The following is a 143,296-nucleotide window of genomic DNA, read 5'->3' as shown; positions in this document are numbered from 1 at the left end:
TCCACCACACCGAGGAAACCACAAAGATGCCTCCAAGTGCTGCTAGGCCTGTCTTAAGAGAACCTATAGATCTCTGCCATACAGAAAGCTACATTTGACAGTCTTCCTCAGCACTCTCCATTCAGTGGTGTGGAGATGAGATAATGGAGAACAGGATACCACTCACCCAATCCTGCAATACCTAAAAACAACTGGGAAGAACAGCATCTCCTCACTGCCTGGTTTCTTCTTATTAGATATAAAGGAAATGGAAAGGCCCAAACTCCAATAGTTTTGGTGCTTTCATAAAGTCCTGAGACCTGGCAGTGACTTTCCCTACAGAGATGCCAGTCTGGGTGAGCTCCTGGCCCAGGTTTTCACAGAGTGTGGGGAAAAGCATGGGAAAGTCTGTCCTCAGAGAGACAGGACAGGCAGGTCTCCACTCCAGCTGCAGTGATATCTCTCTGCTGTTATCTCTCAGCTCTTATCTCTCTGCCCAGATACAAATATTCTGTGATACATCTTGCACTGAAGGCAGAGTACCCTCCTGAGGGCTCTCTCTAGGATGCTAAAGTGTTCCACACAGCCAGGAAATATTGTCCAAGGCTGCCTTGAGGGCACATTCCTGTGAAACCCAAGGCAGAGCTCACACCAGTCCCTGTCTTCAATATCACAGCAGGGAATAAATACACCTCAAAGCCTTGGCAGGGATGGCAGCTGGGTTAAATCTGAGAGCAGATTTCCCAGACCAGATCACTGTAGGGGCACCTGCAGCCCCTGCTCAGCCTGGCTTCTCTGTGGGGCTCTGCTGGGTCTGTCTGGGCTGGAATTAACTTTCCCCACAGCAGCCCTGCTAGTGCTGTGTTCTGTGTTTTGGCTGCTGCTGAGCAGTGTTCCCACAGCATCAAATCTTTCTTTCAATTCCTCCCTCAGGGACCAATAGGCTGGCTGTGGACACGACCCAGGGCAGTGATACAGCCAGGACAGCTGACCAAGATGACCAAAAAGCTGTCCCATACCATTCTATGTTCAACAAAAGATCTTATAGAAAGGGTAAGGGCAGGGCATATGTTATTAAGGTATTTGTGTTCCAAAGCAACCACTACACATATTAAGATCTACTTCCTAGAAAGCAGTTTAACACCATATGGGATGTAGTGAATTTATAGTTTTTAAGGCCTTTGCTTCCATGCATGGTCTTTGCTTTCTTTCATAAAACTGTCCTGACCAACAATTTCTCAGCTTATTTTCTCATTCTGTCCTGTTAAAGAGAGGGAGTGAGAGAGGAATTGGGTGGGCACCTGACAGACTGACAAGAGTAACCCACCACACAGAAGACCTTGTCAATCAATGGTGCCAAATCTACACATAAAAAAAGATAGTAAAAAGTTAAATGGCCAGGGGTAAATTAACCAGGCAAAGAATCAAAAAATCATTACACAAGAAGAAGGAAAGACTAGGGAAAGCAGAACTCACCTCTAAATCGTCAGTAGTAAAGCCATTAATGGAGAGTTTGTGGTTTCCTGGGTCATTGCTGATTGGAGAGTTGCAAACAGGCACATTAACAGAGACATCACATTGTTGTCTTCTCCTCTCCAGGATGAGAACCTTCTCTTGGTGGTCCCACTGTTCTCTCTCTGGCTGGCTTGTGGGACACATCCCCAGATCAGATTTCTCTGTTCTGTCCCATGCTAGCAGCCCAAAGTATCCCAGCAACAACCATACAAACTTTGGGGAGTGATGGGAAGACCAGGGAAATTGTCTCACACTCCCTGAGTAATACCAGTCCTTTCTTGCACTTCCAGTTTCCAGCTAAACATTTTTTTGCCAGTCTCTACTTTTCTTTAAAGCCCACTGTTACCAATGCAATTCAATTTTTCTGATTAGGCTCTGTGTGTCTGTGTGATCTGTACTGACAACCTCTGAACCTGCTGGCCAAAAATATTGACAGATGTCAGAGCTGTGAGGTTCTAACACTTTATGAAAGCCTTGTCAATCCTTCCAGTGAAAAAATCTTGGCATGAAGCTAACCTTAATGAGTAAATGCTTCAAAAAGCTTTGCTGGGCCACTGGTGGGTTTTTATTTCACTCAAGTCATCTCCTTCTTTGCAACACGTTTGGGTAAGATTTTTTTTTTCCCACTGAGCTAAGAACTTGCTTATGCAAGTAGCCCTGTGAAAACGTTAGGGAATTTTCATGATGGCAAGCTTGTGGAGGAAGGATACCCCAAAGATACCCCATACTCTCTACAGGTGATGTCAGAGACATAGAGGTTTATATTATCATTTTTGGCTGGTCTACCCATCTCCTTCAGGCAAGAGCATTTTATCTGCAGAAATTTTATTTTCAGGTGAGATGGCAGACCTTTAGCACATGGTTGACTGTCGCAGACATCTTTTCATTAAAAATCCTTTCTTGGGATTTTTCTTCCTGAGAAGCTGAGAGGCTTCAGGAACAAAATGTAAACAATGGTTATCTGCTGCTGTGGAATGCAACAGGTGGATCTGTGATTGGCCCATCTTGGATGTTTATAATTAATGGCCAATCACATCCCAGTTGGATGCGTGAGAGAGCTTGGACTCTCTGTCCCAGACATCAACCTTTATTATTCATTCCTTTCTATTCTTAGCTTAGCTAGCCTTCTGAGATGAAACTTTTCTTTCTCTTCTTTTTAGTATAGTTTTAATGTAATGTATATCATAAAATAATAAATCAAGCCTTGAGAACATGGAGTCAACATTCTCATCTCTTCCCTCACCTGAAAACCCCTGTGACCACTGTCACAGTTGACCACTAGGATTCATGGTTGATTCATGACTCAAGATGAAATTAAAAACTGTTTCCAGAGTTCCTGAGCTTTATGTCTCCTACATTTCCCGTGATGGTTGTTACAGCAGTACCTGCCCTAGTAAAAAAGCATCACTTGGGGATTCACTAATAAGTTCAAGTGCCCAGGAGAGGTGTGGGAGGATGTTCTTGTTGCAGGTATCTCCTGTCTCCAGCAGGAAACACACCAAATGTATTTTAGAAAAGGTCTTTCCATGCATTAATTAGAGCAAAACTGACTCACCCATCTCATTAAACTGCTGATAGAGATCAGGAAATACTTCCTTCACAAGAATTTGACATCTTCCAGGGGCTGCAAGTAACAGTACAAAGAGACACATATACACCCCCTGTTTTACTGAGAACTTCTGTGAACTGTTTTGTGATGGATCTAAATGTTTGCTATCAGCTTCTGCAGGATTAAACATGGAGGCTGGATCCCCTTCCCTGTATCCAGGACAGATTCTTGGGAGCTGTAAGCTTGATGCCCTCCCCATCTGGCCTGGTGGCACAAGGATGTGAGTGCAGGGGGATATTTAGCTGGTAATGTCCAACTCCTGTAGATTGTTTCAAGGCAGTGGCAGGAGGGGAAAAAAAAGGAGGAGAAAAAAAGGCCATCAAGAACAAACCCTCAGCATTTTTTAAGTGATAATGTTTTTCCATATTTAAATTCTAGGAGAGGAGAAATGGCAGCTTTGTGAGTCTCAGGCCTTACTGATGAAATTAACCCCACTAAATCTTCCAGGCTGGCCAGAGGGTGAGAATGCTCCTTCCTCACTCCTCCCTTGCTACTGGAAGGGGAGCAAAGGAAGGAGATTCACTGTCCCTTCTGTAATCCTGGGCTGTCTGAAGTTTCCCTGGCTGAAATTCTCATGACAGGTCTGATGTCCTGCTTGACTGCTGGGAGATTGTAAAACAGCTTTTCCTGGTGAAACATCAAACTGTCTTGAAAAAACTTACATTTTTCAATAGAAAAACAATTCATTTGACCATGTCCATTAGAAGTTTTTTTAAACAAGTCTAACAAAAAAAGAAGCTGGAGTTGGTGATTTCATTTCTTATACATTTTTAAATTAAAATTCTGCTTAATTTATAGACTGTGTGATATGCTGTTATGCAGAAACTGAGGACCATGACATAGCTCATTTAAGATTTGATTTAGTATTTTAGGAATCATGAAGTTGTCTGTGTTAAAAAAGAGTATTTTCATAATGGGCAGTAATGTGCACTTGAGTCTCATAGGGCAGCACTCATGTGTGTGTCCCCCACCCTTTTTTTCTTCTTATAAGTCAAAGCACAAGCTAGACAGCCAAAGTTACATTTCAGAACATCACAAAACTCCCTTTGGCAGACAACTTATTCACACTGGAGAAAAAGCAATTTGCCAGGTTCAAAAATTAATTAAAAATGCCTAATGTGACTCAAGAAATCACACTCTGAACCCCTGTGATACATTTTTAATGAAAAAATACTCCTGAAATTCATTCAATGCTATAGATTTATACCCTCCAAATAATTCAAAGCAACATCTCCAGAACTACCAATGATCTAATCTCCCAAACTTAAAATTATATGAAATAAGGCATTTGACATTCAGTAAATACTCCGAGTTATTGTTAAAAAAAAAAAAAAAAAAAAAAAAAAAACCAAAAAAAACAAAACAAACCCAGGGAATAAAAAATACTGGTAATTAGGAAGACTGAAGGGGAATATTTCATTTGATATAAATCAGAAATGACAGTTCACAAATAATTCAGTGCTTCCATTATTACACTTTAAGGGTTTTGTAGGGCGTACAGTGCTGCTTGCTACCAAGTAACTCCACCCCAAATGCAGTGATTTGGGATAGCAGGTGTGGATTGATTTGGTACAGGATGACAGCAGCTATTTAGAAACAGTAAAAGATCTGTGAAGCGACTTGTGCTCCAAATTGACTGTATTTTTGATGGGTGTCTTGAGACACCTTGGAGGGACTTGGATTTTAAGGATTCACCATGCTCGGTGCTCTCTCAAGTGTGTCTGATAAAAGAAGTTGTGTACCCAGAATTACTAATGAGGCTTTGAAGATTTGGAATAGAAATGTGCATATTAATCCTTAAAAGGGCTCCATTTTTAAGTCTACCATTGCTGCTTCCTTCTAGAAAAACATCAGTTTCTCACCCTGAAAAATCATGTCATGTTTCTTTCATCATCCATGTTCTTTAAAAAATTAAATTTAGCACTTAGCTGCCAGTGTCATTGAGGGGTTAGATGTGTCTTTTAAGGAATCCTTTAAAAATTTGGATCCTGGTTTTGTTTGGGCAACCACAGAAGCAATGAACATCTACAGGAATGAACTGAACTCCCCTCACTGAACTTCAGGGGGTTCCTTCCATGAAACCCTGTACATGGAAAGGATGCAAAAATGAGACCGGGGAAGACTAATATTTGTAAAATGTGGCCCAGATGACAATATTTGGGAGTTACATGCTGGCTGTGGGTGAGTTACTGGCATCACACTGGGTATGAATGGTCTCTGGTTAAACAGGGTTGTGCACATCTGTCAGGGCTGCACCTACACATTCCTGGGCAAAGCAGGGCAACCAGAAGGGGCTTGAAAATATTGTTTCCTTTGCAGATGTAGTGCTACCCACTGCCCTGTTCTTGCTGCCCATGCATTTGTATCCATCAGCCTTACACTCCAGTTAAAAACAATCCAGTAGAAAATCCAGAATTCTTGGGAATATTTGTCTGCTTATGTGGTGTTCCTTTTCCTTTCATGCATATTTTTGTTCTCTTTAAAATGTTGATAATATCGAATTGAAGCCATATCTTAAGGATGACTTCATGTTCGTCATTGCTACTGCTAAGGAAGCCCAGGGTTTGAAGTGATTTTATCTTCTCCTGTGTAAAAGATGACCCATCTGGCATTTAATCGAAAATCAAAATTTTTATGAGCCATTATGAGTCAGGGAAGTGAGAAAGAAGAAAAACAGATACATATACACAGTGGCTTGTGGCATGTGACTTGGGTTGCAGTCAGGCTGGTGGAACATCCTGACCTCAATGATGCAAGTGAGGCCACAGAATTTAACCCATGAAATGCCTAAGATGAAAATGATAAAGATAATTGGGGGGGGGGGGGGGTAATAGAAAAAGAAGAAAAAAGAAAAAAGAAGGAGAAGACAGAGAAGAAGAAAGGAGAAGAAGGAAAGAAGAAAGAAGGAGAAGAAGAAAGAAGGAGAAGAAGGAGAAACAGAAGGAGAAGAAAGAGAAGGAGAAGAAGGAGGAGAAGGAGAAGAAGAAGATTAATAATAATAATAATAATGGAAAAGGAAGGGGAAAAAAGAAAAAAGAAGAAGAAAACCCCCAAACACTTCCCTTCTCAGAAGTGGGGGGCAGGAAACTAGTGGGTAAAATTTCACCTTTTACTGTAGCAGATGCGGCCTTGCTGCAGATAGTGAAGCCATCACACTGTGCATGAAAAGCAATATGTGCACTTAGCTGCTGCAGTGTAAATTCAGGCAGAAGGGAGAGGTAAGGAAAGGGGAGAAAAGAAAACAGAAATATAATTCCCTTATCTCTGGAAGTAACAATTTTTAACATTTGTTTTGAATAACAACATTAAAAAATCACCCTAAATCTTCCATATTGAGTCAAAAGAGCAAGACTCGGCTTTTCCTGCAAGGAGATTAAAGAACCATCTCCAAGAAGGCAGAGCTGCTGTTTTGGGCCTCCTACAGAATGTGAAGCAACTTCCCAGCCCTGGCAGGGCACGAGCAAAGCCCAGCACACCTGGTCTGAGACTCTGTCTCTGCTCCCCCCAGGGATCTGGACCTTCCCTCCCAGCTCACACAGAGTCCCAGGCAGAGCTGAGCCTGCCCCATGGCAAGCAGGGGCCATTAAAACTCCAAAGATCTCAGCTGGCTGTGCTGTGTGTTTATTCCCACTGGAGATCATTTCTCCATATCTTCCTGATCCAGAAATAGTCAAGTTTGTGACTTCTGGAAATCCCCCTCCTCCTGTTGAAATATGGCGTTTTAAAAGCCATTTCCTTTATCTGTGGGTTTTGAAAACATGCCATAGGTTTAAAATATTTCTTTTAAGGGTTATTCTTTTTTTACTGAAACAAAAGTCAATTTTCACAAACCACAAATGTCTGTGGTCACTCAGGCTTACTAATACTTTCCACAAATATCTCAGACAGTAGTTAAAATAAAGGAATTTGTTTAAAATCCTGGCACCTGAAAACAGCTGCTGTGATTTTTTTTTTATATTTTTCATTAATTGCTTGGGAAAAAGAAATTGAATGCACTCTTTTATTTCTTGAAGGTTCCATCAGCCTACCAAGTGATAGCAGATTAATAATTGTGGAAAATTCAGTGCAAATTGACAGACAAAATTTAATTATCTCAGAAGGTCACTTCCTAGAATCAGGTATTAGACAAATACATTGTTTATGCTACCTGAGCAGGACAATGAATGAATGCTTGTTGCTTTGCTGGTAAACAAATGTCATTTCTGAGATGAAAAAGCAAAAATCTCTGTGTGTGGAATGGGGTGGGCTGTGCAACAAAGGATGCTGGCACAGCCTGGCCCTGCTGAGCAGGTGGGAGGACAGTGAGCACCAGTCCAGGCACCGAGGGAAGTGTGGTGGTGGCAGAGGACACTCCCAAAGAAGCTGTCACCTGAGAGCCTATGGTGAAACCCTCATGGCTTCTCCTTCACCCCAGCTGCTGTGGGAGCAGGGAAATCACTTCCCAAGAAAACAGGACTTGACACAGGTGATTGATTGGCTCTGGGCTGTAAATCCTGGCAATCCTGCACTGCTCTGTTGCTTCAGCTTGAGCACTAACTGAGAAATTCAGGTGATTTATGGCAGTTTCCTGCCCAAGGCAGGGACAGGGGCTGAGGAGCCCCTCTCAAAGGAAGCTGGGCTGAATGCAAAGCTGCTGGGGGTGCTGACTTGTTCAGAGCAGATGTTCATAATGCTCTCTCACAGCACTACTGATCCTCAAGCTTTTGTTCACACATCATGTGGTCTTCATGACATTTTTACTTTGTGTTATCCCTTCCTGGAGAACTGAGCTCTAAAAGCCTCCCTTGTTGTAACCAGCTGCCCTGGGTTACTGTGGGGAGAACTCCTTGAGAAAGAGCAGCACATGATCTCTGCTCTGGGCAGATGTGAGGGTCCCAAATCTGTGCCTGTTGCCACCACAGCTGTGCTGCAGCTGCTGCCACCAGCATCCAGCACTGCTGTCTGCAGCTCACCAAAAGGGACTCACCAGATAGGACAGAGTGAGGCTCGATTTGAGCTGACAGCAACCTCCGGGACAGGCTGAGAGGGTGCTTTGCTTCAAAAATTCCTGCTGAAGAAACTTGCTGCTCCCTTCACTACATGTGCAGTCAGTTCTCATTCTTCTGTTTCCAGCAGGCAGCTCCCAGTGCCAGCCCAGTGCTGCTGAGCAGAGCCTGCCACCCCACAGAAGCAGAGCTGCAGAGTCAGAGAGGAGCCAAGGCCTGGCTGGCCATGAAAATTGAATTGTTTCATCATGCCTGAAGTATGGAGAGCTCTCTCAAAGGCATGGTGTAGGGAAGAAGGTATCTGCCTCTGGGAATCTCTGGCTGCTGCCTATTCATAAGGAATCTTTTTTCATTTTTCTTCTAAAAAGGAAAAAGTACAGGGCAGCATTTGCATTTCTACAGTATAAATCGCAGAACCACAAAAAAGCTGAGGCTGCAGGGGATTTTGGGAGGTCATCCAGCACAAACCCCTTGCTCAGGCAGGGACACCTACAGCCAGCTCCTGAGGACCATCTCCAGATGACTCTTGAATACCTCCAGTGAGGAAAACTGCCAGATCAGCCCGGGTGATCTGTGTCAGCATTCAGGCAGCCTTGCAGTAAGGAAATGTTTCCTGGTATTCACAGGGAGCCTCCTCTGTTTCAGTCTTTGCCCATTGCCTCTGGTCCTAGCACTGGGCACCATGGAAAAGAATCTGGCTCCATCTAATTTGTACCCTACCTTCAGGTATTTATCTGTATTTATAAGATCCTTTCAAGCCTTCTCTTCTCCAGGCTGAATAGTCCCAGTTCTCTCAGCCTTTCTGTATTGTATTTGCAGGGAGTGTCCTGACAAAGGCAGGAATGATGCATCTGACTGCATGTTCTCAGAAGGCTAATTTATTATTTTATGATACTATATATTAAAGAATAGTATATATTATAGAATTATATATTAAAGAATAGTATAGATTATAGAATACTATATATTAAATAATTATGTATTAAAGAATAGTAAACTATACTATAGTGAAGAATACAGAAAGGATACTTACTGAATGCTAAAAGGATAATAATGAAAACTTGTGACTCTTTCAAGAGTCTCAACACAGCCTGGCCTTGATTGGCCCATGAGTAAAAACTCCTCACACCAGAATCCAATGAAACGATCACCTGTGGGTAAACAATCTCCAAACACATTCCACATGAGCAAAACAGAGGATAAGAATTGAGATAAGAATTGTTTTCCTTTCCTCTCAGGCCTCTCAGCTTCCCAGGACAAAAATCCTGGGTAAAGGGATTTTTTCATAGAATGTGAATGCCACATTTCTGCCTATCAAAAATGCTGCATTGTTTTAGTCATCTTCATGGCCTTTTGTTGGACTCTCTCATTATGTCCATGTTTGGCAGCTCAGCTCTGGATACAACATTGAGATGAGTCTCAACCAGTGCTCAGTGTAAAAGAAGGGTCACATCCCTGATCCTGCTGGCAGTGGTCTGCCTGATCAGGCCCAGGACACCACTGTCCTCTCTGTTGCAAGCACACTTTGCTGGCTCATGTTCAACTTGGTGCCCACCAGGACCCCCCTGTAGTGCAAAGGGGATTTCCATCTGTGGTTTCCATGCTGTTTTCCACCGTGCTTTGGTGCATGAGGTTGTTCCTTCCCAGGTACAGGAATTTTTCCTTCCTTTTGTAGAATAACTGATCTCATCTTTCAGAAATTAGTCCTTTAAGTAACCTTAAAACAGAGAAGAAACTCAACAAGAGGCAGAAATACATGCCAAATTATGGGAATAAATGAAGCATCACCAAGGGCATCCCTGCTGGGGAACAGAGAGTGAGGAGCACAGAGGAAGAGGGGCTGTGTCCCTTTCCCTGCCCTGCCTGGCTCCTTTCCTTGCTCTGTTAAGGCTGCAGCCAGGCCACACCCTCACAAGAAATGACATGAGGTTTGCTCCAGGACAGAAAACTTGAATGTAATGAAAGTTCTTGAGCATCCTTCCACTCCTTGCTGGGATTTGCAGGGGGAGAGCTGCCACCAGACATGCAGCCAGATGGAAAAATCCAGGGAGATCCATGAATACTGTCATGGCTATTTCTGCCTAGAACAGTCCCCCTTGGAGCTGACTCTGGAGGAGTTGGGACAGTACAACTTCCCTGGAAGAAAAGGTCTTGCTTTTCCAATAAAATATTTCACAAATGGTCATCAGTTTACCACATTACCAATTTTGTGACATTTTTAATGTGAGAAAAATAGAAACAACTTTCAACTTTCCAGTACTTAGTCATCCTGTGTTGACAGATTAGATGAGTTTATATCATATTTTATTGTGCTGTGTATGTGTTAGAGCAATATTGCAGTAATCTGGGCTATAAACCCTTTGCTTTATCTTATTTAATGTCCTACATCTTTGGAAGTAGAACTGTCATTTTAGACCAGTCCAGAACATTTCCCATTAGTCTTAGTCCATCCTCTGGGAATGTTAAATGGAGTCAAGGGAAAGAGAGGGAAAAGAGCACAGACCCAGTTATAAATATAGGACATTCTTTTTTCTTTAACTGCGAACTTTTACACAATAAATGATGTCTTCTAAGTCTGGTGTGGTTTATATTGGGCACATATATTGTCAGTAAGAGGAACTCAGGAGTTTTCTGCAGGGAGTTCCTCTGCTTTTATTAAGATTAATAGAAATTCACTTATAACTATGCTTAATTGCCTGCTGCCTTGACATAACCTTTGAGAAGAATGAGGGTTCCTCTTGCTTTCCAATAGCAGAGCATCTCCAGAGACCCTACTACCACGTTTTCCTTCATCTGCAGAGGTGCACTGAAAATTGAGGATAAGAGCTTTCAGAGTCAAGCTATGCTATAAAGAAGTTGAAAGCTGAAGACTAACGAGGCTTAGGGAGAAAACACTGTGCCTTGGTTCATAGATCTGAAGGGCTAAAAATATCTAAATTTCATCATTAAGGGGGAAAATTTTGCCTGACCTCTCTAGTGACATTATATGGTGGAGTAACTGCAGCAGGCAACAAGGGAAGACTGATTGATGCCACCTGTCAAGAGCTCTGTAGGGCCTTTGACACAGCATGACATGGTTATCTCCAAATGGAGAGACATGGACTTGATGTGGACAAGGAATTGTCTGGATGGAGGCAGCCAGAGAGTTGTGGTCAATGGCTCCTGTGTCCTGGTAGAGTCTGGTGAGGAGTGGTGTCCCTCAGGGTGTGCCGTGGGACTCTTCCACACCTTCCACACCTTCATCAGTGACATGGAAAGGGAAATAATGTGTACCTTCAGCAGATTTGCAGGTGACGCCAAGCTGAGCAGGGAAGTTGACACAACAGAAGGATGGGGTGAACATCCAGAGGCACCTGGACAAACCTGCGACGTGTGCCCTCAAGAACCTCATGATGTTCAGCAAGTCCAAGCGCAAGGTGCTGGAACTTTGTTGGAGCAATCCCAGACTCAAGTTCAGACTGGGAGGAGTATAGGGGCCTGAGTAAATATATGTATTGCAGTAAAAGATCTCTGTATTGTATAAGTGACCCTGCCCCAATTCTAGTTATTGTAAAAGGGCTGCAGCTGTGATGTCCTTAATTGGGTGGCAGCTGTAGCCCGTGGAGGTAGCTGGGATAAAAGGGGGTGGGGCGGTCAGGGAGAGCCTTGGAGGAGCCCTGATGAAAAAGCAGGAACAATACTGCTGTGAAGAGTTGGCTGTGAGAAATCCGCCCACAAGGTATGGGACTCTAGAAATATGATAACAACAATATGATTACAACAATTGGTAACCCCGACATGATAGAAGATAGGACAGCTGAGAGCTGTGGCAGCCTGAGAGCTGGGACAGATATGTGTATTGTAACTGTGTAATTGAAAAATGTGTTAAAAGAAAAGGAGGGAATATAGGGGCCTGAGTAAACATATGTATTGCAGTAAAAGATCTCTGTATTGTAAAGTGACCCTGCCCTGATTCTAGTTATTGTAAAAGGGCTGCAGCTGTGATGTCCTGAATTGGGTGGCAGCTGTAGCCCGTAGAGGTAGCTGGGATAAAAGGGGGTGGGGCAGTCAGGGAGAGCCTTGGAGGAGCCCTGATGAAGAAGCAGGAACAACACTGCTGTGAAGAGCTGCCTGTGAGAAAACCACCCAGAAGGTATGGGACTCCAGAAATATGATAATAGCAATATGAATACAACAGAGGAGAGCCTATTGAAAGCAGTCCTGCAGAGAGTTTTTGGGGTTCCTTTTGGGTGAAAAGCTGGACATGACCTGGCAATGTGTGCTGGTAGTCCAGAAAGCCAACCACATCCTGGGCTGCATCCAAAGCACCAAGGGTGTGGATTCTGTCCCTCTCCTCTGCCCTTGGGAGACCTTCCTTTGGACCTGCTCTTACAGCTCCTCAGCACAGACATAGACTTGTTAGAGCACATCCAGAGGAGAGCTGCAGCACCTCCCCTGTGGAGACAGGCTGAGAAAGTTGGGGTTATTCAGCCTGGAAAAGAGAAGGATCAAGGGAGACCTTATGGTAGCTTTCCAGTACCTAAAGGAAGGTACTAAAAAAGATGGAGGTAAACTCTTTACATGAGCAGATAGAGACATGACAAGGGGAAATAATATTAGACTTAAAAAGGAGATATTAGATTAGATGTTAGGAAAAAATTGTTTACTGTGAGGCTGATGAGACACTGGATCATGTTGCCCAGAGCAGTGGGCATCCCTGGAAGCATTTAAGACCAGGTTGGATGGAGCTCTGAGCAGCCTGGTGTGGTGTCCTTGCCCTTGGCAAAGATGTTGGAAGTAGCTGATCTTTAAGTTTCCTTCCAACCCAAACCATTCTATGATTGTAGCTGAGCAGGCAGATGAGGCTCAGCTGGAGAGGCAGAGGGATGCCTGAGAGACACAAAGCAGTCATAATTTCATCAGTTTTGCTCCAATCCAATAAATGCACTGACTCAGTGTCTTTCTGTAAATGTTGTACCCCTTGGTCTCCTGCAGAGACTTTTCCCCAGAGCTCTCTGCCCGTGCATGCCCTTCATGTAAGGCCACACTGTGAAAATGTTGATTTTTCCAGGACACCTGCTGCTTAGGTAGGAAAGCTCTTTGCCATGCCCAGGTATTCTTCTGCACATGCCCCTCTCACATGTGTCTTCATGGAGAGCCAGGCTGACTAAAACTCGCTTCAGATGTCTCCTTTTCCTCCTGATGATCCAGGTGTTGAAGGAAGTAGGCTGCTCCCACTCACAACTCACAGGGCAAGAGAGAACAGGCTGAAAAATCTGAAGTTATAGATCAGACAAGGAGAACTGCAGTAGTTAACTGGATACCTCTGGTGACATCTTAAGTGACCCAGAGAGACAGGTCTCCAGAGGCAGTTGAAGTGCCTGCTGTCACAAGTGAAACATCTCAGTCTGAAGATGTCTCTTGCATCAAACTTGGATCTCTGGTTCCTCTGTGGAGAGGTCAGCTGTGTTTCAAGCCACTAGAGAAGCTGCAGCATCAGACAGAGATCTGCACCAGGGGAGGCTGGGAACAGTGAACAAGGAAAGAAGCAGAGAAGGGGATTGTGCAGAAGACAAAGTTGATAAAGAGAGATGGAAGATCAAAGTGAGAGGACAGAGGGAGGAGGACAGCAAACCAGGGCAAGAGACAAAGAGGCAGATTGGGAGAAAATGGGAGGAGACTGAAAGAAGATAGAAACTGGGGCAAGAGAGAGGGGTAGGGAAATTAATTGACAATAGTATGAAAAAGTGCTGCCTGAAAAAGGAGATGGAGAAAGAAGCAGAACACAATGAACCAGAGAAGAAAACAAACAATACTTCAGAACAGCAAATGTTTCCATGGAAATAAGATGTAATTGGAGAGGGGTATGGACCCTTACTTCTCCCCAAGTTGAATTAATAGAAGGATATGCCCTCCCCAGCAACAGTCCATCAGCAGCAAAAAGATATCTCAGACCAAACTATCATAAATGCTTCTCTTGTTCTCTTGTGCTGCAGGAGAGGCACTGCCTCTCCTGGGAACAAAACAGTCAAAGCAGCCTCTTTGAGACTTGAGAACACGTTTCAGCCTCATATTTCTAAGCATTCAAGAAGGAAGGACAGAATGAAATTAAAGCCCCTTCTGCCCTCAGCAGGAGCTAACGGACAATTTTTCCTGTAGGGGCTTAGTTTCCTTCTAGCTCTTACACTCAGCTGGCATCACAGTGGCAGCAGGACGATTACAGTTGATTGAACCCATTGCCATTCTATGTCAGAGATGGTTTAAGGTCTTGCAATCATTTTACTCAGCACAGTTAGGAGGTGAATTACTCCAGAGTGGGATTCCTTGATAGCTTCAGTAGTTTGAGTTTTAGTGAGAACTTCTTTTCCTTATGACAGATGCTATTTCTGTTCTTGCTTCTTGTGAGCAAACCCTTGCCATCTTCTTACCTCTCCCCGTTCTTTGTAGTCCTGGTCAGAAAGTTGAAGTAAAAACCTCCCTCTCTGGCTCTGGTTGCATTTCTCCAATCCTTCCTTGCTCCTGTCAAAAGACACAGCATCCCAAAGCTTGTTTCTCTCTATCTAACAAATCTCACACATCAGTCAGGTGTGCCAACCTTCCGTCTCCATTTCCTGTTGGCTTTGTGCCCTTTTGCTCCTCTTCCCTTTGAACTTTGCTGCCAGGTACAGGAACCAAGTCATGACTGGAGCACCTTGGAGGCCAAAGCTTGGCAGATCTGTCTTCTTCCCTGTGGTACCCAGCTCTGTGGCTTGAGGCAGAGCACATCACTGCAGCACAAGTCAAGAAACATTCTCCACTGTTGATTATCTGGTTAGAACTACCCAGTTTCAAGAAGTAGAACAGTGATGGCTACTCACTTCTTAGTTCAGAGTCTCCCATACTAATTCTTTTTCAGGCTATCTAATTATGTGATGTTTTCCTTTTTCTGAGTTCATTCCCTTCACCCCAACACTGCAGTAGCAGTTTGAGACACACATGAGCTCAGCACCACATCATTTCTCAGTAAAAGCAATTCCTCAGCTCTATTATCCTCTTTCATACTGCAGCATTGTAGTCCAGAAATCCACCTTGCTGTCTGTCTCTCCACAGATCTCACCCAACAGAGTAGATCCTATAGAAAAAATGTCATTCTGGCATTTCAGTCTAGTTGAGGAATCAATTAAAATGTGGATGACAGCTGCAAGTAGCAAAGAGCACTGCTCAAAACTGCACCTGCAAACAAGGCTGAGCTAGAGCATGCCCTAGGAGTTGTGTGGTTCATCTCAGCAAATTTAGGATGTATGAACATATTGCAGAGCAATAAAGCCTTTAGTCCCAAATGCTACTATCAAGAAAGATGGCAGAATAGTGAGGCTACAAAGAAGGAGGGAATTTCAGGATGAAGAATGGAACTACAGTGAGCTACTGCTTTCTTTCTCATTCCCCCAAGTCAGTTAAAACCAAGCAGAAATGCCTACCTGCACAAACACCCTAGAAATTAGGTTTAGCTTTTCAACCGCCTCTCTTATTTGCTGAATGTAGTTTCAGACACTGACAATTTCTCAGCCATGTTTGCTCTCTCCATTTGTATAATTATTCAGGCTACTAGGTGCATGTGGTGTAGATGTACCTAGTCTGGCAATTATTAAATACTTAAACATATTCTCTTCACTATTCCTATTTTTTTTTTCTGCAAGTGAATTGACATATGGAACTTTTTGAAATTTAAATTTACAATAAGTTTAGATTCAGATGCTTTAAGATGAAAAATCTTAAGCACATTGAAAATTCTGTCTTTCCATCTCTCTACAACTACAATTATGAGGACTGTTTACTGATGGAAAGTCATCCACATGCATCCTGGAATGTGCAACAATAGAAATTAAATTACATACATCTCAAAATAGGTCATTCAGGAAGTGGCCATTATTTAATTTTAAGCAGACAAACATCACTGCCCCACCAAAGGCAAGTCAACAACAACCACATCAAAAATCAAAATACAATAACAACACAAAAATCAAACAAACTACTAAAAAGTTTGCAGATCCTAAACAGAATTCTTTGTTTGTCTGCCAGTTCAGAGTAGCTGGGTGGCAATAACCAGTGCATCCAGCTCTCCGCAGCCTACAGGACTAGACCCATTTTCTGTGTGTGGGCACTGAAGAATACATAGATTTATAGTGCTTTGAAAGCACACACAGGAGACTTTTAATTACCAAGGCCCCAAAGGAGATATAATTGGTTTCAGAATTTATGTGCAATAAATCCTTCTGCTTGGTTATTTGTTAATAAGTTCTGTTGATATACTTTGCAGTGCCTTTAGTGCCTCCCCTGTGTGTTGTGGTGATGGAAGTCCAAGGTTTGTGTGTTGGATAGTTAGGGAATCAGTAACCCTGCAAACCTAGGTATGAAAAGGGTAATATCTCATGTTGAGGCCAGAAAATAGTTGTTGGGGGAGTCAGGAGAAGTCCTGCATCTCTGCACATTTCTGCTGTGCCGTGGTCTGTACACGTGGTGAGGCAAAGGATCAGGTGTTTCTTATTTTGGAAAGGCACATGAGTAGGCAGTGCTGGAAACATCCACCTGTAGGAGGAAGGGCTTGTTTTTCTGATTTGCTAGTATTTCTACTGCCTAGCAAAGTAGATCTGTAAAACAAGTCCCATTTTTGCACCCCTGTATCTGTTCTACCATTTGGTCTGCATGAACTTCTCCAAGCAAGTCCATCTCACGAACAACAGCTCCCCATGAACTGTGGCAAGGTGAGTCCATCCCACAAGTCTCATATCACCTTGGTGTCTCCCAGACACTAATAGAGTGTCCAAGCACACCTGTCCCTTCCCAAAGACATTCTGAACCCCAGGGGAACAAACAGTGGTGTTCACATGAGCAGGTGGGGTGAAGAGCACACAGGTCATTCTCTGGCTGCTCTCTCTGTAAGGGTTAGAGAGCCACAATCACAGAACAAAACCATAGCAATCACAGGTAATTTCCAGGTGAAGAATGCTGTGCTTCATCACCATCATTACATCAGCAGGGAATCCCTTTGGGGATCAGACGTGAGCAGAACACAATTAGATGACAAGGAAATCCTTTACTCAAAAAAGGATTTACTTTAGGGTTGGTTTAAAAAAGAAGATGCAATGAATTCTAAGGTTACCTTCAAGAATGTTTTCCTGAAAGCTGATTCCACAGAGGTTTTGATTATTGTCAGTTACCAAATCGCTTCTTATTTGTAACCTTTTATGTCTACAGCATGCCCTTGCCAAATTTAGACTGGAAGATCACTTATATTTTATAAGAAGATATGACAGGGCAGGCAAAAACTGGATTTTTATGGTGAGTTACAGCCTTTAAACATTGGAAAATAAATGGATGATAAAACCCTACCACTGCACATCTATCACTGCCACCCAGCCTAGGAAAAGGATCTCACTGCCTTGACATTGTTCCCTGCAGCTCTCTTTCTCCAAACAGCCCTTTGTGGAACAGGAACCATACTCACTGATAAAACAGCAGGAATTTGACTTTTCAGAATCTAATTTATGGCTGCCAGTAGTGCTCTTTAACTAGTGAGTCTTTTGTTTCACTTGTGTTGGAAAGGGAAAAATAATCATCAGCTTCCTGTGCTGCTGGGGACATCTGGGAAAAAGGGAAGGGAATCAGCAGAAATTTCATCTTTGCAGAAGGTATATTAGGGAAGTAGTCTCTCCAAATAAAACCTGTGAGACCTTCTTGGGGTATTATGAAGGACATGTCCTCTCTCATTGCCAGCTGTGTGGGGTCCCTTAGTCTCCTTTGCCCATTCATGTTTAGAGGTGACATGTGGCAGCAGTCACAGACTCTCCTTCAGTTGTTGCTTTTCCTTTGGTCCTAGAAATACATATTTTGAATTTGTTTCCCATATATAACTGAAATGATTGAAATGTCATCTGTCACTTCAGTGTGAATAGGGCTGAAAGACAGCCTTCAATCACACCAGTGCCAATGAAGAGGAAAGGAGGAAGTGCAGAAGGCTCCCATTAAAAGACTCTCATACTATTCCTTGTAGTGCAACTTTGCAATACATTTGGAGGTGAGTTGGAGATGAGACAGAAAGGTCCTGACAGGATTTTATCTTCAGCCCAGAGACAGTCTCAGAGACCTATTTCTGAGCTGGTAACAAGAGAGCCTTGTTGTCATAGGTATGAACATTAGCAGTGGCAAAGGCTCACAAGGGCCTAAGCCAGCTCCAGTGATCACATTGTGCAGCAGCTGTTTGACTTCTTCAAACAAAACCTAAGCCACCTCCAATACTTGGTCAAAAGAGGGCACAGGAAGAAGATAATATGCATCTCGCTTAAGTAGAATGTAAAGAAAACAAACCCTGAAAGTTTAGTCAAACAGAAAGAAGAGGAGCTTTTTCTGGACAGTTGTCAAATCCTGATCCTCTTTCACATCCACAGCAGCAAAGGAATTGCCAGCTGCTCTGACCTGTGCCCTGAACCACATCAGTGAGCATCACTCAGTGTGTGCCTGCAGCACCTGGACCAAGCTGATCTGCAGGAAGGTGGAGCTTAATCCTCTGTCTAATGAGCTGAGTGCTGTGAAACAGCAGAGTGCTCCACTTCCTTCAGCCATAATCCAATTTCCACATACAGAATAATCCACTTTACCTTCAGACAATAATTTCATCCATCAAGGGTGAAAGAATGAAGCAGATCATCACTCTACTGAATGAAACAACCTGTTGGTCCCTAAAAAAGCCCATGTCCACATGTGGCTCTAGCTGTTGGCTGCTAACAGAGAATGACTCTCTGTCACTGCTCCTGTCCTTTAATGCATTTCTGTATTCCTGCTCCACTGTGATGTCACTGTCACGTATTTACCAGACTCCCTTTTAATCCTATTGTCAAGAAAGAAACTTGATCACAACCCCCTAAAGTAGATTCTGGCTCCTCACTCAACAAAGGTCAGGATGTTGTTTTATCTAGTTTTGCTCAAGACAACTGGCAGAATTTTGTTTACATATTGGCTAAGAAGCTCAGAACCTCCCCCCCCCGGATGTCTGAGGTTAAGGATGGAGTGAGTCAGTGCTCACAACTAACAAGATTATTTTATCCACCTGCCGTTCTCAAGGTGCAGACAAAAAGAAGACCAGATTGCTGTGTGTCCTAGAGTTTATCTACTGCTGTGGTATAGAATTTGTACTGTGTATCAGAGACTGCTTAGAATAAAACAGAGGCACTCCTGCACTCCTTTTGCAGAACAGGATAAATCACTGGGGTGTGGGGAGTGATCCAGGACTTTCCCCTTCACAAAGTGACAATGGTTTTGCAACTTCAAAGAACTGTCTCCAAGAGGCTTTGCTGCAATTGCTACAGCAATTAAGACAAGGTGCTGCACCACAGTTTTCTTTTTGGAAAAAAACATGGACACATTTGTGGAGTGTGCTTAAAGGTGTCCTGCGAGAACTACATCTAGGCTAGATCAGGCATTCCCTCTAGTTATCTGGATGTATACCATGGTTCTGAAATCCATACAATACTTTTCCTTTGTGTTGTGTATAACAACATGAGTGCAAGAAAGTTCACTAAACTTTGATTAAATGGGAGCATAAAACATTAAACTTGTTTTGGGGAGCTTTGGCATGTAAGTCTGTCACACAGTTGTTCAGATTCTTGCACCAAGACTCATCTGTTGATCAGAAAGTAACTGTGTTATTTTAAAACAGTTAATCTATGTCCTTTGAAGGAAGGGAATGACTCATAAGCTTGGTCTGGGCTCTGATGCTACCTACTATGAAATTTTTTATTATTGAAACAACCCATAAGTTCTAGACAGGATGGCTGGAGATATAGACTGAATCATGAACAGATATACAGAGATATGAGCTGCACATATGTACACATACTGGTATTTTTCTTCCATAATGCTCATTACTTCAGTATCAAAGCATGCATTTGCTTAGCAGCAATTCAAAGACCTGCAAGAGCTTTGAAGGAAGCAGGGAAGAGGAGATTTAAGAAACTCCATTGCTGGAGGACATGGAGAGAGCTGGTAACAGTCACCTACTTCTCACAGGAAGGAGCATGAGGACCATCATCTTAATAATGAACCTATATAGTTTGCATTTTATATTAGTAAAATTACACTGGAGTTGGAGTAACTTAACCCTGTCCTGACCCAGTGTTGGTGTGTATGAGCAGTGTGGCACACCAACTTAAATAAAAAGTGAGAAACTTCCTCCTCACTCCATGTGCCTTTTCCTTTTCATAGAGGAACCTGGTCCACACAGAGTCAGCTGGTCCCAAAGCAGCAGTGGAGGAAACCCTGGCAAGAGTTTCAAGCAGCAGATTAGATTTAATTGAACGACATTTTGATTTGTAAAGATCACACAGATGGAGAAGCCTGATTTAAAGGAAAGCTAAAGGTCATGCACTACTTAGGCAGCAGTGGAATTTGTCCATCCTGCTAACTCTAAAAATAAACTTTTAAGAATGTAATAAAATTGGACTTAGGACTAGAGGCATTTTGTGTGTTTTGAAATGCTTATGTATGAGCCATGTGGGACAGATGTGCCTAATGAAGGGAACAGGGAATTTGCATAGTGACTAAAAACATGGGCATGAGCACTGTAAGTCTGCAAGATGGAAACCACATTGCTGTCCCATGTTCACCTGTAAACTAAGAAAATTATTTCACTGCCCCTGATTTGAGACCTCTCAGCACCAGATCAGCAGCAATGTTTGTAACCTTTGAGCAGTGAGTGCATATGATCCAATCACTGAGACTGGGAAGGGTTGTAGGACCTCATCCACTGACTTCAAAGGGCTTAGGAAAAACCCTTTTCAGCTTGTGTATGATTTTTTTTCCCTAACTAAATTCCATGATAGATAAAATTTGGGATAATGAAGAAACTCAGTCTTCCATCCCCAAAGGATAATGTATGACCCCATATCAGTTTCAATTAGTGTTACCAGGAAAGGCAAGCCCTTCTGAAAACCTGGCTCAGGAACACTGATTTCTCTGTAATGGATAATGACCATGAAAGGGTGGGAATACAGCTGGAGAGCAGACTCAGAGCACTGCTCAGCTCGTGACTGAGGTGGATGTGCTAAGTCTAGTGAGCCACAAGCCCTGGCAAGTCAAGGCAGAACCCTGAATGAGGAAGCAAAATGTGTGCTTGGTATGCTTTGAAGAAATGTGATTGTTGCTAATTTTAGCTATAGATGAAAAGGTATATATTGAGCTTTTAGAATCAATAAAACCAGCTTCATGCATCCAAACCATGGAGTCCATGTCTCTATCAATCACCACCATGAAAGAGCTCAGAGCTCACAAAATTAAACCCGCTCTTTTTCCAAACAGAAATATTACCAAGTTTCTGCACCTTTTAGGCCATGCATGCATTGAGTGATAGTATGGATATCTCTATTTCTCATGCCTACTAATCTTGCTTGCCTCCTTCTGAGCCCCAAGATGATTACCAAAGGCACCAATGACACAAGATTTGGTGGGAGAGTTGCCTGAGCTACCTACCTCCTTGTAGGTCCTGTAGGTAATGAAAAAGGAGGAGAGCTTAAAGCGATTCTTACTGTCATGGTAAAATACAAAGCAGTCTTCACACACAGTACAAGCCTTCCTTGAAGGTTATCAATCCAATGTGATATTTTGAGAAGACCAGCTGCTACAGAGAAACCTTAGATATATTATATCATCAGAACAGACTTCCACCCTAAGGGAGGCATATTGTTACCAGTTGTTTGAGGAAAGAATAGCTTAATGCAAAAATAAATACTCTTAAGGCCTTTTAATATACAAGCATGAAATGAGGCTTCATCCTACAATACTCCAAGTAAACACCAAACCATTTCCATTCCCTGTCCCCTCCAGTGAGAGCTGAGGGCCTCAATTTCCTTAGTGTGCATGCAGGGGAAGGTTGCCAGTGTGAGGATGGACATGTGCTCAAAACTGAATTTTGTTTCTCAGAAGCAAAGGGACTTTTGCTATTCAACTAGGATTTACCCTGATCATGATTTGAAACCCAGAAAGCAAATGCCAGTGAGATAAACTGGCAAGTGCTGCCTTTCAGTGGGACTTGCACACATCACTGTGGGAAGAAGGGTGATATTTTGAGTGGCATAAAACTGCCTACAGGCCTCAAATATACTTCTTTTTCATGGCATTATAATTTGTCTAGAACTATTCAATTCAAGGAGTCACTTCACCATGCGTGAGAAGAGAGTGGTATAAATCAGGCTGCTTCAGGAGCAAGTCTGATGTGAAACTATGCTTGAGATCTGGGCAACAGAAAAGATGGCTCCTTAAAGCAATTGCAAATACTTAGAAACTATATAAAGGAAAAAAAATTACACTGGTGAGAGGGTTTGCTGCATAACCATCTTATTGCAGGTCTTACTGTAGAGAGCCCAGGCATTCAGTGAAATGTAGATCTACATGAAAGCATCTGGCAACTGAGAAGAAACCTGCAGTAATCCAAGGCAGGGGATGAGCCCAGTGGGTCTTCTCTGTGTCCCTGTGAGTCTGAACACACAAAGCTCCCTTTCACTGCATCCGATCTTTGCTGTGAGCCTCACAAGGACATCAGTCTGGTGGCAAGCAAGAGATTGGAAGGCTTCCAGATTCAGAAATCATGGTTTTCATCCTGCCATGAGCCAAACACAGTAAAAGCAGGCCCAAAGAAATTATAGCCAACAGGAAATTCCAATCATCCTTTGGCTATATCTATCAGTTCCTCGGGGTCATAACCCAAACCCTTGTGTGTATGTAACAATTCTAGCTGTCATCTTCCAAATAATTAGCACAGACAGGATTTATGTGTTTTGCTGATTATGGTGACTTGCATTTCATGATAAGCATTTTATAGGCTCTTAGACTTCTAACTAGCAAATTCAGAACTGAATTTAAGTTAATTCAAGACTGAAGGTTCCTTACATGGTCAAATTGTTTTAGGGTCTGTATCTGTCGGATTTTAATACAAATGGCTCCCTTTTGATTTTGCTCTCAGTGAGACTTTTAGTGCCAGAATCACAACAGAGTCTAAGGAATTCAGAGGGTGAACTCCTCATTCTGTTCTGTTAACAGTGTCCCCACAAACACACAAAAGGAATGTAGAATGGAAAATTAAGATGCATTCCTGTCTTCATCACTCATTAGTGCTGCTTTGGGGTGAGAATAGCACCTCACTTGTGCTGTGCCAGAGCAAGGTGTGAATCAATGACCAAAAGAAAGATCTTCTTGTAAAATAGGGTCATTCCATCCCCTTGCTAACAGCTCCCCAAAAATCTCTTCCCTTGGTCTCATTGCTCAGGAGTATTTCCTGCATACAAGCACACCAACTGGCAACCTATTTACTTGGCACTGGCCACTCAATCCCCTTTTCCCCCTGTTTTCCCACCTTTGTTCCTCTCTACACCAGTCATATCCTTCCCTTTCCCTGTCTTTGGTTTCTCCCCCAGCCTATCCCATACCAGCTCTTGTGGAATCCCCAGCTGCTCCTCCTCCCCATCCTCTCATGTGTCCCATTCCCAGGCAGGATGCCTCTCCCAGCTGTAAAGTGAGCTGGGCATCTGTTTCCCTTGGGAAGAGTGCTACCTCCTGCCCATGAAGCTGAGGCTCTCCTGGAACAGCCCCTGCCCAGTTTAGAGCCTTGTGTCTCTGACTGGGATATTGTGGTTCCATGGCTTGTCCTTCTGCCTGTGTGTGTGGAGATGAGCCTTCAATCACACAACACAATAGAGTTCTTCCAAAATACATCACCTCAGATCAAAGAAGATCCTGAGGACAACCCTCTGGCTCTGCATCTGTAGGTGCAGGTATTCTGCATGGCTTTGAATAAAACACTTGGTCTGTACCACGGGACATAACACACTGGGTGAAGTGGAGGAGGGTGATGATGTTGAGCACTTTGTTAATGGTTGTGAGAACCTGCCAAAGACTTGGTTGAGAAAGGGTTCAAAGAAGGGAACACAGAGGGCTGTGCTTCATCTGGACTATGTTAGAAACAAAAAGGGAGAAGAGAAACACGACTGTTCTGAGAGAAGGATACTTTGTGGGCACTTGGGACATCTGTATTAATTTAAAGAGCACTGGAAAATCTTGGCTGTATGGAAGTGATCTGCACTCTCTGCATCAGGGAATAAGCCTCCTTGGGGACATGGGACAGGAGAAAACCAGAACTCTGGACCTGTGCTACCTTGGGCTATCACACATCCTTCATCCCATACTGCACAACTTCCAATGCCAGCATAGAGGGCTGTAGTCCGTCCATCTCCCTCATTTGGGGCATTAAATGCAGGTATTGATGCTTGTTTCTTCTTCTCTCTTGAGGCCAAGGTAAAGCACTACTACATTTGCTGAATTCATCACTTCGTGCAAACTACATTTATATGACAGCAAATCTATAAACTTCCCTGTGTCCATTTACTCTGTTGTTCAGCTGTCAAGAAAAGGCAGCCCATCAGGTCCTTGCCAAAGGGCACAGCAGCTGCATCTTTCTCCTGGCTCAGTAGGATCCTCTGCCCTACATGAAGCCAGACACTAGAGCAGAAACCTCCTTGGGAAAAGAAAAAGCAAAAAAAAAAAAAAAGACAAAGAAAAAGAAAAAATAACCCAAAGCCCCAGCTCTCTATTCTAATAAATTATTTGGGTTATTTCCTCTCAGTAGTTCCTCTTTAACTTTTGATAATCAGTCTGGTTCTCCTTTATATTTCCTGTTTTCCATGCCATAAACATGCATAAACTAGGACAATAAAAGGAATGGAAGAGGAAGATAAGAAGTCCCAAGAACAGGTACCACTATGAGGGAGGGAAAATCTTGGTATATCTGTGCCTTGTTACCAGTCATGAGATGATGAACAAACATCACTGTGAAAACAGGCTTTGAGTCTAATGTAGTCTTTATAGGGCAATGGAAATAAAAATTGCCCCAGAAGAGAAATCTCAGATTTCCTGATAGGTTTAGATTGAAAAGAGGTTTGGTACATCTCATATTACTGAAGACACTTCTGTTCCTAGGGGATTCACAATACCCTGGAAGATTTTCTAATTTCCGTAGTTGTTGGTCACTTTGGTCTTTCCATACCATAACAGAAGAGGAATATGGTTTAGTGTTTTAAATTGAGTACAACCAGAAGAAAATAAAGATTATGCTGTTTGTATAACTGAGTTTTGTTAGAAAATGCTGATTTGAAATATCCATGGGAATGTATTCATTGCAGCAATCTTCCATTAAACTCTAAACTTGCATGGTACCTTTGAATTTGGAAGCCATAGGGGGTCCCAAGGCTCTTCCCTCCACTATTAGGTATTAGGGTCTGTAACCAAGTATCAGTTCCCAAGTAGTCCCAAATCCTTAAAAACTTCATCCTGGATTTTGGTAACACTCCCAAAGTTCTATTATAAAAGTTTGGAAATCATGGGCACTCCAGGCTGATTTTCAGACCTTCTGTGTTATCTGAGGTGGATGGAGGAATCTGGAAACAAAGAGACGATATTCCAATGGGAAAGATCAGCAGCAAAATCCAATCAGGCTGATGTTGATTAACTTGAGTATTACCCTAATATTTACATTTTTTATGAGGCATAACATTGCTGGACCCTGCATTGCTAAATCCATCCTATGCACAGATAGGAGTTATTCAAAACAGTTAATTTTAATTAGAATTCAGTAAGCATATCTTCACAATTTTTCTAGTACCACTTTAAGGAAGATGCTGGCAGGACAGAAGATGTTTGGTTATGGATTGAAAACCAACAGATGTGACCCAGCAAGCTGCTGATCCCTTTTTCCACTCCTTGTTATCTTGCCCATGTCTCACAGCCCAGCAAAGAAATCCCACATGGATGGAATGAGGCAGAATTTTACTGGTGGCCAAATCTCTTATGCAGTGAAGAAGACTCAGAGACAGCTCTTTAAAGTCATTTTTTCAGTGAAAGTTTAATATCTAAACATCCTGAAAATTAGTCCTAAGCTAGTGTAAAAAAATGAGCCTTAGTCAACCCAAGTGTTAACTTTGGCTTGCTGCAGCATACAAGGGAATAGTTGTAGGCTCCAGTTTTAAACAAAATGATACAGGAGTCCCCAAACTTTGGCTTTGCTCACAGTGTCCTCTTTACTCCTGGCATTCCCATTCTGCCCATTGTCATGAATAATTTTCTCCACCTACCTCACAGCAGCAGCATTGTCAGGTGTTGGGAGGAAGCACATTTGCACAAAGGCTGCACAGCACTGAAGGATGACAGCCCTTGTCATTTGAGACCAAGCAGGAGTGTGGAGGCTCAGTGGGTTGGGACAGTCAGATCCTTCCCTAAAGTCCTTATGATTAATGAAAAAATTTAGAAGTTTGCAAGCATGTTTTTGGTATTGTTGTTGTTGATGCTGGTTTTGTTTGGTTGTTTTTTAGAGGTTTTTTGTTCTTTGTTCTTCATCTTGAATTTGCCATTTTGGTGGCTCATGAGCAGAGCCGAACCCCCATGCTAGGATATCCTATTCTTGCCTTCTTCCATCCCCTCCTTGCAACTGTTCATCACAAAAAGCTCATCTCCACACTCACAGGAGGCACAAGGGATGTGGGGGAGTCCCAGTGCCCCAGCCAGAGGCACAAACACCAGCCAGGGCTTTGGCTCCATAGATTGGCACCCCTGCTGTGGGCAGCACCTCTCTGGGTCTCCTCATTGATTGAGGAGGATCTCATGCATGGGAACAACATCTTTGGATTGTGCAAGGCTTGTTAAGGGGTGCTGAGGGGAGTAACCAAGGCAGGGAAAAGAAAGCATTAGCAAGGATTAGGGAGGAACAAGCATTGGAAAATAGATTGATATGGGATAAAGTGGTTGGTCAAGTGTAAACAGGCTGCTGGACACCATGCTTGCCTGGCCATGCTCTGTGCCTCATGAATGCTATCTGTCCTGTCTTCTCCATTTCCAACCTCATTGAAACCCCCTTTTTCTGTGTGAGAGACTCTCTGCTTGTATATGGGGACAGCTCCAAGTGGAACAGGTCCAGGAGCCATGGCATCCCCATGTCAGTGGTGCAGGGGTCGGAGTCTGTGGTCACCAGGGAAACTGGAGCTGGACCAGCCAGGGAGCAGTGACATGGCCTGGGAGCAAGGGGTCAGAAAGCCTCTGAGGTAAAGACCAAAGGAGGCTAGAGAGACCAGAGGAGTCCCAGAGAGCTTTCGGTATGAGCCACTTGTGATAGCAATGGAACTGGGGCTGTGATCCCAGGGACTGGCGTCTCCAAGTGCCAGCACTGGTGCTTACTGTGATGTCACAGACATCTTTTATGAAAAATCATTTTTTTTAGGATTTTTCCTCCTTAGAAGCCTGAGAGGCCTCAGGAACAAAATGTAAACAATGGTTATCTGCTGCTGTGGAATGCAACAGGTGGATCTGTGATTGGTCCATGTTGGTTGTTTCTAATTAATGGCCAATCACAATGAGCTGGCTCGGACAGAGAGTCTGAGCCACAAGCCTTTGTCATCATTCCTTCTTTTTCTATTCTTAGCTAGCCTTCTGATAAAGTCCTTTCTTCTATTCTTTTAGTATAGTTTTAATATAATATATATCATAAAATAATAAATCAAACCTTCTGAAACATGGAGTTAGATCCTTGTTTTTTCACTCATCCTAAGACCCCTGTGAACATGATCACACTGTGTCATGTGTGCTGTGTCTGTAACCTGGCTGTCCAAGATTTATGTACATGTGTAAATATGTGGTGTGTATGTGAGCCCTGTGTGTGTGTGTGCCTGCAGGGAGTGCATGCCCAGGGATGCTGCTGGGACCTGGGGCACGGAGCTGTGCCAGTGAGACATAAACTTTTAAAGAATTTAGAGATTTTAGAGGAGCTAAGATTTTAGTTAGAGATAAGCTTTATTGGAGTTAATTAAAATAAATGGGTAGGCCTTGATGAAGTTAAGAGTTAGTAGTTAACTAATAATTGATTGCTTGTCAACATAGTGTTTGGTTAGCTGGGTTTATAATGAAGAATATAGAAACTGATAAACAGATTTTAGGAACATAAGACAATTGTAGGCCTCTGTTCTGAAACCAATTGAAGACAGGGAATGGGAGTTCTACCAAGGGTTCATTTGTCATATTTGCATTGAAAAGGTCAGAACAAGGAAGACTTCATTTGCTTCCTCATTTTTGGACCCCTCTCCATGAAAAGGACCACCAACCCATTTCAAGGAACAAACTGTTCATGCTTAATAGCTTTTGAACTAATTACCTTATGAAGCTGGGAATGGGATGTACCAAAGTTATGAATACGTATTTATATTTTGGGTATTCAATACTTGTATAGATAAAAGGGTTCTGTAATCACCTGTAAATTGTGGTGTGTATTTGGGAGCTATCCCACAATAAACACACACTTTCTAACTTTAAAATGTTAGAGAGTCTTTGTCCATCACAGCTGGATATGGGTGCTAGATCAATATCCATAATTTTTTAATAAATCACCAAACTCTCCCCCCCCTGACTGTTGGAGCCAGCCTCCCCCAGCAGCTGCCACTACCACTGCCTTGACACCTCCAGGCACAGATGGGAAATGATTTCCAACTCTGTCAGCCCAACATTGCTACCTTGGCAGAAAAGGCCACGGAAAGCAGGAAAAGGAGAGCACAGCTATAAACACCAGGATGCTGTAGCAGCTGTATCCATCCTGAGTCTGTCTGATCTGTGGATTCCATAGTCCCTCTTCCCTTTCTCTCTCCTCCATTTGCATCCCAACAATCTCCTCTCTTCTGAAGGGAGAATGTGTAATTACTCCTCAAATCTAGCCAACGTTTTGCTGCCTCCCTCCTTCCTGCCTTCTCAAACCTAACCTGTGATCAAATCCACCCACCAAAGTCAAATGTCTTTCCAGGGATGAACTTTCACACAATCTTGGGAGCAGTTTTCTAGTTTTTGTGGTTGGTGAGAATAAAAAATTAATGTGTTTTTTTCCATGTAGAAGCATCAGTCACGCATTGTGTGTACACTAAATTCACAGGGTCATAGAAATTAGAGACTGGAGAGCCCAGGGGAGAGAACTGCTCCAGCTAAGGAGCTGTGCAAAATTGTACTCTGCATTGCATTAAGGTGAGGAAGGTCTTTGAGCATTCCTGAACTGTCATGTCGTCCTTGTTTTCTCGTCACCTTCTTCCTGAAACACAGGTGTGGGCATTGTCTTTCCAAGAGAAAGTAGCTTATTAATTTTAATGAGCAAGGAAGATGTGTGCTGTTGAGGAACAAGCTCAAATTAAAATATTATTATTATGCAATCAAATATGCGCCTTTCACAGTGACATTTAAAGAGCCATGTCCTTATTTTTAGTGAAAACCTGCATAAACTGGCTTATGATCCATCAACATCCCTGTCTGAGGATCTGACCCAGGTTAGATTTATTTGATTCTATTCTCAGGCTATTATATACTCTCCCATTATGGATCGAGCCTTAATGCCAATCAAATGGCATTGGAAAACCTCCAAATATTTTCAGCTGAGTGGGAATGGCCCTGTTCAGACCATGTGCTTAAGGTCAGTGTCTGCTCTCAGGTATAAATCCAGCAGAATGTCACTGAAATCAATTGAGATATAGCTGATTTATAGAGATGGCATTGGCAGTAGCAATTGACTGCCTCCAAGAACCTGTCTGTGGCCTCAGCTCAGCCCTGAGCTCTCAGGATGCTCACACAGGTGCTGAAGTCAATGCACTAGAGGACCTGCTGTCTAGTTATCTTCTGACTCTCCTTTGAGCTCTTTTGGTTTAATTTTCTGAAAAAACAGACATTGGGTGCACTGATTCTGGGGTGGAACATCAAGATGTGATTGAAAAATTTTTGCTGTAAACTCATTTTCATATGTTTGCCTATCCCTGTGCAAGCAGGAGCAGCAGGAAGAAAGTTTCCTCCTCCTGCCACATCAGCTGAGGGGCAGCCAAAACATCCCCAGATTTCTATGTGGAAACCTAGAAATGTGGACTTGCCCTGTGCTGTGCTGCTCCCACCATCTCACATCCTCATCCAGCCCCTGCAGAGATCCTGGAGATGCCCTCAGAAATTCCCTCTCTTGCATGATGCCTCCTCCAGACTTCCCAGCGTGGGGTGTAACTTTGCTGCTCACCTTGTTCACGTCCTGAACTTACCCCCACTTTGTGGATTTAAAAGTTCAGCAAAAGGGCAGCCCCATGAAAAGATTTAGAGGGTTCCTAAGATACAGCTGCAACAAATCTTTTACTCCCACTCCAAGCAGCAGAGGTCTGGACATAAGAAGAAATGCACAAGGAGGAAGAAAAAACCATTTTCATTAGCAGTGACTTGCTGACGATGTGGTTTCTCTGTCAAAACCTGTGACCTGAATTATCACTGCCTGTGCTGCTGGAGGGTTTATTGGAAAATGGATAGCATTGCAGGGAAAAGAAATCAGGCTGGTGCACATGACATTTTTCTAAATAAAAGGAAAAAGTCCCACTTCTTTACATTGGATATAAGCAAAGAGGACATGATCAGAATACTCCTGATGATGAATCAGGCTGCAGAGTTCATCTGGTCCATGTGAATCACAGGTCAGGGATGTTCCAAACTACCTTCATGCCCTCTGCAGCCAAAGTCCCCCAAAATGCAGTCTCCAACCTGTAGTTATTTAGATGCTGCTCGAGTTTCCAGTAACCTGGAAAAAAACAACATTCAAAGGAATGTCATGGCTGAGGACTGTCCTCACACCCTCTCCCATTCTGTATGAACATCATTCCAGCAGAGTTCTGCAGCTAGCAGAGGTTTAAGGCTTCTGGCAGTCTGGAGCCCTCACTCAGATATGTTCCCAAGTCACTGCCAAAATCAGGGGTGGAGGAACCTCTTGGGCAGCTGTGGGCATGACAGGTGTATCCTGCCCCAGCTCTGGATGAATGCACTGCCAGGAGGACAATGAACAGGCTCAGATATACAATCTTTTTGGTGGTCTGAAGGACAGACTTGTGTAAGCTCCTGGACAAACTCAAACACAAAAACAAGACAACACAGGGTGGCAGCAAGGCCAAGTGCAAGGTCCTGCACATGAGTCAAGGCAATCCCAAGGACAAACAGGCTGGGAGAAGCATGGATTGAGAGCAGGCCTGAGGAGAAGGGTTTGGATGTGTTGGTTGTTGGAAAGCTTGGTGACCTGGCAGTATGCTCTGGCAGCCCAGAAAACCAGCTGTGCCCTGCTCTGCATGAGATGATTTTCTCCTTCTGCTCTGCTCTGGTGAGACCCCCACCTGCAGTGCTGCATCCAGCTCTGGGTCTCCAGCAGAAGAAGGGTGTGGACTTCCTAGAATGAGTCCTGAGGGCAAAGAGCAGGGGCTGAAGCACTTCTGCTATGGATAAAGGCTGACTAGTTGGGGCTGTTCAGCCTGGATATGAGAAGGTTTTCAAGGGACATTAAAACACCTTCCAGTAATTAAAGGAGGTCTACAAGAGAGCTGGAGAGGGACTTTTTCCATGGATAGATGGAGATAGGACAAGTAGCAATGTCTTTAAATTAAAGTAGGTTAAATTAGATATTATGAAGAAATTCTTCCCTGTGAGGATGGTAAGGCACTGGAACAAGTTGCCCAGAGAAGTTGTGGATGCCCCATCTCTAGAACCTCTGCCATCTTCAGAATATTTATTATTTATGGCAATACTTCTGCTCATCTTCATTCTTTTCAATGTTGTGGTGGGTTGACTTTGGCTGAACACCAGGTGCCCATTCTATCACTCCCCCTTCTCAGCAAAGGGAAAATAAGATGGAAAATAACTTAGAGGTTGAGATAAGGCAATTTACTAAAGCAAAAGCAAAAGTTTACATGCACTGAAGCAAAGAGAAAAAAAATAATTGTATTCTCTACTTCCCACCAGCAAGTGATGTTCAGGCACTTCCCAGGAAGCCAGACTTCTGCATGGGTGGCAGTTTTTCCAGACAGCAAATATTGTAAATAACAAAAGCACCCTATTTGTCCTCCTTTTCTTAGCTTTTACATCAGAGCTGATTTTGTATGGTATTGAATATTCCTGTGGTCAATTTGGGTCAACTGGCCTGCTTGTGTCCCTTCCTGGGACACTGCTAGCCCATTGGTGGGGGGACTCTGGGGAGACAGTGCTGATGCTGTGCCAGCTCTGCTCTGCAGGAATCAAACTCTGCTGTGCTACCAACACCTTTCCAGCTAACAATGCCCAGCAGAGCACCGTGAGGGCTGCCAGGGGGAAATGAACTCAATCTCAGACAGACCCAATAAAAATGCTTTTCTTCCTTCTGACTCCAGAGTTCCTGGATTAGTCAGATTCTCCTTTTTTATAACACTTTTGCAAATATGCAACCAAAGGGGAAGTCAACACCCTGCAGATACAGATGAGATTAGGCAGTCAGAGTGGCCAACAAGCTGAGTGCTTGGCTGCTCCCCTCCCAGCCAGGCTGTCTTTAAGTCAGCTTGGATGAACCAGAATTTTGTACCTGTGCTTGCCCCTGGTGAGTATTTTTTGTTTCATTTTTTAAAGAATAATGGGTGGGGGGTTTTTGGCAACAAAATGAGGATCCTAGCCATAAGTTCTTGCTTTCCTCATAAAGAACAATTCATTCCATCTTTATCAGTATGTAAAAGCTCCTAAACAAACATTACCAGTCAGAAGGGGAATACTCAAACCTGTTATTTTTTTTCTATAGCAACCTCAGTTTTTGAAAATGTGTACATTACTGCAGAAGCTTTTTCATACTTCTGGTTGGTCCTACATGGTTCAGTGTTGTTCTTTGTAGATATACCCAAGCCATGTCTGAAAACATCGCATCAAATACAGAAAGCAGGTTGATCATATTGATGGAATCTTCCAACCAGGCCATCAGCCCTCCTGAAAATCAGGACAAAGAAGCCAGGGAAGCCTGGCTGCCTCATTCAGGACTGTTGCAGTTTCTTTGTGTGCTCCTGCACTGCTCTGCATAAATACCCCTTGACTTTAAAGCTTCATTTATTTGCTGAAATTAATGCAACAGCATGCAGTTACTATGGTGATGTGGGCTCCCTGACTATCTCAGGCTAAATCCATACCCATGTGTGAGCTGGTTCTTGCAGTGCCTGAAGTTTGCTGGCTCTGGAGCTCAACCAGACTGGAAGCCAATGTGTAGGAAAGGCTGGTGGATCAGGGAATGTGGGTATCACTGAAACAGGGACACTGGCTCTGCAGTAGCTGTGGACTTTGTTTGGGTGTCTCCATGTCCCTGCATGCTCCATGCATGGAGGGGACAAGCACAGATGACCTTTAATCTTCATGAAGAAGGCAATGACACAGTTTGTGTCTCCCAGCCTTGTTGCTCATGTACTCTGCATGATGTTTTCCTTTTGCCAGGCTCCTGCCTTTAGAGACAGGAGATAAGGACAGTTCTGCCTTATTCTCTTGACTGCAAAAGGCAAGACTTGGAAGTAGGTGGAATTCATGCACTGACAAGGTCCTCAAAGTCTCTGAAATACCTTGAATGCTGTGACATCCTCTGTTTCCAGGGCTTCAGGGCATTTCACAGATGCACAGACCTTTCACTGGTCTTCTGCATAAAGGGCTCCATTTGTAATTACTAGAAGCAAGCAGGGAACTTCCAAGAGCTTTAACAGTGTCTCTGTGGCTGGGAAAAGGGTGCACTTAATCAAAGCTGTGGTTTGCTGTGAATTACCCACTCGGCTGTGGATGGTGACTGGCTTTACCCTGCAGCTTGTTCGTGTTTCCTGAAGACTCAGATACCTCTGTGCTGCCATGAGGATTTTATCTTGTTCAACCTTTTCTTCAGGAATAAATCTGTGTCCAGTGGTGTCTCAGTCAGCAGGTTTGTCTGCCTGGTGCAGCTCCCCACGGCACACATAGTTGTGCTGTAGCATACTCTGGAAAAGAGCAAAGTTGCTCAGATGTGCTATAACAAAGGTGGTTTCCCTGCTAGGGTGGCACAGAAATGTTTGCTCTGTTGAGAGATTAAAGAACATCTGCAGAGTTTTCTGCTGGCAGGAATGTGTCACTTCACAGCTGGCTGTTTGCAGAAGCACCCTGTCATTACCCAAGCCCCCTGCCTGCAGCTGTGAGGTGCCCAGGGAAGGAAAGAGAAGTGGGCTCATTGCACAGACTTCCTGGCAGATAACTTACCTGCTGCTTGCAGCACTAATCAGTGTCAGAACAACAGGGACTACCAGGCTGGAAACATATTTATGGGTAGATTTTGCACTGTCTGTAGATGCAGAAATTTTGGTAAAATTAAGAAAAAAAAAAAAAAAAAAAGGAGGGGGGAAAGGAAGACTCAGGGATAAAGAGAATTTATTTGACTAAGAAGTTGGGAATCTTAAAGTTCCCATTTTCTTAAGTAACTTTAAAAACCACAACTGAGATACAGGGATGTATTTGAGCTCTTTATCTATGGAGAGTTATATCTTTGGATGTTCTTTCTGTTGCCATTGAGTCTGAAGCTCTTCGGTTGGTCTCCAACACCTGATGCAGAGAGAGGAGGGGCTGTGAGCTGCAGAGATAGTTCTTCTAACCTGTGAGGCTGACAAAATGCTCATCCATGGGTATTGTGAAGAAGGAGAATGAGTGTCTCAAGCTGTTTTGATGCCTTGAGAGGCCGCCTAGAACAGAGGCTAGACAGAGTAAAGGAACAAAGTAGGTATTTATTAAAAAGGCCTTCAAAGGATACACCTTGGGCAATACAACAGCCCAGCCAAGGCTACACACAAGATGGATGACTGGTCATGAGTTTTCACACTTTTATAAGTTTTGGTCCATTTACATATGGGGTTAATTGTCCGATTACAACTTCAGGTTATGCAGTCCCATCCTCCCAGTTTGCTCTCCTCAATTCTCTGTTGTACTTTTTGGGCCTGAAGCTGCAATGGTGTCCTTGGTTCTCAGGCTGGAAAAGGATTGTTTTGTCTGACAAAACTGTGAAGAGAACTTGCTAACACTTTACATGAAGTTCAGAGTTCTATAGTAATGCAGTACAGAATCTGGAAAATATGAAAGCTGAAACTTAAGGCATCAGTTTCAAAGGTCCTTCCTGGAAATGGGAGAAATGAGAAAGTGGAAAGACTGCAAAAAGCGAGGTTTCAACATATCAAGTTCTCTAGCACCATCAAGGCAACAACTTTAGAATAAATTTGCAGATTGTTTTAACCAGTCTACAGCAGCACAGCTATCATGCAACAACAAGCCCACTGGGACAGGCACTGATGCATCTGAGCTTTCAGCTCTGTCACACCTCTGCATTTTGAAGAGAACTGTCTCCCATGAAACTTCCCTTTGCAGAGGACAGAACTGACCCAGCTGGTTAACATGCCATGCTCCCTCACACAGGCTTTCCTCTTAGCCTTCCTTGTTTTGTTTTTCTTGCAAGGAAAGAATTATTTTAATGCCATTTAAGCTGAAGGAATCTGGTTGCTGTTGCTGTGCACTGTAATTCTGCTGCCTTTCTGGCACAGCACAGCCTTTCCCTTGCCTTGGCAGCCAAAGGAAAAGGAGAGGGGAATGAGATCTGGGCTACACTGAGGTGATTATTTTAAAAAGCTCATTGAACAGACCATTTGGCAGTACAGATGTCAGCTGCCATTAAAATGGGAAAGGAATTTGCTCTTTTCTCTAGCACACAGCAATGGGTTTTGCCTCATTGAAATGTACTCCAGGTAACTGCCCCATTCAGGATGTACTTCCAACCCTGCAGTTTGGCAGTTACAGCTCTGTTTGACTCCTTAGCTAAAAAAAAGACAGTAAACTGTTCCCCAAAATAAATAGGAAGCAGAAGACTTGATCTCAAAGATAAAAAACTTCCTGTGTAACCACTCAATGCCTCTCCCCTTATCTCTGTATGTCCACATTGTCTTTGTGTGATGTGCACAATCACCAACACACTGAGTGGGGTAGGTGTGGTTTCTGTGCTCACTGGCCAGTTCAACTCACCCCACTTCATAGCCATGACAGCCAGCAATTAAATGGAAATGCTCTTTTTTTAAGGTGTAGGAACTAGACTACAGCTAGCAAGAAAAGTGATTAAAAACCAGTTGTAAGGCTTTCCAAGGGTGGGATGCTGGAGAAGCTAAGGCCAGAGTCAGTGAAGGCTTAGATGCTGGCAGGCATTATGTAGGCCATAGGAGAGGTGCTTCATCCCTCCAACCATTTTGGTGCCTCCTCTGGACTTTCTCCAACAGATCAATGTTCTTCCTCTGCTGGGGGCCCCAGAGCTGGAGGCAGTGCTTATGAGTGTGAATATAGGATCCTGTTATGGTTTTGGCCTGGCAAAGCCAGAGCCCCCATGAGTACACCTTCTCCCCGGTGTCTGCTGTGAGATGTGACCAGGAATAAGCAAAGCAGGCTCCAGCTTAAACATAAACAAAAGTTTATTAACTAAACTACACACAAACAATTACTAAACTACACACAAAAGAAAAAAGAAAACACGAGGAAAATGAAAACCTCACAAAAAACACTTTCCTCCTCCTCCCCCCTAAATTCCCAATACAATACATCCTCCAAAATCACCAGTTCTGGGTCCAACACCACCCTTTAGATTGCTCAAACTTTCAGTTCCTCAAGAGGAGAGGGAGTCCTTCCGTGTGTCGTGGTGGCCTTTTCTGTCCTTGTTCCGGTGCTCTCACCACCGAACAGGGATCAGGACTGCTTCCAGGGTTGTTTTTTTAAGGATGCTTTGTCCAGTTCCAGAAAAGCACAGTATCTCACCTTCCCACCTTTGGGACATCTGTCCCCCCCATATTTTATATACCCCCTGGGGCCGAGGGGTACCCACACTGAATCTTCTTTGGCACTGGGACATTTCTCCCCCTGGACTCAGTCTCTGTATCACACGGAAACATGGCTCTGTCCATGGCTACACGAAAGAGTCCAGCATAAAATGCCACTCCATCTTCTCCATTCTTTCAACATCTCTCACTCTCTCTCTCTCTCTGGTCCAGACCTCCATCACTCGTTCATTTCCTTTGTCCTCCTCCACTCTTATCACTCGTCTAGGAAGGGTTAATGTTCTGTAAGGTTTTCATTGTCCAAAAAGGGTTAAAAACTCCTCCAGGTGGCTGGGCTCCTGGCTGCACCCCCCCCATCTCCTCAGCCGGGCTGCCTGCTGCCAGCACGTTTACTGAGTTTCACGATAACGACACAGGCTGCACTCTCTCTCTCTCTCTCTGTCTGTCTCCAAGGTGGAGGGGGGGAATGGCTGCCCGATGTCTCTTGTTGCTCTCCACCCTTCCATCCTCCAAGGCCTCCTCACCCCCATCTCTGTCCAGGCCCAGGCCTACCACATGGCTGCCCCTCCCCTGCCCAGCAGCAGCGGCTGGACAGGGGAAGGGAGATCCGACCTCTGTCCCTCGAAGTCCCAAGAGCCTCCCAGGGCCGAAGCTCTGCTTTTAACTCCTGTGTGTTCTCAGAGGTGTGTCCAAAATCCCACTGGCTACACCAGGTGCCAATATCAAAATCCAAGCACCCATTGGTTTGACCACAACATCCCAGAATTCCCACTTCTTCCTGGTCAAACCACCACAGATCCTTAAGTTATTCTTAGGGTAATATAACTTCATTTGTACAGAATTTTTAAAATTTCTCTTCTATCAGAGAATCACAGAACAAGATGTCTAAGATCAAGGTCAGGAGGGTAAATATTGGCTGTAAGGCCAGCAGGAACCTTTGTGGTCATCTCTGCTGAACTCCTGCATGAGGCACAGCAGCGTTTCCCACATCAAGCCCAGGGCTCCTGCCTGAGCATGAATCCTTTAGAATGGCACAGAGCCAGCCTGAACTTAGTCTGGGGTAAAGGTATCAAGGGATGGATAACACCCCACTGCCCTCAAGGAGGAGATGTTAGAGGAAGAGCTTGGGTTTGGCCTGGAAAATCTCTCATCCCACTGCTCTCATGTCCCACCTAGGACTAACACCCTCTAGGCCCAAAAGTTGGCCTGGTTGCTGCCTCAGAGGGCAGAAATTGGGCCTTGAGCTTGTTCAGAAGTTGAGCTGTTAGTTGATGTCTCTTAGGCTCCACACACATCACAAACCCCAGCCCCAAGGAGCCAGTCCTCCTGGAGGAGCCTGTTTCAGAGGTGGCCTCCATCCCTCAGCTCTGTTCCAGAGGCAGTCTCCATCCCCCAGCACTGTTCCAGAGGCAGTCTCCATCCCTCAGCACTGTTCCAGAGGTGTTCTCCATCTCTCAGCACTGTTCCAGAGGTGTTCTCCATCCCTCAGCACGGTTCCAGAGGTGGTCTCCATCTCTCAGCACTGTTCCAGAGGTGTTCTCCATCTCTCAGCACTGTTCCAGAGGTGTTCTCCATCCCTCAGCACTGCAGAGGGGCAGCAGCTCATGGCCCCCTCTCACAGCTGCAAGGAGCTGAGTGTTTGTGTGGGTCACTGTCAGCATCAAAGGTGGGACAAAACCTTCTTGGTGCTCACTTTGACCTTCTGGTGAAGCTTTGTTCTCCTTTTTCTGAAAAGCCTCCAAGTCTCACGGGGGTGAGACAGTGTTAAAACCAGCATTCAAAGCTGCTTAAGCACTGAGTGAAATATAAATCAGGACCCACCCTCTGTGCCAAAGGCAGGTTTAGCTGGCAGCACACCTTCCCTCTTTGTGCTGCTCATTCATTGGCCTTGTTGTGATGAACTTTCTCCCTACAAATGTATTTAGATTCAGTTTTCAGACACTGTCTCTCATTGGACACAGTGAACCTGGAGCTGTACATGGAAGTATTAGGCAAGTTGTAACTCCAAAATAACCCACACCTGCATAAGGAATCATGCAAAAAGGTTGGTTAAAGGTGAATTCAAGAGCTCCAAGGCAAAATCTGTTTGGGCTGCAGATGTGTGAGGCACTTGAAACCCTGTGCTTTGTCTGGTTTCTGCTTCTTGACTTCTAACTGAGCATCTGAAGCCTCTCTTTAGATCTTCAATATGCTGTGATCTGCAGGCACAGAACCCTGCCTGCTCCATGGGAACTCCCTGCAGGGCTACCAGTCAGGCCACATGGTTCCCAAACGCACTCAAGAGATCCTCTTTCTGACATTAATGCAAAATTCAAACCAGGTGAATCATTCCCAAATCTCCAAATCAATGTGAAAATAGCATTCAATATTGTAATAAATTTTGGAATGTTTTGAGTTGCATTCTGGTTTCTGAACCTTCAGGGCGCATTCAGTAGATGTTCCTAGCAAAATTAGAAATAGTGTATATATAAATTAAAATACAATTTAAATACATTTACATTATATTTAAGTATTACAATATAAACATTTAAGCATATAAATGTTAATATAATTCATCAAACCTAGAAATATTATTTAGAAATATTATTTTTCTAAATGGTAAGACATTCCCTTGCATATTTTTTTCCTGTGATAGTGTTAATTTTCTTTATAGCAGCTCATATGGTGCTGCTGTGTTTTGGATTTGTTCTGAAAGCCAATGTTTTCATTGCTGCTGAGCAGAGCTGACACAGAGTCTGGGGCTTTTCTGCTCCTCACCTCACCCCACCACTGAGGAGGCTGGGGGGGAACAAGGAGTTGGGAGGGGACACGGCAGGGACAGCTGACCCCAACTGTCCCAAGGGATGTTCCAAACCATTTGGGGTCACACTCAGTGCATAAATCTGGGGAAGAAGAAGGAAAAAGGTACATTCAGGCAGGTGTTTGTCTTCCCAGGTAGGCAGATGGATCCCAGATTTCCCAGGGATGGCTGAACACCTGCCTGCCTCAAGTGGGGAATGAATTCCTTTGCTTGGGCATGCAATTTTTGCTTTACCTGTTAAACTGTTTTTAACTCAACCCACGAATGTTCTCACTTTTACTCTTCCCCTTCTCTCCCCTATCCCACATGAGGGGATGAGCTGAGTATCAGGGTTAAACCACAACACCCTCAAAAAAGCTATTTCCAGAAATGGGGGATTTCAGTGAAACAGCAACACTTCTGTGCACTGTGTTTGCTCAAATAGTGACAGTGATTTTTCTCCCCTTCAGATTTTGTTAGGGATGAAGCCTTAGCACAGATCAGTTTTAGAATTGCCACACAAATATTGCTTGTTACATCCATAATTTGAATGCTGGGTATTCAGAAATGACAATTCAGCTTTCTAAAACTGAGCACTAAAAAGTAAAAGCTATTTCCAAAAGTCCATGAATAATTTGCTTATGCAATAACATCCCCAAATCCAGTGTCAGAGTTAAACTTTGAATTCCACAGACTTTAACTTGCAGAAACACACTCAGCCTCTGCATATGCTACCTTGGGAGATGAAGATCCATCTGAAAAAGTCTATAAATTTGAAAAATAACTCTCATAAAAACTAATGTGATTTATGTAAGCACATTAAAAGGAAAATACCCTGAACAGTTTGTTTAAGTGCTTAGACTTCTTTAACTTAATATTTCCATATGGTTGCATTGTAATTTTAGAAATTTTTTTGTTGCTTCATACTCTTCTTTGTTAAATTTGAGAAACAAATCAAGGTACTGGCACAAAGAAATTAAACAGCAAAGATGCCTCCAGAGTGCTTGATTGTTCCCATGAGAAGCAATGATTCTTTCTACAAATTCCCCTAATCCTCAAGGAGACAACATTCCAATTGTTACAGGGTTGTTTGTATAATTGTCTGTGAACAGACAATCATCAACATTTTCTGATATAAAAAGCAGAAAAATAAGTGAAAAAATGAACAAGCTACATTTATTTTTTTAAAAAAGCAGGATTACATTAGCTAAGTAAAGATTAGTTTCAAAATGCCAGACATGGTTTGAATTCTTAGTGAATTGTTTCATGTTTTTAACACTTTCACATTTATCCCACAAGATTTTCACTTTTGCCTAGACTTTACTACCCCTGCAATGATCCACCACTAAAAATACTCCGTGTATCTGGAGCTCTCAAACTGGCTTCTGTGCTGTCTTTTAACTTCAGCTTCCAAAGATCTTGAAAATTATTATTTAAACCAGCACAACGCATTGTGTCAACCTTCTCAAACCAATGCAAGCCCACATTATATTGGTTTAAGTGAAGTTGATTCCTACCAACTAAAACTAAATGGATACAAATCACTTTTAGAGCAATGTGGAGCTGGAGGGGAGTGGTGTGATCTCACCTGCACCTCTCAGCTCACTGACTGCAATAGTGTACAGCAAAATTCAACAAGAAAAATCCTTTTTGGGGGGAATTTCTCCTCTGCTGCAATTCAGTCTTCCTGTCCCAAAAGAATGTGGTAAGAGCAAGTGATAAGACAAAGTAATAAATGACATCATGAATTTGCTTTCATTATCTGTATCAGACCAATTTACAGGTAAAGAGGAGGTTGACGTTCAGATGACAGAGCAAGTGTCAGCTGAAACTTGGCTCTAGGATGGCCTGAACATCTGTGGGGACACAGAGCTAAGTAAAAATGGCAACACTTGTCCAAAAGTTCATTTTAGACAAGGTTAATTTGTTCATTTTCCTGGAAGTATCTGCAATCAGAGCTAGTAAGTGACTGGGGGGAAGAACACAGGGATGGAGAGAGAATGGGCAAAACAGAGGGGAGAGAGAGACAGATGGGGAAAGGGCTCACCTGAACTGCTCTTGCAGCTTGTGGTGGAAAGGCTCTATAAGGAACAGCAGGATTCTCTTGGGAAAACTCCTTACTTCTCCCAGACAGAAAGACTGGAAGGTCCCCCTCAGGCCTGCATGCCACCCATGCAAGTGGGCAATATATAAACATATCAATCATATTTATCATGTGAGAACATTCCAACCAGCCTTTCTAACACAGAGATAAGATGCTGGGCAGGAGAAAGGCCTTTCATTACACTTCTTTCCTTCAGACCTAATAAGCCACAATGGATTGATGGTCAACACCCCAACATTAAACACATTTTGTACAAATTAAAGGGAATCTGCTGAGATACACAAATGTTTTGGCATTTGTTGGAAAGAGTATGTCATTCTTAGCATGTCTTATTAAAGTGACAGACAAAAAAAAAGCTATCAAGAATGGATTCATTGCTTTCTGCTTTAGAACTTGACAGATGTAAGAATTTATTTAACAATAAAACACCTGGCAACTGTCTGGCAGGGCTAGAGGCTGTGCCTGGTACAAGTGGATGCAGCTGAATGGCTAATGTTGGAAACCAAGCTGGATGGGAGGAGCTGGAACCTGTGATGCAGCAATGCTTTTTAGTATCAGAAAAAGGGGAAATAGTTGTGGAACAAAAATATCAAGATCAATAGTTACATAATCTGCTCTTTTTCCAGGGGACCATAATTATTAAGGCATTTTCTCATCTGAGCCACATGCAACTCATTAAAAAGGTACAATCAATAGCAAGCACAGACTGTGGACAGCATAAGTATTGAAATCCAGCTCTATCTCCCTAACCAGCTTTTCAGTGAGCTGCCCCTGTGTGCACCCCCAGCACTGGAGAGTGAGTCCTCTCATCCATAGGCAATAACACCAAGCATCTGCTGGAGATCTGCAAAGCCTCATCAGTGTGATGTGCAGAGGAGGATGCCAAGGAAATGATTCAAACCTGGGAAAATGCCTCAGTCCAAAAGTCAGACTCATCTTGCCTAAATGCAGAAGTCTATAATGCAGGCTGGGATAGGAGAGGTAGCCAGCACAGGGTTCCTTGACTGCTGCTAGAGACAAATAGGAATGCTGTGAGGGACATTTATCCAGTCTGCTTTAAAGATTCACTCTGGGCTGAGATGAACTTCACTGTGAAAGGGCTCATTGCTCCAAGCTGGCTCCAAGGGGATGGTGACTAGTGCTGTACAGCCATCTGTTGGGTAGAAGGGCACATCTGGCCAGATACATCCATGTGAGAGAACAGAAAAGTTCCATCTCCTTAATTCATCAGAAGCAGATCACAGTGCTAACATATCAAGGAGACCTTCATGTAAAGACAGGTTTGTTTCCAATGGACATTGTTAACAGCAGACAGAAAAGGGATTTAACCGGTGTAGGCTGAGGCAAGATAATGCAAGGAAAATACAAAGTGAATTTGTACAATGAATGAAAGAATCCACTGCTCTGCAGCAGAAAAGGCAACTTCTTGATCTCTGGGAGCCTCCAATGTCTTTATGAAACATCAGAGCTCCAGTTCCACTTAATGTGGGTTAAATGAATAAACCTATTAACCTGAATAAAACTGCGGTGCTCCATAAAACAGACCAGATCAGATTACTTCAGAATGTCTGGCTGGTCCCTGTCTTAAATTTGTTTTAAAACCTGCATACTTTTCTATATCTGACAGTCTTTCCCTCTGTTCTGCAGGGGAAATAAATAAACACATAGAAATACAGTCAGTTCTTTCATCTTTAGAAGAGAGATAATCCTTTTCAAAAATAACTGCATTCTACACAGTCAGGGCAGTGAGCACAAGGATTTCATCTGCAAAGGCAGGAACAATTTTGCAAGCCAAACAGAGTAAGTCACCTGAGCTGCTGCCCCCAGAATCAATGGTTCTTCAGTCTTGTACTTACTCCAAGTGACAAATGTAGGTTAGAGGGGTTGGGTTTGCTCAGCCCCCTCCAGGTGGTACTGGTGTCCATAACCACCTGGTTTCAGAGATAACAAGAAATATTTGCCCTGAGCTCTGCATTGCTGGCTCAGTTTAGGTCTCAGAGAATTCAGTAGAACGTGTTCTGTTGCCTCACGTGCGCTGCTGCCAGCTCCTCTGACTCCTCTGTGCAGCAGAGTGAGAGCATCACAGGGGCAGCTGGGAGGTGGTGCATGCACTGTGCTATGTCCTCATGTCTTTACATGTGTTGTTTCTTTCTTTGCACGCTTTCCTTGCTGTAGAACAAGAAATAGTTTTGTGGAAACATGAAGCTACTGTTTTTTATCTAAGGAAGTGTGGGTCTAATGTATTAAGGCAGGTTATTTTCTCAAACAGGAAACCATACAATATATTTGTCAGGAATGCATCAAGTCCCATATGCAAACTTCAGAGAATTTGTTCATCCTTGCATCCTTTTGACTTTTAATATGATAGTTACCAACATAATTTTAATTTACATCACTGCACATGATACTCTTTTCTCCTTCATCTGCTATACATCCTCCCTTCCCTGACATTTACTTCCCTATCAATCAACAGCAACAGGATCCCACCTCAGCTTTCCTTTTCAAGGTTGAGCAAATCTCATTCACCCATTTCAGGGCTGCATCCTGCCAGCAGCTTAAAGTCATCATGTTCATCACAATCTTTCCCCTCCTACACTGGAAGCAAGTAAAGAGCTCTTACCCCAAGGCAGATTGTTTTCTAAATTTCTAAGGGTGAGGTTCACTCAGTTACCTTGCCCTAAAGGACACCTTGACAGCTCCCTCAAGTGTGCTGAATGTTTTCCAGCAGTTAATCTCTCAGCCAGGTAACTCCTTCTACACAAATCTTGGAGAGAGTTTCCAATATGAATGTTTCCATGGTTCTGTTCTGTGCTTTATTTGGATACCTTCTCTTCCTGAGTGGGCTTGCCCATTCTCTTGGGTGTCACTGCAGCCTGCCTCATGGAGGTGTGCTGTGCAGCATTTGAGCTACACTGGCCATGAACCTTGCTTGGGGGCTGTTTCTGCACCCTGGCTGCAGGCACAGCCTTGTACATCACCTGGGCTGCTGCAGCAGTGAAGTGAGCACCTCAACATCAGGAAAATGCCAGTACATCCAATGGGATTGTAGGAGACTGGGAAATGTTCCCATGTATCCTTAGAAAGCTCTTTTGAATCCACTTTCTCTAAGCACCAAAGGCTCTGTCAGCACCTTCATAGAACCATGGTTTGGTTTGGGCTGGAAGGGACCATAAAGATCATCTAATTCCAACCCACCTGCCATGAGCAGGGAGACCTCTCACTAGTTTAGGTTGCTCAGATCCCTTTCCAGCCTGGACTTGAACATTTCCAGGGATGGGGCATCCACAACTTCTCTGGACAACACATTCCAGTGCCTCACCACCCTCACAGGAAAAAATTATTTATAATACACAATCTAGATCTACTTTGTCTTATTTCAAAGCCATTTTCCCTTGTCCTGTCACTACATGACTTTAGAAAATGTCCCTCTCCAGCTCTCTTGTAGCTCCTTGAGGTCCTCAGAGGTGCTGGTAGTTCTCACTGACTTTTGTTATCTGGGCTGAACAACCCCAACTCTCTCAGCCTGTCTTCATAGGAGTGGTGCTCCAATTCTCTGATCATCTTCAAGAGCTTATTTGGAATTCCAGTAGGTCCACATCCTTTTCATGCTGGGGACCCCAGAGCTGGATGCAGTGCCCCAGGTGGGACCTCACCAGAGCAGAGCAGAGGAGAGCAGAGCAGAGGGGCAGGATCCCCTCCCTCACCTGCTGCCCACGGGGCTTTGGGTACAGCCCAGGACAGGTTTGGTTCCTGGGCTGCATCCGGGACACATTGCTGGGTCATGTCCAGCTTCCCATCCATGAGCGCCCCAAGTCCTTCTCCTCAGGGCTGCTTTCAGTCTGTTCATCCTGCAGTCTGTGTTTGTGCTTGGGACAGACCATGCTCAGCACACATGGACTTTACACCACCAGTCTGGCGCTACGCTTTGCCCCCCAAAAAACAGCCAATTATCTGGTATCTTTTTTTCTGCTTAACTTAAGTCCAGGTAAACACAATATATTATATTTATCCTTTCCTGAGAACCTGGTTTATTGTCAGCCAATAAACCAGCTGACAAGGAAACAACCAATTATCTGGGTATCTTTTTTTCTGCTTAAGTCCAGGTAAACACAATATTAATATTTTCCTGAGAATCTGGTTTATGGTCTCTCTGATAAATACAGATTTGCATTTTATCCGACTTTGTATTTATTTCCAGATTTTTTTTTCCTTCTAGATTTACTCTAAGAAATCACAGTGTCTTCAGCTTAGATTAATTTCTCTCTGGTTTTCTAGATCTTTTTTTTATTTCCTATTTCTTAGATGTAGGCTATACTCTGGATGCAGCAGTTCTCTGGTTTACACCAAGACCATTTTCAAGTCTTTGGAATCTTTTGTCCAGATCTCATATCTAAACATTAAATTCCTTAGTTTACACAACTTCACTCTTCTGCCATCAGGAAAGTGTTCTCCAAAGTGACCTGTGATGACAAGATTTTCCGTAAACATTGATTTGTTAATATCAGATCTAAAACAGCATTGCAGCTGATTTGGTGATGCTTTAGTGAAGCATTCTACTAGCTTTTGCACACAGAAATAATGTGACATAGGTATTTTCTAGGCAACATCTGGGGAATTGATTTATAAACATTTTTAGTTTGTTTTTTTTTTCTTTAGCAGCATTTCAGCTGGTCTGTCCTGCACTGAACTCCAAGCTGTGGGTTAACAGCAGAATTTCAGAATTATCCTTGCACAAGCACTCACCATCCCTCCTTGAAAGGATTCTGCTCATACCATTTATCCCTTCCCAGCCTATCTCGGTAGCTGGAATGGACTGAAAAGTTATTTTACCCTATAAATCTGGCAAGAAAGCAAAAACACACAAACTTTTCTATCCTACCTGTGTTACTATATTGCTTTTCTACCATTCAAAATAAATGCCTATCCATACTAAATTAAGCTGTGTAACATCTGCCAGGTGTGCCTCAGTGTTTTATTCACAATTTTCCCTGGGGATGAAGTCCACCTGCAATTGCCATTTTGTGTTATTTGTGTTTAAGTGAATACAGAATGTACAGCCCCTGGTATGTGTGTTATGTCCTTTGAGGAAAAGAATTTGAGAACTGCATGGTGGCACAGCTCGTGTGCTTCTGTGACATTCAGGAGAGATGAAACTGTTAGCTGGTGCTGATCAGACAAGTACATAAGCCTGACTTTTAAAAGGTTCATCTGTGTTACTATATTTATTTTGTTGGAGCCACAGAAAACTGCGTTCTTGTCAAAATGTGTCTTTAACAGGCTTTGCTTGCCATTCTTCTTGTGGGCTGGAAACTCAAACAGAAGCCTAATAAACACTTCAACCTAATCAACAACATTTATTTTCTGGGTGTAATTTCACCTTCTGGTTTATTGCTGACTGTCCTGGGGACAAGTGAAATGAAATAAAATTACATTATGCTAATAACTTCCCAATGACTTAATGCACATATTTTCAAGTCTGTGCTTGGGAATAGATGGTACTCAAGGCATTGTGAGATCCAGATGGCCAAAGGTAAATTAGGCTTATTTTATTTCTGTGATGTTCTGTAGGTGACATCTGAACTGCAAAGAAGGGTCATTTATATTGGAGAGATTGAATGTGCTACATGTTCAATCTGTGAAACACACAAAGTACACATGGCTGCCTCTCTTTGCCATGGAGTTACTTACCTTTGTCCTCATTTTAGGTGCTTATGCCATTTCTTCCTTCTGCAGTAAAATATTAATGGCGAATTGTTTTATATTGCTTTAATCTTCCTTTACCTTGACAGAGGTCCAGTCATAGAATCATTAAGGTTGGAAAAAACCTCTGGGATCATCAAGCCCAACCTTGGACCCTGCCCACTAAGCCATAGCAGGAGGTGCCATATTAACTTGTTTCTTAAACACTTTCAAAGATGGTGATTCCACCCCTACCTGAGTTATGTTTTTTTATTCTATTTTCATATCCCATCAGTGCCTTTAAAAAAATTTTATAAGTGTTTATTATTCCTCTCAGGCTTTATCCTGTCCTTAGAGTACAAAAGTGAAGAAGCATTTCAAAGCACAGAGAGATTTTTATGTAAGTTTTTGGGAGCTCCAGATTTGCTGAATATTTCTAAAAAAACAGCTTTTGGTGTTTACTGTGTGTTTTTATGTGTTGCAATACTGAAAGGTTTCTCTGACTTTCACAGACATTTATTGAGAGCAGATTGTACCAAATCACAACCTTTACCCATAGCCAATGCTCCCATATACAGCACTAATGAGTACTGGCAGGTAAAAACACATCTCTGTGCAATGGTTTGGCCTCACATGAAATCTTCTCTGATGTCACAGCTGCCTCTGATGTGGGCCTGCACCCTGGTCCTGCAAAGCAGAGGCTGACACCACTGACTGTGTGTCAGTACCACTGAGCTCTTGCAACTCCTCACCATTTGAATTCCAAGAGCAAGCAGGGAGGGATGCTGTTTATTGTTTCTCTTCTCTTTGCTCTTAATGCACCTCAGAGCCAGAGCCTGGCTGTGTGAAGTGTGGAGGCTGAGGATGTGATCTAAAAGCCTGCTTTAAGCCTGCATTCTTACCACTTGCTTTTAGAAGATTCTGGAACAGGGAAGGCTGTTACAGTCCTGTGACATCTGTCAGAAGTGTCGGGCATAGTTTGCAAAAAAAACCCCACAAAAACAGCAAGAAGACCAAGCCAAACATGATAAAAGCTGTGTATCACTCATGCCAAAGTCTACAGCCACCAAATAGCCTTATCAAGTTTATTAGGGGCTACTATTGCAAGTTAGACAAAATGAGGGCAGTGGCTCTTACACAATTGAATACAGAACAGGATGCACCTCTTCAGTGGAGGTAAGGTAGGTATACATATTTCACCTGTCAAATGTTCATAGATCATCTGTCTCTTCTGCTAGTCAGAACTAATAAATTGTGCACAGTCCATCCATGGTTAATCTTCTTAGATTCATATCTGTAAAGTTTGGAAGTATTTATTATCTTTCACATCTAGTCATACTGATCAACAGGTGTGTTCTGTATGGGGTAAAATAAATACAAATCATTAGCTAATATAACTATATAAAAAAACATCAAGAAGACCAAGCCAAACATGATAAAAGCTGTGTGTAAGTCATGGCAAAGTCTACAGCCACCAAATAGCCTTATCAAGTTTATTAGCACAGTGCTTATCAAGTTTATTATGAAGGGATACGGTTGCAAGTTACACAAAATGAGGGCAGTGACTCTTACACAACTGAATACAGAACAGGATGCACCTCTTCAGTGGAGGTAAGGTAGGTATACATATTTCATCTGTAATAGGTACATAGACCATCTGTCTCTTCTGATAAATTGTGCATAGTCCATCCATGGTCAATCTTCTTAGATTCATATCTGTAAAGTTTGCAAGTATTTAATGTCCTTCACATCTAGTCATACTGATCAACAGGTATGTTCTGTATGGTGTAAAATAAATACAAATCATTATCCAATATAACTATATAGATTAACACTTTTAAAGGGAACCACCTGTGTGGAGCTTGGTCCTGACCTGGGGGCATAACCAGCAAGGTCAGTAATCACTCCTGCCCTGTTCACTGAGACAGGAACTATCCAAGGGCATTTTGGCCAGAGCAAAAACAGTCCCACTCAACAGAATGAGTGGGAGAAGCTGGGGATGGGCATTACTTGGCCACACTCCTGCATCCTCTCCTCTTTCCTCCCACTGGAAGCACAGTGCAGTGCTTAGCACATCTTTTAGAGCAAGCCAACCGTTTTTGAACGACAACTTATTTACATAGGCAAGGAGAAATAGCTTCTTGGCAACTGTGTTCATGCCAAATGCTGATTTTCTATTTTAACTTCTAGACACAATGGCAATTGGCTTGTTTGAAAGATGATGGATTATGAACTGAAGGGAGAGCTAATGAGGGGGGAGCAAACATTAGCCCAAACTTGCACTTCCCCAGTGCACTGCCTCAATTTACAGCTCGGTGAAACACTTGAAATTGGGTTTGGGCCGAAGAAGCTTTTGAAATAACCAAACCAATTTATTTTTAGCTACAAAGATTTTTAATAATATTTAACTTTAATAATTTTTAAATTTAAAATAGAAATGAAAAGCTGGACAATCCAGGAAAACAAGGCAGAGTGTGGGAACCAGTCAATAAGGTTGAAACCCAGTCTGCCTTTGAGCATCTGCAGGGTAGATGCCTCCTCCCTTTCTTGTTGCAAGCAGTCAGGATGGGACAAGAAGTGAAATCCATAAAAGGTTGTTATTTATCAGCAATTAGCTTTGCCTATTAAAACTGTCAAGAATTACTCAGATGGCATTCCTAGCACAATATTTAATAGGAGGTTGGCAAAAAAAATCCTCCAGCCATCCTTCAAAAAAAAAAGCCCCAAAGACAACATGTTTCATGGCTTCTTCTCCAGCACCATCTAGGTCCATCTCTTTTGGAGTCTTAGAGCAAACAAATTGCAGCTCCTCTACCTCTACCTTGGGATGAGACTTCTTAAGATGGAAGGGCCATAGTTCATTTGTTTTAGCAGAGTGTGTAAGAGGAAAAAAGTTCTGCAATTGCTTCATTTCTCCTCTCTTCTGATCAGTGCTGGTGATAATGGTTTCCTTGTTATGGCTTGTAGACTCCAGCATGCTGCTGTGTTAAAGCATAGGAGGGCTCAAATCTAACTCTTAAATAAAAAAGGTTACAGCACAGCATGTTTGTAAAATATCTACTGACAAGTCAAAAAGTGTTCCACATGGCCTGTGAAACATATGTTAAAAATTATGCATCATAGACCAGCTTTAAATTATTCATTTTTAATTCCTTCAGCCTTGAAGGGCCTTTAAACATTGACTACTGAGAAACAATCCTGCCACTGAGGCAACAGCTATAAAATAAAAAACTGGCTACCTAGAAATATAGAGAAAAAATGCTTTACCTAGGCACAGTTTCTGAATTTTAAAACATGAATAAAGGTCTGGATCCCCACTTGGTAAAAGCTGATACAGCTCCTTTGAAGTCTGCACAACTATCCCCCATCAGCAGTTGAAAGCTCTGGCCCAGACTTTAGAATAGATATAGTTCCTCTACATAAGATGACAAGCAAGATTTGCATGGTTAGTTCAAACTATTTTATATTTTTTTATTCACTGAGCTGTTGAGGAAATACTGTCTGTGAAACAAATCCTGGATTCTTTCCCAAAACCATCTAAATGACACTTGCTAGTGAAATGCTACAGCATGAGGGGATCAGATCCAGCACGCTGGGCTGGACCCTGCTGTAATTCCCATGGCATTATCAGAGAGCACTTGTTACCTCCACGCTCCTTGGGGTGCATCAGGGAAGTTGAGAGCATCTAAAGGAATTAAGTGAGTGTAAAACTGATATAAAAAGGAGAAATAGGCTCCACAGTTGCTGTTTCAGGTGGATTTGGTCTTGTTCTCTGCTCTTGGTTCAGCCAGGTGCTGGCAGAGACCTGTAGATTATCTCTATGCTCCGCACTTCTCCATGCTACACCTCTGTCACTGTGTCATGCCTCCCTGAGGCATCTCTGGGGCAAACACACTCCTCTTCTGCCTTGCTTTACAGAAAGGAGCCTTTCTGAGCAAACCCAGCCACTGCAGAGCTCTCCTCCATATCTCCTCCTGGCAACTTGTGACCAAGGTAGGTGTGGCTGGAGGGATGGACCATGTCCTCTCCTGTGTGCTCCAGAGAAATGGTGCAGAGCTGGGGCTGAAAACACAGAAAAAAACCAAAACAAAGCATCTCTCACTCCCTTTCTTCAGTCACAGAATCATAGAATAGTTTGGTTGGAAGGGAAATTAAAGATCATCCCATCTCAACCCCCCTGCCGTGGTCAGGGATACCTTCCACTATCCCAGGTTGCTCAAAGCCCCATCCAGCCCAGCCTGGAACAGTGCCAGGGATGGGGAATCAACAGCTTCTCTGGGCAGCCTGTGCCAGTGTCAACTTGATTAACTATTAATAATTAGGACATTCTTGGCTGCTGGGTTAAGCTTTCCTTGATCCAACCTAGTGAAGCTTTATATGTTGTATGATGATAAATCAGCTGTTTTACTAGATTCATTCTTTTCTTTCTGTTGAACTCATGGACAGACCAGGTGTGGTACAACAGGCAGTGAAATGCAGAGTGCTCAGACTCTTCTTTCTCATCACTTTCTCACTCCCTCCCTCCTCCCAGAAATGCTTGGCAGAAATCCCCAAACCTGATGCACAACCCTATTACTGGTGAGCTGTTCCCCAGAGATTCTTTTTTGTAAACAGTCCCAGTCACTCACTATTATCGTGAAGCAAATGAAGCACCAAATTCAACCAATTTGCCTGAAAGTAGGAGAGCATCAAGGCAAAAAGGTAACAGAGACACTAACAGATGATCAAATTGGAGCTCCTCATCCCACCTCCAGCAAAGTGTCAAGCAGCTCCTGGGAAAAAGCTCTGAACAGCTATTTAATAGACTGTTTCCACCACACAGTAATTCCTTGTATTGATACATTCCTCATAAAAGAAGACTAATGTACTTTTTTTTTTTTTTTTTTTTTTTTTAATGCTCATTACTGTAGATTAAATCCCTTCCAAACCCTGTTTATGAAGGATATAACACTATGCTGCTCTTCAGGATGCAGAGGCAGGATTTAGTGATGGGGTGAGTTCCTGGAAGGGCTTGTTTGGGCTTATGCTCCCTGAGCAGAAAGCTCAGGCTGTCACAGGTGCTCTCACTGCATGCAGATGCCTGCACAGCACAGTACATGATGTGACACTGGTCCAAATCCACACTCAGGCTTTTACTAACACAACTCTATGGAAACAAGCTCAGTGGTGATTGATGAATTACAGCTCCTACATAGCACGTTACAGTTTCCCCTGGAAGTACCCGGTGCTGGATTTAATAACCCAACAACGTGGGCAGTTTCGGTAAGTAGATTAATCACCTGTAAACTCATCTGCTTCACAAAGGGAGTTGTGCACTGGTTGTCCAGTGTTACAGAACATGTTTTTCAGAGCTCAGGAATGCATTCTCCCCTCTGATATGTGCTGTGCATGTTCACTGTGCATATTTGCCTGCCTACGGAAGGTGGAGGAGAGAAGATCAGAGATCATTTGCTTCTTTGGAGGTGCTATAATCCCCCCACTTCTAGTCATGGCCCCAGTCTTTACACATCTCATGGCTCCAGCCTTTACACATCGACACTAAAAAAGCCAGCATTATGTTGTTAAATAGTTTTAGCAGACACTTTATCACTTCAATGTATCTGCCTGGGGAATTCTTTAATGATGCTGCTTTCTTTTTAATTCTACAGTTTTTTATAGGCACCTTAAAAATGTCTGGTGCTGGACTGAAAGAAGAGGGCTGAAGTACCTCTCCTATGAAAACAGGCTAAGGGTGGGAGATTATTCAGCCCAGAGAAGAGAAGTCATAGGGGAGACCTTATACCACCTTTCAGTATCTACAGGGCTGCAAGAAAATTGCAAGTGTTTTTGTTTGTTTGTTTGTTTTCCCTAGGGAATGTAGTGATAGGACAAGGTGGAATGGCTTTAAAATGAAAGAGAGTAGGTTAAATTAGATATTTGGAAGACATTCTTTCCTGTGAGGCTGGTGAGACACAGGACCACCAGGTGCAGATGACCCATCCGTCAATGTTCAAGCCCAGACTGAATGCAGCTCGGAGCAACCTGGTCTAATACAAGGTGTCCTGTCCATAGTAGGGGGGTCCAAACCAGATTATCTTTTAAGGTCCCTTCCAACCTAAATCATTCCATGACTCTGTGAATATCAACTATGCACTATTTTTATTAGCAATGCCACACAGATTTTCTGCCCTGAGAAGCGCCAAATTTCTTCCCACTTTCCCTGCTGCGATCACCTTTGGGGTCACGGAGCCCAATTCCAGACACAGCAGTTTGGCGAACACACACACACAGACATTCCTGGAGGGTGACTCTCTAGGGAGGACCCGACGAGAGCCGGATCTCATCCCGAGGGCGCCGGGGGTGAGTCCGGGCTCGGTTTCGCAGCTCTCCGGGGCACAGCCCCGCTCCGGGGGAGAGATGGGGGCGCTGGGGGCAGTGATGGGGGAGGGGGTGCTTGGGGAGTGAGATTGATGGGGGTTGATGAGGGGAGTGAGATGGGGGCAATGATGGGGGACTGCTTGGAGAGTGAGATGGGGTTGATGAGGGAGGTGAGATGGGGGCGATGGGGGCTGTGATTGGGGTGGGGGGGGTGCTGGGAGAGTGAGATTGATGGGGGGATGAGATGGGGCCGACGGGGGCACTGATGGGGGGGTGCCTGGGAAGAGATGGGGTTGATGAGGAAGGTGAGATAGGGGTGCTGGGGTGATGACGGGGGATGATGAGAGGAGGTGATGAGGGGGTGGTGGTGGGGGGGGGTCCGCCCCTCCCGGCCCGGCCCCGAGGAGGAGCCGGCGGGGCCCCGCGCCGTCCACGTGGCCGAGGGCGCGCTATATGAGCGGGCAGGAAGCGCCGGGGAGGGAGCGAGGGGAGGGACGGGGCGCTCGGAGCGGCTCGGCCCGGCCGACAGACGGACAGACACACAGCGCGACACACAGACAGCGCGGCGGCAGCAGCAGCCACCACAGCAGCGCCCGTCCGTCCGTCCGTCCGTCCGTGCCCCCGGCCATGGGGCTCGGCCGCCCGCCGGCCCCCCTCAGCCCGCCGTGAGTACCGCGGGACCCCGTCCCTCTCTCCTGTCCTTCCTTGCCGCTCACCTGCAAATCCCCGCTGCTGCCGAAGGCGCGGTGGGAGCCTCCCCGCCTCCTCACTCGGCTCTTGAGTTCTTTTGGTTTTTGGAAAAAATTATTTTTGTGCTCTGGAAGCAGGGGCGGCCCCGGCGCTGCTCGCAGCATCCCCCGGCGCTCCGGAGCGGGGAGGCTTCTCCCCATCCACCCAGCCGGGATTTCCCCACTGGAGGGAGGCAGAGGGGAGGCGGCGGGGCCGGGGTGGGTTCCGGGGGAAGGGGCCGTCTTCGGGCGACGCTCGGGGGGCGACAGCGCCGGGAACCCCCCTGCAGCTGCCCCACGGGGCGGTGCTGCCCTACGGGGCCGGTCCTGCGCCGGGAACCCCCTGCAGCTGCCCCACGGAGCGGTGCTGCCCTACGGGGCCGGTCCTGCGCCGGGAACCCCCTGCAGCTGCCCCACGGGGCCGGTCCTGCCCAGCGCCGCCGCCGGGAGGGAGCAGCAGGAGGGACCGGCCCCGCGCCCCGGCTGTGCTGGGTTATTTCCCTCTCCCCTGGCTTATAGGCTCTGTGCCGGAGGAGCAAAGCCGGTGTTACTCCGTTAGAGGGCAAAAAAGCAGACTCGCTGTCGTAGGTATCCGCTCGCACGTTCCTCCTTGCAGAATGAATTTCTAGAGGAGCATAAATAACTACTCTTCGTTTGCTTTTATTGTACTTGGTATATTTATCTCAGCAGCGAACATCTATCCCAGGTCCTTAGTGTGATTGTGTGTAGTCTTGGCACAAATGAAAACAAGCTAGTAAAAAAAAAAAGCCTTGATGTATATTTACTCAGTTGAGGCACACAATATTTTCCAACTCTTTGTAGCGGTTGGGCTTGTATGTATCCAACATACCGAAATAACTCTTTCATGCAATTGTAAGTCTGAATTATATATTTGTCTGCTGGGCACATATGTTGAAGGAAAAAAACCTCTCTAATTATGGATCTTTCAGAGAGATTGGAAGGGTGACAAAGCCCTTGTAATCTTTTGGGTCAATTTTCATAAGCTCCAAAACCTCTCTTTGAAAAGGAAATTAAATTTCAGTGTACAAAAGGGACAGGAGATTCAAGGATATAAAAAAAGAGTCTCTTATTCTGCTTTGATCTTGTCCTCAGGAGTTCATTTACTTTAGTGCTCTCAGTGACACAAGTTAAAATGAAGAGTTGCCTTTAACTGGAGTCTTCCTGCCTCTTGGCATTTCGGGAGGTACTCAATTAGCAGCACACTTCTCCGGTATGTTATTTACACAGCTTCAGCTGGAGGGGTGGCTCTGCGTGAAGCATCTGCTTGGAAACTCTTGGCTTGTTACAGCCACAGCATCCTGTGCCACCCATGCCAGCCAGCACCTTCCCCAGGACAGCGTGTTCAGCCCTCCTCAGTTTTTCTGTCCCAGTCCGGAGCCAGAGATGCTCTGCCCACTCTGCTCAGTGCCTCGACAGAGCTGCTCGAGTGTCAGAAGAAGCTGGGGTGGCCCTGGGCTCCCTTTGCTGCTTTCAGCAGAGGCAGGGTGTTATCTGCAGGACACGGCTGTGCTCAAGGTCCTTTCTGGACCTGTCTGGGAACCTGAGAGTTTCTAATCAGCTTGAGCACATGTCCATGGGGTGAAGGAGGGAATGGTTGGATGTGAATAAAAAGAGTGAATTTGTTTATTAGAGAATAGCATGTGTTTTCTTGATTATCTTGGAAATAAAGCCCCAGCACTGGTCTGTGGTGAGCTTGGTGTTCTGTTCCTCTGCTGATTTCTCACTTCATTTACTCTGTTTTGGTGCTGCTGTAGAGTAACATTTCTGTGTCAGGAGGTTTCAGTCCTGTGCCTCACCAAAGTCCCAGTCTGTGGTTCTGCCAAGTCAGCTTTTAAGTTACCACTAAGTTTTTAAACTACAGTTCTGCTAATACACATTTATTTTACCTTTCTGCTTAGTATTGTGTAGAAGCATTGTCTCTGAAAGTGCAAAAGAAGAGAGAAATTGTATTACTTATTCTTTTGGCTCACTCACTTAGTGCACTGTCTGATTCTGCAGGGGAGACAGCGAGCTGCCCTATGTGGATGAATTTGTCACACATCTCTGCCAGAAACAAACTTGAGAACTTCTTTACAGTTTTTCTTCCAAACTTGATTATCCTGCTAATGGTAATGGCGTCTCAATTGAGGAAGGTCGCTTTTCAAACTAAACATAATTTTATGTAAGACTTGGTATGTGCTTATCAATTTTCTTTTTTGTTTATGTAAAACTGGGAGCAGCTTGAGAGGAAATTAAGGTCATGCAGATGGCAGTTCCGTCTTCTAGGTTATAAAAGCATCTTTTATGTCAAGTGAGTTGCAAATGCTGCCATTAAATGATAGTAGAAATAAATTTTTACTTGGAACATCTTTTGCACCTATTTTCAAATGCGTAGTGAAGCACAAACCTGCTTTTAAAAAGCAAAGCAGAGAGAGCAAACTCAGCTCCACAGCATATTTCAAGTGCTGATAATCCTACCACCTGGTGGAGCTTTTCATGGCTCTGGCTGAGAGAACTCTGAAAAGGATGCATTTTTTGTCTTGTTTCAACACTGTCACACGTAGTTTCTTCAACTTTTTTTCTTTTTCATAACAGACTTAATCAATTTTCTATTATTCTGTATCATTTATACTTTGCAGAAGGCTGCATAGGGCTGTTGGTGTCTCATCTGAAGCAGCAGATAGATGAACTGGTGAAGCAGGGAGTAAAGTTTTCACCTACAATATTTCTTAAGTGAAAGAATTATTTTTAATAACCAGCCCCTCTGCCAAGATACTCTGGTGGAACCTTTCAGTGCAAGCCCAGTTAGCTTTGTCCTAATAATTTTTACATTTTGATATAAATATTACTATAAAATTTTTATTTACTATAAAATATTTGCTAAACAGCCTGTGTTCAATCAAGCTTGCAAGGAGCAGAGAGGCAGATACATTTTGAACTGATCTGACATTCCTGATATAGGTTATTAAAACATGGGAATGAGTTCCAGGAATTAAGATGAAGTATGGCAGAGATACTTCACCCCCTCTGCTGCAGTCTTGCCTGTCTGTGATGTTTATGGTGTGCCTCCTAACTGATAAATGAAAATCTAACTCACAGGTATGCAAGCTGAAAGTAAACTCTGGGATTATCTGCCAGCTCACAATTCAGAGGAATTGCTTACAACAGGGAGGGAGCTCCTTGACCCATGCAGACATTTCCTGTGCAGGACATGCAGCCTTGCAGGCAGAATGCTGTTGTGAATGTTTGTGTTGCTCTTTTTGCCCCAGTGCCTGTGGCAGCAGCCAGCAGAGCAGGGGAGGCCGTGGCTGGCCTAGGGATGTGGCAGCTCCCATCTGCCTCTCTGCTCCTGCAGGAATGGGGGGCCTGGTGGGATGGACAGCTGCCTTTGCAGCCCATCCAGAGCATGTCTGCATCCCTCTCTGGGCCAGCCTGGGATTCACTGCCCAGCAGGCACCTGCATCACCCAGCATGGGTGTGCTCCAGGGAGCTGGGATCTTCTACCAGGCCTCAGGGACCTTGGCTTCTCCGCTGTGGGCTCTCAGTGCTGTGTGAACTGCCCTGGGCTAGCTGTCCTTGTCTTCTGTCACCTGCTGTTGTGTTTGTGACTTCAGGAGGGTGGGTTTGGTGTCCAAGGTATCTTCAGTGGCACCTGAAATGTTTTTGGCAACTGAATTCACCCTGTGGGAGCTGTGTGAGTTTTCTGGGCACAAACTTCTATCTTATGAAATAGATAACCTTACCAACATAAGTGGTCTCTGTTCAGGATGTATGTCTGTTAGTTGTTCAAAGTTGTCACTTCTTGTGACTCCTCTTGTCCTGATAACTGCTGTGGGCTGACCAGGCACTAATTAACAGCAGGTACAGAGGAGCTGCTGTCACCCTTCTGGTCACCTTTCCCACTCTTACCCAACCTCCTCTTCCACTGGTGCCAAGTGTCGCATGTTCGGGTTTGTAAGTAGCAGTCACTTTGTGTAAAATGTCCCATAAAACTTTGAAAAGCTCTTTTAAGTCACAACCCCCTGAAGCTGTGAAATAGCTGTGGAATGTGGAAAATGGGGGGCCTGGACAGACAGGGAGCTCTTTTTAAAAGAAACTCACCCATAGTATAGGTAGAAGCTTGCTCTGAATCATGAGATAAGATTAGGAATGTCATCAATTGTAGAGACTGTAGTAATTGTTAAAATGCAATTCTGGGGAAAGGAGGGTGGAAAGCAATTCCTTCCTGGCTTTGTTTCGCTTTGAAGTGCTGTGATTAAGTTGCTTCATCTGGACTGACGTGCACGTCCCTCCTCGGGGAGAGGAAGATTTGTGCCCTGTGTAGGAGATGACCAGACAGGAGTTGTGCTATTTCAGGAAACCTCTTAACCTCATCAAGCCACATCTGTTTCTCTGGGCCAGTCCCACAGCTATTTCTGCCAAGCAATTGCAAGGTGTCCTAGAATGCAACAGAGACACAAGTGATTGAAACCTGCACCTGGTGACAAATGTTTGAAGTGTAGCTGTCTTTCTCCGAGGACATCATCTCAATAGAACTTTTCTGGTTTGTTTTTTGTTTTTATAGTAACTTTTCAGGTTTTCAGTGCAGGCTCAGCACTCTGTAGCTTTCCATCCTGAAAGATTTGAGGGGAGGACAAGGAGAAATGGGTGACAGGTTAGAGCCCGCAGGGTCCAAGCCCAGCATTTCCCACCTTGCTGGTGCCTGACAGAGGACTGCTGCTGGCATGGAGGTGACCACACATCCTCCTGGTGTCCCCAGAACTCTCCTGCAGTGAGCTCCTTAGCCACCCTTTTGGAGGATTGTTCTGCAGAGTAAAAACTGGCACAGTGACACTGAGATATTAAGTCTGATGCAATTTTAAAATGTCTCTGGCCTTTATAATTGCTGCTGACATTTTTCCAGGAGCCGTGGAGTTCTGTATTTTTTTACTTTTGTTTTTAGAGCTTTGGTACTCCAAAACAAAACAAAGATTTTGCCTTTTAAAGGACACTGCATTATTTCTAGAGGCTGGATCTTCAATCAAGGACTTAATCTTACTTATCTGAAATACTTTGTGTGCTGACACATCACAGTGTTGTACCAGATCGAAAAAGAAATATAATTCTATCAAATCTGCCAGCTCAGTTAATATGACCCTGCCAGGGAAGCATATAAGGCATCACCTCCAGTTCTTTTAGGAAGGCATCAGATTCCCACTGCCAGCTCAAATTCAAAGCACAGTGCATGTGGCCAGGTTTGGATTTACAAAAAAATAATTCTAAGATACTTCTTGCATCCTGGCATGCAAAACCACAGATCAAATTGGAAGATGTCATCTGAATATTTGGGTTGAAACAGCAGTTTGAGTCCTACAGTCATTTGGGAATAATCCTGATGCAGAGACCTGTGTTATCCTCTTTGAGACTTCTCTTTGAGACTTCTACAAATATATCTCTTTGAGACTTCTACAAATTCCTGTGTAAAGGGCATGGTGTAGGGCTACCTGCAACTTGAATCAGAGCTGACCTGACAGTTTTGGGGTTTTTTTTGACACTCTGGAATTCATCCAAAGCTGCTAGGATGTGATGAGGCCATCCATACCTGTATCTTAAATTCCTTTGGCCTGATGGGAGGTGGTGATGCCTTCTATGGAACCTGCAGCCTGCATTACTGCAAGACTTTGGTTATAAATGCTGTTGCTCTGTGCACCTAATTCTTCTTTTACTAGAGTTTCACTTAAATCAGTTTGTGCAGATTATCTGACTTAGATTTTTTTTTTTTGGTGACAACACTGAGAAAAATACTCATTTACATTGAATTGAAGCAATTTTTAGTTAAGCAAAGGCAGGTCAAAATAATTATGATTTTGAGAAAGTTATGCATTGCTACTTTTAGATACTTTGTCTTAATTCCAGGTCCATTTCAAACCTCTCAGGTAGTCAAAATCACTCATTTTGAAAGTACCAAGTTTGCCTTCAGAGATGTCAGAATGATTCCTCTGAATTTGATGTGACCTGCATTGTCACAGTTTGTCAGCCAATGGCAATACTGATGCTATAGCTGAATCTGGGGTTTTGTTTCTTTTCTCTTTGAAACTATTTTTGTAGTGAAGTTATTATTCTTTGGAAGGTTTACCCTGTTTTTCTCTTCAGGGACAATTCTATATATTTCAAGTAAGAAGAGGATCTCTCCTGTTGTTCGGTCTAGTGCTTATTAGAAGAATTAGAGCTCTTCCTTCTTGATCTCTGTTCTCTTTTCAGCTCCTGTATCCTCTGCTTTCCCCCTTCAGTTAAAGTCTGCCTTTATGGAGAAGCATTGACTTTATGATCAGGTCTCCTGTGGCTTCGCTCTGCCTGCTGAAACAGATCTGCTGTTCCTCTCAAGCAGCTGGCTTGATTTGAGCCTAAAACTTTAACCTGAGGAGTGAAAATGAACTTCTGCTTGCCCACTATCAAATGTTCAGCTTCATCCTTCAGACTCAGGGCTGTTGGATATCTCCAGGGGATCAAGCAGCAGCACTGGTGAGAGCACAAAGCAGGGACAAACTAAATTTGCAGGCAGGACATTGATGCGTAGACAGCAGCTGAGAATGCCACAGCCACTGGAACTGTGCAGGTTCTCATGGAATCATGGGACATCCTTGCTTGGAAGGGACCCACAGGGATCATGGAGCTGGCCCTGTGCAGGACATCCCAAGAACCCTCCCTGTGCCTGAGAGTGTGGTCCAAATGCTCCTTGAGCTCTGTGAGGTTGTGTTGCAATCACTGCCCTGGGGAGCCTGTTCCAGTGCCCAGCCACCCTCTGGGGGAGAACCTTGTCCTGATATCCAAGCTGAACCTCCTCTGCTGCAGCTTCAGGCCATTCCCTTGGCACCTGTCACTGATCACTGCCTGCCCCTCCTCTTCCCCTTGAGAGGAAGCTGTAATTGCAGTGAGCAAACCAAGTGACCTCAGCTGCTCCTCATGGCCACCCCTCAAGGCCCTTCACTGTTTCACAGCTCTCCTTTGGACACTTCCTAATATTTTTCTATTTTTTTTGTGTTATATTGCTGTTGTGATGAAGTTCCCTCTTGTGCTCTGGAGGCTGTGCTGTAATGGCAGCGCAGAAATAAAAGGGAGAACTGCATTACCCTTTGTAAAATGTCAGGAGTTAAACAGACCCTTGCAAAAACTTGTCTTGCTTAGAAAGGCAATATTGAAATGTAAACTGGCTCTTGCAAAATATCATATGGAAACCAAATTTGTCTTTTCTGGTGCTAAGGGGAAGAAAACAATTTGGGAGGGCAATGTGAGGATGCTTTATAAGTTTGCTAAAAGAGAGCTCCCTTCTCTTGGGCTGCCAGAAATGCCTATGGTTGGCTTGCTGGTGTAAGTGGGGACTCTGCAGTGGATTCATGGAGAAGATCTGGGCAGGGCACACAGCTGTGGGGTCAGGATATGGCTTTGCTTCAAGATAGCAGCTATCGGCAACAAGATGTCAGCTCCACCAAGGTTATTCTGATGTCTGCCATGTAGTGATGTGAAGTGCCCATGGAACTACCAAGTGTGTGTGAGATCCTGAGAGCTTCTTCAGAGCTTCAGGAGAGTTTTTTTCTAGTTTCATCACTCTTTCTCTCCTTCCTGAGTAGGTACTGAAATGCTCTTTAATCCTGCTCTTCGGGATTTTTCCCTGCCATGCTTTAACCCCTCAGACAGCAGCTAAACCCCACACAGCCACTCTCTCACATTCCCTGCAATGGGTAAAAGTGAAAAACTCATGGGTTGAGACAAATTTAATATGTAAAGCATAAGCTGCACATGGCCTGCAAAGCAAGCTAAGGAACTCAATCATCACTTCCGCAGGCAGGCAGCTGTTCAGCCATCCCCAGGAAAGCAGGGTGATTTTTTTGTTTTATTATCCCACATAATGGTAAATAGGAAGGTAAATTCCATCACACTCAATGTGCCTCCCTTTCTTCTGCTCCCATCTTGCTGTGCTGCCCATGATGCTGTATGCTATGATAACCTGGGGTCAGCTGTCCTGTCCTCTTTCAGTTCTTTGTGCACCCCCAGCCTCCTCGCTGGGATGGGCTGAGGAGCAGAAAAGGCTTTGGCTTTGTGTAAGCTCTGCCCAGCAATAATGAAAATATGCCTGTGTTATCAACAGTGCACCCAGCACAAATCTCAAACATGGCCCCATACCAGCTACTGTGGAGAAAATTAACTATCCCAGCCAAAACCAGCAGAGTCCTTGTGTATTACAGCGCCCTGCATGGGGTCGCTGAAGGTGAGAGATGGACGAGAATCTTGTTTCTTGATCAGAAGGCTGGATTTATTGGTATATGATATATAATACATTATAACTATCCTAAATAGAATTAAAGAGAGAAGTTTGCAGATGCTTGCTAAGCTAAGAATCTATAACAAAGTTGTGTCCAGGGTCTCTGTCCCCAGCTTGTTCCTGTGATTGGCCCTTAATTATAAACATGGGAACATGAACCAATCACAGGTCAAAATAGATGCATCCTATTGCATTCCACAGCAGCTGATAACAATTGTTTACATTCTCTTTCTGAGGCCCTTGCTTCCCAGAAAATGCAGAAATCTGAAAGAAAGGATTTCTGTGAAAAAATGTCTGCGACACTTGTGCACATACTTCCTCTCATCCACCCCGTTTCCTCAAATTGTCCTTGCTTGAAGAAAACAGACTGTTCCTACAGCTTCCACCAACCCCCTTCCCTCCCAGGCTTTGTTCTCTGTGTGCCAGGATCAGAGTGAGCCAAGGCAGCAGGAGAGCCAGGGACGCTTCAACTTTGCCCCTGAGGACAAGTGTGTGGTGTTGTAGGACACACTTATGGCTGAGAACTTGGAGTCAAGGCCTGCCCCCTCTCAGCTCCCTGTCCTTTCTGGCTGCCAAGGACAGTATTTCAGTTTCCTGGAGGTTTAGTTCAGCCTGTAAAGTGGTTGGAGATTCCAGTAAAGATGTAAACACTGCCCTTTTGACCAACAGCTTGATTTTTGAACTACGAAAGTAAAGGGAAATCCAACCCCCATGGAGAAAAGAGCTTTAGAGGAGGGATTCACTCTCTGCCACTCCATTGAGTGGTGCAGTCATCAAAGATGTGCAAAAGCACAGCTGATGCAATATAAATCATCTACATTTCTGTTTTGTTTACTACAATGGCGTTATCACCATAGTGCTGCAAGGATTGTGTAGTTTGGTGTCTTATCCATGTGGCTGTTCATGAACTTTTTTTGCTTGCCTGGATCCTAAGACCTTACAGAGAAACATAGTGTCTTTGGCTCACTGTGGCTGTCACAGGAGATTTTCTGTTAAAAAGTAAGCAAAAATAGATATGCAAAAATAAAAATTGCTTCAGACCTGGAGTTAGAGAGAAAAAGCCTGTATTGTGGTAGCAGGATGTGGGAAAGAGCAGCAGCTTCACAACTTTGTGATAGAACTGTGAGGATGCTGGAGCACAGCTGTCCTGCATCCTGCTGTTAAATCCATATCTCTCCAGTTCAAAGACAAGGATGTTGTGTGGGACAGTGTGTAAAATGCTGTGTACAAGTTCATGTAGATGGTGCCAATGGCTCTTCTCTCATCCCATAGCATTGTGAGACCCTTGTATGCCCATTGCAGAAGGCCACCAGATTTGTCAGGAGCAATTTGACATAATGCTTACAATTCAGACAGTTAATTGCACCAACAAAAGTTGTGTGTTAATGCTGATTTGTGTAAGGCACTGATTTGTGTTTCTCCATAAGCTCTGTATCTGTTGTAGAGAACACCCAGTCCTTCAAACAGAAATTAACTCAAGCAACTGCATAACTGGTTGTGAGGCCAAAGAGCAGAGGAGCAGGAGATGGAAACTGGCTGTGGAAAAAGACAAGGTTATTGAAAAACAAACAGTAAGTGCAGAAGTGGCTAAAAGGCTTGGAAGTAGCAGTGAAACAAAGGAGTTTAGGATAAGCTGCTTCTCCCAAGGCCAAAGTCTCCTGTTGATGCTGAGTTCAGCATTGGCAGAGGGTGTTGCTATGGAATTGTACTTCATTTTGGAGTGTTTGTAATAAAGGAAAATGACAGAGGCCTGTATTGAAAAGTATCAATAGGTTGGAATTTCCAGTCAGACCCCTTTGGAGGGGAATGTCTCCGTTTCACAGAGCACCAGAAGAGGCTGCTTGTATCTTCCTCTGTTGCCACCTGACCTGCTGCTGTAGGAGAGTGGCTCATTTGCTGAGCTTTGTTCCTGCTGTCTTAGGAGGATGCACACTTTTCCTTTGCCTGTAAGTGGTCTGGATGAAGAATTCTATCATAGAGTCAATTGAGTTGGAAAATATGTCTAAGATCATCAAGTCCAACCATCAAACTAGCGCCAACACCATGTTCACCATTAAACCTTGTCCTCAAGTGCCACATCCACAAGTTTTTGAACAGTTGTAAGGATGGTGACTCCACCACTCCCCTGGGCAACCAGTTCCAATGCTTTACAACCCATTTCATGGGAAAAAAAAAAAAGTCCCAATGTTAAATTTAACCTGAGGCCATTTCCTCTAATCTTGTCACTCTTTACTTGGGAGAAGAGACCAACCTCCACTTGGCTACAGCCTCCTTTCAGGTAGTTGTAGAGAGAGGGAAGGTCTGCCCCCATCCTCCTTTTCTCCAGGTTAAACACCTACATCTCCCTCAACTGGTCCTCATAGGACTTGTATTCCAGCTCCTTCACCAGCTATATACAGCTAATACTCTACCAGATTAAGACAGGAGTGCTCAGTGTGGCTACTGTCTCTACTGTTCTTGGAGAAAAGCTTCCCACACTCCAGTGACAGTAGCCCTTTATCCCTTTGGTTTAAAATACTCAAGTCCTGTCTGGTGATGTCATCACACTAATTGAGAAACAATCCTAAGAAGTTTGCCCCATTTTCAAGTTACTATCTTGGAAAAAGGACAGTTGTCTTGTGGGAACAAGCTGGACCGAGAGTTACATCTTAGTGCAGCAGAGGCAGTCCTTAGATCCTCCTCAGGCAAGCTGTCAGACACACCCAGCTTTTCTTTTTTTCTGTGTGCTTGTGAATTTTTAAAGAAGCATTGCTCAAAATGTCTTTTTTCCTGACTAATCTTACCCCACACAAACTTAGAAGTTCTCTGTAGTGTATGAAATAAACCCACCAGGCACAGCTCCATTTTGGAAAATAGCTTTTCATTAAGGTGTAACTCTCCCCTGCCTTGCTCTTAGAGCCACTAACCTCACATTTGGCATGTCTCTGAATTTGAAAAATACTATTATGAGTCTGGCTGTTGTCTGCCAGTACAGTTTTTTCACCTTTACTGTCTTGCTTGGAAATTTAGTGGCTCTGATATCCAGAAGATAACAGTGAGGATCCTCTTATGGAAGAGACTGGAACTAAAGCAAGACCCCAAGGGAGCTGGATGCACTTGCTGTGGGAGTTTCAGGCTTGCTTGGCACAGGGGCACAGCCTGAGGGTGGGATCACCAGGGTGGCATTTAACAGTTCCTGCTGCTGGAAGAGACCAGGTGGCTTTACAAGGGTGGAGCTTGGTGTCATTGGGGCTGGTGCCACCTGCTGTGCTGCTGACCCCCTCCTCATTAAACCCTGAGATGTGGCACACTGCCCCCTGTGCCCAAGGGTTAAGGGCAAAACTGGGAGAGATTTGCTTGCTTTGAAAAGTATCTCTTTCACAGTCCCTCATCTCTACAAAGGGAACCCATCCAAATTTGCCTTTGCTACTTTTGTATCTGTTCAGACTTCAGTTGACAACTCTAGTTCTTGGAGCTGGAAATTCTGTTATTAGGGCCCTGAGATTTTCCTGAATATTGAAAATGCCTTGTTTTTATAGCTGTCAGAACCAATCTTTCAGCTCTCCCCCTCCAGCTGCTGTGCTCTCTTGTGAGCTGATTGCTCTCCTGGGCAGGTAAGTGTCAGCATTGTTGTGCCTGGCACCAACAGTATTGACTTCCAAGGAAAGGAGGGTGTTTCTGCATCTCAGATCCAGTCCTGTGTTTTGTTTATGATACTCTCTTCTGCCAGGAAAAATTGCTGCATAACACTTTCCCTGTGTCCAAGAGAGAGCAGGGTCGTGCTCAGTAACCTTGAGTGTGGATTTGTGAGCTCTGGTGAGCTCATTAGAGCTTGATCTGCTCATTACCTGGGGACTGCTGAAGGCAGCACCAAAATATTTGAGAAGTCAGCAAGGGCAGCATGCTTCCCTCTGAGTGAGCATGGGAATGTTGTTCAGTACATGCATTTGAATTGATTGCTGAAGCTGACATCTGCTTACTGAGGTTTACAAAGCTTGTGGCTTCTCATAAAACACATGGCATTTGTAAGGACAGGCTTGTCAATGAGAGTTCCCTTACTCAAAGCCAACAGGATTCTCCCATCTGTGTAGCAGAGCCCTTTCCTTAGAGCCATCAGTCACCACTGTCTGAAAGTCTAGGTGAAAGTGAGTAAAAAAAAAAAAAAAAAATCATTCTTGCTCTTCCCTTCCCAAGGAAATTCTTACCCTGGTGTGACAGCCCTTCCCAGCCTACTTATAGCTCCTACTGAATTTCAACTTCCTGTCCAAAATTGCTGGGACATGGGATGATTACAAGAAATGTTCCTGAAAGGACCCAGGACAAGGGATCCTTGTCAGCAGTACATGGTGAAATATTTCAAACCTGATGAGTGATCTTTAGGGCATGCAGCAGGCACCCAGAGAGTGTCTTGGGTATTGAGAGAGTTAAAATTGGTTTGGATTTTTTTCAGGAGGTGCAGAACAAAGCCACAGCACTGGCATTATCATGAAAGATGTCCTTCAGCCTGCCCAGTCGGCTATTTTAGGAGGCATTAAGTGATGTAAACATCATGGCAGAAAGACTGAAACACTTGTTGTGGTTTAACCCCAGCCAGCAACTAAACACCACTCTCCCACTCCCCCACCAGAGACTGGGGGAAGAACTGGAAGGTAAAAGCTGGAAAACTCATGGGCTGTGATAAGGACAGCTTAACAGGAAAAGCAAAAGCCATGCACACAAACAAAACAAGGAAATGATTTCCTGCTTTCCACAGCCAGGCAAGTGTTCAGCATCCCCAGGAGGGCAGGGCCCTGTCATAGGTAATGGTGACTTATGGAGACAATGGACATCATCCCAAATGTCCCCCGTTCCTCCTTGTCCCCCCCACCTTATACACTGAGCATGATGTCACATGGTCTGGAATATCCCTCTTTTCACTTGGGGTCACCTGTCCTGGCTGTGTCTCCTCCCAGCTTCCCGTGGACTCCCCAAAACACAGCCCCACACTGGCCCAAATCAGCCAGCACTCCACAGCAAATGGAGCAGTGCTTGTGCAGGCCCATGGGTAACTTCATAGTTCCCCATCACTTGTGGGATTTGTGTCTTCATCTAAACAGCATGCAGATTTGTCACTTGGCTCCTCTCACCAGGATTCTCTAGGTGCACACTGAAAACCACTCTGCTAGCATGCTGCACCTCACCAGGGTGAATGGCAAAAGTTCCTTTTGGTCTAGCTGAACAGAGGTGAACTTTTCTTTAAGGTGGGGAAAAGGTGGTTCCTGAGCTTACCTAAAAATAAACAAGGTGCTGACTGGCTTGGTTATATTTTCACTGCTTGACCTATCAAAGGAGACAGTGGCATGGGAAGGACACAAGTAACTTTCAGATGACATTGCATTAATTTGTAGCAATGCTGGAATTTCTGTTGAGATGCTTCCCAAGGATGTTGCACGCATCCCGCAAAGGCTCTGCTTGTTCTTTCCTTTGATATTTGCCCAGAACCAGAGACAGATGCTGTAAAATGGAGTAATTAAATGTGTTGATTTCTTGTAAAAATGGTTACTGTAGTTCATTTTATAGTGTGGGGGTAAGGGGGATCTTTAAACATATCTTCACTCAGTTTGTGTGATTTGAAGGTGGCCTTTTCTCTCTTTTTTTTAGTGTCAATTAGTGGAAGTTTTTGGGTTGAGGTTTGTTTTTTTCTTTTTAAAGCACAAGGTTTACTTAAGAACATTGTAGACAAAATATTTTGCAATGCCAAAAATCTTCTGCAGTGTGTTCAGAGCAGGACTTTCTTTGCTCTTCAGCTCAGAGTGCTTTAGACAGAATGGGAGAAGGACATGAAAGAGAATTGTGTTGTACTTAGCAGAATTAGAATAAGCCCACAAGCACATGGTTTGTACTTTTTAATTCCAAGAGCCTGAATCTGATCTCACTCCTACTAATCTCTGAAGGGATTATTCCTGATTTACACCATCCTGAATGAAATCAGAATCTGGCCCTGAAAGCCTGTTGTTACTTCAGACATTGTCTCAAGGCAGCTGACCTGCAAATATGAAAAGGAGACCTGAGTTCCTGTGGGTTAACTGTTTAAATTTGTCAAGCTAAGTCGACTGCAGCTTGTTTAGCAGGGAGATGGCTCTGCAAAACCTCAGGCTAGAACCCATTTACCTCTGCTTGACTAATGGGAGGAAATCTGAGGATCCTCTTTGGTGCAACACAGTGCTCTGCATTTGCATAGCATCTTTCATCTGAGGATATTAAATAACTACTTCAGTGCACTTCTGGAAGCTGTTCAGCCAGACAAATCTCTCTAATGACCTGCCACGACTCTGGTTGCTAGCAGTGAAGCAAAAATAAGTTAGTACATTGAGTCTCTGGTCATGAGTGGCATCTGTAAGAAGAGGTCTGCAACCTAGAACAGTGTGAAGCTGTTAGCTGAAAATACTGGGGTTTCTGGAAAAAAGGCCATGTCATACTTAGCTGCTGAGAAGAAAAATTTATTTTTATTAGCACAAGTTCAGTTAGTGTTCACTGAGACAGGTACCAAAAGCAAATGTACAGTTTTAGGGTGGGAAAGCACAGGTTGCCTTTTAGTCATCATGCCAACTTCTTTATGGCCCCAAATGAATATTTTTTTTGTTCATGTTTTGGTTGTCTACGTGCTCATTTTTAAGGCTGTGTTTGCATTGAGATTAAGGGAAAGTTGAACACACCTTTTCATAGGGCTGCTCTAAAGGAAACTGGTGTATTATTATACACCTATGCATATTCTCCAGTGAACAGGTCATGTTTGTCATTCTACAAAGCACAATTTTGGTGTGGTGACACATTTGCACAGTGTTTGAACATAATAAATGCTGCCATACAGTGGGAACCAGATGGGCAGCCTCATGCAATGGCCCACCTATTTCCTTTTAGATTTTGTTCTTGAATTCTGTTGTCAGCTCAGATTTCTTAGTAGCTGTGTCTTTGCCATGTCCATTGGAGATGCTCCAAGCTTTAGACCACAGTAGTTAGATGAGTGTGGAGGGTGCTACCTTTATGGACTGTAGGATGCCTACATCCCATCATTCACCCAGCACAATGGAAAAAACACAACCTCTGGCACACTTAGCAAAAAGGCTCAGTATAGGAAGATTTTGCTCACCCTGGTTCAGTGATCCCATGCAGACATCTGCTTCTGCTCTGGAGCTGAGCTGCTTTTTCCTTTCCAACCTGAAAGCGTGGTTATGACATTAAATATATTGAACCAAATTTGACATGCACAGTCATTTGTCTGGAAAGTACCCTTAATTTTCCTTGCAATAAGTAAGAAAGTCTGCTTCTTCCTCAAAGGCGTATTTAGTTTTGTTGCTAGTCACTCCAAGTTGTTAGCCATGGCTGATGTAAGCCCTGCCTGTCTATCAGCAGAGTCTGGAGGAGCTAATGACAGTTCCTGGAGGTGAGACTTCATTGATTCAAGCTGAAACAGCTGGTGAGCAATGCTCTGAGGAGTTGGCATTAGAATAGAAAAACGCAGTTGGCTTTGTGTCTATATGAGCAACCGAGAAAACTCTGTAGTGAGACCTCTGCATTTTTCAGTTTTCCATAAAATAGTCATCATCATCTCAGGTCCACATCTCTCCACTTTTCTGTGTTTTTGCCTGATATAAGCCAGAGGAAGTGCCATGAGAGCAAATGTGGGATTTACTGGGGGAATGAGAGCTGGTTGATCCCACACTCTTCAGCAAAGCTCTCCCTTCCTTCAATCCTGTCTCTGCAGCAATGTGTGCATCAACCTGGGTTCTCTTCAGTGAAAAAGAGTGATACTGGACCTTCCTTTGAAGTTTTTGCTGTTTGATTGAATCAAATTCTCTAAAAATTCTCTCCATCTATATATTTCTGTAGGGTAAGAGACATTTTTCCCTGTTTGTCTCTGATCTCAGCTGGTCCCACAAAGTCTATTGCTACAGCAGATGTAAAGGTGGAGGAATTTTAAAATACACCACAAAGCAGATATAAAATCTGCTGCCTTGCTGAACTGGTTAATGTTGCTTAGCTGACATTTCTGCAGTGTAGGAAAAGCTGCATATTACTGGCCAAGCACTTTGTAATTTTCTGTTATTTCTAAAATGGATGCCAGCAATTGGAAATATTGAGTAATTTTTAATTGAAGGGATATGATCAGTGGGTGATTAGTTTTTGGAGTGCCTTGGATGAATGCTGTGTTGTAGAGAGAAGCCATCTGGAGCAGGGCTGTGGTTTAGCTGCTGCAATGAGTACCCACGGACTGCAGAGCCAAAATGACCAGGTTTATTACATCGATGAGGATCTTGAGTAATTCAATTCATTTTCACAGATCTAAATGAACTAAAATGAGAACATAATTTGGCCTGAAGTTTTAGTTTGATGCTCTCAATTATTAAACCAAGGATCATCGATGCATTTTCTACTATGCTTAAAATAACCCAGCCACAGCAAATCAGGCTCTTGAGTTCCTTCCTCTGCCTGCAGCTTTTATCAGATTTACCATGGGCAGGATTTCACCACATTGTGCCTGGATGGCCAGGGTGACTTCATTGGGTGCTTCTTGTATTTGCTGCTCCTCTGCATCACAAGCATCACACTCTGCCCGTGACCCTGGGGATAGGCTGGCAGAGAAGAATCCCAGAACCACAGAATGAGTTGTGTTGGAAAGGACCTTTAGAAATCAATTAGTCCCACCCCCTGCAAGGCGCAGGGACACCTTCCCCTAGATCAGGTTGCTCAGAGCCCTGTCTGTGCTGTCCTTGAAGGTTTCCAGGTGTGGAGCACCCACCACTGCTCTGGGTTGCAGTAATGCTCTCACTGCTGGGGATTGCTGGGCAGAGACCCTCCATAAATCTGTGTTAGTCACAAATATTGCAGCTCACACTGCTGCAGGGTACCTGTAGCAGCCCTGGGTTTGTAGCCAGGTTTGTAGCTGCTGGGCTTAATTACTCCAAAATGAAGACAGATTTGTGGTGTCATACCAAAGTAAATCCTCCCTCTTCCTGAAATTTTCATTGCACAGTCTTTTTGCTGAAGCCTGGTCAGTCATGGTGATGTACAGCCCTGAAACTTGAGTCCCAAGAGCTGCCCTGTATTCAGTGCATCAAGGGGTGTTTGGAGCAGTGAGGGTTACTAGAGGAAGTGGCTGGAAGGAAAAAAAAAACAAACAACCTTTGAGAATGCTTTGATCTGAAATCAAATATCTGCACCAAGGAGGCAGTGTATTTTTAGGAAGAGGGCACAGGCTGCATGTAAGTAGATGCATTCTATTTGATGTGCTGAGATCAAGGTGTTGGAGTCTTTAGCTGCTCATCTGGCCATCTTATCTTGTGTTTTCCCTCTTAATGTTTCCCTTGTGTTTTAAAATTGTTTTTCCCACTTGTTCTGTGAAACATTCTTATGCAAAGCCAAGTCTCCTGCAACTCAAGCAAGCTCGTTTGTAGCACAACAAGAGCAAAGAGGTGTCACAGTCTTGGTTTTGCATAAAAACGCATCATTTATTTCCTTTTTTTCCCCTTCCCAAGCTTGTTATTAAATGAGCAGCACTTTAATGAAGCATTTAATGGAGAAAACAAAACAAAACAACTTCTCTATCCTCTAGATTGTTCCCAAAACCCTGAATGAAAAATTATTTAGAGATTAAAACCCTTGCTGTTTCCTGTGTCATTGCAAAGCAATAATGAGCAGAACTTGAAAAGCTCTTCTCTCTCCTGGTTTGGAGTACCAGCCTCTATCACAGCATCAAACAGCCATGCCAGCACTTTTTCATGGCACCAGCTGATTAAGTTTCATAGCAGATTCTCCCCCAGTTTAATGCTGCTAATGACTATGTGAATGAAACTCACAATATAAGCACAAGTTTGAGATCTCAGCTTCAGCATTGGAGCTTAAACAATCTGTACAGGAAGAGGCTGAGAATGTAAGCATCAGTTTAAAATTGTTGAGTTTTCCAGTTTTCTTTGCAATTTCCCCAAAGCCACACAGTCCACAGCAGACCCAGGAATAAATTGCAGGATTTGGGTTCTTGCTTTAAGCAGGGACAAGTGGCATGCCCTGAGCACTGGCACATGATGAAAAAGCCAGTGCTCTCTCTCTCAGCAAGAGCTGAGTCACTTGGGTAATTCCTGTTTTAAACAGCAGAACTGGATTCATGCTTCAAGGAGCCTCAGACAGCCAAAGAGGAATAAACTTCAGGTTAAACCCTTGTGTTTTGTGTCATTACCTTCTTCTCCATCCTTTTTGCCCCTCAGTGACAGTGTGTCAGAGGGTAACAATGGGAAGGGGAGCTTTGCTGCTTGTGGGAATAATAAAAACCAGCCAGGTCTACACTGAGAGGTCCCAATCTGCAACAAGAGAAACAGAGCACTTGTCTTGCCTTCTGATGTACAGGAAAGAAAAACAGAGGCAGGTTTAGATGGAATTTTATCTAAATGGTTTAGGTTTTTCAAATTGCAACCCTGTAGCCTTTAATGTTCAGGATGAGAAGAATGAGTGGCTCATTTGCTGTGATGGCAGTGAGACACTGGAACAGGCTGCCCAGAGAAGCTGTGGATGTCACATTCCTGGAGGAGTTCTGGGCCAGGCTGGATGGGGCTGTGACTAACTCACTCTAATGGAAGGTGTCCCTGCCCCTGGCAGGGGTTTGGAACAAGAAGATCTCAAAGATCCCTCCCACTCCAAGCCATTCTGTGATTAATCTTGGTACATAGCAGACGTGGTTACAGCAGTGATTGACAGTGTGCTGAGAGTAAATGTCCCTCAGCAGGATTTGCTGTCAGCATGGCAAAGACTGGGACACTGTTGGAGGTGTTATCCAAGTGGGATGCTGCTGCCTGCCTGCCAGGAAAGCAGAGGGGAGACCCAGCCACGATGACCCTTGAGCAGAGAAGGGTGCAGGAGGGAATCAGGTGCAGGAATGAATCAACCCAGGTGCATCCCATGGGATGGGAGTTTGGAGAGCTGCCAGGCCCTAAGCAACTACAAAGGTGTCACCCTTTTAAGCAGAAAATTCCTTGGTGGGAATCATGGAAAATCCATGAGGAATTTCTGCTGCCCAGGCAGGTCCATAAGCTGAGGTGCTGTGCAGTCTGCAGTGACCACTCAGAGATGTTCTTCTCCTACTGTGCTTGTCATGCAGTGATGGAGAGTGGAGGGAGCTGCCACCACGGAGCTCCTCTTCTCTGGCAGGATGGAGCCTGTCACTGTTTCATCTCTCTCCTCTTGGTCCCAGTGTTGGGAAGGGGGGTTGAAATGTGGCAATTGTACCCATGCCAGGGAAGGTGGTTTTAGGTTTTCAGGGCTTCCTGAACATTCCAGCTCCAGTACATTTTGTTCCCAGACGTGTCTTTATTCTTCATTTCTGTGGCTTTTCAGGCAAGGCTGCTGAGAGCACTGTCCTCCTGGGTGTCCTGGGTTCATGGTGAGGACAGAAAGGGACAAGAGAGAGCCGTCAATTGGAGCCAGTGATCAGAGAAGCCAGGAAAACAAACAGCTAGGAAAAACACCTGCCTTCTGGGACTTATTTCCTTAAGAAGCAAAGTGGAGAGAAAAAACATGTGGGATGACTAAGACAAAAAAACCCATGCTCATGTTTGGCCCTGCCTTTCAGCACTGAGGGTAGGGCTTGGTTTCTCCATCTTGCTCCAGGGCTATGTGGGCACATGTGGCTCTCGTGGACAAGACTCCCACTCCTCCTGCCTCTTCTCCTCACTGCTGGCTGACAGAGCCACTGGCAGGATCAGTACTGGGAATAATACCCTGCTGTGACCCCATAATGTAAAAACAATCTTGCAGGAACAAGTCTCAGAGCAAACTGGATCTTCATTTTCTTTTAAGAATACTCCAGTTTCTCTCAATCAGCAGAAGACTGCCCTCCTTATGAAATGAAAAGCAGTGAGTGCGTGGAGGACAGGCATGGTACAAGGTTGTCCCAGTTTAGGGCAGTTTGGGAGAATACCTCCAAAGGGGGCCCCTCCACAAAAGCAAACCCACACCACCCCTCCTTCCCACTGGTTTGGGAACGATTCCTCGGAGAGAAGTGGAAAGAACCTGTTTATTTAACAGGCACAGCACCCCCCAGCACACAAAATGAACAATACTGGATGACACCACTCTTTCACTGCTCTGAAAAAAATAACAAATTCAGAAAGTCTCTCTTGGGGGTGGTCACTCTGTTATCAGTCCCTTCAGCACTGGGGCAGCTGCTGCAGCCACAAGGTGCAAACTCTCGGTGTTCCCAGGTCCCAGTCTGGAGCAGGCTCGAGTAGGTCCAAGAAAGGGGAAGAAAAACAGTCCAGGGAAGTTCAGACTGCCTAGCTAAACTAACCAACAACCAGAAGCAAAAAGCAAGAGCAAAAGTGAAATCAAGAGCAAAAAGCAAAAGCAGCACTGTGTACTGCCCAGTCTGTGTCCCACCAACCGTGGGAGAGTGAGCAGACTGATAAGAAAACAAAACTTCACTTTTCAGAGCCAGTCTTGAAGGCACAGAACATAATATCCAACATAAACAGAACACAGGAATGGGGATACAAGCATCATAATGTCACCCTAGGACGAAGGTGAAAACAGCTCATGTTCCTTATGGGACAATGAGAGTTTTCCTGTGCTAGAGCTTCCTTGGAGTGCAGATACTCCAGGGTGCAGATGTTGGTACATCTGGCAGAGTACAAGCATCTGCAAAGCGTGTGCTACTGTCATACCTGGTAATCTCTCCTCCTTTTATGGGTCACAGTGAGAAGTAGGTACTTCAACATGTCATTTGTCTCGTTTAGAGGAGGCATTGGAAAAAGAGGCTCTGGAGGTGGGACTTCCTCTGTGCCGCTGGATAAAGAAGCCTTGATGACTTGCTGAGGCATTGAGGTGTGAGGTGGGATCAGCTGGGTCCTGCCCCAGCACAGCTGGAGTGAGATCCTGTTAACCTCTTAGCTGGGAATGCAGGGGCTAGAGGGCAGAGGCTGGGGTGTCTGAAGGGGGGAGCTGATGCTGGGTCTGTGGTTGCCTCCTTCTGTGGAGAACTGGAGCACCAAGGTAGTGCCCATCCAGTAACCTGAGGGGAGACTTTCAGAGCCCAAACAGCACTGAGTTGTCTGCACTTTATTGAAAGTCACTGAGGGCCACGCTGCCTTGCTTTAATGTCATTAGAAGAACCCAAACCAACAAAAAGTATTTATATATGTGTGTGTATGTGTGTGTGTATGTTATCTTCTGAAACATATCCAACATGTAGGTGTTCCTTTTAGACAAAAGTGGAAGAGATGAAGAAGCTTCCTTATGGTCCAAAATGAACAGGATCTGTTCCTCTTTCTGTAGGGGAAAAGAAAGAAAATCAGTGGCCTGGTTGACTGTGTCCTGCAGAACCGAGGACCCAGACTCTTTTCCATAAAACCTTAATACATAAAACAAAGTCAAAAACCAAATACTCAATTGTGCTTAGATCCAGGGCCCAGCTGAAAGCTGGTTGGTGCCTTCCTGCTGCCTACACCCCTGTGCACAGCCATGGATGGGTGGTCCAGACTGACCCCATCCCAAGTGCCCACACGTGCAGTCAGGGAACCCTTTTCAAAGTGGTTTTTATCCCCATGAGGAAACAGCTTCCTCAAGTATTTATTACTTTGCCATGTCCCCCGATTTAAAGGATGCTCTGAGCCCTCTGCACAGGGCAAATGTTAGGGTGTTCTTTTTTTTTTCTCAAATGAAAGAATAGCAACATTAAAGTTCCAGTGGAGTGGAGATGCTTCATCAGAGTCTCGTTGACCCTGACATTTGCACTGTGCTGTAGTTTCGAGTTAACCAGGAGGGCAGGGTTTCTGATACACCAGGTGCTGTGTCTCATGTTTGGGTTGTATTTTTGCCTCCATAGGGGTAAGGAGGAAATGGCTCTTCCTGTCTGAAAGAGCCTTTCAGAATGTTCTGGTGGCCTTTTGGAACTCCAGCTGCTGGTGATAACCCAAGGATGGAATTTGTCCTGTACAACCATCTGAACAGTTGTAATTTCAGTGGCAATTTCCCTTTGTTCACACTGCTCAAATGCACTTTTCTGATGGTTTGTAGCAGAGGATTCATTAGCTCCTTTTCCAGCAGGGCAGCTCTGCTGTGCATGCAAGTCAGTGTTGATATTACAACACATTTGTTATAATTTGATAGCCCATTGCTCTTACACACGTTCACTGTCATTGCAAAAGTGTGCTTCTTGTTGGCTTTTCTCAGGAAGGGGTGAGGGGATGCAGAAGTAAAATTTGTTTAGTAGAGAAACATTATTTCTCTTCTCTGTTAACAGCTAAGTATGTAAAAGAATAAAGCCAAAAATACTGGTCAATCATAGAGGAGTAAAAGGAGCAATGCTTTGCAAATGCAGCTGAGGGATGTGAAAACACGATTCACTTTGAGAAGATTTTGTTTTGTAATTCTGCATCACACCTCTGGCTCTAAACACTCTGCTGTCTGTCTCTCTGTGTGTTCAACTCATAATATTCTGTTAATATTATTTGACTCATAATATTATTTGTCACTAGCTGGGCAGCTATAGCCTTAGTTATGATGTGATCTAAAATCCCCTGAGGCACCAAAATACTTGAAGACAAGGAAGGATGTTGCTAAATAGCACATGATATAGGTGGAAAATCTGACCACAGAAAGCCCAGATGTCTGCTAGAGGCACTATTTTCTTAATTACCTAATTTTAGATTCTTAAGGAAGTGTGTTAAAAATAAACAAAGCAAAACAAAACTTTTGAGGTCTAACATGACTGTTACGGATTTTCCTTAGATTTTCAGATGCTTCCAGGAAAAAAAAAGCAAAGAAAAATATACTGTATGCAATTTTAGCATGTTAATTATTTTATTTTATTTTATTTTATTTTATTTTATTTTATTTTATTTTATTTTATTTTATTTTATTTTATTTTATTTTATTTTATTTTATTTTATTTTATTTTATTCTAACTCTGGAAGCTTTTGCATCAAAAGTTGCAGTTCAGGTTGGGGAGTACTAAGTCTGTTTTGGAATGATGCTTTCCTTGTTTGCAAGGTTTTTTCTGAACCTTTTATGAGTATTTGACTTTGCAGAAACCCCCAGATTACCATCCCCCCACGTGCAGCTTTGCTCTGAGGTGCCTCTCTGGTGCTCTGAGTGCCCTTTCTCAGTGCCAGAGCTCAGGGAGTCACAAGTTCCCAGCACAAAGCACTTGCCCTGTAGTTCTGCTTTTGCTTTGTTGTATTCCAATTTTTTAAACCTTTTTTTCCCCCTCTGACCTGCTGCTGCTGACCTTGCTGAACCTCTGTCCTGATCTGTGTCTTATGCCACCCTGAAATATCATACACAGGAAGCATCTGGCTGTTCCCCTGCTGTATGGGGCATTCTTTCAGAGGATTATCTCTGTTTCATTCTGCTTCGTTCTGGCACGAAGCCTGCAGAAGTCATTTGACAGACCTAAGCTCTCTGCAGATCCAGATCATCCATCTCTCAGCGCTCCTGAGGCTCCCGTGGTTCTGCCGTGTCCACTTGCTCCGAGCTGCTGCCCTGGGGACGGGGGCATTTGTCAGGTTTGCTTTTTTCCCCTTCTCGTTGCTTTGTCAGTCACACCCCCTAGAAAAGGAACTGCAGGTTGCTAGGAGGAGGTGAAGCAAAATGTGCTCAACTTTGGGAAGTGAAGTGTGTGATGGAGATGGGGATTTTTAAACATCCACTGGGAATATTCCTGGTGGCAAGGAGGTGGGGGGTGTGTTTCTCACAAGCTTCTGGCTTCTGCACTTGCAGTTTTCCCATTGAAGGGAAGTTAGATTTGGTTTTGCAGGTGCAAGAGGAAACAAGTGTGTGTTGCTTCCTTCCGATTTTACACTGGCTTTTCCTTTTTTTAAAATAAATTTGGCTCAACTTTGCACAGCCCTGGCAGGTACCCAACCCCTGTCGTGTTTCTTGGTTGAGTCAACAATAAATCCAGCCAGAGGAGAGCAGCTTAATGGTCTGTAGTAATCATCCATCCAAAATCCTGGCTAAAACCTTCATCTCTCCAACCTGTGTAGCTCCTTTCCTCCCAAAGGGGAGCCATTAGTGTGCGTGGTGGGTTGCCAGGGGCTCCTTGTTGTGCCTTGGTGTGTGTTCAAGGCTAGGCTGGATGAGGCTTAGAACAACCTGGTCCAGTGGAAAGTGTCCCTGCTCACAGCAGGGGGCTGGAACTGGGTGATCTTTAAGTGTCCTTCCACCCCAAACCCCTCTGATTGTTTGTCATGAGTAGTGCATAAAATGGCTGGGACCCCTGGGATCCCCACATCCCTGGTGAAGTATGTGCCTAACATGTCCCCTTTTGGAAAATCAGGAGAACCTTCAATGGGGATGTAGTACCTTTTCCCAGGCTAAAATATAATCTGCTCAGTTCCAGATAAATGGGTTTCACTTTGATGCTGCAGGTTTTAGTCTTGTGCGTTATTGCTGTGTTGATAAGATTAATGATGTTGTCATGGTCATCTTAATGGTGTTTCACTAAAATGCCTCCTTTTCAGGTTGGGTAGTAATGTGGGAATTTCTCCCTTCATGTTTTAATATTTTTTTTCTAACCTTCCTATTAGCAGAATAAGCATTGAAGTGTGATTCCCAGCGCTGAGACCAGAAGGTCTATTGAAAGAATTCAAAACCTCATGGTTGCTGAGGGCCTACTGAGGGACATTTAATATTTGGGACTGCACCAAGCCCCTCAGAATACAGCTGCAAGGAACAAAAGCCTTTGAGAGATGTACTTATTCATTACTGTGTACAGTCATACATTATAAAGTTTAATGCTTGCTTGCAGACTGGGTGACAGGGACTCCATTTGCTCTGTGTTTGCCTCTTAATCATTACCATAATTGCTTCTACATCATCTCTAAAAGGCAGATTAAGTCCAAGCACGACAGAACCTCCCATGGTATTGCTGCTGAGATCTGCCCAATAAAAGCAGCACTGGGTTTATTTTAATTTTTTTTTTTCAGGCAAAGTTCTTATTTACCTATTATCAAACCACGCAATTACTTAAAGACATTATTCTTCTGCTCAGTGATGAAATAAGCCCCGAAGTCTCACCAGTGAGGTCACCCAGGTACCTGCAGATGAGGTGCCTGAGCTTAGCAGGAATTTTAGGTTTAGTAGCAATTTCAGTGGGTGCAGCTGATGCAGTGCCCTGGAAGCAGCATCCATTACCAAGATGCTTTTGGCTGTGGCAGTTTCCAGCCAGGCTGCATGGCATGCTGGTGCTGCTCTCAGCATCATGGAAATCCTCAAGTGAGTGATAACTCTGGTCAGCACACGAGCAGAATGAGGGCAGGCATCCTGACAGAGACCAGACAGTGCTGCTTGGTTCACAGCACAGTCCTTACACTGAACTGCAAGAATTCATTTTCCTTTTCAGGGCCCCTGAGCTTGAGTTTCAAAATGAGAACCATATTTTGAGCTCTTTGTTCCGGCAGAAAATCAGCTCCTCTTTCCTGCTGAAACTCTCTCAGTGCTGCAAAGGTGTAACAATCAGCCAGGCTCTGGCTCATGCCTTAAATTGAGTGTTTTGTGTTTGCCAGATTGGCTCTTTGGTGGTGCCCCGTACGGGCTGTGGCTGAGCAGGGGAGGTCCCACAGTCCTGTCCCACTGTGCTGGGAGTGCTGCTGCCACTGCCTACAGCTCCTGCAGCTCATTCCATGTGAGATGTCTCTCTTCCAAGGGAGTAAAGCACAGATGCAACTTTCTGCAAAATTACCAACTTGAAGGGAGCACTGATGGCTCCCTGCGAGGTCTCCTCCTCCGCTCCCACTGTGCTGCTGCTTTTCTGAAGGCAAATTAAACAGATCTATTCCAGTCTGACTGAAGCCATTGAGTTACTTAAACAGATTGACCTGACTTGGGCTTATCAATTTCTTTAATGAGGTGTCCTCTGCAACTTCTGCTTGGCTTTTCTCCATCCTTCTCATTAAAAAATTTATTTTAGAATCTCTTTGTTCCAGGTGGAGTCATTGCCAAATAGTTGCCCGCATATATGCCTGACCCTTAGCCCCTAATAATGCTTTAATTTTCATTTTTAAATCTAGCAAAGGCTCTGGGAAATCACCTTGCTTAAAAATGTAGGATTTGGAAAGTGTTTTAACTCTTAAGTGAGGAGCAGCAGTGAAGAGGGTACTTCTTCCCTCCTGGCTCCATGGAAATAACCCTGCATTACAGAAAGAGTTCCAAGATTAAAATGCTGGTTTTTGTAGCCTGGATGAGATGTCTTTTTATGGTCACCTTTTAAAATAACAACAGTGACAGATTCCACCCAGGCTGGAGGGATAACAACTTCCCATTGAAACTTCTTTATGAAATTGAATCATCAGGATCAAATGGTGGATATCTGAAAGGTTTATCCAAATTGTAGGGGGGGAAAAAATCATTGTTGATGTACAGAAAAACTGATGTGCTTCTTTGGGATGAGTGTGCATCAAAACCAGTTGGATTAATCCAGATTTACTCTGATAAAATTGTACTCTGTCCTTGAGCATCTCTCCCTGGGCATGTTTTTCTTGATTTTCTTTCTTGATGCTGATGATCCTTCCTCTAAAGCTGTTGAATTGGCTGATGTTAGGAGATTGTTCTGGTCTTTTTTCTTGAGCCATTAAGATCATTTGTGTATTGTACATCAGTCCAGGCCAGATCCTCCACATGTGCATGGAGTCGCACCTGTTTGAAGGCCTTCCTCAGGCTACAAGGAGAGTGCCTGTTTTGTACTCCTGCTCCTTCAGCTGAACCTGCACCCAAAAGTACCTCCCAAGTTCTTCCTCCTCTCCCAAAATATAACAGCCAGTGCTATTCTTTCAGGTCATAGATTATTAATCCTTCAGGTGTAAGGCTGAGCAGAGCCCTCAGAGGTGGGAAGGGAGAATGTTCTTCAGTCTACTTCTCAATAAAACTGGCTTTCTGCAAAAGCCCATCTCATCCATGTGTGTTGGGCACAACATGTTCAGTGTGGGAGCTCTGAGGAAGCACAGGCAGAGAGAGGAAAATGAGTGATTTTTGGGTGCCTGTTGTATGCAGCCATGAGGTACAGGGCAAATGCTCACTCTGTAAAGGTGCAGGGACATCACACCAGGTTCTCTGAGATCATTGCCACTACTACTGCTTTGGTTTTGTTTCTTTTATGACAAAGTCTCTGTAGAGTTTAGGTGCCTGTGTGGGAAGAGGGCTACTGACCAGGAGGGCTTAGAGGCACAAGTTTGCAGTCAGGCATCCTCCTGTTGTTGTCTCTCTTGACTCTTTCTCTGAGCGGAGTCCAGAGTTCCATCTGAGCTGACAAGGTTTAGCAGGATCTGGTTTTACCTTCATGTTCTCCATGTTCTGTCTATACTCAGGTGGGGCAGGTTCCCAACTCCACTGAAGTGTTTTGTTCTTTCATCCTGGTAGAAATAATCTAATTTCATGCTAAATTGCTGCAGAAGAAGAGCCTCTTGCTCTGGCTGATAAACCCCTCTGCTCCAGTCCCTCCTGCTTCAGACACCCAGCCTTGCTGCTGTTTCCATCTCAAATGCATACTTACAAGAGCAGGGCAGGGAAACACAAGATATAACTTGCAAAATAGATACCTCCTATGTAGAAATACATCTCATTCCCAGACAGAGAGGAGCAGGAGTGTGTGGCTGTGGGCCTGGAGCTGGGTGGGATGCTGGGCAGTGGGGACAGCCCTGTGGCATTACTGGGGACAGCCCTGTGGCATTAGTGGGGACCCTGTTTGGGATCCCTGCAGGGTGCTCCAGCCTCCTGGCTGCACAGGTCAGGCACAGGACTTATTACTACTGACTGCTGTTGGATTTTTATAAAACTCACTCAGCAGAGCATTGGTATCTGAACTATTTAAGGGAGTGGTGAATGATCCTGTGGTTACAAAGTTAGGTGTGAGCTTAAGTGTCTTTTTGAGCTGGTGTTAATGTGGAGAAAACAAACAGGAGTTTCCCGGCTCGAGTCTGGGGCCAGTGTGTGCAACCTGATTAAATTTAGGATGCTTCAGTTCTGAGTGCCCGACTTAAGATACATACAAGTTAATAAAATAAAAAAAAAGAGAGCACCCACCAGAAGAGCAGAGCCTTAATGGCACTGAACCATGTACAGCACTCATTTCCAGAGGGTTTCGTTTCCAAGGTGTGCTGTCCAAGCAGTTGGATAATGAATGTAAAGGTGTCCATGTATATTGGCAGATGGTATTGTTGAGCTGTGGTCAGGCTGACCACAGATAGACCCCTTCTGACTGAAATAATCAGGTAACACTGTGCATGGAAGCCACAAGAGTTTGGAGAAGGTGTTTTTTTGTGTCCTGTGTGTGCCCAGTGGGCCTGATCCTGCATTCCTGTGATGATTCTGGTCATTAAAATCAAAGAGGTTTTTGACTAAGGAGTTCAGACTGTATTGCTGTGGATTTTAGTTCCTGCCATTCGTTTTCCTTTGATTATCAGTACAATGCTTTATTTTTGCATAGTGTAATATTTTATTAAAGGAACATTTGTAGCTAATAACATTTATGAAGGGGCAGCTTTGACTGAAACTGCATCTGAATGTCACTTGAATAATGAATGGGAAGACCATATATCCATTAAAATTTGAACAATGATAACTGTATGTGTGTTAGAGCCCCCTTTTTGATGGATATGGCCAGCAGCCATTAAAATACAGTGACAATTCTTGTTCACAGTCCCACAGTGGCTGATAATAACACTCTTGATAAGAATTTGCTGCTCAAGACACCAATTTTACAAAAAGGATTTATTGCAGCTGACAGCATCTCTGAAGATTAAAATGTAACCATCATTCAGTTCTACTTTTATTTTATTATTTTTTAAGTCTTATTTTTTTTAAGCCTCATTTTTTAAGTATGTAAAGAAAGGATTTTACTTCCCCATCACTCTCTGGAGTTGGTTTCCTGCTGGCCCTTATTAAAACTTACTCACTTTTTGAATATAAAATGTTAGCCAATATCCCCACTGGTTTAAAAGAAAAAAACCCAAAACTTTTCATCCTATTTTTAACACAGAGGGTTTGTAGAATTTAGAAACAGATGTGGCCTACTGGGTCATCTAGTCAGTTTTCTACAGCCCTCCATTATTTCTTGCAAGCCTTCATGTTTCTGGGCTTTTTAATTTTTATAGATGCATTGCTGCTGCAGCTGTTCTCCAGCTCAGGGATGTGTGGATGTCACTGGGCTCTAACAAGGAGACTCACATGGCACTTTGAAGTTGGAGGAAAATAGGGAAAAATCTTCTTAATAGAATCTATCCCAGAGAGTGACTTTGCTTAGCTTACAGTTAATATGAGGTGCTTCAAAAAATGTATTAACTGCAGAGTCTTGTAACTGTTTTCTTGGAGCTGCAAAGCTGATGCAAGAGGCAGTGTAGTACAGTGGCTGAGATGACTGACAGATTTATATTCTGCTTTTTGACCTTCAAAAAGTCCCTTAATGGAGCTTTTCCTTTTCCCCCTCATCTCTTCTGCAGAGCAGGGTTTGTCTGAGCAGAAAGTGCTTACTAAGCACCAATTGAACACCTACTGTGCCAGGACCCTCAGCTTTATCTCTCAAGCCTGGTCAAATGCAAAATAATAAGTTGGTCTTCTGAAGAAATAGGTTCTTGAAAGAATCATGTAGGCTTGGGTTTTCAACTGGCACAAAAAACTGGATTTCTTAAGGATTTGGCAAGCTGAGTTTAGCTTTTCTCCTATAATTATGGATATAGTTTGTTGATTTTTCTGATTCTTTACTCCCATTCCTGTGTTAGGTCTGATCAGGCAGCAGGAGCTGGAAGGCTCACATCCTTGTGCATTAAACAGGATGCAGTGCCTAATGATTATCTTGATTAAATTTGGTGATTAAGTGGTCTGTGATAGTGTGTAAGCTCAGACATCCCAAGATACTGCTCAAAGCCATGGTGACTGATCATCTGGTCAGGGTTGGGGTGGCACTGCTCTGATTAAATCTTACTTTGAGGAGAAGTTGGTTCCCATTTCTGCAAGCACTTAAAGCTCTGTGGAATTTTGCTGCATTTCTCTTTGCTGAGCAATATGTGAAAGTACATCAAGTGCAAGTCTAGATAAGTAATAAATGTCAAGAAAGTATGTTCAGAAGGATGTATTTGTAAAATATATTAATGGCTCCTTGTTTAATTTAAGACAGAAAAATACCACATTCCTGATAAATTTTTGAAGTACAAAAATCCATGAGAAAATAAATATATGCCAGCATCATAACTTCCTCTTGATGACTAAAGCTGTGGCATTTTTAAAGCCAGGGATGAAGCAATTTTAGGCATGATTCAGTTGAAATCTCTGCTTTTCTCTGTCCTCGGAATAAACCACCCATGCATTTTAAATTTTGCTCCTTTCGTATGCCATGGGATATTGATAAAAGTGATTATAATTAAAAAAAGCAATGCCCCTTATAGCAAAGAAAAGGCAGTCTGGTACTCAAATGTTTTGCAAGCTTGGTGCATCTTGGACTGAAAACTGGAATATCACACAGTAATAAGTTTGTGGAGATGAAATCCACTTGGATAAAAAGTACAGAGCTATGCAGCTTGACAGGCTGAGTCCTAAAGGGCAGCAGCCTTGGATCCAATAGTCTCTCTCATTTTTGAATAATTGCTGTGCAACACAGAATCAAACATTTATTGCTGAGTACAGGTGCATTTGCTCTCCCTGGTGACCCTCTATAAGCAAATGTGCAGGATGATTTCATCACCAGGACTGCAATTCACACAAACTGTTTGCTTTAGAGAATTAAATAAACTCAGACAAAGGACAGTCAATACTGTTGTTTTACCTTCTTGCATTTAAATGCTGCCTCCTGGATGGTTCAATAATAGCAACCTGGAAGACACAGGGGTTCTGTGGAATGATTCATGTGAAGAAATTTACCTTTGAGGAAAAGCCACAAGAGCACCAAAATCAAGGGGCTGCTTTGCTGTAGACAAATTCAGAGTTTCACCTTCATCTGAGCAGGCTGCTGTGATTGATGACTAGTGGGAATTTGGTTGACTGGAGAAATCTTGGCTAAACAATTTGTTTCCAAACTGGAATGGCCAAGCAGTGGCAAAGCTTTGATTCTGCTGCCAATGCAGCATTTGAAGAGTGAAACCATATTTGTGGCTGTGGTTGAAAGAGCTTCTAGGAGACATTTGAACCCATGCCATGAATTTTTGAGCTAGAAGCATTTTTCAGTGCAAGGGAAAATGATATCTCAGAGCAGCCCTTGCCTGGGAAGGGGCTGTGATCAGTCTTGTCTTTGGGCAAAGCCTTCCCTGAGACCAGTATCTCTTCAGTGCAATTAAAAATAAAGGAAATAAAGGCATCTGGTGCCTAGCCTGTAGTGATGACAGCACATTGCAGGGCTGTGGAGGGACTTTAGCAGCCATTTAAAGTGCCAACTAATTCCTTATTGGTTTTTCTACTGTATTTGTGCAGTGTTGACTATCCCTTGCTAGGACCAAATTAGACTAAGCCGAGTTGGAAAGGTAAATGCCTTTGGTCGTCTCCTTTTTATCAGCTTTGTGACCACAGCAGGGCTAAGGCATCCCAGGTCTGTGTTGTCTTCAGAAACCCCTGAGAACTCAGTTCAGAGATACAGATCCACCACACCACCCTGGACTCACACCTTGTAATTCTGGTGCTCTCTCCCCCAGCTCTGAGCTTTGTACAGTGAAAAGGCAAAGGAAAAGAGAAGCTCTATAAAACATATATTGGATGTGACTGATAGCACCTCATGGAAGCAAGAGTAAATACTGAAATGCTGATTTATCTTTCCAAGACCAACACCTGGGCTTTTTATGAGACTTGGACTGAGGAATATAAACACTGGGTGACAGCCACAGTAGGGCTGACTGTTCAGGCTGTACCTCCAGTCTGTCCAGTTATTCAGAGCCAGCACAGAGCAGTGCAGAGGAGCCATCAGGACACTGCAGAAGTCCTCAGCTGTTGCAGATCTGTTTGTGGGGCAGGGATGAGATCTCCTAGGGCTCAGTCCTAGCCAGGGTGTTGTGGAGTGTTCATCCTCTGCAGGGTTCCGGACCAATCCTTCAGCCCCATGGAGCACAGACATCACAGGCATGGGATGAAAGCCATCATGGACCATTTTCTGTGTCTAACCCTGGGTTTGGAGCAGCAGGTTTTGTCCTGGGCAGAGATAGGTGGAAGGAGATGTGTCTTCTCAGCACTCTCGAGAGCAATCTGGCAAAAGAGTCTTTACCAAAAATTTCTTTGTAATCATTTGTGAGATAAATAAACTGCAGGCATCACACACAGCCAAATGAAATGGAAGCTATGGCAAAGCTGGCCAAGGGGACTTTCTCCTTCAAAAACTTTTGTAATGAGTGACCCAGACTTTCAAGACAAAATATTTGGCAAGTGAGCTCAAACAGAAGAAATTCTCTCATTCACTCAAAAGCTCATGCTTCTTGCCAACACAGTAATGTGCTGTTGGGACAGGTAGAAAGGGCTGCTTTCCAAAAATAAGCAGATCTTATGCAACAAGCTTAGTTATATTAATAAGTGAAAAACGGATGTACTATTCATTATCTGCTTCCAAATCCAAGTAGACAGTCATCCTGATGATTACTGATTATTTTTTTATTCTTACACAGAGAAATGTTTGAGGAAAGGCAGAACTCAGTCTTTAACATTCTTTTGATTCCACATTGGAGCTTGGTAATTGATGAAAAATGTTCCATGTGTTACTTGAAACTTTTCTGTTGGCTTTGTGATCTGAACTAGGTCTGACAAGTTACATCAAGAGTCCTTCACAGGACACGCCCTCTAGCAAGAGCAATCCCTTCTTGCAGGACCTGCTTCTGGAGTTCTCGTTGAAGTGAATGGACTTGATGTGGATGGACAGCATTTGTCTCTATTCTGTTGTTTTTGGGGGTTTTGTCCTAATTCTGTTGAATATAGGAGCTGTCCTGCTTGTAATGTCCACTGTTATAAATAGGAGCAATACTAAAATTCATCCTTAATTGTTTTTAAAAAGGGATTTTGGATAAAACAGCTGGTGGAAGTAATTTGAAAGACTCAGCTGGCTTTGCTTGAAGTTGGAGCAGGCTCTAAATACACTGACAAGTCCAGCACTGAAAAAAAATCTCTGTTGTCAGCTGATGTTCCTCCTTCCTCCCCACTCTGGGCTGTTCTCACTGGCTCTCCTTAGGCACTGAATTTCATCTCTAGATTGGGAGCCCAGTAAATGAGAATGCAAGTCTGTTGGGTTTGCATGGCAGAGTTTTGGCAGCAGGGGGATTACAGGGGTGGCTTCTCTGAGAAGCTTCTGGAAGCTTCCCCCATGTCCAGCTGAGCCAATGCCAACTGGCTCCAAAAGGGACCAGGTCCATCTGCAACGCTGGTAGTGCCTCTGGGATAATGTGCATGAGAAGGGGGAAAAGTTCTTCTGAGCAGCAGCCAGAGGAGGGAGGAGGGAGGGAGTGTGAGAGAGCAGCAGCTCTGCACGCCCTGAGGTCTCTGGGTCCTGGAGGATGCACCTGTGGAGGGATCCCACTCTGGGGCAGCTCCTGCAGCCCACGGAGGGACTCACACTGGAGGAGCCTGTGGGGGTTTGGCTCCCTGAAAGGAAGGAGCAGCACAGACCACATTCCCTGTCTCACACTGGAGGAGCCTGTGGGAGTTTGGCTCCCTGAGGAGGAAGGAGCAGCACAGACAATGTGAGCTGACCACAGCCCACATTCCCTGTCTCCCTGCACTGCTGGTGGGATACTAGGAAGAGAAATCAGGAGTGAAGTTGAGTCTCAGAATAAGGGAGGAATGAGAGGAAGATGTTTTAAGATTTGGTTTTATCTCTCATTGTCCTGTTCTGACTGCCAAGTCAAGTCTGTTCTGCCTGTGATGGTAACTGGTGAGTGATCTCTCCCTGTCCTTATCTCAGTTTTTCACTATATTTTTCTCCCCTGCCCAGCTTAGGCAGTGACAGAGGGGCTTTGGTGGGCACCTGGCATCCAGTCAGGGTTGACCCAGCACAGTGAGGCTCCCCACATTTCCAGTGTCAGGAGTGAGTCTCTGTGCTGTGATCACTCAGGGCAAGAATTTAACTCCAAAATTACAAGTGTGCATTGAAAGCTAAGCTGAGATGGGCTCAGAGATAGGCTGGAACTGCACATCCTGGCTCTTAACCTGGGTGCTTGTGGAGAGTGACTCAAGAGCTTGAACACCTCCATTCACCTGCCCCCTCATCACAGGGATACTTACATTACCCTCTGCAGGAGCACTGCTCCTGCATAAGCGACCTGCTGTTCATGTCACACTGAGATATCACCCAGATTCATGTTTTTGTAACCTCAGTGGCCTGAAAGGGGTTGTGCAAATGTGAATAGCTGCATGAGGCTTCTCTGACCCAGAGAAAGGCAGTATGTGAAATTTGGGCTTGTATGCCTACATGGACATCCATAGCTAGAAGAAAACAAATAAGAAAGGAGTTGTTACTGTATGCCTGTGTGACACTCAGAAATGCTCTTCAGGAGGTGGCTGACAATAGCATGGAGTCTCCTAGATGCAGTGGAGGCAGCAGGTGAGTGTGGTGGCTGTGCCAGGCAAAGCAGCTCCCGTGGCTCCTTTGTAGGCATCACCATGGCCATGGAATCACAGCCAGGGAACCAGCTGGTAGCTCTCTGCCTGCAGCTTTCTTTATCCCATAAAGAGTTCCAAATGCTGCTCCCTGGTCCTTGCTTTTTGAGAGATGACATTGAAGGGCTTTCACCTTTTTCCCCCCAGTTTTTTTTAAGGTTCTCCCTGCTTCATCATGTCATGGGTGACGCCCCTGACACCTGACCACTGACTTCTGCACCAGCAAGATTTTCATGGAATCACAGAGGCTTAAGATTGGAAAAGACCTCCAAGATTATCAGGGCCAGATGTCTTTTTTCTTGTCCTGAAGCCAATCTGTGGCAGGGCTGCCTACAGCCCCCTCCTCCCTCTGCAGGCACCAGTTCCTCACCCAGCCCTGGAGGTGCTCCATTCTTCCAGAGGCACCAGGGATGGGGCACATCCTGACCCTGGGAGCTGCCTCCCTGCCCAGCTGCCCTTGCCAAGCAGTGCTGCAGCCTGGGCTCAGTTCCTGAAGCAAAAAGCAGCTGAAGCAGCTCCGTGTTCCCCTCTCCAGGGACCAGCTGTTCTCACCTGGCGCCTCGCAGCTAATCACAGTGACAGCAGCCATTGTTTATTTCCCTCCATCCTTGTCTTCCGTGTTTTATGGAAAATTAGAGCAGGCAGGCAAGCCATCCATCAGCCTATAAATGCTGTGGAGTCTTTTGGCTTTGTGCTAAATAATTGTGCATTTTATTGCTATTTACACATTTATTTTCTGAGGCAATAAAATACAAACTGCAGTCCTCAAGACTTTATATTTTGCATCTGTATCGCAGCAGCCACACAGGCAGCATGCAACATGCTGCCATAAATTCACTTTCTTATTTTAGTAGGTCTAACATTTATTTATAATTAATGTCAGAGACCTTACACAGGAATGCCAATTATTGATTTTTTTTTCTTTTTTTAAGAAAAAGAAATTACTTTTGTTCCTATTACTGCCATAGCAGCACAATCAAATTGCAGAGGCTAATCTTGTTCACAACAGTGGAAGAAAAGGCTCTTAAAAACTGAGTTGGTGGTAAAGTTATAAAAAGCATCATGCAGCCCCTTAACTCTGGAGTTTGTATATATGGAAATTATTGTGTGGGGGGCAGGGGACAGTAATTCACATTAGCTGCTCTGCTGGTGTCAGTGTGGGAATAGCAAAGATCTCCAGCAGGAGCCATTGTAACCAGTGCAAAATGAGAGCCTTTGCAAGGGGGCTCTGGGGGCACCCCCAGGGTCTCAGGGGGACCCCCATTGCTGTGATGGAGGAGTGGCTGCTGTGCCTGCAGGTTTGCACTGCCAGCAGTGCCCGTGGGGATCAGCCCTTTCCATAAAATGGTTGTCCATGGAACTCAGCTCCACTTGCCACAGTCACATGCGCAGGGATGTGAGTTGGACCAAAGAAGCCTTGAAATACATTTTTATGGCTTGAATCCCCCATTACCTGCTTGGTGCTAAGAGATCTACCCATGCATTTTTAAACTAAATGGCCCTTATCAGTAGCCTTTGCACAGCTGGTGCCTCTCCTTCAGTCCAGCTGTGCCAGGAAATCTGCTGAGGGAGGCATCAGGCTTGGCAAAGAGTGATGGGAGCAGCAGCCAGCTCCATCTTAAACTAATTTTTACCCCTGGCAGGGATGGCTGCCTAACAAGTGTCCAGAGGCTGAAACACAGCCCTGAAAAAGCTGCCGGTTGGGAGGTGAAGGGGCTGCAGAGGGCAAAGTAAGGAGTCTGCTGCTGCACCAGCTTCCCATTCATGATGATTTACTGTCAAAATGCTGAACAGCTCTGGGATAGGGAAGAAGTGGAGTTAGGAGCAGAGTTGGGAGCCAGGGATGGATGTTACATTTCTGCCTCAAGCTCTAGAATGATGAGAATAAGAGGGATGCCTGCAGGCTCACTCAGCTTTTCCACGTCTGCAAAACAGAGCTGGCACCAGCAGGTCCTGTGTGTGGTGGTATTTGGAGGGGTTACCAGAAAAAGGGGTTGTTGTGGGGGTTGAATAACCTGCTTGTTTTGAGCCACCTTGCCCTCCAAGGGGTTCTGCTCCCACAGCAAGTGAACCTGAGTGGGTCAGGAAATAAAACCAGAGATCAGTCCATTCTGTGACACCTTCCCAAGGAGCTCCATAAACAGTAAGGGAGCCTGTGTCAGCTGGGAGGGGTGTGATCTCTGCATGACTGTGGCTAGAAATGCTGCCAGAGCAAAGCTGATGTTGCTGAACTGTGAGATTCAGTCTGAGGAACAGCAAACCAATCTGAAGGATTCTGCTCTGGCTGCCTGGGGGCACTGAGTGGCAAAAGCTGTGGAAAACAGTGAGGTGTGGGCTCTCCGTGTCTCTGGAAACTCATACCCCAAACATCTCATGTGGAGTACCACAAATGGAAGCAGGGAGGGCTTTGGCTGTTACTTGTTTGTCATTGCACAGCCCCAAATGCCACCTGAATTCTGTGACTTCAATTCTGGCTTTTTTTTTTAGCACTATTAGGTTTTTTCTTTCTTTGCTTGCTCATCAGGAAGATAGCTCTATTTTCATTTCCTAATTAGCTTGGTATTTCTTCACTCATTCAAAGATGTCTGGCCAAATTAAATTAACAAGCAGCACTTGTCAAGCCAAAGGCTTTGCACACCAGGGCTAGACAGCCTGGGGACAGGAGGAATGAGCTCTCACAGGGCTGGGTTGTGTGGGCTTGGGGCAGGTATCACCCACAGGAGCCTCACCTGCACACCTCACACAGGGGGATGTTGCTGACAGGCATCTGGGCATGGAGGAGCTTTATTCTTGCTCCCCCTATTGCTGGGGAGCCTGGCTACCAAATGTGCAGCTCACCTCCATGGGTTTTATAAAGTTGTTTCTGAAAGCAAACCCTGTTTGTATTTTGCTTGTGTTGAACAAGTTGAGCTGTGAGTCATGTTTCACCCCATGGATGCTATTGCAGATCCAGCCCTACTTTTTTGAGTTGGAGAAGGCACCAAACACATCCAAGGGTGTGTAGGAATGGGACAAGAGGTAATGGTTTTAAACTAAAAGTGTTTAGATTCAGACTAAGGAGGCTATAAGGAGGAAATGTTTGTGAGGAGGGTGGTGAAACACTGGCACAGGTTGTTGAGAGAGGTTGTGGATGTTCCATCCGTGGAAGCATTCAAGGCAGGGTTGGATGGGGCTCTGAGGCAGCTGAACTTGTTGAAGATGTCTCTGCTCATTGCAGTGCAGTTGGATGATCTTTAAAGGTCCTTTGGAACCCAAACCATTCCATGATTCCAATAAAAGCTGTGGGGAGGGAGAGGGGCCATGTGTCTCTCATTTTTTATCCTTTGCCATAGAAGAAGGGTTTTACTCAGTGGGAGGTTGGTTTGGTTCACACCAGCAGAAGTTTGGACATCCCTGTGTGCCTGCTGTCCCCCTTGCAGGCAGCAGCATGACCCACATAGGGGTTAATTCCACAGTAAGCCCTGTCAGCAGGTCAGTAAACCTGCTCCCACCCCTTCCTGCTCCTGCTAATCCAGGCAAATCCTCTTTCCCTCCACCTTCTCCTGTTTCTTCCATCACCTTGAAGTAAAAAGGTGAGGATGAAGGAAAGGAAGGAAGGTTATGGAAACACACTTTAGCCATTTTGGTAGGTGCATGAGAGCAAAATGAGCTTCCCTGGAGTGCAGCCTGGCCCCTGCTGTCTCTGTGGGCTCTGTGCAGGTGTCTGTGTGCACTCTGCCCCCTCCACCTGCTCCTGCCCCAGGACTGCCTGGACCATGGCATCTCAGGACTCCCCCAGCACAGAGTCATGTCCTGTAAAAAAGGCTGAGCTTATTTCCCAGGCTGCCTGTGTCTAAAATCAGGGACTTCTCCTTCTGGGTTCATTTAGTCAGGAGAAAAGGAGGCTGAGAGGAGACTTTCTCTCTGATAACCTGGTGGGGATCAGTCTCCTCACCCAAGTAACAAGAGATGGAATGAGAAGGATCAGCCTCACACTGTGCCAGGGCATGTTTACAGGTGTGTTTAGATTGGATATTAAGAAATAATTTTTTACCACAAAAGCTGTCAAGCATTGGAACAGGCTGCCCAGAGAAGTAAGGAAATCACCATCCCTGAAAATACTCAAACAACATGGGTGTGGCACCTGGGGACATGGTTTAGTGATTTGATGGTGCTGGGTCAACTGTTGGACTCTGTGATCTCAGAGGTCTTTTCCAACCTGAGTGATTCTGTGATTCTTGCCCTCTACACTGCTGTGCAAGCCAGGGTGCAGCTTCAGCTCATAGACTCTGCAGAGCATGGTGCTCTGAGGTGATCCCAAAGAGTTGGTTTTTATTCAGGACTGACAGGATGGCAGTACAGTTTTTCATCTGCAGGCTGGGCTTCTTTCAGTTTCTTCTTTCAGTCCTTTAAGACTGATAAATAAGAGTTTGGGGAAACACATTTTTTGCTGCTGTCTTACGATCTGGTAGTGATAAATCAAGAGAGGCAAGAGAACTTCCTGTACTGGTTGTTTGTGGAGAAGGAGTTAAAAAGTCCTCTATTAGTTATGTGTGACTGGTTGGTACTGCTTTGCATGGGAGGAAACCTCTCAGCACCTCACCCAGCTGAGCCTCCCACGAGTCTATGAACAAATGTCCAGGATTGAAGCCAAACTGTCTCAGTTTCGGGTGTCAGCCAGGAGCTGCACCTCTCTGAGGGGCTCTGGCGGGTGAGCAGGCTTGTCCTTGGCTGCAGTTCTGGCTGGTAGCTCCATGAGCAGAAATGACTGCAGATATTTGTAAAACTCAGGAAAGAAAGATCACTTTGCCTCCATGTGCTGGGTGCACTGTGAGCCTCACTGAGGAGATGAGAGATGCACCAGATCTGCCGTGCACATCAGCCAGAGCAGGGGCAATGAAATTCAGGAGCCATAAATACAGGAGGCTGCAAAATGAGAACCATTTCCATCAGCTGCAAGTTTGGAAACACCCTGGCATCAGTGATGCTGGGAACTGGAAACTTGGAAACTTCATCTTTCACACAAAGATCCAGCAATCCACCATGGGACAGCAACCCCTGCTATCCATTCTCTTCTCCTGAGGATGGAAACTCCCCAGCAACAGCAATTACCAAGTACTGGATTATCCCCCTGTAGCTGAGTGTGACAACACTTCTGGGGCTTGGAAGTCACATCTCATTTTAGAGGAAATTGAAAACAATGGTGCCCTTCAGCTGATGCATCTCCTCCGTAAGTCATAGGTCAGTTCTCCTCTGGGAATGTCTAAGTTCTGTTTGGAATGACTTTCCTTTGGATGCTGTCATTATTTTTCAGCATTCACTTTTCATTTTTGAGCAAGAAAGGCGTGGTATAAAAAGAGTAAAACTCATATTACCCTGTTTAAAACCAAGCCAAGCAGAACAGTGCATTTCCCAGAGTTTCTTGGTATACATTTCCTTGCAAATCTTAGAGAGATTTTAATTAAAGGTTTCTTTTCCCTTTCCTTCATAAAGGCAAAACACAAATAAAAATCTTGTAGCTGCCACTTTTAAAGCAAGCTTTTGGACACAAATTGGTGGCTCATTTAAGAGAAAACCCAAAATCCCAGGGCTCTGCTGCCTGTGGTCACAGGGGACTGTTAGTTTTTAACAATATGCCCATTAAAACTTTCCAGGAGCTTCATTTCTACAGCAAGTGGTGACATTTTCATAAACTCCATTTTTAAAGTTACCATGAAATTTTTCATTGGAGTGAGAGCAGGATCCCACATTCATTGCAATAGTTACATGTACAAAACCTTGCAGTCCCAAAGGAAAACTTCCCTGTCCCACTGCAAATGGAGGGATGGTTTAGGGGGGGAAGGATATTGCAGTGAGTGTGGGATCCTGTTCTCAGTGTTTGAATGGGAGGTGTGATCTCAAACCCAAGGGCAGAATTTAGGTTTTGATGTTGCCCTGGTGTGGGTTTTGTGCTGACAAAGGGCTCTGACATTTATGGTCACTTCAGGATAGTGACCCTGAGGATAAAGCTGAGGTTTCTGACCAGCCCATGTAGGACTGGTGTTTGTCTTTTGTTGATGCACAAAAGGAAGTTCTTGGTTTTCTAATGTGTCACTGACTGGAAAGTATTACTGGGAAAAAGTCGGCAGCTGAGGCTTCCCCACCCTGAAGGAAAGGAAGGAAACTCCTCAATAAACAGGAGCCCTAAGGACAGAGATGTCTCTGCCACTCTTTGTTATAGGTAAAAGGATAAATTCAGGCTGATGTTTCCACAGCATCTGGCCTCCTACAGCTTATTTCTAGGTAGAATGCTGGTAGCACTGTAGAGAGCAAGACCAAAACAATACTGAATTGGTCACCTCTCTCTTGTGCTAAAATTTCTCCTTTTACAAAATCAGTGATACCATTTCAGAATTGAAAAGTTAAGTTCTAAATTAATTGAAGCTCCCTCTGCTAATTATTTCTGTATGGCTAAGTGATACTTTGAATTTCTCTTTGAATGAGGAAGTCCTTAAATATTCAGTGTTGCTGGTTACCTTAGCAGACTCCCTGTTTATGTTTTAGCCATCCAAGTAACACAAGTGGAAAAGATGCCATAGTTGTGTGCATGTCTGTGTGTGTTTCTCCAACATTCAATTATCAGCATCCAAAACCTCAGTATTACCATTTTTAATGCAGTTCAGGATGCCCAGCTGAGTGCTGTATGTGCAGCTCTGATATATGCAAATCCATTTTGCATGCAGCTCTTGACATATTTTCATATTCAGGATTATGGGAAGCTTTTTGTGTGCCACTTTGATGTATGCTAATCTTTTTTTCTCTAAAAACACTTTTAAAAAGTCCAGACAAATAGACAATATTTCTTCTTCACTGAAACCCTGTGTTTTTTCTGTACCCAGGCTCCCACATGGTTCAGAGCAAAGCTTCCACCAGTGATATGCTGAAGGGCCATATCCCTGTGCCCTGCTCTGGGCAGCTCCTTGTGTCCATCAGGGATCAGAGACAACCTGAGATCTGGCAGCCCTCTGGATGAAAGGCAGCCTGAATCACTCATTTCTTCCTTGCCTGTCACCTCTGTTGTAGGTGCAGAGAAAAAGCTGGAATGGGAACCTCACACACAGAGGCTGGTGGCAAGAGCACACAGTGCAGCTGGATCCAGATAGGTCAAGTACACCTATTAGGGACATAAATGATCAATCATTTAAAGTGGTTGCCTAATGGCTTTGTAATTCTGCCCTGTAACACAGGATGTGAGTTATCAAATGTGTTATTTATATCTTTAACATATTTTATTGTATTATTTATGGACTTGTTGTAAACTTTCTGTGGCTGCCAGACTTATAATAGTGTGTACAGCAAGACAAAAAACTTGGAAGTATTATTTTGTTCTTGCAAGGTTTGCAGTGGATGCCAGGTCCAGACTATGCACAGATGCTAAAACACCTCTGAATTTAATTGTGGGTAGTTTGACACCTTTGTAGCACCATAAAGACTAAATGTAAATCCCAGGTTAATGAATGAGAAAATCCCTGTGGTGTCATTAAATCTTCCCCAGAGCAGCTCACTGTGCCCAATGAATAAATGTTTAATGCAGTGCTGTGTCAGATGGAGCCATCGATTGGGAGAGAAATGCTCTGGGTTTAACAGGATCCCATCAGCTGAGCTCCACTCACAGCCCCACAGTGTCAGCAGCTGCTGGGGATTGCTGCAGGGCAGGAATCCCAGCAGGGAGAGTCAGAGGTGCTCACATGGGCACAGAAACATTTCTCCTAGATTTTCCTGGAGTTGTGGGATTATTGACAATATCATTAATGTTGTCATCATTACCATCTAATCTTTCTTGGTATTCAGAATTGTAATGCTATGACATCCCCTGCCGTGCGTGAATCACTTTCTTAATATCAAGAATTAATGTTTCTCACAACACATTCTCTAAAGTCACAAACAGCTGTATTTATAGCCACATCCATTTCCCTGCAGCTTTAGCCAAGGAGCAGGTTGGTGAATATTTTTGAGCTGGATCCTCACAGATGATGTAGCAAAACACCTGTGATTGGGTTCAATTTTGTGCTGGGATTGCATGGCCAGGTTTTGGTAGTGGGATTGGGGCTACAGGGTTGGCTTCTGTGAGAAGCTGCCAGAAGCTGCCCCCATGTCCAGCATGGGCACCCAGACAGGGTCAACCCACTGCACACCTTTAGTTCAGATTATTCTACAGTCTGAAATGATCCTATATCCTCACCTGTAATCCTATAAAATTAAAACAATGCAGCTCCAGGATTCACTTTTCAGTAGTTTTAGTTTGCATCTGTTTCTGCTACTGCTGCTATTGTTAATTAGTCACTGTGTACTTGAATTACATGAAAGTAGTTTTCTTACCATCTTTGGTGAAATTGTAAGACTTTAAAAACAATCCATAGTAGTCCCAACATAAAGTTAAAAGTAAAAAGAGGAGGTGATTTTATTTTCCTTTCTCAAACGAGTAAAAGGAGTGCTGTGTATCTGGACAGTGATGGTGGTGGTGGTGTTTTTGTTTCATTTTGAATTTCAAAATGTTTTGCTTTCCTTTAATTACCAAAAGTTACACATTTTCCAAAAAAAAAAAAAAAAAACTTTTGTAAAATGAAAAGCAGATTTCTTCATTTAAAATGTCAAAGATCCTTCTTTTTGAAAATTTCTTAATACAGCAAATCAACATGAAAAATAGATTTAATTCTGACAAACTGATTTTAAACAAGACAGAAATAAAAATAAATTGTGCTTGAGAAACTCCTTACTAGCTCCAGTTCTAGACTTGTCATATCATGAACCACTTAAAAATTCTTCTAGGTGCAAACACACATAGGTGCCCTGGAAATCCCTTTGATAACTCGTCTTTTCCAAGCAGAGAGTAGCAGGGCTTTGATCACAGCCTACAAATCACTGAGTGGCATGGGAGGGATGGGGAAGCACCTGGGCAGTCTGTCCACCATGGACTTTGCTATCAAAGTTTGTCAATAGGAATCAAACAGCAATTTTTATGTGTCCAGTTGTCTGCTTGGATGTTTTTAAAGAACTCTTTGAAGTAGAGCAATTCACAGACATAGAGTGAATAAATTTGAGTGAGTGAGTGAATTTTAGTTTAGGATTTTCACCACAGAGTTATTCTTTTCATTGTCCCACCTTTGGACTTTGGCATGCAGCCCAAAAAAATCCCATCCCAACCCATGGTGAATATTGGCCACAGAAAAGTTCTCATCCAGCAGGTTAAATCTGTGTGTCTGTCCAGCATTGCAAACTACAGGATAAGGAAGGAAAAGAGTATTTTTAAGAACTTATAACAATATATTTACTATTTTAAACATCAATGTGTCTGTGGGAAAGGGGATTTGGAATATATAAAAGAAAATGAAGTAGCCCCAGGGAAGCAGAGGTGCCATTTTCTGATTAATGGAGTGTGTGCAAAGAGGTAGAGCTTTTCCAAAATCACTTTCTAGCAAGAACAGGGGCTGTGGAAGACATTATGACCAGCAGTTTATTTTTCCACTGTTGTTTTTCAACACATCCCTGGCTGACCTGGCAGACTCCAACCTCTTGGCCATAAATGCCACTGCTCACAACTTGTCTGGACAGTTCTGTCATTCCAGTGCTCCTATTTTGTGCTGAAAATACTTGAACAGAGGATTGAGCCAGAGGAATGGACCATAAACAGGTCAGCAGTGGAGCTGCCTGTTAGGTTTGAATTCATCAACAAATTCAGGCCTTTCCCTGGCCTCTCCCAGTTTATCTCATGGTTGTTTCCTGGTGTGAGGATGAGGCTGAGTGCTCCCTTGGCACAGGAATGACCTGGAAAACTTAAGACTGAGCTCCCATTGGCAAGCTGTGGTGCATTACCAGTGTGCTTTTCTTCGCTGAGCCTGGCATGATACCAAGCCTGGCTGTAGTAACAAAAGGCCATTATATCAACAGTGACTTACTCACATTATGGTTCCCAGTGGAAATAAATTGATCAGGAGTTTATCTCCATGGCCCCAGACATTCATGTGTTTCTGGGTGATAAGTGGTAGCCAGGAGAATGCCATCCTTGCAGAGCTGGTGCCTCCAGTGGAGGGAGCTGGGCTCTCCCACCCTTTCCCTTCACCACAAACCCTCCTTGCACCTCCTCCCTCCAGGCTGGAAGTCAGGTGCTGTGAGAAGAGATGGTGGTAGGGGACATGATGTTTATCAAATAGGAAGAAATGGATAATCAGCATTTTTTATTCTTAGAGTCACAGATTTACAGAATCATAGAATTGGAGTTTGGGTTGGAAAGGACCCTTAAAGATCATCTAGTCCAATAGGGCTCCTCTGCCAAGGGCAGGGACAGCTTCAACTTGATCATTTTTTTCAGAGTCCCATCCAACCTGGTCTCCCACACTTCTGGGGATGGGCATCTGGCACCCTTCTGGGAAACGTGTTCCAGTGTTTCACCACTCTCACTGTAAAATATTCTACCTTGTATCTAGTATAAATCTTCCATCTTTTAGTTTAAAATAATTTTGCCTTATCACTACAGGCTCTACTAGAGTCTCTCCCTACCTTTCTTAAGCCCCCTTTAAGCACTGGGAAACTGCTCTGAGATTTCCCCAGAGGCTTCTCTTTTCCAGGTTGGACTAACCCAGATGTCTCAGCCTGTTCTTGATAGTAGATGTCCTTCTCCTCAGATCTGCTCTCAATCTTTTCATCCTGTATTGATACCTGGGGTTGCCCTTGTTGAACCTCATGAAGGAGATTTTGGAGCCAAATAATCTTTCCTGGCATTTGCAGTCCCATTCAAAACATAATTTCCTTCTTGGCCTGAGGTCATGAGTACCCAGTGTAGCCCAGGAAGGACAGCACAATTAATCCTGGATATTACCAGGGTGATTTCTCCAGCCTTTGCAGGAGTGAACTGTTGGAATGCAAGGGAGGAGGATGTGGTGGAGGAAGAAATGTCTTCACGTGGTGGGAGGTGGCAGGGATGCCAGTTCTCCACACCCAAGGATAAGAGCAGACTCGTGACCTTTCCAAGCCAGATCCTCCAGCTCTCTCTTCAAACACTGCAAGGGAGTTTTCATTTCCAGACCACTCAACAATAAGTCTGATGAAGTCTGCCCAGATAAATACTTATTTTGAGGCAGCAGAATGAAAATTCCCCACCCAAGTTTCTTTTGATCCCATACGTATCTAGCACAAAGAGGTGCCTGCTTACCCTGGCCCCACAGAGCTGTTGTGCAGGATGGGCTGTGTCAGAGAGATAGGGAGATTTCCTTTGGACCTGGCCAGCCCCAGCCTGCTGCCAAACTGCCCACTGATAAGGCACAAGTGGGTAATGATTTTTTTTCAGATCACTGGTGCCTAAAATGCTGTTCAGGTTACGCTCCATAAACCATCTCCAGTTTTTCTGTTTCTTCTATTCACTGTGATGGATGAAACACTGCCTTCACATTCAGGAAGCACAGAGGAGCTGCTGCATTCAAATTTTTCTGAAACTACTTTTTCTCATGGCTTAAATGCTCCTGAATGCTTTTGTTTTCCAGGCAAAAGTTGCTTGGAGTGGACATTTTAATAAATCTGAGAGCAATATACCAACTACCTTGCCTGATTTCAATGCTGCCATGCCATTTGACAGTGGCAAGCAAACAGATTTATGCCTCTCAGCATGGTCAGTGATGGGGCAGAGGAGTAACAGATCATTTTCTCCCTGATTAAATGGCAGGTGAGACTTGGGTCTGCCTTTCTGTCTGTGAGCACCCAGGAGAGCAGCACACAGGCCATCTCTGTGAGGATGTAATGATGGCCAGGAGAAGAGAGCCAGTGAGCTCTGGGAGACAAAACACAGTCTGATTTTAATTAATCTTAGAATGGTTTGTGTTGAGGGGAGACTTAGAGATTTTCTGTTTTCAACCCCCGTCTGCTATGGGCAGGGACACCTTCCACTAGAGCAGGCTGCTCAGGACCCCAGTCAGACTGGCCTTGAACACTGCCAGGGATGAGGAATTATGTGGAATCCATAATGTAATGGAGGGATGGAGGGATGGAGGGAAGGAAGTGGCGGAAGGAAGGAAGTGGCAGAAGGAAGGAAGTGGCGGAAGGAAGGAAGTGGCGGAAGGAAGGAAGTGGCGGAAGGAAGGAAGTGGCGGAAGGAAGTGGCGGAAGGAAGTGGCGGAAGGAAGGAAGGAAGGAAGGAAGGAAGGAAGGAAGGAAGTGGCGGAAGGAAGTGGCGGAAGGAAGTGGCGGAAGGAAGTGGCGGAAGGAAGTGGCGGAAGGAAGGAAGGAAGGAAGGAAGGAAGGAAGGAAGGAAGGAAGGAAGGAAGGAAGGAAGGAAGGAAGGAAGGAAGGAAGGAAGGAAGGAAGGAAGGAAGGAAGGAAGGAAGGAAGGAAGGAAGGAAGGAAGGAAGGAAGGAAGGAAGGAAGGAAGGAAGGAAGGAAGGAAGGAAGGAAGGAAGTGGCGGAAGGAAGGAAGGAAGGAAGTGGCGGAAGGAAGGAAGGAAGGAAGTGGCGGAAGGAAGGAAGGAAGGAAGTGGCGGAAGGAAGTGGCGGAAGGAAGGAAGTGGCGGAAGGAAGGAAGGAAGGAAGGAAGGAAGGAAGGAAGGAAGGAAGGAAGGAAGGAAGGAAGGAAGGAAGGAAGGAAGGAAGGAAGGAAGGAAGGAAGGAAGGAAGGAAGGAAGGAAGGAAGGAAGGAAGGAAGGAAGGAAGGAAGGAAGGAAGGAAGGAAGGAAGGAAGGAAGGAAGTGGCGGAAGGAAGTGGCGGAAGGAAGGAAGGAAGGAAGTGGCGGAAGGAAGGAAGGAAGGAAGGAAGGAAGGAAGGAAGGAAGGAAGGAAGGAAGGAAGGAAGGAAGGAAGGAAGGAAGGAAGGAAGGAAGGAAGGAAGGAAGGAAGTGGCGGAAGGAAGGAAGGAAGTGGCGGAAGGAAGGAAGGAAGTGGCGGAAGGAAGGAAGGAAGTGGCGGAAGGAAGGAAGTGGCGGAAGGAAGGAAGTGGCGGAAGGAAGGAAGTGGCGGAAGGAAGGAAGTGGCGGAAGGAAGTGGCGGAAGGAAGTGGCGGAAGGAAGTGGCGGAAGGAAGTGGCGGAAGGAAGTGGCGGAAGGAAGGAAGGAAGGAAGGAAGGAAGGAAGGAAGGAAGGAAGGAAGGAAGGAAGGAAGGAAGGAAGGAAGGAAGGAAGGAAGGAAGGAAGTGGCGGAAGGAAGGAAGTGGCGGAAGGAAGGAAGTGGCGGAAGGAAGGAAGTGGCGGAAGGAAGGAAGTGGCGGAAGGAAGGAAGTGGCGGAAGGAAGGAAGTGGCGGAAGGAAGGAAGTGGCGGAAGGAAGGAAGTGGCGGAAGGAAGGAAGTGGCGGAAGGAAGGAAGTGGCGGAAGGAAGGAAGTGGCGGAAGGAAGGAAGTGGCGGAAGGAAGGAAGTGGCGGAAGGAAGTGGCGGAAGGAAGTGGCGGAAGGAAGTGGCGGAAGGAAGGAAGGAAGGAAGGAAGGAAGGAAGGAAGGAAGGAAGGAAGGAAGGAAGGAAGGAAGGAAGGAAGGAAGGAAGGAAGGAAGGAAGGAAGGAAGGAAGGAAGGAAGGAAGGAAGGAAGGAAGGAAGGAAGGAAGGAAGTGGCGGAAGGAAGGAAGGAAGGAAGGAAGGAAGGAAGGAAGGAAGGAAGGAAGGAAGGAAGGAAGGAAGGAAGGAAGGAAGGAAGGAAGGAAGGAAGGAAGGAAGGAAGGAAGGAAGGAAGGAAGGAAGGAAGTGGCGGAAGGAAGGAAGTGGCGGAAGGAAGGAAGTGGCGGAAGGAAGTGGCGGAAGGAAGGAAGGAAGGAAGGAAGGAAGGAAGGAAGGAAGGAAGGAAGGAAGGAAGGAAGGAAGGAAGGAAGGAAGGAAGGAAGGAAGGAAGGAAGGAAGGAAGGAAGGAAGGAAGGAAGGAAGGAAGGAAGGAAGGAAGGAAGGAAGGAAGGAAGGAAGTGGCGGAAGGAAGGAAGGAAGGAAGTGGCGGAAGGAAGGAAGGAAGGAAGTGGCGGAAGGAAGGAAGGAAGGAAGTGGCGGAAGGAAGGAAGGAAGGAAGTGGCGGAAGGAAGGAAGGAAGGAAGTGGCGGAAGGAAGGAAGGAAGGAAGTGGCGGAAGGAAGGAAGGAAGGAAGTGGCGGAAGGAAGGAAGGAAGGAAGTGGCGGAAGGAAGGAAGGAAGGAAGTGGCGGAAGGAAGGAAGGAAGGAAGTGGCGGAAGGAAGGAAGGAAGGAAGTGGCGGAAGGAAGGAAGGAAGGAAGTGGCGGAAGGAAGGAAGTGGCGGAAGGAAGTGGCGGAAGGAAGGAAGTGGCGGAAGGAAGGAAGTGGCGGAAGGAAGTGTCGGAAGGAAGGAAGTGTCGGAAGGAAGGAAGTGTCGGAAGGAAGGAAGTGTCGGAAGGAAGGAAGTGTCGGAAGGAAGTGTCGGAAGGAAGTGTCGGAAGGAAGTGTCGGAAGGAAGTGTCGGAAGGAAGTGTCGGAAGGAAGGAAGGAAGGAAGGAAGGAAGGAAGGAAGGAAGGAAGGAAGGAAGGAAGGAAGGAAGGAAGGAAGGAAGGAAGGAAGGAAGGAAGGAAGGAAGGAAGGAAGGAAGGAAGGAAGGAAGGAAGGAAGGAAGGAAGGAAGGAAGGAAGGAAGTGGCGGAAGGAAGTGGCGGAAGGAAGTGGCGGAAGGAAGTGGCGGAAGGAAGTGGCGGAAGGAAGGAAGTGGCGGAAGGAAGTGGCGGAAGGAAGGAAGTGGCGGAAGGAAAGGAAGTGGCGGAAGGAAGGAAGGAAGTGGCGGAAGGAAGGAAGTGGCGGAAGGAAGTGGCGGAAGGAAGTGGCGGAAGGAAGGAAGGAAGTGGCGGAAGGAAGTGGCGGAAGGAAGTGGCGGAAGGAAGTGGCGGAAGGAAGTGGCGGAAGGAAGGAAGGAAGGAAGGAAGGAAGGAAGGAAGGAAGGAAGGAAGGAAGGAAGGAAGGAAGGAAGGAAGGAAGGAAGGAAGGAAGGAAGGAAGGAAGGAAGGAAGGAAGGAAGGAAGGAAGGAAGGAAGGAAGGAAGGAAGGAAGGAAGGAAGGAAGGAAGTGTCGGAAGGAAGGAAGGAAGGAAGTGTCGGAAGGAAGGAAGGAAGGAAGTGTCGGAAGGAAGGAAGGAAGGAAGTGTCGGAAGGAAGGAAGGAAGGAAGTGTCGGAAGGAAGGAAGGAAGTGTCGGAAGGAAGGAAGGAAGTGTCGGAAGTAAGTGTCGGAAGGAAGGAAGTGTCGGAAGGAAGTAAGTGTCGGAAGGAAGGAAGGAAGGAAGGAAGGAAGGAAGGAAGGAAGGAAGGAAGGAAGGAAGAAGGAAGGAAGAAGGAAGGAAGGAAGGAAGGAAGGAAGGAAGGAAGGAAGGAAGGAAGGAAGGAAGGAAGGAAGGAAGGAAGGAAGTGTCGGAAGGAAGTAAGTGTCGGAAGGAAGGAAGGAAGTAAGTGTCGGAAGGAAGGAAGGAAGGAAGGAAGGAAGGAAGGAAGTAAGTGTCGGAAGGAAGGAAGTAAGTGTCGGAAGGAAGGAAGGAAGGAAGGAAGGAAGGAAGGAAGGAAGGAAGGAAGGAAGGAAGGAAGGAAGGAAGGAAGGAAGGAAGGAAGGAAGGAAGGAAGGAAGGAAGGAAGGAAGGAAGGAAGGAAGGAAGGAAGGAAGGAAGGAAGGAAGGAAGGAAGTGTCGGAAGGAAGGAAGGAAGGAAGGAAGGAAGGAAGGAAGGAAGGAAGGAAGGAAGGAAGGAAGGAAGGAAGGAAGGAAGGAAGGAAGGAAGGAAGGAAGGAAGGAAGGAAGGAAGGAAGGAAGGAAGGAAGGAAGGAAGGAAGGAAGGAAGGAAGGAAGGAAGGAAGGAAGGAAGGAAGGAAGGAAGGAAGGAAGGAAGGAAGTGTCGGAAGGAAGGAAGGAAGGAAGTGTCGGAAGGAAGGAAGGAAGGAAGGAAGGAAGGAAGGAAGTGTCGGAAGGAAGGAAGGAAGGAAGGAAGTAAGTGTCGGAAGGAAGGAAGTAAGTGTCGGAAGGAAGGAAGGAAGGAAGGAAGGAAGGAAGTGTCGGAAGGAAGGAAGGAAGTGTCGGAAGGAAGGAAGTGTCGGAAGGAAGGAAGGAAGGAAGGAAGGAAGGAAGGAAGGAAGGAAGGAAGGAAGGAAGGAAGGAAGGAAGGAAGGAAGGAAGGAAGGAAGGAAGGAAGGAAGGAAGGAAGGAAGGAAGGAAGGAAGGAAGGAAGGAAGGAAGGAAGGAAGTGTCGGAAGGAAGGAAGTAAGTGTCGGAAGGAAGGAAGGAAGGAAGGAAGGAAGGAAGGAAGGAAGGAAGGAAGGAAGGAAGGAAGGAAGGAAGGAAGGAAGGAAGGAAGGAAGGAAGGAAGGAAGGAAGGAAGGAAGGAAGGAAGGAAGGAAGGAAGGAAGGAAGGAAGTGTCGGAAGGAAGGAAGGAAGGAAGGAAGGAAGGAAGGAAGGAAGGAAGGAAGGAAGGAAGGAAGGAAGGAAGGAAGGAAGGAAGGAAGGAAGGAAGGAAGGAAGGAAGGAAGGAAGGAAGGAAGGAAGGAAGGAAGGAAGGAAGGAAGTAAGTGGCGGAAGGAAGTGGCGGAAGGAAGGAAGGAAGGAAGGAAGTAAGTGTCGGAAGGAAGGAAGGAAGGAAGGAAGGAAGGAAGGGAGGGAGGGAGGGAGGGAGGGAGGGAGGGAGGGAGGGAGGGAGGGAGGGAGGGAGGGAGGGAGGGAGGGAGGGAGGGAGGGAGGGAGGGAGGGAGGGAGGGAGGGAGGGAGGGAGGGAGGGAGGGAGGGAGGGAGGGAGGGAGGAAGGAAGGAAGGAAGGAAGGAAGGAAGGAAGGAAGGAAGGAAGGAAGGAAGGAAGGAAGGAAGGAAGGAAGGAAGGAAGGAAGGAAGGAAGGAAGGAAGGAAGGAAGGAAGGAAGGAAGGAAGGAAGGAAGGAAGGAAGGAAGGAAGGAAGGAAGGAAGGAAGGAAGGAAGGAAGGAAGGAAGTGGCGGAAGGAAGGAAGTGGCGGAAGGAAGGAAGGAAGTGGCGGAAGGAAGGAAGGAAGGAAGGAAGGAAGGAAGGAAGGAAGGAAGGAAGGAAGGAAGGAAGGAAGGAAGGAAGGAAGGAAGGAAGGAAGGAAGGAAGGAAGGAAGGAAGGAAGGAAGGAAGGAAGGAAGGAAGGAAGGAAGGAAGGAAGGAAGGAAGGAAGGAAGGAAGGAAGGAAGGAAGGAAGGAAAGGGATGTTGCACCTTGTGCTTTTTCAAAATTGTGTCACATGGTGGCTTTTGGTGCCCCATATGGGCAGGGCTCTCAGAGCTTGGTGGGACTGACCTGCTGGGGCTGAGGACATGGAGCAGAGGTCTGACAGGGTCCCAACATCATCTGGTTAAGATCCAGGCTCACTCCCTGTGCTCAGCTCTGATTGCCTACCAGGCTGTCCTGTAATTCCCATTCTGTCTCACAGAGCAAGAGCTCAGAGGTCTCTTGTGAGGTGTCAGACCAAGGAAATGTTCCTTTCTAAATGTCGGCCAGCTCTGGTCAGGGGAGCCAGGCAGTGATGAGCCTGGGCAGGGCAGACATGCCTGTGGTTTGGAGTGAAACAGTTCCCTCCATTTTTTCCCTCCAGGCCTAGCACAGACCTGGGGTGTGAATTTATGTGTGTTTTTCCAGGGATGTGCTTTTTGCTCTCCTAGAACGAGATCTTTCATGGCTGCTCTGGGCCCTTGTGGGTTCAGGAAGGCAAGATTGAACCTCCCAGGACAGGGCTTTGAGACCAAGGGTTGCTCAAGTAGTTGCGCACAAGAAGTGTGGACAGGAAAAAAGTCCTCAAACGGCAGGAAGGATGCTTAGGGACATACTGTAGTGTTGTCAAATTTATTGCTGTCAGTGGCTTAGCTGAGAAACTACTTAATCTCTTTAGGCTTTACAGGGCAGGAATCTGAGCTGTGTTTCTGAAAATGGGCACTTGCAGTTCTGCTGCTGAGGCCTTTCTAGCCAAAATTGCAGCAAGTCTTGAACTTACTCCTTCAAGTGTAGAGTTTCCAGCTATAAAATACTGTGGGATGACCAGAGGTTGTGTGATGGCCACCATCAGTCATGAGAGAGCTGCAGCAGGTCACACTGTCCATTTCCAGATTCCAGCAGGGCAGGAGGATATGTGAGGTTTGACTCTAAAGGATTTTGGGACCTCTGAGCAGTTCAGGCCCTGCATGGAGCACTGGCAGTGTCTCTGTGCTGGGATGGTGCTGTTCCCTGCTGCTGCCTTTGTGCTGCTCTGCCTGACACAGTGTCTGGAAAGTGCTGGCAACTAAACCAGAGAGTGCATTTCACACCAGGGCCTTACTGTGAGTTACAGACAGAAAAACTGGATCCTGAATCACCAGCATCTAACACAGGCTGACAAAGATCTCCTCAACGTGGTGCTGGTACAAAGCTTTTCTTTGCTGGGAAAGTGGGCATCAAAAAGGGCCAAACACCAGTTTACTGGTGCATTTACAGTGTGGGGGGATGAGTGGTAGTAGTATGGTGATTTTTTTCTCAATTTTTTTCATTATTATTTTCTTCGTGCATTTTGTCTAAGGCCCACCCATTAAAAGAAATTTTAAAAAACTAACCATTACAGAATGGTTATTATTAACCATTAACATTAATATTGTGTGGCTGACCACACAGGTGTTGTGTAATGCCCTAATGCCCTTCCCCTGCACCCCATGAGCTGTTCCATGCCCAAGGCAGCAGCAAATCTCAGTCCCAAAGGCAGAGCTGACTCACCTGGGTGCGTTTCATGCCTGAGGCTGAGGCTGTGCAGGGCCAGCCCTGGGAGGGATGCAGGCAGGGTGTCCCTTCTTGGAGTCCTTGTGTCAGGTTCCCACCTGTCCCTGTGCCCCCAGGCTCCTTTGGGCTGGTGCAGTTGATGCTCCTGGGCTGGGCCTGGAGCATTATTTAGGTTCCCATTTTTTTCTGTGCTCCTTTGTGGGTGTGCAGATGAGCTTTTGTCAAACAACCTGACAAGTGCACTGAGAATACATTGCATTTGTAGGTGGATTTGTATAAAATAGTATTTCCTTAAGGTGTTAAGAATTGCTTTGTATTAGTCCATTGAACCGATGGGGTTTTATCTTTGTTGATTACCGAGTTGCAGGGGACCAGGGACATTCTTCAAATTGTGAGTTTACAATGCAAATTGTGAGTTTACAACGCAAATAAAGTCTGTCTTGGAGGAGGGGGAAAAAAAAAAAAACACTAAAAAAAAAAGAAAAAGAAAAAAAAAAGGTCTTCTGGTCTTCTTTCTAAAACTTGAGAAGACGATGACAATCACAATTGATTGATCCTGGTATCTTTCAGAATGTGAAATGTAGACAGAAGATTAAGCTCAACTCTCACAACCATTTAATCATCCTGGACCCACTTCTACGCTCAGGACTGAGTTACTGAGTTTGGAGGAACTTGTCTCTTCTTCTGACCCTGCCTCTCTGCTCTCCCAGGGACATGATCCTTTGCATTTTCCCTGCCCATCACTGGGTATTATCAGCATAAATAAACTGCCCTGGGGGGCACAGAGGTGCCTCACATGGGGACAGTGACATGGTTAAAGAGGAGGGAGTGGGAAGGTAGCAGGCAAAATCCAGCCCAGAAATAAGACCTTAAGCACCCAATCACTTAAGGTGGCTTAACCTGCTGCGTGCCTGGGCTGAGCTGGATCTCTGAGCACAGGCACAGCTGCAGGCAGGCAGGGCTGAGCTCTGTTCATCTCTCAGGGCTGGGCACTCAATCTCCCTGCCTTAAGTCCCCAGAAATTGTTTCTGGGTCTGAGGCCAAAACAGCCTGTTCACAGATGTGCTAATGCTGAGGTCATGCCAGGGATGGTGATAAGGACTGTGGCTGGTATCATGCTAGTTGTGATGGCTTAATTTAACTATCACAAGTAGTATCCAAAAGTGAAACATTCCCAGCAGCTGGGGTTGGCATCCCTGCATGCTTTCCCACACCAGTCTCTGACCTTGCACTTTCCACTGTCTTGGTGAATCCTGTGGAAACACTTTTGCAAAGATTTATGCATCTTGTGTGAGCAGAGGGAGGGAGATAGACACAGGGACAGGCTGAGAAGATGTTGTGGAGAGTAAAAGTAATAATACCTGGGTTGGAACTTCCAGGTGTTTCAAGAAAAAATAAAAAGCTCCAAGTGATACTGAACTCAAAAAAAAAATGTTTTACATTCATTTCAGTTATCCTTTTCCTCATTTCAGTTATCCTTTTCCTCACACCCTAAATCAAATGTATAGCCCCTGGAGCCTTTCTGTTAACATATGCATATATATATATATGTGTGTGTGTGTGTGTGTATATTTTATATATATTTCTATCATAAGTATCTATAGGAAGCATGAACATCCAGAGGAAACTGTTACTAGTAAATTAAAATAGAGTATCCAGTGTTCATATCCTCAAGGAAAAAGGGCCTTGGGAACTCTGGTTTCTTACCTTCCCATCATATGCTAAACAAACACAGGATGATTAGGAATTTGAAGACATTGTAGCCCATTGTGTAAACACTGGTTTGGGTTTCTTCCTCTTGGAGTTATAAATTTATAACAGTTGCAATAAATAAATAAATACATCTGGCCAAATGGGTGCTTGTTTTGGAGGCCAGGACTGTTTTATCAACTCTACTCCACTTTACAGGCTTTTCCAAGACAGGCTGGATAATCCCTGTCCCTTCTCCTCTCCAAGCCCCAGAGCAGAGCTGGAGCTGTGTTTGCAGATGCTGATTTGGCCCAGCACTGGCAGCAGTGGGGGGCTGACCTGCCAGCGTTACAGCTCTTGAATTATCCACTCCATAAATGGAAAATCACTTTGCTTCTGGGATTGGGCATGTTTTCGGGGTTGTTAGAGGCTGTGTTTTTGTTTAGACTCACAACCACATGCAGGCTGGAAAGCAAATGTGTGTGGGGCTGTTCTGCAGCACAGAAAGGAGCTGGTGTGGATGGGGCTGGGCACTGGGGCTACTCTCTGAGCTCCCTTTCTCACTCTCCAAGGCACAGTGTCCCCATCACATCTCTAAAGTTTCAGGGATTCCTGAATTTTAGCTGGGAATACTTCAGAAGATTTCTGGTTAGTGTAAAAACTTCCCTCTCTAACATTAAAGTGAATGCAGGACGGCTCCCTGATGTACTGGTGCAAGAGCCCAAGCAGATGGGGTTAATACAGCCCTTTGTTATCCTGCCTGACCCACTTGTCAGCCCTTGAGCTCCTATAAATGCACGTGGAGGGGCCAGACTTAAAATAAATCCGAGGCATTTGGCAAACAGCAGCCAATTGAAGGGCACATGCTGCCCATCATGTGCTGGGGAGGAGAAGCCTGGGGCAAGGCTTAAAAATGAGCTCTGAGGTTCCTGTTCTCAGAACTGGCTGTGTGGGACTCTGTAAATATTTACACAGCACCTCTAAAATCCAAGCTGTTTCCAAGGTGGTGGTGAAGTGGTTTGGCCTGGGGCAGCTCCTGGCAGATGCCCAGGAGAGGAGGCAGCAGGAAAGCTGGGGATGCTGCAGCTGCACTTCCCTCCTATCTGGGTAAACAGGAGGCAGTGAGGGGGGTCCTGCCTCAATGCATGCACAGAATGGGTTAAAATAGTGAGGTTTCATGGTAACAGTTGTAGTTTTGCTTATTCTTTGCTGGGCTAAAGCCTGCAGCTGAGCAGTGAATGAGACTTCTCCCCCTGGGCTTTCATTTGTTCATAAGTTGCACATATTCTGACATGGTTGCGTCTGTGATTTTTTTCCTACCCTTTAAAAAAAACAAAACAACAAAACAAAGAGTGTTATTTAAGCAATGGCACTTTTGGGACTTTTTGTAAACAGCTGAAGTTTTATAAACAACGTGTTTTTCTTCCCACAAAACGATGCCTGTCCCACAATGGCATTCCCACAGAACACTGTGGGATGAAGGGATTCATTTTATGACTTCTAAAAACTTGTTTAAATCACTGCTGCCAGGAGGGGAAGGGAGAGCAGCTCTGGGTCCCTCTGTACCTCCAAAGCAGATCCATGCCTCTCTGCCTAGGCTGGGGTCAAGCTGCTATCACCTACCTTTCCTTGACAGAAAAAAGAGCAATTTTCCATGTGAAACAAAGGCCATTTATACTTTGATTTCCCCTGTTTGTCCCAGGACATATGAGCTGTTTTTTCTTGGCTTTCTCTAATCTCAAATCCAACCCCAATCCTTAAGAAATTAAGCTGGCTGGGGAAAAAAAGAGAAAAGAACTGATTCATCTTCCTCCCCATCCTGCTCCTCTTCCTTTGCCGGGTGCTTGCTGTTCAGCTGGTCTGAGTTTTGAATACTTTGCTGCATATCTTGTGGCTATCAAGGTCAGCCTGAAGGAGGGAGGGGACTCATTGTCATTCAAATAGCTACAAACTGTAACACAAATAAGGCCAGAGCAGAGCCAGGAGGCTGATTCAATACAAAGAGACTCTGTCCACAGGTCGATGCTCTGCCCTTTCCAAAATTTCACCCTCACACTCCTCGGTGTGCAAATATCAGAGCAGAGCTTAAAACCAGGGCTGCTGTTTCGAGGGCTCTGACCTGATCAGAATTTCTGGGATGGGGAAGGAAAAGCAGAGAAATCACGTTGGGAGGAATGAAAAAAAAATCTGACAATTTTTCTTTCTTTTTTTATCTGTGTGTCCCTAGGTTGCAAACTTCTCTCCATGGCTTAAATGGACATTGGAGCATGTCTCTCTGATGGAATGTACAACCCCAGATGATCCAATTCTTCAAGAATTAAATTCCAAGGGAAAGAATCCTTTCTACAATTTGCTTGTTTTAATGTATGGCTTGCTCTCACACACAAAACCTGAGTTTTAATTTCTGTATGCAGAAAGACAAGGGTCTGCCTTCAGTAAACCCTCACCAGGAGAGGTTTAGCCACAGGACACGGAGAGGTGGAAGGAGCTTGGAAGCACTGTGAGAAGGTGAAAGGAAATACCCAGCTTGTCCTTTTTTAAGCCATCTGGGGAAGATGAAGCTTCTCCCTTATGGCTGGAAGTAGTGGAGTCCATCAGTTCAGCCTGGGGCTGGGGTGGTGACTGGCAGGGACCTGCTGCAGTCCTTTTTGCCTTAAGTTGAACCCTGTGCTGCTCTCAGCCAGAACCCCAGGGGCAAAGATGGTTTTGGTGAGGAGGAGGAATGTGAAAGTGTTCACCTTCGCCTTCCTGCTGATCACAGTGACATCCTTCCTGCTCAACTACACTCACCAGGTGACCTCCACCACCTGGGACCCCCGACATCTCGTGGTGCAGTTCTCAGAGCACGTCCAGAAGCTCTTCAAGTACCCCAGGAGACCCTGCAGCTGCCACACGTGCATTTCCGAGCTGGGACATTCCCTCTGGTTCGACCAGAGATTCAACTCAACTATGCAACCTTTCCTGACCTCACACAATGCCTTGATCCCAGAAGACAGCTACAGGTGGTGGCTGGTAAGTGGGGGTGTGGGTACAGCCCAGACTTTGGGGGGCACTGGTGGTGTCAGGCTTCCAGGGGTGCCAAGCACACAGAAAGAGATGTTTTCTGCCCACGGCATTTGCTGTCTCAGCTGACAAGGCAGAGGTGGAAGGAGTTTGTGCTGCTGTTCAGCTCAGAGGGGCTTGGAGTGCATGTTCACTTGCTCCAAGCTAGAGAAGTCCCTGACAGAGTTAAGTGGTGGATCCAGAATTTGCAAATGTCAACTCTCTCATTTTCTCCCTTCTCTTCCAAAGACCAGGCTTTGTAATCCTTGTTTCTGCTTCACATGGGCTTTTTGCCATTCATCAAGGTGGATAATCAAACTAATTGTGAAGTGTGTGATTCCCCCAGGGGCTCTCCCTACCATAAGATGTGTAAATAATTAGCAGGATTAAATGGGAAATTATTTATTCCATGCCTATGAGAACATTGTCTGTTGTGGCTGATGGTGTAAAACAGATCCAGAAAGCTCATGAGTGGCTGTGGGTCACTGGGAAGGAACAGCCCCAGGTGCATCCTTGAGCAAGGTGGGTCAGCTACCCCTTGAAGCCTGATCCAGGCACCATGAAAACGAGCGGATGTCTTGTTCATAAAGCACAGAAAGGAAAAAGATGCATCCTGTTGTTTTGCTTAACAAAAGCCCCTTTTATGTTCTCTTGAAACAAGACATCAGTTGTTTGATTTACTCCTGGCTGTGCTGCTGAGGTGCTAAAGTGCAGGTTCTGCTGCAACAGTCCCGGTGAAATCAGTTTCTTTGCACTTGTTTTTCCCCTCTTCTGGGAAAATAGTCCCCTGTGCCTTTCTTTGAACCCACAGCAGCCTGCAGCTTGGTGTCCTGCAGCAAGCACAGCCCTTGTTGTGGAACTCTGGGCTTCCAGGCCTTCCCTGGCATCCTGAGGGGGCCTCTCCAACAGGCACCCCACTATTGCAGTGGGGACATTTGGGTTTGGAGGGGATGTCAGGTGCTGTGGGAATGAGGCTGTGTCAGATTTATCACTTCTCACTCCACTGGCTGTTGCATTTAGTGCTGATAAACAAATGCCACTGAACTCTGCCACCTTTAATTGTTGTGTAAATGATATCATTGCTTTATGATGAGGCCCTCCTTTTTGCAGCGAGTCTCAAGTACTCCAGGTGCTCTATCTTTTCACTGCCCTTGGCCATGACTTTGATTTCCCATTGATTGTGGTTTTCCTTGCAGCTTCCAGCCACTTTTCCTTCTGGTCCCCATGTTTACTGTCTGGGCTTTGCTGGGGCAGTGGGCAGGGAAGGTGGCAAGCTCAGGTCCTTGTCCTTGCCCTGGCTTGAGGTTTCACCAGGGAGCTGGGCTGGTCTGACCTCTGGCAGTTTTCAAAGGAGTGGGCATAGCCCAGATTGAGCTGAATAATGGGAGGATGAGGTTACTCATGGACACCATGAGCAAAGCCCCTCTGCATTCTGCACTCAGAACTCACTGATTGAAGCATGAGGTTTGGATGCATTCTCTTTTAGGAAAAAAAAAATAAAAAGAAGAAAAAGTTTGGAACTCAGTACAGAAGTCTGACTAAGTAATGCTCCTTCTTGTAGTGAAACAGGGAAAAAAAAACCAGTGCTTCCTCAATTCACAGAATCAGTGAGGTTGGAAATGACCTCTGAGATCATCGAGTCCAACCTGTGCCTGAACACCCCCTTGTCAACCAGACCAAGGTACCAAGAGCCACATCCAGTCTTTCCTTAAACACCTCCAGGGATGGTGACTTCACTGTCACAGACATTTTTTATGAAAAATCCTTTCTTAGGATTTTTCCTCCCGAGAATCTGAGAGACCTCAGGAACAAAATGTAAATAATGGTTATCTGCTGCTGTGGAATGCAACAGGTGCATCTGTGATTGGTCTCATGTGGTTGTTTCTAATTAATGGCCAATCACAGTGAGCTGGCTTGGGCTCTGTCTGATCCACAAGCCTTTATCTTTCTTTCCTATTCTATTCTCAGCTAGCCTTCTGATGAAATCCTTTCTTCTATTCTTTTAGTATAGTTTTAATATAATATATATAATAAAATAATAAATCAAGCATTCTGAAACATGGAGTCAGATCCTTGTCTCTTCCCTCATCCGAAGACCCCTGTGAACACCGTCACACTCCACCACCTCTCTGGGCAGCCCATCCAAGGTCTAATCACTCCCTCTGTGAAGAAATTCCTTTGAATGTCCAACTTAAACCTTCCAACCATAGTTTTAGACTGTGTCCTCTCGTCCTATTGCCAGTTCCCTGGGAGAAGAGACTGACCCACCTGGCCACAGCTTCCTCTCAGGTGGTTGTAGAGAGTGACAAGGTCACTCCTGAGCCTCCTTTTCTCCAGGCTGAGAACCCACAGCTCCCTCAGCCTCAGTCACCTCATAGGACTTCTGCTCCAGATCCTTCAAAGCTTTGTGCCTTTTCCGGGCTTGCTCCAGCACCTCAATGTCCTTCTTGGATTGGCCCAGAACTGGACACAGCACTCCAGGTGTGCTCTCACCAGTGTGTTAAAAGTTCAGCTCAACCTGAAACAGATTCTTTCAGAGGAGGTTTGTTTCTTTTTCAGCAAAATGAAAAAAACAGATTTTCAGAACAGCCAAAAGTCTCCCTGCCCCGTCCTTAACAAAAGCTGCTCATTAATTTTCAGGGCTGTCTAACCATCTTTTAGTGTTTTCATTCTTTTATTATTCAGATCATGTTCAAAGGGAATACACCACTTCAGAATACAAAATCAAAGCAATTTTTTTTTTTTCAGATGGTAAAAATAAATCTTCTAAGATTCCTAGACTTTTTCAAACTTCAACCTGGATGTGTGAAATATTCTCCTGTCCCCCATAACTGCATTGTGTATTGGAAGTTTTTACTCCCTGAAAGTTTTTGCCCTAATGTGTAGTAGATGAAGAAAGTGCCCTGACTCCTCTGAAAGATGGTTTTGGGTAAACCCCAGGCATGATGTGGCTTCACCTCCTCATTGCAGCTGATTCCTTATGTACATGTTGCTTTGGGTAAGCTTTTCCAAGAGTGTGTCATTTCTTCAGTAAATAATTCCCAGGTGCATCCTGAGGGCAACTCCCTTTTTGCTGTTCATTTTTAGGCTCATCTTCAAAGCAACTCTGAGATTTTGGCCAGTCTTTAAGAAAACATTGCTCATGGCCATGTTTCACTCTTATGTGCTCTGCCAGCTCAGTAATTAGTAACTTTTTGCTATATTTGTACATAAAAAGGAGGTTTGAGAAAACCTGAGATTGCTCCAACTTCTTTTTGGGGGTGGGGGGGATGTGTGTGTGTTCACTCTCAGGAGCTGATTTCAGACAGTGGGGTGGTTTTGTTGAGCTGTAATTGAGGTTCTGAGATGCACTGGAGCTCTTTATTGCATGGCTGTGACTTCCCTGCCATGGGGACACCTGTGTGATGTGCTGCCCTAAAAGCAGGCACAGCCCTTGCCTGTCCCCAAACTCTGCCCTCCCTCCCCCTTAAGCCTCTGCTGCAGATGTGAATAAGTGCTGCTCATCCCAATAGTCCTGCAGCATTAGATCCCTCCAGTCCTAGGACGGTGAGGAGGATTTCAGAGTTAATGACCAATATTGGAGACAAAGAGACATTTGGGACCAAAGAATGGGGTGGTTTCCCTTGCTTACAGCCCTTCCCATGGCTGCCAGGTAGCTTCATGTTTTATTTGGAGAATATATAGTTTGAACGCTTTCAGCCTGGTAGGATGTGACTTTTAGAAGGAAATATTCCTGCCTGCTCTGAATAAAAGTGCTTGTGTATACTGGATTTGGTGCTGCCCCTTTGCAGGTGGGAAGGAGCAGGGGGAGAAGGTCAGTGCCACCATCCCTGCAATGGCTCATCCTGCTGCTCCAGGGCTGTTCCAGAGAAGGCCCCTGAAAATGTTCCTGGCTTTCCTTTGTTCATGGAAACACGGGGGATGTTGTCAGGATTGCTCCCTGCTTTTCGTTTGCTTAAATATACACAGCTGATAAACTGGCCCTTCATTATCAGGTTGCAAACAATGGCCCAGATTCTCCCACATACACCCCTGTAGCTGCTCTGTGCTTTTTGTGACTCAAAGTTGGATTGGAATCCCCTTCTCTCAGGGAGGATCTGGGCATTAATAACACTTCAGGCTGTGAACATTTTGTTAGAAATCCCTCCCTCCCTCCCTTTTCTCCCTCTCACCCTTCCTGTCTCCCGCCTCCTCCCTCTCTCTCTCTCCTCTGATGCTCAGGGACTGTGAGAGTGTTTTTGCAAGGTGGCACCTGGTGTTACGTGATACATTCCTTTCTGTTTATGTTTTCTTTCTCACCTCCCTGAGCTGGTTCACCTGCAAGCTTTCCATTGTTTTACCATGACACAAATGTTGTGGATGTTCCCACTAAATTTCTCATTAAATTTCACTAAATGTTCTCACTAAATCTCCTCACCCGTACATAAGGAAACATGGCAAGAATTACATGCTGTGACAAAGCACAGCATTTATTTATAGTTTTCTTGTTTTGTTCTAAGGGCTGGATACATTGTTCTTGGTGGTCAGAAAGTATAAAAAACAGGAGATCAGAACCTGCTGTTGTAAGCCCAAATGTTGAGGTTGATGGATTGAAGTTGTGATAAGTAAATTTAGGCTCAGAGTTTCCTGGCAATCTTCTCTGTAGCACATTGTTCATAAACTATCATGTTATAAGAATTTTATCTCAAGTTCTACAATGTTTCAGGGTTTTGCATTTTCTTTGGAAGAAAGCTCAGATCTTGTAGCCATGTTATTAGTGTATCAAAAAGAAAATATTAGTTTAAACTCATTATATTTGTGGAAAAAATGTAACACATGGCTTAAAAATTTGCTTTCAGCTGTTGAACAAAGGGGCATCCCCGCCCAACACGTGCTGGGGAAGTTGGGGCAGCTGCATTGATTTTTAAGGCAGCAGCAGAGCTGCTTGGCACCTGAGTCATGCATTTTGAATGCTCTCTGAGGAAAACATGTCCAAATACTTTGATCACCAGAAGTTTCCTTTGAATCTGGGATGCTGTCTGTGACACTTGGAAAGCAATACAGAGGGCTCAGCACTTTGAAGGTAGCATGCAGCTACCAGATCACTGCAGAAGGGGGTACCAAATCCCAAATCCAGGCCAGGCTCCAGGCTCTGGTCCTGGTCCCACCCAGCCCCACCTGCAGTTGAGCTGCTTGGTTGTGACATTTAGAGCAGCTTTGGACATAAGGGAAGAACCTGACCCTGGGCCACCTTTCACCCTCAGTGGCAGCCCCCACATAAGCCCAGCTGGGCTGGAGCTGCTCCTCCTGTGGTGAGGACAGATGGATGTGGAGGTGGTCCAAGCTCACAGGTCTCTCTCAGCACAGGGGTCAGAGTAGTGTAGGGGTGACCCAACCATGGAAGGCAGAAATTGTACAACTCAGCATATTATTGTGTGATATTTGCAGAATATATGCATGTATATATTTATATTTGAGAATGTAAATTTTTTGACTACACAGATCAATAAACAAAGTCCAAACTCTTGACAGTTCCTCTGTTCTTCCCCTTCAACTCTTGGATGCATAGTAAATGAAGGACATTAAATATAACAAGAATAAAGCCATATTTTTCAGACCAAAGAGACATCTTTAAAATTGATGATTTCCTTTTAGGCTCTCCTTGAGTCTGTAGAACAGAGATTACCTGGATTTGTCCCACCTGACTCTTGCTAGAATTAATCTTGCAGCTGGAAAGTGTTGCATGAGTGTTAATGCCTCCAAACTGCAGCAGTGAGACCATTAATAGCTGGGCAAAAGAGATTCTCATTCTCATTTGCTTTTTATCTTTGAAAAACAGTTTAAAAAAATTAGAAAAGCCACAAAGCCCAGCATTGCTACCCCAGCTTGCCCCAGGCTGCCTGGCTGTGCTATGGTAGGGCTGCCTCACCAGTGCTGGCTGCTGCCACAGCCACAGCTGTGCCTCTCTGTCCACCACAAGGGTTCTGCCTTGGACCATGCTCTGTCTGCATCTACATCACACCCATGATTGCAGGCTCATCTATTCCACCTGAGAATAATTTGGCATTCTGAAGCTGTGCTTAATACACTGCCAGACTAGGCTGTGGGTGCAGGATGCACTCCAGGAGAGCTTTCCTTGGAGGTTCTCCTGACTCCTTTGAAGCCCCAAGATAAGGACATGGATAGAGCAAGTCCAGAGGAGGCCAGGAAGATACCTGGAACACCTTTCTTGTAAAGACAGACAGAGAATTGGAGTTGTTGTACCTGAAGAAGAAAAGGCTCTGGGGAAACTTCATTGCTGACTTTCAATATCTAAAGGGGCTACAGGAGAGCTGGACAGGGACTTTTCACAAGGGCATATACTGATAGCACAAGGGGGAATGGCTTTAAGCTGCAAGAGGACAGGTTTAAGATTCATTATTAGGAAGAAATTCTTTCCTTGGAGGATGGTGAGGCACTGGCACAGGTTGCCCAAAGAAGTGGATGCCCCATCCCTGGTTGTTTTCAAGGCCGAGTTGGATAGGGCTTGGAGCAACCTGGTCTGGTGGGACCTGTCCCTGCCCAAGGTACAGGTATTGGAATGAGATGATCTTTAAGGCCTCTTCTATCCCAAACCATTCTGAGATCCATGGCTGTAGCTGTATCCTCACCACTCCAAGCCATTAGCTCTGAGCAGCCTTGGCTGAATTCACACTCTCCCTTTGCACCCCCTTAGCCAAGTTTTGGGTGTTGCTGCTTGGTAGTGCTGTCAGTGTGCTGGTATTGAGAGCCCAGTGAAACCTCCTGAGAAGTTTAAAAAGCAGCAAATCCCTTGTTATCCTCAGTGGGACAGTGCACAGTGATGAGGAGGGAACAGCAGGCTCTTCCTTGGAGGGCCATGCATGGGTGAGTAAAGGGAGTGCATGAACCTTGAGGGTTCTTTTTTCTTCCCTTTTTTCTTTTCTTTTTTTTTTTTTTTTTGCTTGCTTTTTTAAAATGAGAAGATGCAAAAACAGCTAGTTCACTTCTGTGTGTGAAATGGGGAGTTTCTGAGGCTGGGAAATGATTAAGGAAAATTCTCAATCTGAACTCCCAAATAAAGTTTTTAACAATCTAAGGTGGAGAGTTGACTCTCAAGTGACACACAAATATCTCATGGAGGGACTGTTGAGTGACATTTTATATGTGGAACAAGATGGGTTAAAGATGCTTTATGATCTTGGACAAAAAGTTAAATTGCTTCTTTAGACACACATATTACTTGCACAGACTTCTGAGGAAAGCAGCCACTTCACTCAGGACACAGGCGTCAAGTATTTCAGTGTAGTTAAGGCCACCTATAGCAGCTATATCCATACTCATGTCCCTGTCACACATCCACAGCACCTGGAGGGAGAATGCTGTCCTAGCAGAGCTACATGACACTGCTGTGGCTCTGCCCTGCACAGTGTGGACAGACTTTCACTCTGTGATTTTGTTAATTTCCTTTTGGGAAAGGCCAGACTGGTGGGAGCCTGATAAGGAGGAGAAAAAAAAAAAAAAAAAAAAAAAAAAAAAAAAAAGAAAAGACAACAATACTTAAAAAATAAGACAAAAATTTGGTGTGGAAAAATAAACTATAATAGGTTTGTAATTGTAATGCTATTTGTCAGTAAGCCTAGCAAACATTGTGCAATAAGGAACTGGCTGCTTGTTAAGAACATTTATAAGCTGAATATGCCTTGGAGTTAAATGAGCCTTTTTGCTTCCTCTTCTCTGTTCTGCTGAAACGTCAAAGAGTAACCAGTGTTGATAGAAGATTAGGCCTGAAACGTATATTTCAAACAGATAATAATTGAGAAATCAAAACAGAGCACTTGAAATGAGTTAAGGACAGATGTCTCATTGTATGGATGCTCAGCACACACTGCAATAAGGTCATCACCATATTTGAGGTCACTGAGGGAATTTCTAGCATTAGTAACGGTCTTTCCCATGGAATTTATGTACAACAGGGGGATTGTAGGACAGTGGTGTCCTGCTTTCAGGTTGGTGTTGGTTCCCATTTTCAGCTTGGGTGCAGTAGAGTTACTCTGGACAGAAGCATAAAAGAGTGGTGGATGCCTGAGCTGTGTAAATGGAGGTGCCTATCCAGGATGTTTCTTACTATCCTAATGCAGCAAAAATGCATCACTGCTCCAGGTCTTTCCCTTTTCTGATGCTGTCAGTCTGGACGAAAAGAAAGTGTAACTTAAAAAGGGCACTCAGGTACTTGGAATTTTCTGGAAATTGCCTTCCTGTTCTTGAATTTTCTCACGCAAAATCAGTTCAAGAATAAGGTTTTGGTGGGTTTCGTTTTCATTTCCTAAAGACACTTAAGAATCAGAGAGTATATATGGTATATGCAAATATCTGTTCAAATTACTCAATATAAGTTCATTTTTCAAAAAAGATTGTATTTTACTACATTATACACCTGTATATGTGTATATCTATGTGACATCTATGAAGTCTCAAATTATTTTGAAGGCTGCAGGTTTTCTACCATTGTTTTTCTCATATTCAGAGTAAGACAAGGTTAGATTCAATTCATAAAGAAAACACAAGATTTTAGATATGTGGCCATGAGTTTGTTGGATCACACACAAATTTAGATTACCTTTTTTATTTATATAATTGAGCCTTGCACTGAATAGTGACATACAGAGTCATAATTACAGTGCTCATCTGTTCATCCTAATTACTTTGCATCCTAATCACCTTGTGCAGTTCATATACATGTATATAGATTAGGGAGGATTAATGGGAAGGTTAAGTCTGTGTGTGCATTTCTTTGTCTTCTTTGTTCCAAGTTCTCAATGTCATCTTCTAGCTCTGAGCTCCAGAGACCTGTTGTTTGTTTCAGTACAAATAAGGTCCTGCAAAAAGCTCAGCATTTAAACAAAAATTACAGTGCTGCACCTGTTTGTGTGAGAGAGGGAGAGAGCAGGACAAATTAACAGTTCTTGGTGCAGTCAAGGGAAACACACTGGAAACTAAAGCCAGGTTAGCCCAGGCCATTCCTGGAGTCGTGGGAAAAGGTGTTTCTCTTCTCTCCCTCCCTGTATTTCCATGCCCTGGGCTGGTAGAGCAGGACAGAGCCTTTTTGGCCTTGTGCTGGAGCCGTTCTCCTTTGGTGAGCTGGGGAGGAAGTGGCACCAGAGGGTGAGCAATGCTGTGTGTGAGCATGCCAGCACTGCCAGCCTCTTCAGTAAATCTCAGAGAGCTGAGCCCCACAAGGGGAGTGTCTGACCATCACCTGCCCTGCACCTGCCTGTGCTTTCCCAATCCAGCCATTGTTTCCACCATGCACCACACAGCTGCTACAGAACAGTTCCCCTCCCTGGCAACAGACACAATGACCAAATCCGGGTGGTTTTCTTCATCCTGGAGGTTTTTTTAGCTGATTATACATCTCCAGCCCTCAGGGCTAGCTCTAGTAGAGTTTCCTATTGCATGAGCAGCTGGTTCCTCCACAGTTCGCTTCCCACATCCCTCTCCCACTCCTGGCATATGCCAAAATTTGTGGCAGGGACATCGGCCGCTTCTGTCTTCCATCAGCTCCCCTGAGGCTCTTCTGTCATTTATAGGAGAGTTAGAAGAAATCTTACACATAAATAAATAAAAGAAATCTTACACATATCCTAACAGAAAATACCTGACCCAGAGTGGTTTTAGGCTTACAGAACACCAGAGGGACATTTATTCTGCTAAGGCCAGCCTCAGGGAAAATACTTGATCTGTTCTGTCATGGCTAGAGAGAGGAAGTGTGGGAATCTGATGAGGAGGAGGAGGAGAAAAAGGAAGCCAAGTCTGAAAAGTTAAGGAGTTTTCCACTTGATTTTTTTCCCACTTTGGCACCCAACACAAAGCCTTGCAGAAGGCAGTATCTGTGGGTAGCTGCAGGATTCCTCTTTGAGGAGACATTCCAAGCCATCTCTATCTCACAGAAAAGCTGCCTGCGTTGGTAACCTGGAGTGCTTTTTCTCCCTAACAGAAGCTGCAGGGAGAGAAAGCTCCGAAGAGCCTGAATGCCACCCTGGCAGAGCTGTTTGGGGTGATCCCTGGGGACGGGGACCCTCTGCAGGAGCGCGGCTCCAACTCCTGCCGGCGCTGCGCCGTCGTGGGCAACTCGGGCAACCTGCGGCAGTCCCAGTACGGCCACGACATCGACTCCCACGACTTCGTGCTCAGGTGAGAGGGAACACTCAGCCACAGCTGCCTTTGCTGGCTAAAAGTCACTGCTAATAGGGGGGACAAGTGATTTCAGGATCTGTCTCGTGAAACCTGGTACTTAAGTCAAGTCTATGTTTCAGGGGTATAAACTCTGTGTTGGAGATACGACCTCGTGTTTTAGCTTGGATGCAAAAGCATTAATAGGTATTGATGGTGTAGCTTGTTCTGCACAGTCCATAATTGCCTGTGTTAAAAAATATAGGAGACAAAAAGATTTGCATTCATGAGTAAGAGTTATTTCTGCAGCCAGAGCTCATGAGTGATCTTTCAGACATTTAGCTGACTGTATTAGATTTGACTTTCTTGCACTAGTTCATTCTTAAGCAGTGGTAGGGTGGGGAAGCCAAAGACACTTTTCAGTGGACAAGAGTCACCTATTTGGCTGTAGATTTGTAAAGAATGGCATTTTTTTCTCCCTTTTGAGGCAACATGGTTGGCTACTTTGTTCTACTGAAAGGCAAGCAGGAGCTAGGTAAGCAGAGCTTATCAGCCAGAGGGCAGCCAAAATATCTGGACTAAGTTCACCTCCAACGTGTCATCTGCAATTGGGATATACTCCAATTACAAGGCCAGATCACCCAAATTCTTTCACTTGAAAAAAACTCAGGATGATTTTTTCCTTTCACACCACAGCTGCCAGCACAGAACAAATTTGGAGAGCAATAAAGGGCAGGAAGGGAGGGATTGCTCTTGAAATGACACATGTGGGAATATTCTCTCAAAGGCAACAAAAGTCTTAGTAGGAAGCTGTGCACTGAAGTGAAGAACAAATCAACAAAAGGTCAACACTGTTTGAACTGTTAAGCCACCTTGGCTTCTGATGTGGCTTCAGCACGGCATAGAGTCTTCAGGTGACACATCTTCACAAATCACATCAGGAGTTGCTTCCTGCAGTTGCATGTCTTGCTCCCTGCCAGAACTACCTCCCCAATGGCAGAGGCACCAACCTGGTCTTCAGATCCATGAAGGCAAAGGGAGAGCCCTCTACATTATTCCTACAGATTGTAAATGTGGGACAGCTGCAAATATGGGAAGCTGTGGTGCATTATACTTAATTCTGTGTCCTTCCATATGCAGACAGCCCTGTTCCTGTGTGGACATTTTTATATTGTCTGTCTTACATTTCCAGACCCCTGCAGAAAAGACCTTGCTGGACTCAAAAGTTGGTAGTAATAACTAAAGAGTAACATACCCGGGTGCATGTTTCTGTTCTGAGGCCTTGCCCATCCCATAGCCAGCCATCCCTGGCAAAGGCAAAATTCTGGGTCTTAGTGAACCTTGCAGTCTCAGATTTATATTTGAGCAATCTTAAGTCAGATCTGAAAGGATTGCACAAGGTTTTAGGATTCACCATGGGTGAGAAGAGAAGGCGACCCCTCTATGCATCAAACACAAAATCTCTGACCTGAAATTCACTTCCACATGCTCTGGCAATACAGTCAAGGGCAGGGGAGAGCCCAGGAGTCTGAGGAGGCACCTTTCCTTCCAGACAGCCCCCTTTTATTGGTATAACTATCTACTTTCCAACAGAAGGAAGTTCCTGCTTGTTCCTTCCTGCTGAGCCTGGGTGTGAGCTCTGCCTTTTGCTGTGTGGCACCAACAGCCCCACCATGGTGGCAGGAAAGGTGCATGGACCCAAGGGCGGCTGTAAGATAATCAACGTGTCACCCTTGGTTTTGTCTTGATGGAAAGAAAGACCCATATTTGATACCTTTGACTGACTAATCTCAGGGCAAAACACAGAAAGTCCTGTGCTTTTCCAGTGTTTTCTGCACAGTATGGTGTGGGTCTCTGGCAGGGAAGGCAGTAAAAGGGAACTCAGTAACAAATCCATGAGCTGGCAGGATATTCTAACTATACTAATAACTCCCTTGAAGGGAGTTAGAAGAAACTTAAGTAATTCACCTGGGGGAGACCTGCAATAACACAGACTGGCATAGACTTGATAAACAGATTTTGCCTCTCCTGTTATCATTAACCAGGGCAGCATGTTGTCTGGCAATGTATGATGCTCCTCATTACCTTGTCAGCTACATCCTTCCTTGTCCTCCCTGTGCTTCTGCCAGGAGCTGAGATAATGTTTTTGCAGGGAAAAAAAAGCATTTTGCTCAGAGACAACTGAGGGGTTTCTCCATGGTTTTGCATAGCACCATGGATTCGTACAAGTTGCTTCAGGGATCTCTAATGTGCACTGTGCTGCACCACAGAAATATGCAAATCTCTGCCACTGAGCAGCTAAAGCATCAGGGAGAGAATTGCTGATGTGTTCCCAGATTGGCTTTCAGAAGTGAACACAGGCATAGAGGCATTCCTGCAGTCCTGAGTCCAGAAATCCCCTCTCTGTTCCCTGTATGGGCCACTCATTTAAGAGTCAGTGATCCTTGTGGGTCCCTTCCAACTCAGAAAATCCTGATTCTGGGAATCTGTGATACATCCAGCATATGGTAGGGCAGCCCTGTTTGGCCAGCACATCTTAACTGAGCCCTGGAGGCCCTGGGCAGATTTCCATGCACTGACCCCAGGGTTCCCTAAAGCACCCCGTGTGTGCAGATTGACCCTGAGTATCTGTTGGAGTACCACAAAGTAAAAGTAAAGTTTGAGTAAATGAAGGGTCAGCAGCAGCTCCTGTATTTGTCACTGTCTTTGTGTCTATTTGGCACTGACTTTTGTGCCTTTTTGTGGGAGAACCATAAGGAATATTTGCTGCTTCTCATCGCTCATAGCATAGTTTATTACCTTGACCCTAAGACATTCAAATACACCTGGATGGATAAGGGGGAAATGGAACTGCAGGAAGTCAAGCTGATCTACTTCAGGGCAATGTTTTTCTCACCAGCTTTAGGATGAAGTGAGATGTGTCCTCATGGACTCACCACTCTTTTGATGACTGTAAAGGGAACACAGGAATGTGCTCAGAGATACACTTGGTACACTCCTGTTCAGGCCAAGGAATTCCACACTAAAGCTGAGCTTTCATTTACTGTTCAGTCACATGGGTTATGATCATTCCAGCTTGTCTGAGGACCCCTACACCTCTCAGGGCTGTCTGAAAACCCTGCATATAGCATTCCTTTTAGCCATGGGAGCATATTCCTGACCTCAAGCAAATGACTTGGTAAAAACTCACATGTTCTTGTGCTTACCTAATTCCTCTTCTGTCTCAATTGTTATTTTTCGGCTGCAGAATGAACCGTGCCCCCACTGCTGGCTACGAATCAGATGTTGGGAGCAAGACCACTCACCACTTTGTTTATCCTGAGAGCTACAGAGAGCTGGCAGCAAATGTGAGCATGATCCTGATCCCCTTCAAAACCCTGGATCTGCGCTGGGTCGTCACTGCTCTCACCACTGGCACCATCAACTTGTGAGTAAGGGCAGGCACAGGGGGTGGGAGCTCCATGTTTCATGCTGCTGTAGGAGGTGGTAGCCTGTGTGGGGCAAATCCCTGCTTCTGATAAGGCCTAGGATCCTTTACAGACCCTCTCAATTCAGAGTTCAGCCCTAAACCCTTGATTTCTAGGAAAAGGTTAATGTTATGATTGTTGTTGAGGCAAGGATCGAGATCCAGTCCCTTACATCCCCAGAGGTCTCTGAGAAATGAAAAGAGGAGTTTTTGCTGGTGGAAGTGACAAGTTTGGTCAGAAGGCTTGTGAGCTTTGGGGTTCAGTGCCTCATTTTGGGCTTTTCTGCTCATGCTTCCTCCTCTCTGGGTCCTTGGTGTGGGTGCCGTGGGATGGAGAGAGAGAAACAGCAAGCGTTTCTCACAGCGGCATGTGAGAATTTTTAGGGAGTTGTAAAGATGTAACAACTGTGTGAAGAAGATGTTTCTGTTAGTTAGCCAATCAAATAAAACCTATCATATCACTATAAAAACTGCATGGTTCTCTTGAATAAAGCCTTCTTTGCTCTTTCTACAATACTACCTCCTGCCTGTTCCTGTGTTATTCTCAGCACAAGAATAACACCTTGGAGTCAGTACACTTGCAGAAGAGGATGAGGAGGCAGAGAGGGCTGTGCAGGCTGCTCACCTGAGGCAGGGAGCAGATGCAGACTGCAGTATTTGTTGTCCCATCCAGAGGATGAGCTCCCCTGAACAGGCTGGTCAGGAATTTGGTCTGGCTTTCCTGGTGGAATGTGACTTAGAATTGTGCAGAGGAAACAATGTTTTATGTGACACCTCCATGTCTTAGCCTTAAATTCAAGAGTTCTACTTGGCAATAATGTGGCACGCTGAAATTTATTCCCCAGTTCTTTCCTGAGTGCTGTCAGAAGTAAAGGTTGTCTCCTGCTAGATTTATGGCAGCACCAGAATTAGAAATGTGATCAAAATGCATGTTTCTTCTGGAAGCCTGCTAGCAGATTCTTTTCCTCCCTCTAAGCTGGCTTTTCCTAATCCAGAGAATGAAATACGTGACATTTGTGCTGTGTGTGAGGTTATCTGCTGGATGTGAAACCACAGCCCTGTGGGGTTGCTTGGTGACACTCTGCTACACACAGGCAGCAAGAACAGATCAGATTGCTTTACTCCAGAGGGAAATAGTTCAAGACATTTAAACTTTTTTCCCAGTTTCAAAGTCTCGGAATATTTAAACTTGGAAAAGTATGTCTGGGGCTTGCTGACAGGGCATCAGAACCACTTCACAATTTTAAGACTCTTTGATGGAAAAACAAATGAAGATTTATTTCTCCTCTTCATTTCCTTTTCTCTCTTTGTAGATACATTTTAGATTCTTTTCATTTATTATTAAGATTCCCTTAACTTGTAAAAAATCTGTGTTAGCTTCCTTTTACCTTTTTTATCACCAGCATTTAATACATGCAATCACAAACTGGCTTGAAAAAAATCCACTTTCAAGACACACTCATAACTTGGAAAAATCAGTACACTTAGAAAAGTGTACCACTCGCTACAAGTCATTGGGGTGCTGAAGCCTGTCCAGAGAAGGGTCATGGGACTGGGGAAGGGTCTGCAGGACAAGGAGCAGCTGAGGGAGCTGGAGGTGCTCAGCTTGGACAAAAGGATGCTCAGGGGGGTCCTTACCATTCTCTCCAACTGCCTGACAGGAGCTGCAGCCAGGTAGGGGTTGGTCTCTTCTCTCAAATAACAAGAGACAGGAAAAGAGGAAATGCCTCAAGTTTCACCAGGGAAGGTTTAGATTGAATATCAAAACCGATTTCTTCACCAGAAGAGTTGCCCAGCACTGGAGCATGGGAGTGGTGGTGTCACCGTCCCTGAAAGAATTTAAAACATGTACAGGTGTGGCTCTTAGGGACATGGTTTAGTGATGGCTTGGCAGTGGTGGGTTAACTTTTGGAATCAATGATCTTAGAGGTCTTTCCACCTAATTGATTCTATTGTTCTATAATTTACATGGGTACACGTTTTTCAGGCAGGTCCACTGCCTGTCCCTGCCCCAGGAGAAAGCTCTTGGTGCTTCTGAGCTCTGAGCCCAGCACTGATTTCAAGTGAGCCCTTAGCCTGTTAGGGAGATATAACTGACCACAATGCACTCACAGCACAGGAAAGGGAAAACACCTTTGCTTAATAAATTACAGGATATATCATATATTTATAATTAGATTGTACATATGGGCTTGGTAAGCATCTGGTATAAATTAGTGTGCAATTATTTCACCACGTGAAAGAAATACCACTATTTTAAGATGTTTGCCATACTCAGAACAGAGAAATTGCATAATTAATAAGCTGGAATAATAAAAGCAGAAAATCATAAGCATACAAATCATAGCAATGTACATAGCATAATTTTTGCCTTGTGGAATTAACCTACAAGCATGCATTAAACACACAGTGTCAGATAATGGGTATAAGGAAATTGTTGAGTGCACATTTTTAAAGGGGAGAAAGCATGAAATAAAAATAAAACACATTTGAAAGTCAGTATTTTAGAAAGGAAGAAGTACTTATCTGCTTACCCTGGTCTGCTTGGGCATTGTTCCACATGCACAGCCTGCACGGTGTCAGCTGAGTTTAGGCTAACAAGAACCCAAGTGCACTCATAGCTAAAAAAGATAAGCATCCTCTATTGGTTAGACTTTTACACAGTCTTTAATTTTCTGTATGGAAGAATTTCCTAAAACTCAAAACCTGTGAGTTAAATATATTCTTTTCTTAGTATTACCATAATTCTTGCAATTTTTTATGATTCAAAACAAAAGCCAAACTTCAGATTGCCTTAATATTAGCTTCAATTGACAGCTGAGTGATTCTCTCAGACACTCTCAGTCCCATTTGACTGATGTATTTCCATCTAAAAACATCTCTCTAAGACTAAGCATTGTTCCAGAAAAGACTAAGAAATGCCTTTTCTGGGATGGGAAACTTTCAGGCCCTCAGGAGCCATATATTTACCCTGGTTGCCTTCACTTGCAAATCTTTCAGGAATCTGTATGGTGAAAAAACTCCACTTTGTTTGGCAAAGACAGTGACAGTATTCCTCAAAATGTTACACATCTTGGGTCAAGGGCTCAGTAAATGTTTTGGGCAATGAAAAGAATGTTTTATACAGGGACAATGACAGATTTCACTGGAGCCCTGCAAGGTGTTTCATGGAAGGTCTCTCCCAGGTGATGTTCCACTGCCTGGAACCTCCATCACAGGTGTCACTGTCCCACTCCTGTTTGGTGCCTCCTGGGTCACTCATTCCCTGGCTGCTCTGCAGCCCAGGGTTTACATGAGCATCAGAGCAGACATCTTAACCAGTGTGCAATATTTTCTATGTCATTTTATGAAATTGTGCAGTCACATGATAGCAGGACTTGGGTACTCTAAAAACAATGAAGTAGATCTTGGTTAAAATCACTAATATGTCGTCTGACAAAAGCTCCAGCAGTCTCCTGGTTAGATCAGAGATGTCCACAAGTACTGTCATGACATTGCATACTCATCTCTTTGGTCTTCTACTGTATCTATCCATGACATACAGCCCTCTTGTTCCTTCCACATCACCTTGTAAGAAAAGATCAACTATTTATTTATATGATATTAAGGAGATTCTACCAAAGAAGCCATTCTAGCAAAGAAGCCATTTTTGTCTTCCTGAGCACAAAAAGGGCATGGGATCACCAAGACTGTGTTTACTGATTTGCTGATCAAGGTCAGGCATGGGCTGCAGCTGCAAGGGAGTATTTGCTGAGACCAGATTGAGAAGTCTGCATGAGTGTCCCTTTCCCCGCCAGCATCACCTCCCAGGAGCACTGGAACCACCATCTCCTCCCTCACTGCCTCAGCCCTGAGCACAGGAGAGCATTGCCAGGTCACCACTGTTTGGGTAGATTTAGACTAAGTTTTAAAAGTGATGATGTTCCATGGTTCAAAGAAAATGAAACCTTTATGACAGGAACCTTGTCACCAAAACCCAAGTGAAAACATTGAGACTGAACTAGTGGAAGGTGATTTGGTGCTTGACCACAACCCATCTAAAAAGTGTGCAGGATATATTTTGGGATATACTCCAATTACAAAGCCAGCTCACCCGAATTTTTTCACTTGAAACAAACTCAGGATGTTTTTTTTCTTCCAGCCAGCACACTGTGCATGAGATGTGGGGAATAAAAGTTTTTTTCATTTTCAAGACATGACTCATGATTTCAGCCGAGTCATAAGGTGTAACTTGGAAGTTTGATGCTGGAAACTGCAGGAAACATTCAGCATCGCCCTGGGGAGGAGGGAAGGAGCTCTCTGAGAGGGGCTGTGTGCTGGAATGCCTGAGTTCCATATAACCACAGAACTGGTGAACTCTGAAAATCATGTGGTAGCTCCGAGTGTTAGGAGAGGAAAAGTCTCCCCCTGGTGGGAGAAGGTTTTTCTGCCATGAAATTAAATGGAAAGTCTTTCCCATCATCAAAGCAGGCAAAGACTGCAACAGTAATGATCCAAGAATCAGAAGTCTCGAGCTCCACATAGTATTCACTCTACAGTATATTCTCAACTAAATCTTTGGTGTCTTACTGTCAATAATTAACTTGAATATTTTAGAACACAATAGTTTCCTATAAAATTGCTTCAGTGACAGCTCAGGTTTTTTCCTGCTGTGTTACTTAATTGCAGCCTCATTTTACAACAACTTCTTGAATTTACTACTTTAGAATAATTTGAATTTATCACTGTACGTGAAGAATATTCTTTCTTTGGAATTACATGAAAATACCAATAAGTTGGGCTTTTATTTATCATGGTGCTGTCTTTCTTTTTTCTTTAACAGCACATATGTTCCAGTTCCAAGGAAAATCAAAGTCAAAAAAGAAAAGGTGAGCAGTGCTGGTTTGTGGATTTGTTCTGCTAATTTATTTGTAGGTCTTTGCCTGTTTGGGAGACTGCAAGAATCCAAGCAAGCCCTTGACATTGATAAAAAATTGCAGCCAAAATACAGACACTTTCAAAGGCTCAGCTAAGCTAAAGATTTGGCTCCTGAGTGCCATTTAGGCCATAGATCAACCACTAAATAACTGTGGTTGGAAAGAAATTGCTTTTGTGGCTATGCCATTGCACGAGCTCTGTTCTGAAGGCTGCATCACTTCCTCTGGTGCTGCTCAGGAACATTCAAAGTGCAGCATTGTCCTGCACAGTAACTGCTCTGTTCCTACCCATTGCAGCCATTTGTATGTAATGATACTGAGGAGAGACTTCAGAGGTTTTCCAAAATAATTTTAACATTTGAACACCAAGGGTGTTCCTGACTCCCAGGTCAGTAATAAGGAGCTAAGTGAGCTCTGAACAAATGAAGCTGTGTGTTTCCAGGTCAGTGGAGAATTCCTGGTGCTAGGCTCTTAGCCCACAGCTGCAGTAATTACCTGTACCCAATTAACCAAGCTTGGAGGCTGAGCTCAGGCCAAGCCCAGCAAGGTTTTGCTCCAGGTGTGTTACAGCTCTCACAGGCAATGCTCAAGCACAGTTTGCATGAGAGCACAGACAGGGACAGGCTGGGGACAGGATTTGCCATGGGGTTAATTCCCATGGAGGAACTTCAGCCCCTGTGCAAAGACTTCTGCTGTTGTAGCTGCATGGTTTCAGAGTACAATCAAGGCAGGCTGTGTGGGAGAGGAAGAACCTCTTCCATGGAGCTTCCAGAAAAATAGAGATCTCATTCTCTTAGCCTTTGGACAGACTGATTTTCCAAAGTACAGTGTCTAATCCATCAAGGGCTGTTAAAGCCTGACATTAGTTCCAGATCATTAAAATTACAAATTAAAGCACACACCTTTCATTCAAGAGGCCAGGTTTTGCCAAAGCCTTCAGGTGAGACCCTGAGCTAATATCAGTTTATTTTCCTTCGCTTCAAACCATGGACCTCTAGGGTGCAGTAAATAATCCCTTAGCTCATCCTGACCTGTTCTGAGGTACACGATAACCTCTGCAAGACCCCTGTGAGAAGCACCAGGGCAGGTAGTTAAACTCACAGCTCAGCTGAGGGGCAGAGCCCAGGGTGCAGTGATATGCAGCAGCTTCCTGAGCATGAGAGGAGATGCCTGTGTTTCTTCCCACACTGTGCAATGCAAAACAGCCCGTGAGAAGAGATTACACACGGATGCAATATGAGCAATTAACCTCTGACTCTGTAAAAGGAAAAGCCTTGCAGCTAACCACATAGCACTGAAATGCTGTCACTCCAATTACAAACACAGCGTGGAGGGAAAAGTCTCTGCCTCATTCAGGGGAGGGGGTTCAAACCAAGGGCTCCTACCAGTCCTTGGATTTACTGTACTCTCAGGTCTTATCTTAAGTGCTCTGTCTCTGGGAGATGACCTTTGTGAGATAAACAAATGCATTTTATGTCTTGTAAGAAAAAAACATACAGCATAGAAAATGGCATGATTGAAAAACAGGATAAAAGAAGCATGCATGACCTGATAGGCTTCCTGAGGTCCTTGGTTTCCTTAGTTCTGTACCTGTAGAGATACCAAGATATGGCTGGCACATTGTGCAGAAGAGGCAGTTGTTCTTATGTTCCCACTCAAACTGATGGGAGCTGATGATCTTAGGGGTCTTTTCCAACCTAAATTAATCCATGGCTTTGTGAAACCATGTCATGGCATCTCATGTTTGCCTTGTTCAGAACTCCAGCTCCCCAGAGCTCACCTGCAGGGTGTTGCAAGGAGAGCTGAATGGCCAATGCCTAATTTCCATCTCAGTTGTGCTGTTTCATTCCCATTAGTTTCAGTAGGAATCTCCAGGATTTACATTACTGTAAGCAGGAGGGATATCAAGACCAAGGAAGGGCTGTTGATATGTAATTGCACATGGGAAATATTCCTGATGCACTTAATATGGGACTTATTTTTGCCTTTTATTTGCCTTCAAGAATAACTATTATTCCTTTCTTACCCCATCCCCTACCCCGGTGTCCTTTAGGAATGATGTGCTACCATTGTTTTTTCCCCAGGGTATGTTACTAATGAGTCTTTTTCTCCAATTTTGCCTAGATCCTAGTTTATAATCCAGCTTTCATGAAATACATCTATGAAAACTGGCTGGAGCATCATGGGAGATACCCCTCCACAGGCCTTCTGTCTTTGATGTTTGCTCTCCATGTATGCGATGAGGTAAAGTCTGTCTGTGTGTGGATATATTGATAAAAATCAGGACATTTCACACTGGAGAGCCAGGAACAACTCCTGGCCACTCACTCAGCCTTTGTTTCCCCCTCTCCACCTTCTCTTCAGACATGTGCAAACTCCTCAGAAGCATGCAGACACACTCCAGTGCCAGTGATGGATTTTTTTAATGTCAGCAAATTGTAGGGTTTGCTATGTACTCCAGGAGAATATAATTAAACATAAACAGAGATTCCAGCTGGTATCAAAAGACATCTAAACATGAATGGTGTCTGTGCCCGTCTTGCTAGTGAAAGTTTGAATTATGTTTTATCTCCTGTTTTCAAACTCAGGCTTGTGGGTTTATAATGTAGGTTGCAGTAGTGCCTTTGCTCCAGCAGTCACTTGGGGAAATTCCCCGGTTTGAGTGATGTGAGGTGCTCCAGGGTGACTGGAGACTCAGCTAGTTAGAGTAAGGCCAGGTCAGCTCTACAAAATCCTGCAAGTATGGGCTTGTCAGCATGGGGCATCAAAATCACTTTGCTGGCAAAATCCCTGTCCTGGACACACATCTGCTGCTGAGTTTTGGTCCCCCAGGCCTGGTCTGCTTGGAGAGGTGATGGAAATACTCCTAAAGATACTGGAAGAAACTCTATCATAGTCACAGCAGATTGGCTGGAGTTTGTTTTCTGGTGAGCAGGCAATGAACAGGGCTCTGACATTACCCAAAACAACTCAAAAATAGCTCATATTTGAGTGGACCTGGGTGTGGTTGATTTAGGGAGCTGCTTTGGGGCTATGACCCATTCTAATCCAGTCAGACATTTCACCACTCTCAGTTTAAATAAATCAGTGGTGATGTTTGGACTGTTACTATCAGATGAAACAGGCATAGCCATCAGCAAACAAGCCTTTGGGAGGGGAGAGGCTGTAGCTGGGTGCACATGCAAAGAACATAAAATCCATCTTTCTCTGGAGTAACTGCAAATATCATATAATCAAGCATATAAATGTAGTCATCTTGGGTCATTATTTGGAAGACCAGGAGCAAACCAAATTTTTTTCACTTTTTGTGGCTTAAATCAGCTGAAGAGGAGATTCCCATCCCAAGCCACGGATCTCCTGAGGACAATCATGCTTAAGGGATAGGAATGCACTTTCATATTGCTAAAGAAGAATTAATGTATAGAAATCTCCTTTTCCCTCTGAGCTGCGGTCTGGTGGTGTCTCAGCATAGCTTAGGATGTCACATGCCCTGAGTAGGCCTTGGGCTGTTTCTCTGTGGTCCTGTCATTCAGCAGGAGAGCTCAGGATGCCACTGAGTACCTCAAGTGCTGCTGCCTGTAAATATACTGAGAATAAAGAGTTTCTTCAGCACTTCAGATGTAAAGCAATTGTTTTCCAGTCCATAACTCTAGTTCTCCCTTCCCTCCTAGGTCAATGTGTATGGCTTTGGAGCAGACAGCAAAGGACACTGGCACCATTACTGGGAGAACAACACTTCAGGTGGGGCTTTCCGGAAGACTGGCGTCCACGACGGGGACTTTGAGTTCAATATAACTTTGACTCTTGCCTCCATTGAAAAAATAAAATTCTTCAAGGGCAGATGACCCTGGCCATGGGGACAAGTGGGGGCTGCAATTTCCAGCATGCAGCAGAAGAAAGCTCAGTGCAGATGATCTGGGCACCAGCCAGGTTTGAATGCGTGGATCTGCATTGATGAGTTTGGAGAATCTCACGCCGCAGGGACGAGGCCAAGGCTTCCAAGCTGCACATGATTCCCCATCCTGGGATTGCTGGGAGCTGCCAGTCAGCTGGAATAAATTAATCTCTGCTTAGGCATCTATGGCTCAATTCTTGAATTACTGACGAAAGATCTGCCTGTTGCAATTAGAGGAAGCCTGAGCACAGGAACTGCTGTCTGTGTGTCTGTTCTCTCCTCATGCAAGGCAGCAGATCCTTGAAGAAGAGTGAAAATGACTTCTGGGACCTGAAATCTGCTAAGGCAGCTGTGAACATCATAGTAAGGATTACCTCAAAGAAATTAATTCACTTCTGCTGTTGATCTTTTTGAACCACCTCTTCTCTGTTCTCTTATTGCTTCTGTTTTCATGCTGTATTAAGGAAAAACATGATGAAGTTGCCTGGAGGAGTAAATATTTCAACCATTGCCTCATTTTGCATTGATAGTGTCTAGAAAATATGAATCAAATCATCTCATGTATTATTTAATATTGCTTCCTACACAGCCATAATGATGGAGAAAATAATACTGAAAACTCCAGGAGAAAAAATGGCCTTTTTAGCCACTTGTTAGTCTCATTTGGTTATATGTAATTTTTGGGGTTTTTGGGGGTATTTTGGTGGAAAATACTCTGGATTTTTTTTTATTATTTTTTTATTTAATCAGTTTAAAATTGGAAAGTGGACTTTCTTCAAGTCATTTATATGTGCCTTTTATAATTGTGCAACAAATGTGATTTTTTTTTAATATGACAAACCCTAAATTCAACATTTTTATAAAAGGGGGAAAAATTAACCAAAGTTTAGCTTCTGTCTGGTATGCTTTTGTAGTCAAAACCAATAATAACAACTCCTATATTTGAACAAACACAAACAAGACAATTTTTGAAGGTAGCTTTTACCTTTTTTATGGGAAAATATTCAAAAGTCACAAGGAAAAATTTCTTCTTAATTTTTTTTTGCAAGTTTAAAAATGCAGTATCTCTTTACAAGGTCTCTATCCAAAATGGAAAAAAAAATCATGGTTTGGAATATTAACTAGTTCTACACTAAGAATCTTTTGTTCTGTAGCAGCACCTACAAAGACACAATCTGTCCAAGCTGATCTTAGAGCATGAGACAGATTTCAAAATCATGTACATCTCTGGAGAAATGAGTATATTGATGTCGGTACCTCCAGGCAGTGAAATGAGGGAAGTTACAGTGGGGGTTTTATACTCACAGATTTTTGCTGGAATCAATGCATTAAAGCTTCAAGGACAGATAAAGTGTAAATCCAGCTTCAGTCAGTGAAGAATAGAAAACTGTGGTCTTTTCTTCTCCATATGATGAAAACAGGACTTATGGATTATGGATTCAATTTCAGCCTTGGTGAAACCAGAGGAGTTCTTGCCACAGACTTCAAAGGACTTTTGATCAGGCTTGGGAAAAATGGCATATTTAATTTTTAATGTATCACATTGGTTGGAATTTCTGGCAAAAGAAACCATCATCTAAACGTCCTCTCTTCTATGCACCAGTTGTGGCAGAATGTCCAAGCAGATGAGTTTCTGAGCCAGTGAAAACCCTTCAACAGTGAAGAGCTTCATCCAAGATTTATCCCCTTGTCTTTCTGCACCAGCTGGTACCAGTGAGGTGCCCTCCAAGGCAGCAGCACATGGCACAGTGGCATGGGCACAGTGGCATGGGCACAGTGGCATGGGCACTGGAATTTTGGGCCACAGCACCCCTCGCCAACACGAATTGCTTTGCCCACGTGTCTATTACTGGACTTGTGGCTCATAAAGAGCCAAGAATGCCAAATGTCTGTGTGGGAACTGAGCTCCCTCAGCTCGTGTGACCCTTCACTGCAGCAATATGGAAAGGGCAGGATTTTCAAATCCTCAAATCCTCATGATGGGACCTATTCACAATCCTCATGTCAAGAAGCCATTTCCCAGCATGAGCTGACCTGGGTGTCACAGGCACAGCAGATTTGATGGGCTCACTGTTTTCTACAAGTCCTTTGTGAGAGAATGAAGCATTACTGCCTGAACCATGTTTGTTTGCTTTAAAGATTCCAGCTTGTTTAGATTGCTGTTAATCAATATGGCTCTTGTGAGATGCTGCAGTAATACAAACAAAGCAAGTTTAAGAGGTAAAACACTACGTGTAAAATGCCAGTCAGAGCTTCACAGTGTGACTGGATTTTGGAGCTTCAAGTACTTTTCTTTTTTCCTCATGGACAAATATTAGTAATTCAGAAACATTGACTGCTCTTTCAGTCATTTTTAGAAAGACTTGGAAGAAAACTCATGGTGGTTAAATCCCCTTGATGTTTTGTTGTTTTTTTGTTTTTTTTTCTTTTTTATCACAGGGGTCAATTTGGTATCAAAAACAGTTGAAAAATAAGCCAGCTACATTCTAGCCTGTGTTGTTTGAAAGTTTCCTTTTTCTGTTCTAATAAAATTTCCATTTCCCCCTGAACATTCTGCCTCTGACAGCACATACAAAACCTCATGGCTCACACATGCAGCTAGATTTAGTGTCTTCATCATGGAACAAGCTGCAATTCCCATTTAATTTTGTTGCCAACAGCAAGCAGTAAGTGTGTACCACTGATGTCCATTTTTCACAGTGTAGGGAGAGCAGAGTGGATCTCTCCAGGTGTAGGATGAGGAATAGTCTGTGCCATCATGTTTCTATTCCAGGGGAACTTTTTCCAGAGTCCTTTAGGCAGCTGACTGTTGTGTTAGAGTCTTGTCTCAGTTTCTCCACAATTTTGCTGCTCTTTCAATTGCCTTCAGAATCAGGAGATACCAACAGGTGATGCTGAGGGAAGAATTAATTCCTACTGGCCTTGTTGAAGACTGTTTTCTTGCTACAAACTTCTTGGGTTTATTTAGTTTAAAAGAACTAAGGAAAACATTCAACAACATGTCAAGGCTTCAAATTCTTGGACTGTATTTGCCACCACTGCAAAATCTCTGAAGCACTCCTTGAGTGTGTGTTGTGTTTTTTACCAAAGCCAAATCTCTTGAGCACTTTTTTCCTCCCATGTCCAGGTTTTCTTTGTACTTTTCTCTGACTACAAAATCAATTATGATTTTTTTTCTCTAATGGTGGGAGTCTCACACAATCATTTGTTGACTTTTTATTTATTTAATTTTTCAGTATGATATGAATCAAAATAAATTTTTTATTGTAATCAAATCAAAATGTTTCTATGCACACTTCTTTTTCCACAGTATTTTCATTAACTCCTAGAACCTTCTCTGTCACATAACAGTGTAATGAAGCTTATTCCACTTCCTCACACCCATCTAGTCATACTCAATGATCTTAGAGGTCTTTTCCAGCCTTTATGATTCTGTGGTCCCAGGGGGGACATTGGCATGTTTCAGGCTGCTTGTGGTCATCACACTGCTCCCATGGCCTCCCTGGAGAAAAGAAATTGAGCTTAATGTGCATGTGGTCTCCTGATGGATCTATGCTCTGTTTAAGGGATAAATAAGGGAAGATAATGCAGGCTCAGAAATCAGTGACTTGAGAAGAAATTCAGCTTGTGTGAGCTGGCTGAGATCTGAGGACCCACCCCAGGTCCCTGTTTTCAGGGTCACAGAGGCACTGCAGTCATGGCTGGCTGAGCTGTCCATGAAGAACCCCTCCAGGAGATGGATCCCCATGGTCAGGTGTCCCCTCAGCAGGTGACACCCACATCTGCATGACCCCCTGCAAACACCACCTTGGCTGTTTCTCATCAACTGCTCCCTTTCCTTATCCGTCCTTTCCTTTTCCTTGTTTAAGGGACTGAGCAGGGTAGATGGTGTGGCAAGGATGCAGGGTGCCCTTTGAAATGGAACCATCCTGGTGGAAGGAGCTCAGGGAGCCACCAGAGCTGTGGCTCACCACAGGCAGGGTGAGCTGGTCACTGTAGGAGCTGCTGTCTAGTGTGACCTTCAGAGGATCAGGTTCTCTTGACACTTTGCTTTTCAGCCCAGGCTCTAGACATGCTGCATCAGTGGGATATTAATGGATACAGCCCAGCCAGAATCACACTTGTTGAAAATAGGTGGGAAGTAGAGACACACAGGCCCGAGGAGCTGTTCCATCACTTCAGGTGCAGAGGAGATGCAAAGCATTTGCTCCTCTGTATCCTCAGCAAAGCAAAACAACACCAAGGAACAGCTCTCTTGGAACTCATTTTGTATTTTGCTTCACGTCCACTCACAAAAGGTGCAATGCAATGCAGCTTCCAGATCTGAAATTATTTTGTCAGGAAAGTAATTTGCATAAAATTATAGTCTGGAAACCGCTTGAGACAAGTAAGACATGCAGCAACAACAGCAGACAGATGGACCAGCCACAGGACTTGGACAGAGGACTTTGCTTATGCCATCAAATGAAGAACAAAAGGACCCACAGGGGAACTGTATGGCTTCAGTCCATGGCGTGGGTTCCTTTGATGGCTCACAGTCAGAATAGCAATTAAACCCAATGAATGAAAAGGCAAAGGAGTCCCTTGCCACCCTTAAAAATCTGATTTCCCTTGTCTTTTCTATAGAATTTGAGGGAGTTGATCTCATTACATTTATTGTTTCCAGGCAATATGAAATAAAATAGGGTTCACACAGTGAAGAGGTCTTCATGGTCAGGTACTTGTATGCAGAGGCAAATCTCTGTGTTTTCAGTTAAATTTTCTCCTGTAGGAAATTTACTATGTTGATCTACTCCTTAGCTTGTAGTTTCTAAGGTAACCTTTTGCTGGCAGAATATAAACATATCCTTGTGGGAGTTTGTCTGTCCCCATGACGTTAACACTCCTATTAAGGCAGGCCTTTTTCCACAATAGTTTCCCCATAATCAGAGACTCCAGAGTTACACAGGCACTGCCAGCTGGCCTCCCTGTCCACCCAGATCACTGAGGAAAGCCTCCTAAGCTGTGCCACCAACACTGCATCCTGCAGCACCCCCAGGGATGCCCCAAATTGAGTGTTACATCAAGGAGCCCCTCATGGCCTTTTCTCCCCATGTGCATTTTTGTGCTCCTCTCCTTGCTTGAGCTGCCGCCCCCAGGGAAGCTGCACATTGCTCCCCCAAACCCACACTCTGGGGCTGGGCTGTGAATGGACTGGCCATACTTGAGCTGTTCTATAAAGTGTTTTTTTCAGTGGTTTTTTGGGTTTGCAGCCACATCCCATGGTCAGCCTGTGCAAAGACCAGAGGGTTTCACATGGTCCAAAATAGCAGAGTGATTTCATAGCATCAGTCACAGAGCCAATCACAGAATCATTGTGTCCTGGGGTAGCTTTATGATGCTGAATTGTATCCCCATTCATCCCCAGAAATAAGCTTTGTGCCTTTAAAGCCAGATCCAAGAGAGAAGTGAGGGATAAAGAAAAGTGAAAATTTTTTGCTGCTGTATAGAAAACATGGAGATTGTTGGATAGAATGGTTGGGTTGGAAGGGACCTTCAAGATTATCCAGTTCCAACCCTGCTGCCATGGGCAGGGACACCTTCCTCTAGACCAGGCTGCTCTGAGATCCATCCAGCCTGGGCTTGAACACTTCCAGGGATGGGGCAACCACAGCTTCTCTGGGCAATCTGTGCATCACCACCCTCACTGTAAATAATTTCTTAATGACATCTAATCTAAATCTCTTGTCTGTTAATTTAAAACTGTTCCCCCTTGTCCCAGCACTATTTCAGCTCCTCTTTCTCCTTTAAATGTGGAAGGACTCAGGTATCAGAGGGTGGGTGAGTGTGAGCAAGTTCCCCAAGATGCTGATGGGCACAGAGCTCCTGCTGAAGAGGTAAAATCACAGAAAAAAAGGTGTGGGAGAAACTGATGACTGATGGTTCTTCACTGGGGACACCAAAGAGCTGGCTGCAGGGAGAAATTCTGCAAACTGACAGGCCCTATCATCTGAGGGTTTGATTTTAATAGGTAGGTAAGGAAATAGAAATAAACAGGTTTAAAGGTGAAGACAGGATATATAAAAATAAAGCAAATGGATCTTTTGGAGAACCTGGTGATTAAAAGTAGATTGTAAATAGTTTTACCCATTTGTTTGGTTCATCAAAGTAGTTGGGCCAGGAGTGAATTAGGCTGGTGATGATTTTGGGCACAAATGTGATTTGATCCTGGCCAGCAGCCAAGCACCCACACAGCCCCTCAGTCACTCCCCACAGCCACCAACCCAAAGCACAGCACTGTACGGGTGTAGGAATAAAGCTAACTCCATTCCAGGCAGACTAAAATAAACTAGATACTGGAGGAATCTTGTGGATTCCAGGGGATCTCTGGAAATCTGCAAACATGTATTGACAACAACACCTGAAATAAATCTAGGTCAAATTTACACCTAACTACCTCAGTTGCTGGATGCTTCTCATTACTCATCCATCCCAGAAATGTCCCACTGTAATCAGGTGAGATTAATATTCACCATTAATGCTCACCACTAGCAGTAAAGACAGGAAAGTAGCTGAAGAAACTACAAGCTGCTTCAGGGGGAATGCACCTGGGGCATTGGTGGCTCTTCACTTCTTGTTATTTGTAGGGGCTGGAATAACATTTTAGACCAAAAGCCTGGGGCAGTGAGAAATCTCTGTTATGTGGCTGTGGGAATGGCGTTTGTTCCTTCCCTGAAGGTAGGTACCATTCCACCTCTCTGTGGTGGCTTCCTGTGGGCCAAGGGAATGTCACTGCTTGTCACCCGTTGCAGGTTTTGCAACATGGCTTTACAGCTTAGCAGAGAGATGCAGCAGATGCACACAAATGAAGCCAGAACAGTGCTTTTTATTTCCTATAATAAGCAAAGGAATGGGAAACATCAGCATGCACACAGATTAATGGGCCTTTGAGCAGTGAGATGTGATTAACTCATTTTAGTCAGCACTGGGGATCTCAGCACCTCGTTAGCTCTTTCATTAATAGTTACAACTAATATCTGATTAGTGTCTGTTTGCCAGTAATGAGTTCTCCTTCCTAATGGAGACTGAGTTTGCCGCTGTGTGACAGAGAAAGGAAGAGGGAAGGAGCTGGCTAATCACTGTGCTGAGGGGGCACTTTGCCATCATGGTCTGACCCAGCTGTCCCCCTTGCTGGCCCTGCCACCCTGGCACAGACCAACCTGCCCTGTGCCAAGTGCACCCAGCCAGGCAAAGGGAGAATCCCCAATTCTGGCTCCCTAAATCGGCCTGAGCTGGGTGTCAGAAGTGGGACAGCCTTGGAGGGACTGACCCCCTGCCCAGGCCAAGGGGTACCAGGGGCAACAAGGGACAGCAGATGCACAGTGGTGGGAGGAGAAACACTGGACAGAGACAGGGAGCAGCAGCTGCTCTCACATGCAGCATTCAGTGCACTGATTTGTTTTCTAATAGATTTTTCTAACAGACTTTAATCATTTCCCCACTAGAGCGTGCTCTTTTCCCGTTCCCATGAGTTATCCCTGGCTTCTGGAGCAGTGTCACATCACAGGCTCAGAGTGTGTTCCCTCCTGACATTTCTATCTCCACAGCTGTAAGGCTTGGGATTTATTTGCTGAATCTATCAATTTTGGCCTCTGGGTAATAACTAAATGCAAGAGCCCACAGGCGATGAGGGAGAACAAGATGGGAGAAGTTCTGCAAGGCTTCACACTCTAAGGGTTTCTATCAGTGCTGCTTTCTGTGCAGTTTTGCTTTCTGTTTGAAGGGGGGCAGCTCTCCCAGATATGTTGTGGATTTTTACTTTTACTGACCCTATGGAAATGCTCATCATAGAGGAAAAAAAAAAATCTTCCCTTGTAAGCTAATTTCCTGATAAGAACACATATTTGGGAGTCCTGGCTATGTTGTAGTGGTACAAAACTTTTATTTGGGGATGTAAAAGGCTTTAGTTATAGCAGACAAAATGTCTTTTGTGAACCATAAAGGCAACTCAGTTATTTCTAGAAGGGCTTTCATGTTATGCTACCAATACCATCAGCTTGTGTAGTTTTGGATTTATTTGTTCTCAGCTGTGGTACCAAATGTTAAATGAGGCACAGATATATTGTAAAAAACAATCAATGCTGCAAATTAATTATCTGGGTTCAATGAAAACAGAAGGTCTATCTGGCTGCTGGCTGCCAGCAGTGTGTGAGTTCTTTATCCAGTGCTTTCTTCATGATAATGGGAAGCACAGGA

The 143,296-nt window shown here is 44.5% G+C and overlaps 1 protein-coding gene and 2 long non-coding RNA genes across 5 annotated transcripts; 1 reads left to right on the top strand and 2 right to left on the bottom strand.

Moving 5' to 3' along the window:
- Positions 1–36,383: 36,383 nt before the first annotated feature.
- LOC134430670 (uncharacterized) lies at positions 36,384–41,704 on the bottom strand. The gene is made up of 2 exons (XR_010030892.1): positions 41,594–41,704; positions 36,384–39,208 (listed from the first exon to the last, which is right to left on the bottom strand). It is a non-coding gene; the product is annotated as an uncharacterized LOC134430670 (long non-coding RNA).
- Positions 41,705–48,400: 6,696 nt separating this feature from the next.
- On the bottom strand, positions 48,401–54,627 carry LOC134428105 (uncharacterized). The gene is made up of 2 exons (XR_010030322.1): positions 54,403–54,627; positions 48,401–51,391 (listed from the first exon to the last, which is right to left on the bottom strand). It is a non-coding gene; the product is annotated as an uncharacterized LOC134428105 (long non-coding RNA).
- ST3GAL1 (ST3 beta-galactoside alpha-2,3-sialyltransferase 1) lies at positions 54,288–138,342 on the top strand. 3 transcript variants are annotated; one of them, XM_063174474.1, is made up of 7 exons: positions 54,288–54,351; positions 111,821–112,605; positions 122,609–122,805; positions 126,032–126,211; positions 131,073–131,118; positions 133,291–133,410; positions 134,838–138,342. In XM_063174474.1, exons 2-7 carry the CDS (start codon positions 112,294–112,296, stop codon positions 135,009–135,011), a joined length of 1,029 nt encoding a protein of 342 aa, XP_063030544.1. In that variant the 5' UTR covers positions 54,288–54,351; positions 111,821–112,293; the 3' UTR covers positions 135,012–138,342. The 3 variants fall into 3 exon arrangements, with proteins under 3 accessions (XP_063030544.1, XP_063030561.1, XP_063030553.1); XM_063174491.1 differs by lacking the exon at positions 54,288–54,351 and adding an exon at positions 56,491–56,606; XM_063174483.1 differs by lacking the exon at positions 54,288–54,351 and adding an exon at positions 78,137–78,222.
- The last annotated feature ends 4,954 nt before the right edge of the window (positions 138,343–143,296 follow it).

This window comes from Melospiza melodia, chromosome 1 (assembly GCF_035770615.1).
Source record: "Melospiza melodia melodia isolate bMelMel2 chromosome 1, bMelMel2.pri, whole genome shotgun sequence".
Lineage (NCBI taxonomy): Eukaryota > Metazoa > Chordata > Aves > Passeriformes > Passerellidae > Melospiza > Melospiza melodia.
Note: the sequence above shows the minus strand (reverse complement) of the source record. Positions and strands in the feature narration are given on the sequence as shown.

Bases quoted from the DNA above. Each gene is read 5' to 3' on its own strand.
- ST3GAL1 (XM_063174474.1), top strand. From the start codon at position 112,294: ATGGTTTTGGTGAGGAGGAGGAATGTGAAAGTGTTCACCTTCGCCTTC. The intron at 112,606-122,608 runs GTAAGTGGGGGT...TCTCCCTAACAG, and splicing joins ACAGCTACAGGTGGTGGCTG to AAGCTGCAGGGAGAGAAAGC. The intron at 122,806-126,031 runs GTGAGAGGGAAC...TTTCGGCTGCAG, and splicing joins TCCCACGACTTCGTGCTCAG to AATGAACCGTGCCCCCACTG.